At 43.7% G+C, this 144,179-nt stretch overlaps 3 protein-coding genes across 3 annotated transcripts; all 3 read left to right on the top strand.

Annotated features, from left to right (window-relative positions):
- The first annotated feature begins 68,809 nt into the window (after nucleotides 1-68,809).
- Nucleotides 68,810-98,616, top strand: gne (glucosamine (UDP-N-acetyl)-2-epimerase/N-acetylmannosamine kinase). The gene is made up of 14 exons (XM_056280134.1): nucleotides 68,810-68,947; nucleotides 76,346-76,411; nucleotides 77,778-77,935; nucleotides 82,549-82,795; nucleotides 83,349-83,556; nucleotides 84,533-84,685; nucleotides 85,535-85,747; nucleotides 86,497-86,584; nucleotides 88,195-88,405; nucleotides 89,205-89,334; nucleotides 92,598-92,819; nucleotides 94,059-94,241; nucleotides 95,011-95,127; nucleotides 98,319-98,616. The coding sequence occupies exons 1-14, from the start codon at nucleotides 68,909-68,911 to the stop codon at nucleotides 98,552-98,554; spliced, it is 2,271 nt and encodes a 756-aa protein (XP_056136109.1). The 5' UTR covers nucleotides 68,810-68,908; the 3' UTR covers nucleotides 98,555-98,616.
- Nucleotides 98,617-118,165: 19,549 nt separating this feature from the next.
- On the top strand, nucleotides 118,166-129,652 carry clta (clathrin, light chain A). Its single transcript, XM_056280110.1, has 5 exons — nucleotides 118,166-118,454; nucleotides 120,371-120,399; nucleotides 120,892-121,009; nucleotides 121,686-121,797; nucleotides 128,362-129,652. The coding sequence occupies exons 1-5, from the start codon at nucleotides 118,277-118,279 to the stop codon at nucleotides 128,531-128,533; spliced, it is 609 nt and encodes a 202-aa protein (XP_056136085.1). The 5' UTR covers nucleotides 118,166-118,276; the 3' UTR covers nucleotides 128,534-129,652.
- Nucleotides 129,653-134,397: 4,745 nt separating this feature from the next.
- Nucleotides 134,398-143,746, top strand: nansa (N-acetylneuraminic acid synthase a). The gene is made up of 6 exons (XM_056280036.1): nucleotides 134,398-134,665; nucleotides 136,998-137,213; nucleotides 137,307-137,406; nucleotides 140,411-140,565; nucleotides 140,950-141,216; nucleotides 142,081-143,746. The coding sequence occupies exons 1-6, from the start codon at nucleotides 134,534-134,536 to the stop codon at nucleotides 142,288-142,290; spliced, it is 1,080 nt and encodes a 359-aa protein (XP_056136011.1). The 5' UTR covers nucleotides 134,398-134,533; the 3' UTR covers nucleotides 142,291-143,746.
- Nucleotides 143,747-144,179: the final 433 nt, after the last annotated feature.

Genomic DNA, 144,179 nt, shown 5'->3' with positions numbered 1-144,179 from the left:
CACAGCAAGAAAGGTCCTGGGTTCGAGCCCCGGGGTAGTCCAACCTTGGTGGGTCATCCCGGGTCGTCCTCTGTGTGGAGTTTGCATGTTCTCCCCGTGTCTGCGTGGGTTTCCTCCGAGGGCTCCAGTTTCCTCCCACAGTCCAAAGACATGTAAGTCAGGTGAGTTGGCCGTACTAAATTGTCCGTGTGTGTGTGTGTGTGTGTGTGTGTGTGTGTGTGTGTGTGTGTGTGTGTGTGTGTGTGTGTGTGTGTGTGTGTGTGTGTGTGTGTGTGTGTGTGTCGGCCCTGTGATGGCCTGGCGGCCTGTCCAGGTTGTCTCCCCGCCTGCCGCCCAATGCCTGCTGGAATAGGCTCCAGCGACCCTGATAGCAGAATAAGCATTTAAGATGATGGATGGATGGATCTTGGTGAGACACTCAAACGTGAAGACACATATATGGACACAGCATTTTGAAGTAGAAAAACTGAAAGTGTCTAACAAAAGCTTTGGTTTGAGTGTCTACTGTACATGACAAAGATTTAATTCAGTAAGTGAGGAGGGAAATGGATCCAAATCAAACTTATGTTACAGACAATCGAGACAAAGTTGGAAAGACAGATATTTCACATCTGTTCAAACTGCCTTAAAGTCATCAGCCTGATATCACATTTTAAATCTATAGTGTATAAGAGTATGTTATGGATGGATATACTCTAGACTGAGGTAAGGAAAGAAAACAAGTCAATAAGAACAGCTGATGAGAAGAGTGACAGTTTGACATTTGACTTGACTTCATCAAATTTTTAAGAGGGGTAGAGTATGTATGTGTTTGTATATGTGTATATATGCATGTCCACCTGCACACAAAAATTGCCATTTACAAAGACGTCTGCATCACAATATACAGCTGTGAAGCCTGGGTCACATACAGCCGCCACCTAAGTTGCCGGAGCGGTTCCACATAAGGTGTCTGCAGTGAATCATGGGGATCACGGAGCATGACTGTGTTCCCCATGCTGAGATTCTTGCTAGGACAAACTGCAAGAGCATGGAAGCCACATTAGTCTATCACCAGCTAGTCTGACTGGCTGGTGATGAAACTCAATAAATATCTTTGAGTTTCATCACCAGCCAGTCAGATTAGCTTGGTCTAGTCAGAAAGGCATGAACTGATGAAGCCTCATGGATGAGAGGCGAAACATCTTCACGGATATATACCAAGTCCAGTTGCACTTGATTCAATTCCTTTGGATAGCTACAAGAAAAGTGCTGCGAACAACATCAAGACCTTTTCATGGCTTTTTTTTTTACCTCTCCAAAGCTTTTGACACTGTGAATCGAGAGCTACTTTGGAAAATCCTGAGACCGTTTGGCTGTCCAAGCAAATTTGTGAACATTCTGTCACAGTTCTATGATGGGATGATAGCAGTGGTGGCCACAGGAGGACAGGAATCAGCATCCTATATTGTATGCACTTGAGTGAGGAAGGGTTGTATGCTGGCACTGGTACTCTTCAACATTTTCCTCCTATGTGTCACAAAGCATTTTCATAAAGATCTGGAGGGCAGTAGTGGGATTACAATAGACTTTAGGCTAGATGGAAACCTCTTCAGCATTCAAAGGTTCCAGGCAACCACCAAGTTGTCAGCAGTGCAGGTCCTTAATTGTGCTGTAGTACACTGATAACTGCGCTCTTGTAGCTCACACACCAGAAGACCTGCGAACCATCCTTGCTGCAGTTGTGAATGCCTACAGCAGGCTGGGTCTATCAATCAAAACCACTAAGACTGAGGTGTTATGCCAATGGAGGTCGAGCCCCCACCCACTATGCCTGTCTTCACTATAGAGCACCAACCACTCTCAGTTGTTCCATCTTTCAAATACCTGGGCAACATCCTTTCTGAGGACTGCAACACTGATCATGAAATTCACTATAGAATCAAACAAGCCTCTGTAGCCTTCAGCAAACTCGGACATAAGGGCTTCCAAAACAAACACCTCCACCTGCACACCAAAATTGCCATTTACAAAGCTGTCGCCATCATAACTTTCCTTTACAACTGTGAAACCTGGGTCACATGCAGCCGCCACCTAAAGTTGCTGGAGCAGTTCTACATAAGGTGTCTGCAGCGAATCATGGGGATCACGTGGCATGACTGTGTTGCCCATGCTGAGATTCTTGCTAGGACAAACTGCAAGAGCATAGAAGCCACAGTCACTGATCACCAACTGCGCTGTCTTGGGCATGTCACCAGGATGCTTCAAGCACACCTGCCACGTCAAATCCTGTATGGACAGCTTCATCTGGGCCGCCAGTCTGCAGGTGGTCAGAAGAAGCGATACAAAGACCAGCTAAAAACGTCGCTGAAGAAGAGTTGTATCGACCCATTGAGAATGGAGCAAGCTGCCATCAACCGTTCCAACTGGTGGGAGATCTGCCACAGAGGTATAGAACAGCTGGAAATGGAGAGGAATGAGAAAACAACAACAACAGAAAAGACTAAGGAGACACACAACCATACCTGCCCGCATGAACTCAGACTTCATATGCCTAACGAACACACCGTTAACGAGCAGGGATGTCATCATTGGACTCGATGGACTACCAGCAAGCAAGTATGTGTGTGTGTGTGTGTGTGTGTGTGTGTGTGTGTGTGTGTGTGTGTGTGTGTGTGTGTGTGTGTGTGTGTGTGTTTTTGCCTGTGCGCACACCAAAAGTAGAGTGCATGAGTATGCGAAGAGGACCGATTGAAGCGCGTGTATTTGTTGGCTGTTCTTTGCATTCATTCTAATTAGGTTTGGCTAAAAGTGGCTTTTCCTAAATTAGAAATTCCTCTGTTCTTGAACTTGGAAGGATAAACCAGGCAGATTAGTGCTGAATCGCTGTGAGTCACGAGGATGATATTTGCACTCTCTTTGCGTCGTGCTTTCCAAAACAAAATGCTGCAAAATTCTTCAAACAGAAAGGAAAAAGGCGTGATGGCAGTTATTTGCAAAACGAAGCCGAGTTGTAAATGGCAGTATAAAGAATAAAGGAGAAGGTTACATGTGAAATAAACCATCAGAAACCACATTAGTCTGCACTGTGAAAGAACTACGGGCATAAATGAGCCACGATAGAATGTTGTATCTAAACAAGTTATAATGAAAAAGTACATTGCTATGTTAAACTGTTTGTTTTTCTACATTTGGCCCTAATCAAGACAGATCTCATTATTCTTTGCAGTATTCGTGTAATGTTCTTCATACTGAGCCATTTAATGGTTGTAAATCCTGACGACCCTGACCATCTCAGTGTTCCCAGCACAGAAACAGATTCAGTCAGTTTCGTCAGTGAACCCTCCTGGGGTGTAGAAAACGTCAAAAGTGACAGACCTTACGAGTCCACGAATCATTAACCCTCATACAAAGCCTGACCCCATCCTAATAAGGATGGCGGCACAGTGGTTTAGTGCTATCGCCTCACAGCAAGGAGGTCCTGGATTCAAACCCCGGGGTTGTCCAACCTTGTGGTCATCCCAGGTCATCCTCTGTGTGGAGTTTGCATGATCTCCCCGTGTCTGCGGTGGGTTTTCTCTGGGTGCTCTGGTTCCCCCCACCATCAAAAAGACATGCATGTTAGGGTTAGTACTGCTGTCTGTGCCCCTGACCGAGGCAATGGCAAGACGAACTGGCGTTGGTCCCCGGGCGCTGCACGACTGCTGCCCACTGTTCCTAGCTACACAGCTAGGATGGGTTAAATGCAGAGCGTAATCTCCCTATGGGGATCATTAAAGTATATCATATATCAGGTGAAATGAGACAACGAACATCTGCCTGTACAGATGTTGTAGAAGACATAACAAACTCATGGACGTCTCACAACACTGAATGATACAAACGTCAGCGATCTCTTTTCTCTATTCAAAATGTATAATTTCTCAAGCGACGGCCGTCCAAAGCATGGAATCACCAAGCAAAATTAGCAGGTATGTGTTGCACGCTGTCTGTATTCAGCGATACACAACCGCTGTGAAACGCAGTGAAATTTAATCTATGAAATTGTGCTGGGGGACACAACGTCACTGAAATTTTCTTGTCTGGCACCATGCAGTTGTATCCAACGCATTCCTATGGCAGTTTCATCTATGTTTGAAGGAAAGGAAGGGAAACTGAATTTGGCTCTTGATAATGCTGGTATTTATTTAATTTATTAACCATACACATTTGGGGAATTGACCAAGTTTTTCTTGCGCGAGTCACGTTATCAAGATGCTGGCTATGGCTGGTCTGGCCTCCTGGGAGAATGCCGGTCACTTACATATATTTGAAAACACAAAAACTATGGCAGGTAGGGTTAGGGTAAGGGTAGTTTTTGTGTTTTCAAATATATGTAAGTGACCGGCATTCTCCCGGGAGGCCAGACCAGCCAGAGCCAGGGTCTTGATAACGTGACTTGTGCAAGACAAACATGGCCCATAGGAATGCATTGGATACAACTTGGTGGTGCCGGACAAGGAAATTTCAGTGACATCGTGTCCCCCAGCACGATTTCATAGATTACATTTCTTGACTATGACACAAAATCTCGTGATGCCGGGCTGACTGAATAGACCCTGGACTCAGGCATCTGTTTTACTATTAAACTTTTCCCTCGCTCTCTCTCACTCTCTCTCTCTCTTGCCTCTGATTTAGCTATCGCTCCACAAGTCCTTTTTCTCCATGTCTTATCGATGTGTCTGTCCTTCTATCTATCTGTCGCTTCAGTCGGCCAACAAGCTGCCGAATCTTTCAGTAGAGTACATAGACTACACTGACAGAGACCCTGAGCCAGCAAAACTGGAATGGGTGCAGGATGTTGTTGTTGTGTGTGTGTGTGTGTGTGTGTGTGTGTGTGTGTGTGTGTGTGTGTGTGTGTGTGTGTGTGTGTGTGTGTGTGTGTGTGTGTGTGCGTGCCTTGAGAACCACAAGGAGAGACTGAGGGTAAGAAGGAGGAATGCTGCCTCTGTGTGCATTAATGCAAGCGCAATCTTGTAAGTGTGCACTCATGAGCAATCTGTTATGCAACAGAGTTTTCACGAATGCATTTTCATATTCTGCGTGCATGTGTATTATGTGTGAGAGGATATACGCGTGTCCGTCTGTCTGGTACACCGTCGACATTTATTCAGGGAGGCCCCGGTGATCAATATTCCATATAGGTCATGGTTAGTAGTTTTACGAGCTGCAGTCATCCCAATAGTCATCCTATTTTGTTTTATGTGTTATTCACCCGAGTCTCCCCCCACCCCTCCCACCTCCACACCCCCCCCACACGCACACACATCTACCACCCCACCCCTTTATGGTTTGCTGACATTGCACCATCTAACATCCCTGGCTCCTGTCCAAAGAAACGTATTTGTGTGTGTGTGTGTGTGTGTGTGTGTGTGTGTGTGTGTGTGTGTGTGTGTGTGTGTGTGTGTGTGTGTGTGTGTTGTGTATGCATGCATGAGTGCACAACACAAGTATAGGGAGGGAGGGACAGGTAGAACGGTTGATTTCCCTTATGAATCTCTGTAATATCCAGAGCAAAACTGCTGGGAATAATAAAACCCGTCTTCCTTAATGCCCGTCTTCCATTATCTTTCCTGTTTCACTCGTATGTCAAAGACCAGGCTTTCAGATGGGCGTCTCTAAGAGGTCAGTTAGAATATTCTCACAACACGCACTTCTGTTTTTCAGTTCAGCGCTGACATTTGAAATGCTACAATTAGTCCTCAAACCGTAATTCCTGAAAAAAAATCAATATACCAAATGGATAAATCTCATCCAGAGTGCCCCCTCTGTCTGTCTTTCTGTCTCTCTCCCTCTGTCTGTCTGTCTGCCTGTCTGTCTCTCCCTCCCTCTCTGTCTGTCTGTCTGTCTCTCTCTGTAAGAGACTTTACCATCCTATGTGAAATGACTCTGCTGCTCTGAAAGGACATGATTCCGTGTTTTTCTCTCTTCTCCAGCACATGGCCACATTAACACACACTCTCACACACACACACACACACACACACACACACACACACACACACACACACACACACACACACACACACACACACACACACATCCAAACTGCTGATGGTGAGATTTCTTCTCTAGCAGTGGTCTGTGAATACATTCGACGTTCACTCGCCGGGTCATACATATTTGATGGCTATAAAAAAGGTAAGGCGGGGGGCGGGGGGGGGAATTATGACCACGCTCCAGCTTGTGCTGAGAATTCAACCTACATGCTCCCCTAGAAAACTGAAAATCATTATTCAGAATAGAAACCCTCCATTTCATGATGGCTGTTAATACGAAATAATTCAAATTCTTTTCAGAAATTCATCTTCAGAATAAGGGCAGAAAAAAAATAATTTTACCTTTATCGTTACTTGGCTCGCTCTTGTTAAGAATAAAAATGTATAAAAAATCTAATTCAGCATGCAGTATTGTATAATGTGTTTTACTCTTCTATTTTTCTTGTATTTTTTATATATTCTTACATTTTTCCCCTCCTGTCAGTTACTCTGGTTCCTCTGAACAAAAACATCTCTCCATTTTCTATATGTGTGACTTTGCAGATATTATGCGCGCCCTTGAAGGAGACCTTGGCTTGCATTGCATTGCAGTGATGTTGATGGGACTGAAAACAGCACTCCGGTCACACTACTGCCCCCTCAAGGACAAAATGCGGAACTGCATCTTCCTGCAGCACTGCTCTGCACGGTATGATGTGGTAGGTTTGCAGTCGTAGAAGGAAATCCCTCATGCGCTATTTAGGATGGGTGCTATATGGGATATCTAGAACTCTAGATAACTGATTAACAATTCCAGGTATACCTGTATAGAAGTATGGAGGATTTTTTTTTGCTTTTGTGAAATTCTGTTTCTTTGCAATTTCATCTTTCTTATCTCCAACCATCCATGAGGATCTTTGTTCCCCAGAGCTAGAATGCCACACGTTAATTGATTAAAAGAATGTATTTTTTAAGAAACTTAGAGCAATTTATCAGTTCAGGAGTATTCATTTACATTGTTGTCCACCTTTCATACTTCACACTCCATATTTCACTTTAGCCCTTTACAGTGTAGATAAATGTAATGGTGTGATGTTTAATAATGATGATTACAACGTGTTAATTGGAATAAGGGATATAAGGATATATTAATCATTGGGAAAACATATGCATGAGGAGCAGGGCTTGTTACAAGGACATGAGGGTCTATAGTGGCAGTGGAAAAGTACTGAGTATGTTAGCAGACAGAGGAATGCAGAGTAAATTAGGTGTGAGGGTCACTGACCTTAGATAAGGTTAGCGACTCTGAATAACAAAGGGAGCAATAAGGGTGTTGTGGTCAAGGGGGAGTAGAGACAAGATGTCTATCTCCATGGAAGGTGTGAGGGTCGCTGACCTTGGATAGGGTTGGCGACTCTGAATGGGAAGGGGAACACTGGAAGTGTTGTGGTCAGGGGGGAGTGGAGACGAAATGTGCTGTGATTTGTGGTTTCAGAGATAGGAACAGGATTTTACGACGGCAGCTGCAACACAGATGGAGAAGAAGATTACCTGGAGTCCGGATATCAGTGAGGCGGAAACGGAGTCAGATGAACGGACCAATCAGAAAGAAGATCACACACATCCATATTCAGTCAACACTTTGTATAGTATAAAGACTGGGTCAGGGAAAGGAGAGGGGGTCAGACTTCGTGAACTGACACAATCTGTTGTTTGTCAGGGATAGGAAGCTCTAGACCCAGAGCTCTGTATGCTTTATCCATTTACGGCTAAATAAAACGGATGGTTTTGAGACCGAACATCTTCTCCTATTGCTTTATCAACGAACACGCAGGACTACGCTCTCACATAGATGAAGATGAGTTGGTAGAGTGAGCTGAAGTCCAACAACAGACACAGCGTTAGATCTTTAAAATTCGGGGGAAGACTTTTGCGTCGAGTCAGTCTGTGTCTGTTTCTGTGTGTGTGTGTCCATTATGTAATATTTCCAGCCATTCAGGGCTTAGCAGGCACCAAATAACAAAGTGGAGGGACAAAATATGACCTCAGCTGTTTCAACTCTGACTCATAAAGGATTTGGCACCGGCAGGCTTGTGGCATGCTGCCCATGAATTTCTTCATTTGACTCCCCATTATGACAGGTAAAGTTAGCCTAATGTGCCAACTTGGGTTTCGAGGGTTTGGTGTCAAAACAGTGGAAGTCACGCCCGAGTCTCCTTGAGGTGTCACAGGCCTAATCCAAATAAACGTCAGTGAAGGAAAGGTGCCAACTTGATAACCCTCATAACATGCTTGCATTCACACACTCACCCTTGTTATAGCTGGTTTTAGTAGTAAAGTAAATGATGCTGCCTGTGAGATAGATACCCAATAGAGTCATGACAGCAGAGCCTTAGTGTCCTTTAGTGTGTTGATAGGTTTGTATGTCGGTCTCATGACAGGGGTTACTACAGCCGCTTTTTGTCTAAATGGGCCCTCTGTGTGAAATCTCACTCAGAAGTGTAATGACTGTTACACATTATTCTGTTTTAAGTAGTTGAGCACACAGGGCAGGATGCTATCGGGAATAACACTACAGCTGTGATGATCTACACCCCTCACCAACACAGTCGCTCTCATGCTAAATTGGTTTTATGCAACAGTTTAACATAGATCAGAATCAGAATCATGTTTATTGGCCGTGTAGGTTTGCACAAACATGGACTCTGACTCCGGTTTCATGGCTCTCTCCGTTTACTTAACAGAATAGCAACACTACAACACAACGATCTTCAGATATATACACAAGGACTGACTATATACAGGCAAAATAAGAGGCGATAAAGTACAGTGGTGCAGGGAACATATCAGAGATGCTGAAAGATGATAGCAGGGCAAAAGAGCAAATAAGTAAAGAAAAGAAAATGTTGTTTAAAAGAAAAGAAAATATTGTTTAAAATGTGTTTTTGATATTTGCAATTTCTTCCACCAGAAAATATAGCTCCACCTCAAGTGGCTTGTCACTGTGCAAGTAAATAATGAATTTGCATTCTAAGCAATATGGAGAATTGAAAACCTACACCTTCTGTTAGGTTGGCTTGTAACAAAGAAGACATAGCTCCATTCAATTCTCCATTGACCAGTGTTCAGAAGATGCTTACAAATCCATACCACCAGGGTTACTGGATAGGCTTTTAGGGATGTATATAGCAAAGAAGTATGACAGGTAGATAGACAGACAGATAGACGGACGGACGGACGGACAGACAGACAGACAGACGGACGGACGGACGGACGGACGGACAGACAGACAGACAGACAGATAGACAGATAGATAGATAGATAGATAGATAGCAAACACCGCAATTTTGTCTGTAACTAATCAAAATCAACAAAGGCTGAGTCAAATCATATCTAAGTTGCCTTAATATTGCAATGTAGTCAAAGATATAATTTTTTTTCTGAGACTTCCTATGGAAAACCTAACCTATTTCAGACTGGGGTGGGAGCGCTATCACTAGAGGGAGACTCTATTAGCGTCCCTGTCTAAAGCGATAACAAATGCTGCAAGTGTGGAAATTGCAGGAAAGAAGAGACGGACAAACGCGTGTGTCTTTTATTTCTCTATCCAAAACCAACAGCCCCAGCAACATGGCGCTGCCCCAACCAGTCATAGTCGTAGCTCACCCTGTTAACCCGGAAACACTTTACACTTTATTAAAGCAACCAGAACCGATTATGGGGAATTAGTCCATAGAGTCCGCTACATTCCCAGAATTCACCATGAATCAACGTGGAGGGGGGCGGATGGCCCGGCCGCAACGGCCTCGCCGAACAGGTACGAAGGCCGGGGTGCCCACAGGAGGGGCCCGAGGAACCCTGCGACGGCGTGGGGGTCCGGGCGGAGGAACCTTAGGAGCCTTATTGGGGGGTGGGGGCGCCCCCGCCGTGGGGGCTGGGCAAGACCAAAAGGTCGGCCCAAGTCCAGGTGAGCTGGTTTGAGGCGATCCAATGAAATGCGCTCAGGCTTGTTGTTGAACTGCCGAGAGCCGACACCACATAATAGTATTTTGTGGCGTCCATGGTGATTTCCCGCAATACGAACTGCGCTTCTGTCTGGGCGAACCAAGTCGAGGCGGAGGACTCCCAGAACTCCGGCATCTTGAGGGAAACCGCATTAGTCGTCATATTCATAAAGAGTTGCCTTTAGAAACGCCCAGCAGACAAACGTCGGGGTCACCAATGTGGAAATTGTAGGAAAGAGACGGACAATTTCTCTCATCGACTACACGAACGCGTGTGTTTTTATTTCTCTAGCCAAAACCAACAGCCCCAGCAACATGGCGCTCCAACCAATCATCGTCGTAGCTCACCCTGTTAACCCGGAAACACTTCCTTAAAGCGACCAGAACCGATTATGGGGAATTAGGTCCATAGAGTCCGTTATGCTAGCATGTACTGCTAAACTAGCTAAGCAAGTTACACTTGTCAAGTAGCAATCTGTAACACTACAGTTAGAATTAATTAAATGATCCATCCAGCGGCTGGGATAATGGACGGAATAACAACATAGTAAACTGTACTGTTCTTTGTGCAGTTACAGAAGATGGCGTGTACTGTAGGATGTGCATTAGCGTTAGCATCAGCTACACAGGTGGAGTCTCCCTGTGTGAGTTGTCGAAGTCAGGCTGTCTGGCTATTTAATGGACATTTTGAAACATGTCCATTGCTGACATGGACACTTGATGACAACTGTTGAAATCAGCTGTTGATAAAATCGTCTTTTAGAAGCAGATTAATACAAGTGAAGTGATGCGGCTCCCATGACGTTATGGTAATCAACACATGGCTCTCAGCCAACCAGATCTCTTGATCACAAACTGCTGTATTAATATTGTTAAATTTTGAAAAGGAAAACGCAAAGTCAAAGCCCAGAATTCCAAGTCGACTCTTGCATCCTTGTTAAGAACATGTTTTTCAAGTTTACGGGAAAACAGCTTTATAAAAACACGAAGATGTGCGACACAATTTTACACATTTCAGATGCACAGCCGGTTGTTCATTTTCAGCCATAGTGTTGTCAGAGTTGAATTGTTCAGCGATTCTGGCGTACATACCCAGATAGCAAAATGCCATTGAATCAACATTGAGATGTTGCCAGGCAGAGGCATTGAATCTACATTGATTTACGACGTGGATTCACTGTTGAAAGCGCGCTCGATATGTTCAATGTTGAAATGGCATCGAATGTTCATTGATTTCCGACATCCATTACTGCTCGTTATGTTCACTGTTGAAATAACGTTGAATTTTCAATTATGGCTGATATTGAATCAATATTGATTCAGCTATTATCTAAAAGGTTAAATTTAGTTTATTTGACATTGAAACAATGTTACAATAATCATTCATATGCTTTACAGCATGCTCTTCGTCTGGCCTAGGCTATACTAAACGAAACAGAATCATAAATTTTTTCTTTATTGTACAATTTTAAGTTGAAATCACTTTGAACCTGCGGCAAACACCTTGCGATTCCACACTATCAAAGCAACAAATTCCAAATATTTTCTGTTATCGTATACACTTCTTCAGTCACTATTACACCACTGGGTTTAACTTGGGCTGTAAGATAATGCGCGTAAATTATTAGTGCAAAGTGAATTTTAATCAGAAACTCCAGAACCACCCAGGCCGTCAAATTATCCACCCACGAGCCAAGAGCACACGAAACAATGCTAAATGATAGACCGATGATAAAATCTAAAGTCTATTTTAACTGTTTTAGATCGCCCAAGAGCTTTCCAAAACATTTGCTCATTGATCCGTAAGCTATCTCCGCGCCAATTTGAAACGGAACAATCAAGAATCGTCACGTTGAGACAACAACAATCAAAGCAGGACATGTCATATAAACAGTCTAACTTCCTTTTCTTCAGTCAGTCCTCTTTATCCCGCCCCTCTCTCTCTGGTGCATAACGCAGCCACTTGACAACGTCGCTGAAGTTCAGCTCCGACATCTTTCGGTCATGTTGACGAGCACGATCTTAATGATCTTGCAAGCTCACGTTCTGCTGCATGACGTGCGTCAATCAACTGACAAAAACAATTCAAATCAATTGAGCGCCAACAGAGAAAGCAGTATAGCCAATCACAGCCAGGCGGGCATTGTGCACATTGAAACAACATTGATTCAATGTTGCCATTTCAATCCTGAAAACCTAACCCTTATTGCAGTGTTGATTCAACGTTGTTTCTTTGAACGTTTAAACCGTGCCTGTTATTAAATGTTGAATCAATATTGATTTCTCAACCTCAACCAAAAACGTCAATTTTGGCCATAATTCAATGTTGAATCAACAACTTTTGCTATCTGGGTACCCAGTGCTAGTCCGAAATAAATGCTAATTTTACGGAGGGGCGTCAGTTCTGCTCTTACCGGAATCTACGTAGAAAGAGAAACTTTATTGACAGATGCACACTCTTATATACGCATAGACCACGTGTCAATCTCAGCGCATTTCATTGGCTGGTATCATTGTCCATCATACAGTACCCGCATGTACTCATTAAGTTTGCCTATGTGTTAATACAAAAATATAGCTTTACTTCTACAATTGAGAGCACACTTATATGTCAGCACATAGTCACCCCAATACATCTTTCCATTAGCCAAGTCAACATGTGATAGAGTTTATCCGATATATTGTACTTTTGGTTTAGAAGATAATTCCTGGGCTCCTCGTCTGCTCTTCTTTAATATTGTAACGTGCATGGATAAGTAGACACATTGGTCCTTGATTAACGGGTCGGACCCTTTAGTCGACTGGTTAACGTTGTCACTTGCCGAGTGGGAGCCACGGGTTCGCGTCTTGGCTGTGGCGGTACCCGGGCTGCCCCCCTTAATTCGCTACATTGGTGTCAGAAGTGGGATGGTGGGACCGTGAGGTCATCGGAAGTGCGTGCGCCCAGAAGCGTGACGGAGCTGATATGCTGAAGCGCGTTCCCGAAGGAGGGGGGTAGTGTGACTTGCATGGATAAGTAGACGGGGTAGTGTAACGTGCATGGATAAGTAGACCCGTTGGTCTTTGATTAACGGGTCGGACCCTTTAGTCGACTGGTTAACGTTGTCGCTTGGCGAGTGGGAGCCACGGCTTCGCGTCTTGGCTGTGGCGGTACCCGGGCTGCCCCCCTTAATTCGCTACAATATCATCAATTTTTGGAGGTGTCTCCCCGCCTGCCGCCCAATGACTGCTGGGATAGGCTCCAGCATCCCCGCGACCCTGAGAGCAGGATAATCGGTTTGGATAATGGACGGATGAAATGGATAGTTCCCACGTTATGTTAAAGGTATCATAATAGGACGCAAAAACGGAAACAAGAACAGATGAATTAAGCGCGTCACAATCTGCGACAATTGTCAGTCATTATCATAAAAGCGACATGAAGCTTATTCTGAGTTTACTGCCCAGTGGAAAAATATTTGGCTCCGATATGACTCTATAATAAAAAGGGCTTACCTGCAGTGCTGAAAACGTTGTTTACCTTTACAAGTGACATTTCTCTTCAGGATTTCTCCAAATAGTTGTTTTATCCACCTGTATATGGATCCAAGTTACGTAATACTAACTTGCATCTTCACCACGGTTGGGGATACTCTCCATTTGTGACCAGGTGGAACAAACACTGGTTTAGCGGCAACGTGATGATAATGTGGGGATGCTTCTGTTGGACGGATAATAAAACATTTCTTGTAAAAAAGGCTCTGACATTTATAGGTGCTTGCCCCTTTAAGACTCTGGCCAGATTCTCCGGTTGTGAGTGACGCAGCCTATGTTCAGTTGTAGTTTAAAGCTAGATGCCTTGGCTAGCGCACGTTGAGACTGTGTTCGTGTTATAAGTGCACACTACATGTAGCTTTCCCCTGCAATACTCGTGTCCAGGAGTATAGTGAAGTTATCCTCATTTGTCCTTTGTTGCGATCCAGTTTGTTCTTTGGGTCACTGACGAAAAGTAAGTGTTTCAGTCTGAGTTGCCTCGTTATGTTTAGCTAGTCTATGTAGTAGTTGCTAGTCCTAAAATGTGAGAAGATATATTCCATGTTAGAATGTCTGTCATAATTCATTGATTTAAGTGCTAAACTAGCAAAGGTGATGCCTTATAAGCAGTTCTAGACTAACGTGCATCTTATGCCGTCGTGTGTTAGTTTGGTCGTTTGTGTTGATCGTCCAACGTGGACTCCATTTTGTTATTCTTCATCTCTCCGGCAGATGTCGCCATTGTATCGTATATGATAGTAATAGGCCTACTCTAAATGTATGTAGCTTGAGGCCACCGTTTCTGATATTGTAAAGCGATTGTTATGTTGAGTAACTCAGAACCACTGAATGTATGGACATACCTTTATTATGTTTATTGGTAGCCTAACTCATATCCTGTAATGTTGCAATGCTAGTGCCTAATGGCAATTCCCTTTTTGTTGTTGCAGAACTCGCTATAATTTATGCTGGATTTCAATACAGTTCAGACAAACGAAGTTCATGTCTCCTCTTCATTCCTGTGTTCTGATCGACACACCATCCTGTTTACTCTCTACCTAAGACAAACTAGCCCTTCCAAATTATCACACTAACATTTCTTTTTTCTCCTACCCCCCCCCCCCCCGCCTTTGTCTCCCAGCCAATACTCTTCCGAGCCGTCCCGGTTGCTGCTCCACCCCCTCTGCCGATCTCTGGAGGGCTGCAGACTACAATGTGTCTCCTGCGACACACGTGGAGTCGCCGGCCACTTCTTTTCACCTGACAGTGAGAAATTTCGCCAGGGGGACGTAGTGCGTGGGAGGATCACGCCATTCCTCCCAGTTCCCCCTAAACTCCTTAACAGGTGTCCCGACCGACCAGAGGAGGCGTTAGTGCAGCGACCAGGACACATACCTACATCCGGCTTCACACCCAGTCAGTTGTGTCTGTAGGGAAGCCGAAGGTAACACGGGGATTCAATCCGGCGATCCCCGTGTTGATCCGGCGATCCCTGCGTTGGTAGGGTACGGATTAGATGGCTATGCTAGCCAGACTCCCAACATATTCTACCATTTCTACAATCAATATATATGACTGTACAACAGTGTTGCCATGTAGTTTGATGTAGTTTGTAATACATTAGTCTATGTTAGCTTTTGGTCCGAGAATGCCATTTTTACAAGGCCGGGAACTGTTTACTGCTGAGCTGACTGCTGATGAGCCACAATGGCTTCTACATCTTGTTTGAAGTTTGTAGGGACAGATCTCAGAAATCTCAGATTTCAGTTTCAAGAGATAGTCCAACAAAGGTAAATAATCCCCTCTTGGTTTAAGAAAGCAAAAGATGATAATTTAAAAGCCCCTCTCAAGTGAGTCTCTCGTGGTGTAAATTGATGCATTACCGAGCCTTGTCTCTTCCAGCTCAAAGTGAGACAGACATAGATATAGACAGAGGTTAATTAGACGCAGGTTCACCTTAATGCCCGGATGAAGCTCTACTTCCCCTCTCCTTCTCCAGAATAGCCCTCAGCCCTCGCTCTGCCTGCTAAACTACCATCCCCCTGGTCAAGCGCTTGTCCTGCATTGTTCAAGCACGAGACACCGTGTCTGCGGGTGGGAAGCCGGATGTAGGTATGTGTCCTGGTCGCTGCACTAGCGCCTCCTCTGGTTGGTCGGGGCGCCTGTTGGGAGGGGGGGTAACTGGGGAGAATAGCGTGATCCTCCCACGCGCTACGTCCCATGGCGAAACTCCTCACTGTCAGGTGAAAAGATGCGGCTGGTGACTCCCCATGTATCGGAGGAAGCATGTGGTGGTCTGCAGCCCTCCCCAGATCAGCAGACGGGGTGGAGCAACAACCGGGACTGCTCGGAAGAGTGGGGTAATTGGCTAAGTACAATTGGGGAGAAAAAGGGAGAAAATTCCCCCCCCCCCCAGGAAAAAAAACAATTTTTATACCATCTAAGATAACACCATGCAAGTCCATATTGTGCAAGAATACTTTTAAATGCTTTAGTTTTAACAGTGGCTGTTTTGCTCTCCAGCTAAATCATGGCTAAAGATTTAGACACACACAAGAGTTTCACTTTTCAATCCATTTCAGTCCGGGTTTAGTCTTGATGGTGCACACCATTTCGACAAAGTAAAAGTACTCAGTGGGGTTCCCAATGTGACCCCCTTGCAAAATTAAAAAGGAGCACTCAGCAATTATTCTGCGAATATGGCAATTATCCAGACTTCAGTAATCAACCCAGACAAGAACTGGAATGGAGCCTAATGGTAAAGTGTAAAATAGATTCACAGTGTAAATTTGGGTGGATAACTCATTGTTATACATCACCAACTGGCTTGCGTGCTGTCCAGTCTCTGTAAATGGCTGACGGGATCACGTTATCAGTTCTTACCTATTTACAGTTCACTGAGAAGGACGACAGGACAATATGTTCCATAAAATCATCTTGACGTGCCACAAAAGCAGGATATCTGATTATTTTCAAGACAGGTTTGTCTCAGACATTATTGGCAGGGCAAAACAAGGTACAGCAATCAGGTTGGCATTATCTGTTAAATGCTACTGTTGCATAATAAAGTATATCTTAATCTTAATTATATCCCCACGTTGTTACTTTAATGAAAATAGTTGGTCATGAATTTCACCGCATGCATTTAATCTGCACCCAGTCTATGGCTATCTTCTTTGTACTTTGAGTCAATGGATTATGATATGGAAAGAGCATGAGCTGCCAAATGTGTATTAATAATGAGTATTGGTAATATATTGAGTTTAAATCCACCTTTGCTGCATGTCATCCATGTCATCCATCTCACCTTTTTTTCCGTTCTCCCAATTTATCACTGCTGATAACATAAATGGTGGAGAAAAAAAAAGTTATAAATGGAATGGATATTCTTTGACAGTATCAAACTGAGCACAGATAAACCGAAAAGTTGATATGTCTGCTTGAAATGTATTTGGTATATTAAATACTGTGTTTATCTGCTGCCATAGCCTTCTTTGTATTCAGCAAGGGTAACCCTGGTCTCCCAGCTGTTATCATACACCACTGATGTGATGAGCAGTTCCCTGCACCCAAACCTGGGTGGTAAGGGTAAGAAAACCACTCTCTGCTCCTCTGCCTCTTGCTGTGAAATTGAGTGTGTGTGTGTGTGTGTTTGTATGTGTTTGTGTGTGTGTGGATGTTTTTTTTTGTTGCAATATTTTTCTCATTTTTGGTTAAGAAGACTGGAAAAAACGGGATGCTGCAATGAGGCCTGAGCCTACATATAATAGTGCACACCCAACTGGCTGAGCCACCAGGGCGCCTGGGTGTGAACTCTTAAGGAGAGAGAGAATTTTTTTGAATTTTAAAACAAGTCTTTATTTGACAGAAAAACAGACTTGAAATCTTTCAAAACCTATAAGCAATATTGGTCAAATTACAAACACTCAAAACGCATCTTTTAACAATCCCAAAAACAATCATTTAACAACAACTCAAAACATAAAAAACAGGTAAGGCCCCTTTTATCCGAGCTCGGCGGCAAAAACCAGCTCATCCTGTATGGTTGAACAGAGAGAATTTTGAATTTTAAACCAAGTCTTTATTTAACAAAAAAAATTAAACAAAAAGCAGACTTGAATTCCCTCCAAACATAAACAATACTTGTCAAAGTACAAACAATCAATAAGCATTTTTTAACAAGCCCAAAAAACAATCATTCACCAACAACTCAAAAAATAAAAAACAGGCAAGACCCCTTTTATCGAAGCTCTTCAGAAAAAACCAGCTCATCCTTTATGGTGGAACACAGCGCCCCTTTATAACACCACAAAGTTGTGAATGTGTCCAGGCCTTTCATTGCCTTGTAATAATTAAAGTCTACTCTTATCCTGGCCTTGACCATCCTGCAAACCCAACAGTTCAACATGACATTCTATACATTCTTTAATTCTCTTTTTCCGGCTCACATAGATAGCCATCTTTGCCTGCCCTGCAATAAAGTTTAAGAGTTGACATTTATATTTTACACGTTGGCTATATTTGGAACCAAAAATAAAATTCTGTTTGCAGAAACTTTCCCCAGATGATCTGAATAAGCGTTCTAGTAGCAGAAACAGGGGTGTAAGCCTCACACATTCTGAAAAGCAATGAAAAACTGTTTCTCTCTGGGCACAATAGGGACAGTTATCATTCATATTAGGGTCTAGCACAGAAACAAAAGCGTTGACCGCCACTATGCCATGTAAGACCCTCCACTGCAGATCACCAGCTTTTTTAATTAACGGTGGTTTGTATAAGCCCCTCCAGACTGGCTTCACATTCTCCCCCAAGCCCAGCTGGGCTCTCCAGAGTGTATCAGTCCGACCACTCAGTTTATCTTTATTCAAGATTTTTACCAGCATATTATACATGGTCTTACCTTTAAGTACATTCAGCCTTTCATTAAGAACATTTCCCAAATCCAAAAGTGGCCCCATACAATTTTCAGATCAGGAACAACTTTTAAAACAGGAAATGGATCCTCACAATTGGGATGAGTAGAACCACTGCAGTATGATGTCAAAAGCCCCCGTTCTATTGCTGTGAGCTGACCATTCCACTTAAGTAGTACCCGACTAAGGAGGCGCGTAAATTTCACTCCCAGGTGAGATGCTTGAGCAGCAGCATTGTCAAGATTGGGTCCAGCCAGCTCCACCACCTGACCCAACGTGACGACCTTTGCCTGGCAGAACAGCTTTGATACAGTGGGTCCAATGTCGCAGAACGTGTCCATACGCCCACCATACACCACCGGCTCTTTTAGAAGCCAGCTCAGAGAGTCAGAGCAGCGCATCCTCTCCTTCTTGAACATATTCCACACTCTTATGAGCCCACGATAAAAACCAGGCTGAGTTCTTAATAGCCATTAGAAACAAAGGCAAGTCTATTCCGAGTCCACAACACTGTTGAAGTATTGCACAAGCTGCTGGTCGCCACACTAAGTCTCTAGGCCCAGTGAGCAATCTTTGAATGAACTGGAGGCGGAAGGCTGCACCCCTGCTGGCCAGATGGATCAGCCCTTGACCCCCTTCATCTTTAGGAAGGTACAGCACACTCTGAGGAATCCAGTGCAAGTTGTCCCAGAAAAAGTTCACCAGCACAGCCTGAATCTTTGCCAGGAGGTTGGTTGGAGGATCAACGCATGTTAATCGATGCCATAGCGTTGATGACACCAGGTTGTTGATTACTAACATACGACCCCTATATGACAGTTTTGGTAGAATCCATTTCCACTTCCTAAGATGCCCTTCTACTTTTTCCAAAACATTCTCCCAATTCTTATTTGAAAAGGTGTCATTCCCCACAAACACTCCCAGATATTTCATCCCTCCCCTTTTCCATGTCAATCCCCCAGGTAACATGAGCTTACCGTTCAGTCCCTCTCCTACCATCAGTGCCTCACTTTTTCCCCAGTTTACCCTAGCCGATGATATCTGACCAAACTTGATGATAACATTTTTTACTAAGACATCAACATCTCTTTGGCCCTTTACAAACACAGCTACATCATCGGCATAGGCAGAGAGCTTAAAAGTCACGCCGCAACCAGCAAAAGCAACTCCAGACAACTCACACCTCAATTTATGCAACAGGGGCTCAATGGCCAGGGAGTACAACATTCCAGACAAAGAACATCCCTGCCTGATTCCCCTTTGAACCTTAAAAGGAGCACTCAAACCACCATTAATTTTAAGTACACTCTCAATGTCACTGTACAACACCTTGATCGTAGCTATAAAACCTGGGCTGAGACCGAAAGCTTTCATGGTTTGCCACAAGTGCTGGTGTTCAACCCGGTCAAAAGCCTTTTCCTGATCTATGGAAATAAGACCAGTTTCAACTCCCAATGAACTAGAGATGTCCAAAACGTACCTAATTAATGTAATGTTGTCAGTGATCAGCCTACCGGGCACACAGTAAGTCTGGTCAACATGGATGACCTCCTTCATCACCTTTCTCAGTCTGTTTGCTAACACCTTAGAAAAGATCTTGTAATCAGTGCAGAGCAGGGACACTGGCCGCCAGTTCTTAATGTCCTGCAAATCCCCTTTCTTCGGCAAGAGAGTAATGACGGCCCTTCTGCAACTCTGAGGCAACTGCCCCTCAGTTGCACTGTTCCTCAGGACAGTCAACAAATCCCCTCCGAGCACCGGCCAAAAAGACTTATAGAAGTCAACAGGTAAACCATCTATGCCAGGTGCCTTGCCACTTTTCAGACTTTGCAGGGCGTCATGAAGTTCTTCAGGAGACAGTTGTGCCTCGAGGTCTGTATTGAGTGCTTCCTCGACCTTTTTTAGCCCATGAGAATGATTCAGCCCCCAGCACATCCTGTCTGAATTCGCTCTTATAGAGGTCACTGTAAAACCCTGCTGTGTATTTCAGAATTCCAGAAACATTTGACAGCTGCACACCAGTGTTAGTACGCAGAGAGTGAAGGGTTTTTCTCTGCCCATTCTTGCACTAAGAAAAAGTGAGAAGGGGCATCCATATGTGTGGCATTCAGAAAGCGTGAGCGGACCAGTGCCCCCTGTGCTGTAATACCCAGCAGGCTAGCCAAAGCAGACTTTCTGGATTTGAGAGCCTCTACATGGCCTCTGTCTCCTGTGGAATCTGCCAAATTCTGTAGTTCCACCATTTCATCCTCTAGATCTCTCATAGATCTGGCTATGTCTCTGGTGACATTGCGAGTGTACTGCTGGCAAAACTGCTTTATCTGACACTTGCCAATGTCCCACCATTGCTGTAGAGAACTAAATTCAGACCTTCGGCTTTTATATTGGCCCCAGAAAAACTTAAAAGCATCTCTTAAGTTGTTATCATTTAGGAGGCCTGTGTTAAAATGCCAGAAAGCACTATTTGTTTTAACACTTCGTATGAAAACCGAGCAGTGTACAAGAGAGTGGTCAGAGAAACAAACTGGAAGTATGTTACATTGTTTAAACACATTAAAATAATGTTTAAAACAATAAAACCGATCAAGCCGTGCCATGGATAGCGCGTTATCTTTTAAATGTGTCCATGTATACTGCCTTTGGGTCCCATAAGAAGCGCTCCAAACATCTTTCAGTTCACACGAATTAACCAAGCGTGTGAGCCGACTAAGAGATGCAGGATGTGGTTCCTGATGGTTCCTGTCCAGCTTGCAATTCTCTGTACAGCTAAAGTCCCCTCCCAGAAATAAAGACTCCTCACTGTCACATTTACTAATAACATCAGATAACACATCCAAAAAAACTAATCTTTCAGGGCCAAGGGTTGGACCATAAACATTTATAAAAACTAGTGTTATGTTTTCATAATGCGCTCCTACTTTCAGTAGCCGGCCTTCGACTACTTCCTCTACCTCAAGGCAGCATGGCAAAAAATCTCTTGAGAAAAGAATCCCTACCCCACCACTAATATTTGATTTATGACTGAGAATCAATTTTCCAGTCCAATCCCTCTTCCATTCAATTTAATTATCTGCTGCGCTATGTGTTTCTTGCAACCCAGCCACTGAGGATGCACAAGCCAGTGCATCCTTAGTGCCGGTCCCAAGCCCGGACAAATGGGGAGGGTTGCGTCAGGAAGGGCATCCGGCGTAAAATCTTTGCCAAATCAAATATGCGGATCATAAATAAGACTTACATACCGGATCGGTCGAGGCCCGGGTTACCAACGACCGCCACCGGTACTGTTAACCAGCAGGGTGTCGGTGGAAACTATGCTACTGTTGGGCGAAGGAGAAGGAGAGGGGGAAAGCATGTCCAGAGGCAGCTAGAGAGGAGGAAGGGTAGGCATGTGGAGGTGAGGGTTGGAACTTTGAATGTTGGCACTATGACTGGTAAAGGGAGAGAGCTGGCTGACATGATGGAAAGAAGAAAGGTAGGCATACTGTGTGTGCAAGAGACCAGGTGGAAGGGGAGTAAGGCCAGGAGTATCGGAGGTGGGTTCAAACTCTTAAACCATGGTGTGAATGGGAGGAGTAATGGGGTAGGGGTAATTCTGAAGGAAGAGTATGTCAAGAGCGTGCTGGAGGTGAAGAGAGTGTCAGACAGAGTGATGAGTATGAAGCTGGAAATTGAAGGTTTATTGCTGAATGTTATCAGCGCATATGCCCCGCAAGTTGGGTGTGAGATGGATGAAAAAGAAGAATTCTGGAGTGAGTTGGATGACATGGTGGAGAGGGTACCCAAGGAGGAGAGAGTGGTGATTGGAGCCGACTTCAATGGACATGTTGGTGAAGGGAACAGAGGTGATGAGGAGGTGATGGGAAGGTATGGAGTCAAGAAGAGAAATGTGGAAGGACAGATGGTGGTCGATTTTGCGAAAAGGATGGAAATGGCTGTGGTGAATACATATTTCAAGAAGAGGGAGGAACACAGGGTGATGTACAAGAGTGGAGGAAAGTGCACACAGGTGGACTATATCTTATGTAGAAGGCGCCATCTAAAAGGGATTGGAGACTGCAAGGTGGTGACAGGGGAGAACGTAGCTAGGCAGCATCGGATGGTGGTCTGTAGGATGACTTTGGAGACCAAGAAGAGGAAGCGAGTGAAGACACAGCCGAAGATCAAATGGTGGAAGTTGAAGAAGGAAGACTGTTGTGTGGAGTTCAGGCAGGAGTTAAGACAGGCACTGGGTGGTAGTGAAGAGTTGCCAGATGGCTGGAAAACCACTGCAGAAATAGTGAGGGAGACAGCTAGGAAGGTACTTGGTGTGTCATCAGGACAGAGGAAGGAAGACAAGGAGACTTGGTGGTGGAATGAGGAAGTACAGCAAATTATACAGAGGAAAAGGTTGGCAAAGAAGAAGTGGGATAGTAAGAGAGATGAAGAAAGTAGACAGGAGTACAAGGAGATGCAGTGTAAAGCAAAGAGAGAGGTGGCAAAGGCAAAGGAAAAGGCGTATGGTGAGTTGTATGACAGATTAGACACTAAGGAAGGAGAAAAGGACTTGTACCGATTGGCTAGACAGAGGGACCAAGCTGCAAAGGATGTGCAGCAAGTTAGGGCGATCAAGGATAGAGATGGAAATGTGCTGACAAGCGAGGAGAGTGTGCTAAGAAGGTTGAAGGAATACTTTGAGGGGCTGATGAATGAAGAAAATGAGAGAGAGAGAAGGTTGGATGATGTAGGGATAGTGAATCAGGAAGTTCAGCGGATTAGCAAGGAGGAAGTGAGGGCAGCTATGAAGAGGATGAAGAATGGAAAGGCAGTTGGTCCTGATGACATACCTGTGGAGGCATGGAGATGTTTAGGAGAGATGGCAGTGGAGTTTTTAACTAGATTGTTTAACACAATCCTGGAAAGTGAGAGGATGCCTGAGGAGTGGAGAAGAAGCATACTGGTACCGATTTTCAAGAACAAGGGTGATGTGCAGAACTGTAACAACTACAGAGGTATAAAGTTGATCAGCCACAGCATGAAGATTTGGGAAAGAGTAATAGAAGCTAGGTTAAGAGGAGAGGTGACGATCAGCGAGCAGCAGTATGGTTTCATGCCACGAAAGAGCACCACAGATGCGATGTTTGCTTTGAGAATGTTGATTGAGAAGTATAGAGAAGGCCAGAAAGAGTTGCATTGTGTCTTTGTAGATTTAGAGAGAGCTTATGACAGAGTGCCGAGAGAGGAGGTGTGGTATTGTATGAGGAAGTCAGGAGTTGCAGAGAAGTATGTAGGAGTGGTACAGGATACGTATGAGGGAAGTGTGACAATGGTGAGGTGTGCGGTTGGAATGACAGATGGGTTCAAGGTGGAGGTGGGATTACATCAAGGATCGGCTCTTAGCCCTTTCTTGTTTGCAATGGTGATGGACAGGTTGACGGACAAGATCAGGCAGGAGTCTCCATGGACGATGATGTTCGCAGATGACATTGTAATCTGTAGCGAGAGTAGGGTGCAGGTTGAGGAGAGCCTGGAGAGGTGGAGGTATGCACTGGAGAGAAGAGGAATGAAAGTCAGTAGGAGCAAGACGGAATACCTATGCGTGAATGAGAGAGAGGACAGTGGAATGGTGAAGATGCAAGGAGTGGAGGTGACAAAGGCATTTGAGTTTAAATACTTGGGGTCAACTGTCCAAAGTAACGGGGAGTGCAGTAGAGAGGTGAAAAAGAGAGTGCAGGCAGGTTGGAGTGGGTGGAGAAGTGTGTCAGGAGTGATTGGCGACAGAAGGGTATCAGCAAGAGTTAAAGGGAAAGTTTACAAGATGGTTGTGAGACCAGCTATGTTATATGGTTTGGAGACAGTGGCACTGACGAAAAGACAGGAGGCGGAGCTGGAGGTGGCAGAGTTGAAGATGCTAAGATTTTCACTGGGAGTAACGAAGAAGGACAGGATTAGGAACGATTATATTAGAGGGACCGCTCAGGTTGGACGGTTTGGAGACAAAGCAAGAGAGGCAAGATTGAGATGGCTTGGACATGTGTGGAGGAGAGATGCTGAGTATATTGGGAGAAGGATGCTGAATATGGAGCTGCCAGGGAAGAGGAGAAGAGGAAGGCCAAAGAGGAGGTTTATGGATGTGGTGAGGGAAGACTGCAGGTGGCTGGTGTGACAGAGGAAGACGCAGAAGACAGGAAGAAACGGAAACGGATGATCCGCTGTGGCGACCCCTAACGGGAGCAGCCGAAAGTAGTAGTAGTAGTAGTAGTAGTAGCTATGTGTTTCTTGCACAAGCAAAACATCTATTTTTTCAGCTCAGCCAGTTTAAACACAGCAGCTCTTTTCATGTCATCTCTTGCTCCATTCAGATTTAAAGTGCCTAATTTTATATTACACATGAGGAGAGTGGGGCTGAACTGTGCCAGAAACAAGCTTACACTGACCAAAAAGATAAAAATACCCAAACTTGTCTTAAACATCATCATGAAGTTGCAATTTTACTTTCTGAACAAGGTTTTTCAGTCTGAAGACTTCCTGCTCAGTAAATGTGTTCACCTCCAAGTCCCCTGTGTTTTTCATAAAGCATTTAACTGAGTCAATAAAAAGCTGCAAGTCTGGAAAGTAGTTTTCCACCTTGACTGCCCTCAAACCCTTGGTAACCTGCAAAAACTTCCTGATTTTCAGAAAGGCATAGCTCCCTTCCGCATCCACCTGTGTATGAGGAGAGGAACCTAACTCACACTCACTTTCGTCTGTGTTCTCATCAGACAAAGAGGAGGATGGCTTTTTATCTTTTGAAGCCCTCTTCGCTTTTAAATTTTCCTGTCTACCTTCAGTCGGCTTCCTTTTAATTGACTTTTTTGATTTTATTTCATCGTCCAACATAATATCTGCCTCTTCTTCGAGTACAGACTCTGCCACTCTAACAGCAGTCTGCTGTATTTGCGTCCTCCGACCACCACTCCTATCTCGCCCAGCCAATTTGCTATGATCCCTGGTCTCGCTGTTTTCATCTTCCGTTTCATTCTGTTCAACGTCCGCTACCTGCTCATCCTGACCATCAGCTGTGACCTGCCCAAGTTCTGTTACCTTCTCAGTGTGCTCAACGTTTTTAAAATGCTCAGCCTGCACACCTCCTTCTCCTGCCTGCTCAGTCCGTTCATTTTCCTTATGTTCCTCAGCCTCGGTCTTTTTCTGTGTCACCACCTGGTCTGTTTCTCCCGCCCGTCGCTTCCTAGCCTCCTGTCTGCCCTGTGCCGACTCGGCAGCGCCGCCTCCAACCGGAGATTCGCCGCTCGCGGCTGCATCGGGGGACGATGGCGGCCCTTGAGGCTCAGACCTACCCTCACTCCTTTCGGGACAAGACCTTACTAAATGCCCCTCTGACCCACAGACAAAACATTTCATCATACCGGATGTAACAAATACAATATAGTCAAAGTCATCAATCCTGAATTTCAGCTTCAGATCCAAATCCTCTGCATTATTTTTCAAAATCATGAAACCTTGCCTCCTATGGGACACAACGTGTTTCAAGTGAGGAGACTGGCAACCAGAAGAGACCATTTTTATCGGGGACACTAGCTGTCCGTATCTTGCAAGCTCCTTCTCAAACGCTGCATTTCTCATGAAGCGGGGAGCGTTGGAAATGGTGATTCTCTTGGCTGGGTTAACCAGCGGCAGAACGGGAGTAAACATGTCCCTAATCACCACGCCACTTTCCACCACCTGGTTGACCTTATCAATGCTGTCAAGAAACATAACTACTGCACCGTTCATTCTGGACGCCGACTTGATGCTTCCATACCCCACATGCTCACCCACCGCGAGGCAGCTATCCTCCACCGAGCATTTTACACCGGAGCCACTTTAATCGCGTGCCGGCGTGTCAACGTCTCAAACGCCGTTCCTCCACCTCCCACAGCGGCCATATTGGCCCGCCGGGCCGGTAGCACCGCTACCGAAAATAAAACTCCGCTTAAACCTACCACCGATAAAAACTAACTAAAAAATAAACAACAACAAGCCCACAGAAAGCACGTGAAAAGGACCAGACAAAAAAAGTCCCAAGTTTTAGAAACCCACTCACACCGAAGCAACACGCTGCTACTCCGTCCACTCACTCGCACTTCCGCTGAGAGAGAGAGAGAGAGAGAGAGAGAGAGAGAGAGAGAGAGAGAGAGAGAGAGAGAGAGAGAGAGAGACCTTTGACCTTTAACCAAGCCTTTAATGTTCCAATTCTTCAGTCACATCAAGATAACATCAACACAAAAACTCATATACATAGTGGAAAAACACAACAATCGCCATACACAGTAAAAACAAAGGATACACCTTCCCCCTATTTCCCCTTTTTTCAAAGATTAAGAATAAGCACTTGGTCTTCCACTGTCCACAGCACATCCCCATGTCCCCACATAGAAATAAATCCTTCTAGGTTTGAACTAAGGTTGAAGAACATGAACTCTATTTTCAGCCGAGCAGCCACTAGACCCCTGAACATGAGCATGGCGTCTGTGGACCCTGTGCCTTTCATCTTGTTCCTTCTGCTAAGCCAAATGCTCATTTTCGCCTGTCCTATCAAAAAATTAACCAAGGTGATACGTCTGCACTGTGCTGCCATGTACCTCGGTCCAAAGACAAACAGGCTGTCCGCAAGAACCTCTCCTAAACCTCTGAGCCACCGCTGCAGTACAGAGAAAAGAGGGCCCAACCTGGGACATCTAAGCCATAAGTGCTGTAAGGTTTCCTCATCATTGCAGAAAGAGCATTGACTCCCTACCCTAGGATCAAAGTGTGCCACATGTCTGTTCGTAGCCACAGCCCCGTGTACCACCCTCCACTGTAGATCCGCAGTGCGTTTCTCAATGGGGGGTTTGTACAAGGACCTCCAGCTGCCCCTGGGGGATGAGCCTGGTGCCAACAAACTCAACCACCTCGACTCCTGCACGCCGGCTAGTGATGTTCTGTTGAGAACCTTTACAGTGACTGCGTACAAGGCCTTCTGTGACGTGCTTGAGAGGTCATGTAGTTCCGGCGTTTTAAAGGACAGAATGGCCCCCTTCACTTCTTCCTGCTCTTCCACTGCCGCACGGACTGACAAAGATGGAAAGACAGGCAGCATAGCTGGCTGATCCTCTCCACACTCTGCTCCTAGTACCTCCCTGAAGAAGCCAGGAAGTGCACTGATCACTTCTCCCAACAATCTCTCCATCAAACGAAGAGATTTAAAGCCAGTCTCTTGGCTCAAAATGCCCGCCGTCTTCCACTGTCCTCCTGATCTGAGACACGCTAATTTCGTAAGTCCAGCTCTTATGGGGGATCTCTGTACACTTGCCGAGCTGAGCATCCTGCAGTGTATCAGTGGGTTATGGAACAGTGGCTCCTCCCCGACACTGCCATAGAGCTGGGAGTAGTCCCTGTTGGTGCGCAAGACCGTTCTCCAAGCGCGGAGAACAGATTGATAGAAGGGTGTTGTCGTGAAATCCATGCCAGCCAGGTCCAGAAAGAACAGGTGTTTGTCATAGTTCAGGTTCATGACCCTCCGAAGCAACACAGACGCCGTTTCACTCCAAAGTCGCTGGTCATGGTATAAAAGGCGCTGCACAGTTTGCAGGCGAAAGGCCATGATGCAACTGCGGAGGTCAATCAGGCCCTGGCCTCCTTCCAGCATTGGTAGGAACAGCACAGCAGACTTGGTCCAGTGAAAGCCTCCCCAGAAGAAGTCCACTAGCGTCTTCTGTACTTCCCGTATGAGCGTGTCCAGAGGTTCTAAAACTGTAAACCGGTGCCAGAACATCGAGGCAATCAAGTTGTTAACAATCAAGACCCTCCCCCTATAGGACAACTGAGGCTGGATCCAAGTCCACCTAGACAATCGGGCACTGACCTTCTCGGTTAAACCCTCCCAGTTTTTGCTCAGGAAGCGGTCACTGCCTAGAAAGACACCTAGGCATTTTATCCCGTCTGTATTCCACTGCAGCCCCGCTGGTAATGTCGGCTTTTCTCTATTGTTCCACTCCCCCAGCAAGAGGCCCTCGGATTTTGACCAATTAACCTTTGCAGAGGAAGCTTGTTCGTATAAGGCCAATTTCTGTTTGAGAAAATGTACATCGTTTTGGGTTGTTATGAAAACCGTGACATCATCAGCGTATGCTGATAAGCTAACTGCAGTGGTGATCTTCCCTGAAAAGGTTAGCCCTGGGAGCCCCTGCCTGAGCTGAAATAAAAGTGGTTCAATGGCCAGGGAGTACAGCATCCCAGATAAGGGACAACCCTGTCTGATACCCCTCCTAACAGAGACAGGTCGGCTGAGTCCACCTCCTACCTTCAACAGAACACTGGCGCCGGAATACAACAACTTGATCCAGTTAACAAATTTATCCCCAAAACCAAAACCTTTAAGTGTTTGGAACAGATAGCAATGATCTATCCTGTCAAAAGCCTTCTCTTGATCTAAGGAAAGCAGGCCAACATCCAGCTCATGGAGCTTAGATATGGCAATAATGTCACGTATCAAAAAAAGATTATCCTTAATTGTACGGTCAGGAACACAGTACGTCTGGCTGTAATGTACAACCGTGTCCATACACTGTTTGAGTCTATTCGAAAAGCATTTTGCAATGATCTTATAGTCAGTACACAACAATGAAACTGGCCTCCAGTTTTTTAGTAGGCCAAGATCTCCCTTTTTTGGTAGCAGTGTCAGGACAGCCCGTCTACAACTCAAAGGTAGAGTTCCAGAGTTCAAACATTCTCTAAAAACATCGTGTAAGTCTCGTCCAATTTGGGTCCAAAACGTCTTGTAGAACTCTGAAGGAAGTCCATCAACTCCAGAGGCTTTGCCACAGCTGAGCTGCTGAACCGCCGCAGACATCTCATCAAAGGAGACGGGGGACTCCAGCGAAGTCACCTGTGTTTCACCCAGCTGAGGCAGTCCCTCCAGTATCTCCCCCACACAGCCAGAGTCACAGGTCTCCGCACTGAACAGGCTGCTGTAGAAGTCTATGGCCAACTTCCTCATCTCTGATGGATCAGTTGTTGTTGCCCCACTGGGAAGTTTGAGGTGCATCATCACATTATTCTTTCTAATTTTCTTCTCGAGTTTAAAGAAAAAAGAAGTTGGAGCATCTATGTCTTTGATGGTGGCAAGTCGGGTCCTGATTAAAGCGCCCTTTGCCCTCTCATGTAGGAACCTACCTAAAGCCTTCCTCCTACTTTCCAAAGTGCTGCTGTCACCATCATGTCCAATAATTACTTCGCCTTCTAATATCCTAATTTCTCTCTCTAATTCATCAAGACAAAGTTTCTCCACACCGAGAGTGTGTTGTTTGTATTGCTGACAGAAAATCCTAATTTGTGTTTTTCCTACCTCCCACCATCGAGCTAAGCTCTCAAAATCCTTCTACCTCAGCCCCCAATGACTCCAGAAGTCAGAGAAGAACTGACAGAAGGCTTTATCCTGCGTTAGCCGCACATCGAAGTGCCAGTGGGAACAGTGTCGAAATTGAACTTGTAAAGAAAAATCTGCCACTACTAAATGGTGATCTGAAAATCCCACAGGTGATATCGTGGACTTAATCAACCTGTTGTTGTATGTCTGATTGAGGTAAATCCTGTCCAACCTGGCTGCCCTCACACTACCCTCCGCAGCTTTTACCCATGTGTACTGCCTAACTGTTGGATTAAGTGTCCTCCAAACATCCGTAAGGTCGTTTTCTGCAACCACAGTGGACAGAAAAGAAGCTGACGGTGGATGGGGCTCTTCTGAGTTTCTGTCAACTGTAGGGTGTGTAGTGCAATTCCAGTCTCCTCCCACCACTATGATTGAGCCACTATTAAATTGTTTGAGTTTATCCCTCAGTTTGCTAAACAATCTCAAGCGACCAGTGCCTGTATTATAAGCATATACATTTATAAACACAAAGGGTATTTCTTGGATTGTTGCCTGAACTACCTGGATCCTGCCCTGCTCCACTTCACATGTCAAAACATTTGTCAAAAGGAGGCGCTGCGAAAAGAGAACAGCTACACCTGCACTAAAGTTGGTACCATGGCTCAAAAAAGCCTGGCCTGCCCAACTCATTCCCCACTCTATCTCGTTGTCTGCGGAGCTGTGTGTTTCCTGTAGGAAGAGCACATCTATGTTCTTAGCTCTAATCAGCTCAGCTACCACACCTCGCTTAACTCTATCCCGACCTCCGTTAATATTTAGACTCCCTACTCGCAAACCGTCCATTAAAAGAAGAGAGAAAAGGAAGGATAAGACAGTGAAACCTTTCCAAGAGAGAAAAAACACCTTTTGTGTGTCACATATATTTCAGTTTTGTACATGTAAAGAAACCTTCCCTCGCTTTTCTTTCCTGAGTTTCGTCAGAATCTTCTTCAGACGAAACCTCTTCTGCTTACTGAGCTCTTCATATCCAGCTGTTTTTCTAATTTTCATAACAGAACTAACAAACCTGTCCACATCCGAGAAGAAATCTGTTACATCCACAGACTGTCTGCCATAGGTTTCGTCAAGGAAATCATTAATCTCTTTCAATGAGTATGACTGCTGATCATCTTGCGACACAATATCAGCAAACTGAGATAGGCTATCATCCTCTAACATGTCCTCATCTTCATTTCCAGCGTTTTCACAGTGTGACTCACCTGCAGGAACCTGACTCTCAGCCTCGGCTGGGTGACTGTCTCCCGCTGGTTCTGTCTGTCCTTCGTCTGCTTACATCCGCATCCTGTGCTTCAGTACCACTCAAATTACCATCATTTACAGTATTGCTGTCCTTTTCAGTTGTTACATTTCCTTCCGTACCAGGTTGCGGATCACCGGTTACGGTATCTCCTGCCGCCTGCTGCGCAGTTTGCGGGCTACCGCCCTCAGCGGCGCCGTCAGGCTGTGGCTCGCCTGTACTGCTGCCCGCTGTGGGCTCCCTGTGCGGGCAGGATGAGCGTTTGTGGCCGACATCGCCGCGCTCAAAACACTTCATGCTGCCAGAACTCGCGTACAAAGTGTAGAAGCCGTGTTCGTATTTGACCTTAAATGACACTTGTAGATGTTCTGAGGGATCATTCAAATACATGAAGGCCTGTCTCCGCAGGGAGTTAACATGCTGCAGTCTGGCGTCGCCACAACCCAGACGGACTGTTCTGAACCCGCCAGCAAACTTCCCGAAACGACCCAGTTCTTTCTCAATGAGCTCGTTCGGGATAAACGGAGGTACGCTTGACACGGTAACACGTGTCGACGGCACAAACAATGGCGAGACAGCTACAAACAAATCGTCTAGCACCAGGCCCCTCTCGACCAACAGGTGGACTAAACGCTCCTCTCGGAGAAAAGCCACCACGGCTTTGTTCATCCGAGAGCCGTAGGTGATGTTCTCATAACCGACCTGTTCTCCTGCAGCCAGGAGAACCTGTTCCACAGTGTACCGCGGGTCGACCACGACTCTAACCCCGTGTCTGATAGACAGGGGAGGCGAGCCCTCACCGGGGAGGGACGCCATATTGCACACCACCAACCTCCCACCAGCCACTCCAGTCACTTTCCAACAACCAACGACGAAGTAAAATTAAACTTCCCTCACATTACCATGTAGAGAAGAAAAGAAAAGTGAAAGCAGTAGAGAACAAGTGAATTAATCCAAAAAACACGCTCAAGCTCATTCAACGCCCTCACTCACGCTGACGTACCCAACCTTCCCGCATGCAGTGCAGAGAGAGAGAGAGAGAGAGAGAGAGAGAGAGAGAGAGAGAGAGAGAGAGAGAGAGAGAGAGAGAGAGAGAGAGAGAGAGAGAGAGAGAGAGAGAGAGAGAGAGAGAGAGAGAGAGAGAGAGAGGCGGTGAGATAAAGATAGATACAGAACGAAAGAAAGAAAAAGACAAGGGGAGAAAGAGACAGAAAGAGAGATAGGCAGATGCAGGCAGAGACAGTGTTAATTTTGTCAACGAAAATTTTGACAAAAATATTTCGTTGACGACCTTTTGTTTCATGACTTAATTGTAACGACAACGTAAATGAAAAAATATTTTACAATACTGTAACGTGCATGGATAAGAAGACATGCTGGCCCCTGGCTCGCGGGTCTGACCCTTTAGTCGAGCGGTTAGCGATGTCTCCTGCGGTGCGGGCGATACGGGTTCGCTTCCCGGCCGCGTCAGTTCCGCCGAATTCGCTACAATACAAATTACGACGAAATCTTAAGTCATTATGCACTGACAAGAAAAAACCAGGCGACAAGAGAGAACCCAGAACCTACGCTGTACAGTTCAAAACGTTGGTGGGTTTTCTTGTTAACCAATCACTTGCATGCATGAATCTGCAAGTCCAAGTGCAAATTCTCATTGCCTTCATGCGTCTTTCTCATTGGATGATTTGTCCCTGCTCAGTTGCTGTGAAATTGTGTGCGTGCGTGTGTGTGTTTGTGTGTGTGTGGGGGGGTGCTCTTAGAGATATTTTTCGCATTTTTATTTGACAGGACAGTAGAGATAGAATAATAATAATAAGACGGAGAAGAGGACACTTTAATGGTCATTGTATACATACAACAAAATTCATCCTCTGCATTTAACCCATCCTACTGTATAGGAGCTGAGGGCAGCTGCGGCACCCGGGGACCAACTCCAGTTCTTCATCCCATTGCCTTGCTCTGGGGCACAGACAGGAGTATTAACCCTAACATGCATGTCTTTTTGATGGTGGGAGGAAACAGGAGCACCCGGAGGAAACCCACGCAGACACGGGGAGAACATGCAAACTCCACACAGAAAGGACCTGGGACGGCCTGGGTTTGAATCCAGGACCTTCTTACCATGAGGCAACAGCGCTAACCACTGGGCTATCGTGCCCCCCGCTTTTTGTTTTAAGAAGACCGGAAAAAACAAGGTCAGATTCAAACCTGGGATGCTGCAATGAGGCCTGAGCCTATATATAATAGTGCACACCCAACTGGCTGAGCCACCAGGGCGCCCGGGTGTGAACTCTCAAGGAGAGAGAGAGAGAATTTTTTTGAATTTTAAAACAAGTCTTTATTTGACAGAAAAAAATTATCAAAAAACAGACTTGAAATCTTTCTAAACATATGAACAATATTTGTCAAATTACAAACACTCGACATGCATCTTTTAACAATCCCAAAACCAATCATTCAACAACTCAAAACATAAAAAAACAGGTAAGGCCCCTTTTATCCGAGCTCTGCGGCAAAAACCAGCTCATCCTTTATGGTCGAACAGAGAGAGAGAATGAGAATGAGGCGGTGAGATGAAGACAGATCAGAAAGAAGAAAAAGACAAGTGGAGAAAGAGAGATAGGCACGTTGGTGGGTTTTCTTTTTAACCAATCACTTGCGTGCATGAATCTGCAAGTCCCAAGCGCAAATCATTGCGTCCTTCTCATTGGATGGTTTGTCCCCACTCAGTTCTTGCCCGCGCCAACGCTAGGTTGGAAGAGGATCTGGAGGATCAGAATCTGAGCGTAAACTGTCACACGGTTGTGGTATTGTCTTAGATGCCTTATCATTCCAGTAGGTGGCAGTAGCGCCTAGCACTACAGACTTTACGTGTTGATATGTGCATGTCCCTGAAGAAGAGTTCCGAGTAAAGGAAGCTGAAACTACACCTTGCGTTGTCCGTCTGCTCTTTTCATGCTAACGGTACTACTCAACATATTGGCGACGATGGGATAATTATGGCCCTACTAGGTATTTCGCCACCTCCGGCATTTTAACACTGTCCACTGTCCACTTTGATACGTGGATTCGTATGTTTGATAACTACGTGATGGCTCTTGCTGACAAGATGGAAGACAAGAGGAAGCGCGCCCTGCTAATTCATACAATCGGTGCGGAGGCACAACGCATTTTTTATACACTGCCAGTCGATGTGACTTATGCAGATGCTTTGAAAGCATTGAAAACTTATTTTGTCCCGAAGTTGAATGTCGTGGCAGAGAGAAATAAGTTTCGACAGAGATCTCAGAGGACTGGTGAGTCTACTGCAGAGTTTGCTGCTGCCCTGCGTGAACTCGTTGCTACATGTGAGTTTGGCGGGCTTGCTGACGAAATGATGAGAGATCAGATTGTTGAAAAGACGAACAATGCTAGGATTAGAGAACGTCTGCTGCTTGAAGGAAATCTGACTCTGGAGAAAGCCATTACAATTTCATGCCAGATAGAACATGCAGTAGCTGGGGCTAAAGCGATGACCACTACACACCATGGAGCGTCAGCAGAAGTCGGCATGGTGCGTCTACGTTCCGAGGCGGGAAACACAGACGTCCACAGAAGCCTTCACCCTCCGCTTCCCGCCCTCCTTCCAACGCGGCTGCTGCTGGTAAGAGTTGCTACCGGTGTGGCTCCACAAACCACCTAGCAAATGACCCCAAGTGCCCAGCTAAATCAGCCATTTGTAGACAATGTAACAAGAATGGACATTATGCCAAAGTCTGTAAAAGCAAGTCTGCATCACAAAATGTGGAGGAAGTGTCCACTGCTTCCACTGAGAGTGTTGACACTGTGACAGTGCTACACATTGATGAGAATGACGTGACACGGTGCAATAAGCTGATGTGCTGTGTCTCCCTGGAGGCTTCCAGCGGCCCCACAATTACTACTGATTTGATAGTAGATACTGGGTCTGGCGTTTCCATCCTTCCTGAGCACATATACAGAAATCACTTCAGTCATGTGACCCTCTCAAAAGCCGGAAAAAGACTTACCACTTACACACAGAAACCCATACAGGTGCTTGGTTGCATGGAGCTGAAAGTGACTTACGAGACAAGCAGTGTGTCTACACACATTCATGTGGTGCCAGCGGGAACGCCCATATTGGGCATGGACCTTTTCAATGCGCTACGGCTACAAATTTCAGATGGTAAACTGACTTGTTAGTAAAACCCTACCTGTTACAAACCCTACTGTTCCCGTACACTACACTACTGTCAACATGGAGCCAACTGTCAATGCAGAGAGTACTGGGACAGTTAGAGGCTTCGTCCACAAAGTCAAGGTGAGATCTGACGTGCAGCCTGTGCAGATGAAGCTACGCCATCTGCCCTTCGCCGTGCGTGACCAAGTTTCAGAAGAGCTGCAGAGATTGGAGAAGGATGGAGTGATTGAGCGCATCGACTCCTCACCGTGGGTTTCACCCAGTGTGGTGGTGAAACGGAAGTCAGGCCGGCTCAGGATATATGCAGATCTCCGTGAGCCCAACAAGGCGGTGGTCATCGATAGCCACCCCTTACCACACATTGAGGAGGTGTTCCATGAGCTGCGAGGAGCACACGTTTTCATCCATCGACCTACAAAATGCGTATTATCGGGTTCCACTCCACCCTGAGAGCAGAGACCTTACCAGCTTTATTACACATGAAGGACTTTTCCGCTTCACAAAGGTTCCATTCGGTCTCGCCTCAGCTCCAAGTGCGTTTCAGCGCATGATGTCACAGACCTGTCAGGCCTGGATGGCGTACAGTGTTACTTAGATGACATTGTGGTGTATGCCGACACCCCAGAGCTACACGAGAGAAGGCTAAAGGCCGTGCTGCACCGCCTGAACAGCAGTGACCTGAAGCTAAATATGGAGAAGTGCCTTTTCAGACAAACCGAACTGTTCTACTTGGGGCACGTCGTTTCTGCATCAGGTATCTGCCCCAACCCAGAGCACGTTGTTGCTATCAAGAAGGCCCCTGCTCCTGAGGATGCTGCTGCTCTCCAATCCTTCCTGGGCCTCACAGGTTGGTATTCTAAGTTCATCCCCGGTTATGCTTCTGTGGTGGAGCCCCTCCGTGCTCTCCTGAGAGGGGACGCACAGTTTCAGTGGACTGATGCTGCACAACGAGCTTTCACCCGACTCAAGGAACTGATTGCTACAAGCCCAGCACTCACGTTATTCGACCCCACCCTCCCAACAATAGTCACTACAGATGCCTGTGACTACATGCGCTGTGCTCACCTAAATGCACGGGGACACTGAATTGACTGTTGCCTTTGCGTCCAGAGCTTTTTCTTCCAGTGAACGAAACTACTCCATCATCGAAAAAGAGGCTCTCGCCTGTGTGTGGGCGGCTGAGCGGTGGCGCACGTACCTGTGGGGGAGACACTTTACCCTGCGCACGGATCACAGCCCGCTTACAACTCTCCTATCTACAAAAGGTTTTGGGAGAGCAGGGATGAGGATAGCGAGGTGGTCTGCCCGCCTCATGTGGTTCAACTACAGTGTGGAATACAAACCTGGCCGTGACAATGTTGTAGCGGACTGCCTGTCGCGCCTGCCCCTGCCTGTCCTTGACCAACTGGAGTTGGAGGAGGACACTATAGCGCTGTGACTGTTGATCTTACCTCTCTTACAGCTGACCAGTTACGCACTGTCTACACAGACTGCCCTGTTTTGCAGCAGGTCACCAAGCACGTTCGCCAGCGGTGGCCACGCACTTCTAAGGGCCTGGACCCGGCCCTGTTGCCCTATTATCGTGTACGCACTGAGTTGGCTGAGCTGGATGGCTACCTGATACGTGGCACTCACCATGTGGTGATTCCCCCGGCCCTTCAGTCACAACTCATACAGCTGGCTCACAATACTCACCAAGGCATCGTCAGGACCAAACAGAGGCTGAGAGAACTCTACTGGTGGCCTGGAATGGACTCTGATGTTGAAACTGCCATCAAGTCGTATGCTACCTGCTCCCAGCATGACAAAACAGCCAAAACACGAGCTGCTCCCCTGCAACCTGTTGCCTTTCCCAATGCTGCCTGGGAAAAGCTCACTATGGATATAGTGGGTCCGTTTCACTCTGCTTCCCCTGACTGCCAGTTTGCTATCACATTAGTGGACTATTACAGCAAATGGCCAGAAGTGGCCTTCACATCAGATGTGACGTCTGCCACTGTCATAACCTTCCTGTCCACCGTCTTCAGCCGTGAGGGCAACCCCCTCAAACTAGTCACTGACAACGGCTCCTCCTTTGTGTCTGCTGAGTTTGAGGCTTACTTGGCAGCCCAAGGAATTACACACTGCCGCAGCTCCATCTACTACCCTCAGAATAATGGAGAGGTTGAGAGGTGGAACAGAGTATTCAAAGACTGTCTCCAGACGGCTGACATCGAGGGCAAGCCCTGGAAGCCCTTTGTCACTGATTTTCTTCTGACGTACCGTGCCACTCCCCATGCAGTGACTCAAATCTCTCCTGCCGAGCTGCTGCGCGGTCGTCCTTTCCGCACCATCCTGAACATCAAAGGTCTCCCACCCCCTCCTGTCTCTACTCGGCATGACACCTTGAGACACACCGTGGCGCTGAAGCAAGCCAAAGTGAAGAAATACACCGATGAGCGTCGGGGTGCACGGTCTCCTACATTCCAGTGTGGATCGTATGTGCGGGTTAGGAAGCCTGGGATCACAAAGAAAGGACACTTCATGTTCACACAGCACTTCCAGGTGGTGGCTCAGAGAGGCCCTGCAACCTATGAATTGTCTGACGGTAGGGTGTGGAATGCCATGCACCTGTCACCTGCCTCTGTCCCAGCCTCTGCTGCACACTCACAGCCCACTGTCCAGCCAGAGGATGTTTACATGCCCCCTCCTGCTGACCCGCCTCCTCGAGCATCTCCTATTCCCCAGCGAGGCCGCAGGCAAGTTCACCCTCCTGCTTGGTTGGAGGACTGTACCCTAAGCTTTTCAGAGGGGCAGGTTGGGTGTGTAATGGACTGTGTTATGGACTGTTACACTTAATATGTTTTCACCTTAAAAAGGACTGTTGCACTTTCATATGTTTGTAATATCAGCAACAAAAGAAGAAAAAGTAATTGGTATTGAAAAGGGAAAGTAAGCAAATATATTGTTTTGTATAAGGTGAATTTGAAAAAAAAAGAAAGGACACCTGTCTTGTCTGTTTGTTGGTTGGTAAATACACTGTTCATGTGTTATCACGAAGTAATCTATGGCAAATGCACTGACGTTCTGATAAGATGTTTTAGTTACAGTGATGACTGCACTTTCAGTTTAAAATTGATATTGTAACGTGCATGGATAACAAGACACGCTGGCCGCTGACTGGCGGGTCTGACCCTTTAGTCTAGCGGTTAGCGATGTCTCCTGCGGTGCGGGCGATATAGGTTCGCTTCCCGGCCGCGGCAGTTCCTGTGGTTGCGTTGTCCCCCGAATTCGCTACATTGGTGTCAGAAGTGGGATGGAGCGACCGTAAGGCCATCGGAAGCGTATGCGCCCTGAGGCGTGAAGGAGCTGATATGCTTAAGCGCGGGGACGCGCTTCCCGAAGGAGGGGGGTAGTGTAACGTGCATGGATAACCAGACCCGCTGACTGGCAGGTCTGACCCTTTAATCTAGCAGTTAGCGATGTCTCCTGCGGTGCGGGCGATACAGGTTCGCTTCCCGGCCGCGGCAGTTCCTGTGGTTGCGTTGTCCCCCGAATTCGCTACATTGGTGTCAGAAGTGGGATGGAGCGACCGTAAGGCCATCGGAAGCGTATGCGCCCTGAGGCGTGAAGGAGCTGATATGCTTAAGCGCGGGGACGCGCTTCCCGAAGGAGGGGGGTAGTGTAACGTGCATGGGTAACAAGACCCGCCGACTGGCAGGTCTGACCCTTTAGTCTAGCGGTTAGCGATGTGTCCTGCGGTGCGGGCGATACAGGTTCGCTTCCCGGCCGCGGCAGTTTCTGTGGTTTCGTTGTTCCCCCGAACTCGCATCAATATGCAATATATTTGATATGCTATATAAGCTACTTTCAGTTACAAATGGTTGACAAGTCAGAGTCGTTTACTTAAAGTGTTAATTCGAAACATGGTTTATTGCAGGAATGTTATTCTTAAAAGAGAGGGATATGTGGTATTGTCTTACATGCCTTATAATTCCAGTAGGTGGCAGTAGCGCCTAGCACTACAGACTACGTGTTGATATGTGCATGTCCCTGAAGAAGAGTTCCGAGTAAAGGAAGCTGAAACTACACCTTGCGTTGTCCGTCTGCTCTTTTCATGCTAACGGTACTACTCAACAACGGTCTATGGTGTAAACGGCATGGTCAACTGACTCTGGCTGCGTTATGAGTTGCTCAGCACAAGCGAGTGGGACCACCAGCCAGGTCAGAAGAAAGGAAGCGACCGATATACTGACTAATCATACTTACAAGATGGCGTCTTGGTGGGGAGTGGGCGAGGAAATTTTGACTGCTTACTATATGGATTTTTTTCGTCACAGATACACCAGACGAGGTAATTAACAACTTCTATAAGATATTGGCTAATGTGGTATTGAGCTGTTATTTGTTTCGACTTGTGTTTTTAAACGACACAGGCCGTAGAGTTTGTGTATGTGAGCAAGCTGCCCGGCCACTACGCAAACCTGATTTTTCAAGCAGGCAGGTAAAAGCAGTTGAAAGCTCTCCCCGTGGCGCACATCATTTACCGCCTGGTACAGTAAGCCGTCTCATTCCTTCACGTGGTTCCAATGCTTTAGCATGGACTTAACAGCTATACTGAGACTCTTCCTTTCCTGACTATTTGGCTTACGCTTTTGATCCCAAAAAGACTGTAGCACACTAAGCACAGGATCCTGACTCTGAAATGTACACAACTCATCGTTGGAATACCCAGGCAGGGTAGGTGTAGCCTCCCAAGTGCCTACTGGGCACATACTGGCTCCCAGAGCCCGGATGTGGTTTACTCTACAGCATTAAAGCCCTGCTGTGACTAGTTCAGGCTCTAGTGCAGTTCCTCTGCATGTCACCGTACAAACGGTAACACAGTCATCAAACTCCGCATCTTCCCCATTAGTGTCAGGCTCCCCCTCTAACGACTGCCGTGACAGGACTAAATGATCTTTATCTGGTTTAGGAATTAGGGTTATCAGACCTTGTTTCATGGTTGTTGTCATCTCCTTTCTAGCTGTGCATTCTTTGAACACGAGTAATATATTGTCCTTAATTAAATCCCAAAAACAAAGCTATAATTCTACTGAGAGACCATCATTTCCGGGTGATTTCGTTAATGTCATTGAGTGTACAGCTTCAGTGATTTCTGAACTTAAAAGCTCACCTTCACAGCTCTCTTTGAAATTTTTCAGAAATCAGGGGGGTAAATTCTTTAACATGTTCCATAAATGTGTCACATTTTGATTGTGTAGCGAATTTGGGGGGCAGCTTGGGAACCGCCGCAGCCGGGACGCGAACCTGGGTCTCCCGCACCACGGGCAACTACGTTAACCAGTCGACTAAAGGGTCCGACTAATTTGTCCTCTTAACCTCCGATAGGTGACACGCGTATGAATGATGCTCGATACCAGTCCCTTTCCTCCCAGGAGCCATAGCCCAGCAGACCTGGCAGCCCCTTCCATGATGTGCCTACCCTGGTGTGAAATTTGGATGTATATATGTCTGTGAATGTTCTCATTCATCCAGGTCACGGTTATCCAAAGAGTTGAATCAAGTGCAACTGGACTTGGTATATATCCGTGAAGACGTTTCGCCTCTCATCCAAGAGGCTTCCTCAGGTCCTTTCTGACTAGACCAAGCTAGTCTGACTAGCTGGTGATGAGACTCAGCATTTATCCTCTAGGAGTCGTTGTCAGAGCTATTGATATGCGTGGCTCTTTGTGATCCGATGTTTACCAACGCCCGTCGCTAACAGAGCCATAGATATGAGTGGCTCTTTTGTGTACCGTCGTTATCGGAGCTATTGATATGCGTGGCTCTCCTGTGCTCCGATGTCCAGCCGCGCCTGTCGCCATCGGAGCTATTAATTTGCATTTGTTTAGCAGCGACGGTCGGTGGGGGTGTTAGTGTCGACTTCATTATTCAGTGGTCATGAGAGTCGTTGGAGCCGTTAGTGACCGACTGTTGTTCTTGGAGGCTAGGCTTCTTGAGTCTCCTGGGTAGAGATGAAAGGACGGCATTTTAAGTGGGAGATAGGTGGTGTCGCAGACCTCTTCCTCTGTTGAGGGTTGGTTTTTCCAGTTTCGCATAGATGGCTTCCTTCACCCCTCTTTCAAACCATCTATCTTCTCTGTCCAAAATGTGTACGTTGCTGTCCTCGAAGGAGTGTGTCTTCTCCTTTAGGTGTAGATAGACTGCTGAGTCTTGTCCTGAGGAGTTTGGCCTTCTGTGTTGGGCCATCCGTTTGTGTAGTGGTTGTTTTGTTTCTCCTATGTATAGGTCAGTGCAATCCTCATTGCATTGTACGGCATACACCAGATTGCTTTTCCGAGTGTGTGGTACACGGTCTTTGGGATGAACCAGCCTTTGTCGGAGTGTGTTGCTGGGTTTGAAGTATACCGGGATGCGGTGTTTGTTGAAAATTCTCCTGAGTTTCTCAGAGACCCCAGAAACATACGGGATGACTATGTTATTCCTTCTGTTCCTCTTATCCTCATTGCTCACCTGGTTGGTCTTTTTGGAACGTGTTGCAGTTTTCACAAAGGTCCAACTGGGGTAGCCGCAGGTTTGTAAAGCTCCCCTCAGGTGTTTGTGTTCTTTTTGTTGGGCCTGAGTGCTGCTGGGCACATTGTCAGCTCCGTGTTGCAAAGTTCTGATGACGTTCAGTTTGTGTTCCAGCGGGTGGTGTGAGTCGAAAAGTAGATATTGGTCTGTGTGTAGGTTTCCTGTAAACCCCAATGTGGAGGCGCCTGTCTTACCCAATGTGGACGTCACATTGGGTAAGAAGGGCAAACTGTTGTTCTTTACGTCTTCCCTTGTGAACTTAATGTTCTTGTCCACTGAGTTGATGTGTTTGGTAAATGCTTGCGCCTCTTGTGTTTGGATTTCGACCCATGTGTCGTCCACATATCTGAACCAGTGGCTCGGAGGTGTTCCTCTGAAGGCGTTCAGGGCCCTGTGTTCTACCTCTTCCATATATAAGTTGGCCACAATGGGCGATACTGGTGAGCCCATTGCACAGCCGTGTTTCTGTCTGTAAAACTGGCCCCTGAATTGGAAATATGTAGTGTTCAGGCAAAGGTCCAGTAGTTGGCAAATCTGGTCTGGGCTGAGGTTGGTCCTATTGTGGAGAGTGTCGTCCCTTAGCAAATGTTGCCTCACAGTTTCCAAAGCCTCCATGGTTGGGATGCAGGTGAATAATGAGGTCACGTCGTAGGATACCATGGTTTCATCCGGTTCCAGTTTTATCCGGTGGCGACGGGCGCGGCTGGACATCGGAGCACAGGAGAGCCACACATATCAATAGCTCCAATAACGATGATGCACCAAAGAGCCACTCGTATCTATGGCTCTGTTAGCGGCGGGCGTTGGTAAACATTGGATCACAAAGAGCCACGCATATCAATAGCTCTGACAACGACTCCTAGAAGATAAATGCTGAGTCTCATCACCAGCCAGTCAGACTAGCTTGGTCTAGTCAGAAAGGCACGAGCACGCCCAGCCCGACCCAGGCAATGGACCCTGGAATCGGCTATTTGTGCCTCCCTCTGTCCGGCCCCAGGTGCTGGAGTTGGGCCACTGCAGCCATTTTGCCTGCCACCCCGGTGTCCACCGAACGGTGGCCTTCATCTGCAGGGTTTTCTGGTGGCCCACCATGGAGGCAGACACCAGGGAGTTCGTGGCTGCCTGCACCACCTGCACCCGCAGCAAGGCTCTCCATCGCCCTCCAGCAGGTCTCCTGCGCACCCTTCCTGTCCCCGGCCAACCTTGGTCCGACATTGCCTTGGACTTTGTAACTGGCCTCCCTGTGTCCCAAGGCAATGACACCATTCTGACCATTGTCAACCGGTTTTCCAAGGCCGTCCACTTTGTCACCCTCACCAAACTCCCCTCTGCAGCCGAGACGCCGGACCTTCTTGTCTCCCATGTTGTCTGCCTCCATGGGATCCCCCTGGACATCGTCTCTGACCGTGGTCCCCAGTTCACTTCTAAGGTGTGGCAGGCCTTCTGTAAGGGGATTGGGGCCACGGTCAGCCTCTCCTCCGGGTATCACCCCCAGACCAATGGTCAGGCAGAGCGGGCCAATCAAGCCCTGGAGGCGGCTTTGCGTTGCGTTACCACCAGCAACCCCGCCTCCTGGAGCAAGTACCTGCCCTGGGTGGAGTACTCGCTCAACTCCATGGAGAGTTCGGCTACCGGTTTGTCCCCCTTCAAGTGTTCTCTTGGTTATCAACCCCCTCTGTTCTCCCATCAGGAGTTGGAGGTGGTGGTCCCGTCCACGAGGGCCCGTCTCTGCTGATGTCGGCGCGTTTGGAAGACCGCCCAGGCCGCTATGTTGTGAGCTACAGAGCGGGCCCGGCGCAGCACCAACCGGCAGAGAGTGCCGGCCCCAGCCTATCGACCTGGCCAGAGGGTATGGCTCCTGGCCTGGGACCTGCCCCTCCCTACCCTCAACCGGAAGCTAGCTCCCCGCTAAGTCGGCCCCTACACTATCGAACGTATCGTCAACCCTTCGGCGGTGCGTCTCCATCACCCTACCTCACTCAAAATCCATCCCGTTTTCCATGTCTTTCACCTCAAACCGGTAGCCTCCAGCCCCCTGTCTCCCCCTGTCCAAGCTCCTCCGGCCCCCAGGGTCCTCAACGGTGGTGATATGGTCTGGGATGTCGAACGGCTGCTCGCCGTATGCCGCCGGGGACGTGGGTACCAATACCTGGTGGACTGGGTTGGCTATGGGCCCGAGGACCGCAGCTGGGTTCCCCAGTCCTACCTGGCCGACCCCGCACTCCTGGAGGAGTTCTATCGGGCCCACCCCAACGCCATCGGACGGTCGCCCGGTGTCTCCCGTAGGAGGAGGGGTCCTGTTGTGGTTACACCGCCCCGAGCTGCCTCCCCGGTACGTTCAAGCCACTCCCCCAGCTCGGACGTGCCGGAAACATCCGAGCGCTCAGCTCGCGCTCTGAGGAGATGGGCACTGCGCTGCACCAGGTGTTTGCCATCATCTATCAGGCACACCTGCGGCAATCAGGCAGCCCTCTACAAGAAGCCTCACAGAACGTCTCTCCGTGCGTCGACGTACTGAACCCTGTGGTAAAGCTCTGACAAGCCCTCCAGCGTTCCTTGCCCTCTTGCTATTCCATTTATTCCCAGTGTCTGTATTCGTGTCTCTCTTTTTTCCTCCCAGGACTCTCCCTCCGCGACTTCCACGGCTCCCCGTATCTCCCTCGCTCCTCACCCCCAGCGACCTTCACGTTTTCCCCCCGGACCTCTCCAGCGATCTCCCTCCGTGTCTCTCTACCTGGACCCCTCCTATTCGGACTTGACTTCCTGGATCTTGGACCCGGACTTCCTCGGACAACCCCTTGCTCTACGGATTCGGACTTTGGTAGCCAGGCGCACATCGTCTCAACAACGCCCACCTGAGACTCACCTGTCATAATCATTTACATTAAGAGATGCAATATTATTGCTTTTCCTATTTCTTTTTTCTAAACCAAAAAAGTAACTGGAATCCCCCCCCCCTCTTCTCACCACTTAGCCCTTGACCGGATGAAGGCACCCTTGGTGAGTCTCATATACACTCACTGGCCACTTTATTAGGTACACCTTGCTAGTACCGGGTTGGACCCCCTTTTGCCTTCAGAACTGCCTTAATCCTTCGTGGCATAGATTCAACAAGGTACTGGAAACATTCCTCAGAGAGTTTGGTCCATATTGACATGATAGCATCACGCAGTTGCTGCAGATTTGTCAGCTGCACATCCATGATGCGAATCTCCCGGTCCACCACATCCCAAAGGTGCTCTATTGGATTGAGATCTGGTGACTGTGGAGGCCATTTGAGTACAGTGAACTCATTGTCATGTTCAAGAAACCAGACTGAGATGATTCGAGCTTTATGACATGGCGCGTTATCCTGCTGGAAGTAGCCATCAGAAGATGGGAACACTGTGGTCATAAAGGGATGGACATGGTCAGCAACAATACTCAGGTAGGCTGTGGCGTTGACACGATGCTCAATTGGTACTAAGGGGCCCAAAGTGTGCCAAGAAAATATCCCCCACACCATTACACCACCACCACCAGCCTGAACCGTTGATACAAGGCAGGATGGATCCATGCTTTCATGTTGTTGACGCCAAATTCTGACCCTACCATCCGAATGTCGCAGCAGAAATCGAGACTCATCAGACCAGGCAACGTTTTTCCAATCTTCTATTGTCCAATTTTGGTGAGCCTGTGCGAATTGTAGCCTCAGTTTCCTGTTCTTAGCTGACAGGAGTGGCACCCGGTGTGGTCTTCTGCTGCTGTAGCCCATCTGCCTCAAGGTTCGACGTGTTGTGCGTTCGGAGATGCTCTTCTGCATACCTCGGTTGTAATGAGGGGTTATTTGAGTTACTGTTGCCTTTCTATCAGCTTGAACCAGTCCGGCCATTCTCCTCTGACCTCTGGCATAAACAAGGCATTTTCGCCCACAGAACTGCCGCTCACTGGATATTTTCTCTTTTTCGGACCATTCTCTGTAAACCCTAGAGATGGTTGTGCGTGAAAATCCCAGTAGATCAGCAGTTTCTGAAATACTCAGACCAGCCCGTCTGGCACCAACAACCATGCCACGTTCAAAGTCACTTAAATCACCTTTCTTCCCCATTCTGATGCTCGGTTTGAACTGCAGCAGATCGTCTTGACCATGTCTACATGCCTAAATGCATTGAGTTGCTGCCCTGTGATTGGCTGATTAGAAATTTGCGTTAACGAGCAGTTGGACAGGTGTGCCTAATAAAGTGGCCGGTGAGTGTACATTCTATCAAGTTCTTCACTGAGACTTTTAAGTGTTTTTAATTCTTCTTAAGATAAATTGTGCCTAGAAGTTAACAACTGTAGCTAGTTCATTAAGAGATCTTCTTTGCTAGATTTTAGTTTTTTTTTAATTTCTTTGCTACGTTTTATTGCAACTTCTCTAACTTTAAATTTAAAGAATTCCCATGTTTGAATTGGACCTATTTCTTTTTCATTAAAAATATCTTTTGCAAGTAGTTTCACACTTTCCTTAAAATTTTTTATCATCCAACAAGCTGTTATTTAACTTCCAATATCCTCTGATGTTTGAGTTGTCTTTAGAGCCCTTTAATCTAAGTCTTACTATTTTATGATCAGACAGCAGAGCATGAGAACGAGAAACCTCTGGAATGAACTGTAATCCTTGTGATGATAATAACCATAAGTCAGTTCTTGACTGAGAGAATCTGCTAGAGTTGGTCCATGTATAATCTTTGACACTGGGGTTCATAAACCTCCAAGCATCTGAAAGCAAGAGGTGATCACTTATAAATTACGTAGGCTTAAAACCCAATGACAACGAAGATCTGGGAGGCCATCGATTCATTTCATCATCTGGAGCGTCATTGAAGTCCCCTCCAATGATAAAAAAAGGATCTTTGTACTTTCCCTTAAGGTCTGTCAGTTTTAAAGAGAGCTTAGAGAACACACCCTTTGCTTGAACTGTCCTATTTGGTCCATAAACATTGCAAGTAATAAACAAAAGATTGTCCACTTTTAAGACCAAAATAATCCACCGTCCTTTCTCTGAAATAACAGACTCCAGTACATCACCATTAAATCTATTTAGTAGCACTGTGACTCCAGTGGAACGATTTGAGCCATGAGAAAAATACACTGTATCCTCCCCACTTGGTTTTCCAATAATGTTCATCATCACTACATGAATGAGTTTCTTGTAAGAAAACTATATCTGCATTATAATGCCTACTAAAGAGAAAAATTGCCTTAATTTTTGTGCTATGATGTAATCCCCTTACATTGATAGAACATAAATTTAATGCACCAAACTTAAAATTCGTCATACTTTAAGAAAATAAACTAACAAAAGATTAGCTGATGTCTGAAAAAACAAAACAAAACTTCTTACTATGGTAGAGAGATAATGAAATAGGTACTTACCAACAGTAAACCTCAACTTATAACTTTAAGTAACACCCCACTCAATTGTGCATTTTAAACCATTTAGTATTATTAAAAGTCAATCCAACTGTGGCTTATTTGCTGGAACACTGTGAGTGTTAAACTCCATGTTAACTTAACGGGTCACCATTTTTCCTTGAATATAAGCTTGTGCACCACGAAAACCGGCACGTTTTCATTGCTTTCTGGCTGCTTCCACAAGTGGCCAGAGTTTGTTTCTTTCCATTTTGCCAAATGAAATATGCAAATCATGAATTAGATTACCATTCCGGATTGGTCGACGCCCGAGTTACCAATGACCGCCACCAGTACTATTGGCCAGCAGGGAGCCGGTGGAAACTATGCTACTGTTGGACGAAGGAGAAGGAGAGGGGGAAGGCATGTCCAGAGGCAGCAGGAGAAGAGGAAGGATAAGAGTGTGGAGGTGAGAGTCGGAACAGTGAATGTTGGCACTATGGGAGAGAGCTGGCTGATATAATGGAGAGTAGAAAGGTAGGTATACTGTGTGTGCAAGAGACCAGGTAGAAGGGGAGCAAGACCAGGAGCATTGGAAGTGGGTACAAACTCTTCTATCATGGTGCGGATAGGAGGAGAAATGGGGTAGGGGAAATTCTGAAGGAAGAGTATGTGAAGAGTGTTCTGGAGGTTAAGAGAGTGTCGGACAGAGTGATGAGTATGAAGCTGGAAATCGAAGGTGTGTTGATGAATGTGATCAGCGCATATGCCCTGCATGTTGGGTGTGAGATGGAAGATAAAGAAGAATTCTGGAGTGAGTTGGATTAAGTGGTGGAGAGTGTACCCAAGGAGAAGGGAGTGGTGATTGGAGCAGACTTCAGTGGGCATGTTGGTGAAGGGAACAGAGGTGATGAGGAGGTGATGGGTAGGTATGGTGTCACGGAGTAGAATGTGGAAGGATGGAAGGTGGTGGAGTTTGAGAAAAGGGTGGAAATGACTGTGGTGAATACATATTTCAAGAAGTGAGAGGAACACAGGGTGACGTACAAGAGTGGAGGAAAGTGCACACAGGTGGACTATATCTTATGTAGTAGGCGCGATCTCAAAGGGATTGGAGACTCCAAGGTGGTGATAGGGGAGAACATAGCTAGGCAGCATCGGATGGTTGTCTGTAGGATGACTTTGGAGACCAAGAAGAGAAAGAGAGTGAAGGCAGAGCCAAGGATGAAATGGTGGAAGTTGAAGAAGGAAGACTATTGTGTGGAATTCAGGGAGGAGTTAAGACAGGCACTGGGTGGTAGTGAAGAGTTGCCAGATGGCTGGGCAACCACTGCAGAAATGGTGAGAGAGACAGCTAGGAAGGTACTTGGTGTGTCATCAGGACAGAGGAAGAAAGACAAGGAGACTTGGTCATGGAATGAGGAAGTACAGCAAAGTATACAGAGGAAGAGGTTGGCAAAGAAGAAGTGGGATAGTCAGAGAGATGAAGAAAGTAGACAGGAATACAAGGAGATGCAGCATAAAGCGAAGAGAGAGGTGGCAAAGGAAAAGGCGTATGGTGAGTTGTACGAGAGGTTGGACACTAAGGAAGGAGAAAAGGACTTGTACCGATTGGCTAGACAGAGGGACCGAGCTAGAAAGGATGTGCAGCAGGTTAGGGCGATCAAGGATAGAGATGGAAATGTGCTGACAAGTGAGGAGAGTGTGTTAAGAAGGTGGAAGGATTAGGTCTGAAATGAAGGATTAGGGCTGAAATCGAATATTTCAATTACAAAAATTCGTCGAGGCAGCTTCGTTTAGTGAAACTACTGTTCACTGGTCACCATGTTCAGAATGGACAAGTATTACTGTTGCACAACGTGCTCGCGCTATGTCTACGTGACATCTAGCTGTTTTGTTAGTTGGCGCAATGGGGAGTAGGGGATGAGATGCTCAAGAGACGGGCCCAAAGAAGAGACCAAAACTCTCCAAAGTGTGGGATCATTTCAACTTAAACAAAGCCGAAAACACTGCACAATGTGTACATTGCAAAACCGAACGAGCATACCATAAGAGCACATCGTCAATGCTGCAGCACCTTAACTGAAAGAACTCCATTTATGCATCCAGTTCTCAGGGCGGAACCGACACAAGGTAATGTTTAACTTTATCCTTTTAGCGCAAATTAACATGATTGCTAGTTGAGATGAACGCTAGTGAAGAACATAGTTGTGGCTGTATGTATCGGCTAGTTATGAACATAAATCAATATGGTAGCTAGTTATGTTGTGTTCTGTACTTTATTTAGCTTAGTTTACCTCAGGAAAAACTTGTTTTGAAAGCCATTCATGTAGCCCATAGCTGCCAACTTTCAAGGCTGACTTGGGGTGAGATTTACGAAAATTGACAAAAATTCATCTAAACGGTAGCATTTGTTGGGCATGAGATGGAGTTTTTTTTATATACTAGCATGTCTCACACTGAATGCACAAGAGTTGGCAGCTATAAACTAGAACATGCACCTCTCTCTCTCTCTCTCTCTCTCTCTCACACACACACACACCCACCTCACACACCATATCTACCTCATTCAGGAGATAAGATCCTGTCAGAACTTTGTTGCCAATTACAAATGCAACAAAGCCTTCCAAGAAGTTTTATTTTATATGTATACCTCTTGTTTACATTTGCCTATACTGTTTTTTTAATGTGTTTTTACATTTAAAAAATGTTTACAAAACCAGATGGCACTTAAATGCATCAGTTGCACTAAAGAAAATTAAGTTTCTCATCCAGGAGAAAAGATCCTGACAAAGCTTTTTATTTGCTGCCTACAAATGCAACATTGCCTTCCAAGAAGATAGACAGTAAAGGCTATTTTGACTTATGCCTTAGTTACATGTATATCTTTTGTTTACGTTTGGCATTACTGTTATTTCCTATAAAATGTTGGCTATAAAATGTAATAAAATGTTGTATGTTTTTACAAAGGAAACCAAGTAGTTGTTCATTTTAAGAGACCTAGCTTCTTCCCTTTTTTATATTTACTATTGCTCTTTAGTAAGTCAAAAGTGTTTTTTATCTGATTACTCGATTAATCGATGGAATAATCGATAGAATACTCTACTACTAAAATAATCGATAGCTGCAGCCCTACTTTGAATAGCTGATGAATTAATAAAATGAGAAAGAGAGAAGGTTGGATGATGTGGGGTAGTGAATCAGGAAGTGCGGTGGATTAGCAAGGAGGAAGTGAGGGCAGCTATGAAGGGATGAAGAGTGGAAAGGCAGTTGGTCCTGATGGAGGTGATGAGGAGAGGTGTCAATGGAGTTTTTTACTAGATTGTTTAACACAATCTTGGAAAGTGAGAGGATGCCTGAGGAGTGGAGAAGAAGCATACTGGTACCGATTTTTAAGAATAAGGGCGATGTGCAGAACTGTAGCAACTACAAAGGTATCAAGTTGATCAGCCACAGCATGAAGATATGGGAAAGAGTAATCAAAGCTAGATTAAGAGGAGAGGTGACCATTAGGGAAGTGCAGTACTGTTTCATGCCACGAAAGAGCACCACAGATGTGATGTTTGCTTTGAGAATGTTGATTGAGAAGTATAGAGAAGGCCAAAAGGAGTTACATTGTGTCTTTGTGGATTTAGAGAAATCATATGACAGGGTGCCGAGAGAGGAGGTGTGGTATTGTATGAGGAAGTCGGGAGTTGCAGAGAAGTATGTAGGAGTGGTGCAGGATATGTATGAGGGAAGTGTGACAGTGGTGAGGTGTGCGGCTGGAATGACAGATAGGTTCAAGGTGGAGGTGGGATTACATCAACGATCGGCTCTGAGCCCTTTCTTGTTTGCAATGGTCATGGACAGGTTGACAGACGAGATCAAGCAGGAGTCTCCGTGGTCTATGATGTTTGCGGATAACATTGTGTTCTGTAGTGAGAGTAGGGTGCAGGTTGAGGAGAGCCTGGAGAGGTGGAGGTATGCACTGGAGAGAAGAGGAATGAAAGTCACTAGAGCAAGACGGAATACATATACATGAACGAGAGGGAGGACAGTGACTGGTGAGGATGCAAGGAGTAGAGGTGACGAAGGTGTATGAGTTTAAATACTTAGGGTCAACTATTGAAAGTAACGGGGATTGCGGAAGAGAGGTGAAGAAGAGGGTGCAGGCAGGGTGGCGTGGGTGGAGAAGAGTATCAGGAGTGATTTGCGACAGAAGGGTACCAGCAAGAGTTAAAGGAAATGTTTACAAGACGGAAGTGAGACCAGCTATGTTGTATGGTTTGGAGACAGTGGCACCGACAAAAAGAGAGGAGGCGGAGCTGGAGGTGGCAGAGTTGAAGATGCTAAGATTTTCATTGGGCGTGACGAAGAAGGATAGGATTAGGAACGAGTATATTAGAGGGACAACTCAGTTTGGACGGTTTGGAGACAAAGCAAGAGAGGCAAGATTGAGATGGCTTGGACATGTGCAGAAGAGAGATGCTGGGTATATTGGGAGAAGGATGCTGAATTTGGAGCTGCCAGGGAAGAGGAAAAGAGGAAGGCCAAAGAGGAGGTTTATGGATGTGGTGAGGGAGGACATGCAGGTGGCTGGCATGACAGAGGAAGATGCAGAGGACAGGAAGAGATGGGAACGGATGATCTGCCGTGGCGACCCCTAACTGGAACAGCCAAAAGTAGTAGTAGTAGTAGATATATAATGTAAGGATTATCAAGTTTATGTAGCACATCTACTGTTTATTGTACTTTTTCGGTTTTCTAATTCTGGTTTGAATTTAACTAAAACATCTGTTGTCAAATGGGAATGCAAGAAGAGTCTATGAGCTCAGCCCATTCAGTACTGGCTGGCCCCCTGAGTGCATTTCTAACTTCATTTGATCAAATTGGCTCCATTTTGCTCCATAACCTATCTCGACAATTGTGAAATCAATTTCCGGGAGGTAAGGGGAGTTAGGAAAATAACTGATAATAACTCACCACGGCTGCAACTGACAGCTCCCCTGAGAACCTATTAAAAAGTCTGGTAAGTTAACTATGCAAGCTGCAATTTGTAAATGTAAATACTTTTTCATATCCACTGACTGTGGAATTACCTCTAAATCTTTGAGGGAATGTAGCCTAGCGACAATCATACACCTCGTATTAGACAGACTTGGGAAAGTAAACCCTGGTTAAACAGGACATTGTAATCCACGTGTCTGTTTTTGTATGCGTGGTTGACAACAGGCTTACCAAGCTATCTCAAAAAGCCTCCAGCAAATAACAAATATGGAAGTTCTTGTGCATCAAATTACAAGTTTCAAAGTACAAATGAAAATAGCATAGAATACTCTGACATCAGGTACATCATTTTGATCAAAGAACAAAAGCCGTGGTCCTGAACATTTCTGAGGAGGACAACAGCCAGTCCTGCAGTGCAGCCTCACTATTAAATCATTGTGACAGAGCTCCATTCATCCAAGACCTCTTTGCACTGTTGTAGCCAATAGTATTCTCCCTGGGTTACACACACACACACACACACACACACACACACACACACACACACACACACACACACACACACACACACACACACACACACACACACACACACACACACACACACACACACACACAATACTGAGATCAAAATACAGTCACAAAACACGCAAATTCACATCGCCTCCGCCACACAGCAGTCACAAATGGTCGCACACACAACCTCACATAAATGCTAACGTATACACGTGTACATGTGCAAGCACACATACTACCCAGTGAATATTATAGCAACATTTTGTGTAAGGTCATGGGGGTTGAGTTGAAGAGAGGGGAAGAGAGCCGAAGGGGGTGAGAAAGTGTAAGTGCATTCTGAATTTCCTGTCTCTGTGCACGTCCTACTGCGTCTTTCCCCCCCCCCCCTCTCTCTCTCTCTCTCTCTCCCTTGTTCAGTGACGTTTGTCTTTATCACCTGCATCTCAACCTCCCCCCACTCTCCCGACCATGTGCCTGCCCCCTCTTTGTTTTTTCTCCCTCTGTCCAAGCCATTCTCTACTCATATCTTTTAGTTTTGCCTCCCTTTTTCCTCTCCCCATCTGCATACTTTTTTCTTTAGTAATTATCCACGTTATCCACCTCGACAAGGAGCCACTCTTTCTACAAGTCACCCTACTCTCCCATCTCCCGTTCTTCAAATCGCTCCCATCCCCCCGCCCCCCCCATCAACTATCCTTTCTGTTGCTTCTTTCTTTTCTCTCCCCCCTTTCTCCCCCTTTCCCTTCATTATAAACATTATCACTCCTCCCTGCCGCACTCCCACCCACCCACATACCACACCCACGTCCCTGACCTCCCTCTCAGGGCTCCCCCTAACTGTCATGCAGTCAGGCTCTTATGCAACTCCCTTCAGAGAAAGCAGTCCTGGCTGCAATGCAGCAGTTTGTAAAAAACCAATGGCAATACAGCAAAGCGTAGCGCTGCAGACGTGAAGCCTGCTAATGGAACCAGTTTTGCTGCTATCTGTGTATGTGCGTGTGTGCGCACGCGTGTGGAGAGAGTTAAGCTTTAAGAGAAAGGGGTGCCCTTGGTCAAACAGCTGTCTGTGAACAGGGGATTTTCTTTTAAAAAGTCCTCTCTAACATTGTGGTTTACTGACTAAACCTACATGAATATCGTATCATGATACACAAATGCACAGAATAAAGCCATCTGTCCAACGCTGCTGCCGACTATTGACTACACTACCCAGAGGCACTTGCGTTGTTTGCAACGGTAACGCAGAGCCCACTGACTTAATGTAGCTAACTGAGCCACAGGTAAACGCCTAGAAGGACGTATCTTATCCAGGTAGATTCAAGACAGCTCACGTAAGTTTCGTTACTGTTATTGGTTGCTAAATTTACAAACGTGGTTAGCGAGGTTTGATTCCGTAACGTTAGTCGGTCAGCGTTAGACGGCTGTGGTGTTCTTATCCTGTCATGTTTGACAATGCTAATGTTTGTTTGATAAAATGACTGTTTTGCCTGGATCGAAGGCATTCTGTCCAGTCCCAGCGCTGTATCATTTAACTATCGGATGGCGATTACCTTTTATCTCTCAAGTAAATCATCACAGTTTACCCTCATCCAGAAGAGATAGCCAGCGTGCTAAATACAAGTGCAACTTTTAAATGGTGTTCCCAACTTCAGCTAACATTAGCTAGTCATCAGTGTTAGCCCCTTCACTGCATCACAGCACTAAGAACTGTGCCCTCCGAAATTTGAGTTTATGCTCACGTCCTAGCTAGATAGCTAGATAGCTAGATAGATAGGGACTTTATTGATCCCTAGGGAAAATTGTTTTGCACTTCAGCAGGACTACAAATGCATGGAGCAACAGTGAAAAAACATGTCCAGTAACAGCGGATTAAGTATAGCAAATAAATCCTAACATTATAAACAGTGGTGGGATCTGGTCCAGCTGATTAATTTAAATGTCAGAGGTTCGCTAAGACCTCAAAAACATACACAACATACCTTGCTAGTTGTAAATACTGATAATACTAATATTGATGTTGGCTACTGTTGTTTGCCGATTAGGTGTTGGGTAGTTGTGCCCTTCCTCTGCCTGCACTTGACATTTTATGTACTTATGGCGATAATATCCCTGTTTTACCGATATCTGGAAATGTAAATGTACCGATTCTCGTATTCTCCGCCACTTGACACAGAGGTGAAGATGGAAAGATGTTGGATAATCGACAGACATTCACTTAGCCAGCAGGAGAAGCTGTCTTGTTGTCTTGTGTTCAGGGTGATGCCCCACAAATTGCACAGCTTTTAGAATTCCTAATTATCCTTTTATTGAATTTATATTAATTTGGATTTGTGAATTTTTAAAAAACTTTAATGATAGTTTTACACCTTAATTTTTCTTGCGGTAGCATGGAAAGCGCCTCTTCCAGTGTTCAAATGAGGTAGATACATCTGACTTCCATTTGAGAAGAATTTGCCACCAGGCCAAAAGTGAGGCAAGGCCATAGCATCGCCTGGAGAGCATTGACTCTGTCCTCTGGAGGGCACACCCCAGAAATGACAATAGTTGGATTGCATTCTATTTGTTCCTACACTACTACTACTAACTACTACTAGTACTACTACTACTACTACTACTACTACTACTACTATATCACTGCTCTACACATGTGATAAAGCCCAAAAAATTTGGGCCATGAACCTATTCGGAGATTGGCACTACCAGAACATGTGACCTACAGTAGCTGGGCTACAGTGACATCTTAAGCACTCAGGGACAACATTTGGGTATATCTTAGCAAGTCTTTCAATCGAATAATGTAAATGGTGTAATGCCTTAAATTGAATGAGACCATGCCATTATGCAAAAGGTGGAGGTATACATGCATTCCAGGCTGCACTGCCAGATTTCCTCTGAGAGCTCAATATCCAAGTTCCACACCCAAGTTGATTTTGTGTTGGCCCATGGGAATTGATTGATACCCTGTGTCATATTCTTCTCCTGGATCGCCACCTTGCCGTGGTGGAGAAGCTTGCGTGTACCAATGATCCCAAGCGCTATGCCATCTGGAAGTTGGCTCCTGGTAGGGTCACCCAAGGCGGATGGGTCAAGGGGGATGTTCCAGATTAAGCGTGATCCAACAAAGACCTCAACGGCGGAACTGGCGGAAGATGTCTCCAGGTCTCAACGGCAGTGAAGGTGGATGAAGGCTGCAAGAGAGGGTGGTCCCCAATCATCTTGGTTCTCCATGCCATTGGACTCTGGCCACCCCCCTGCCAAGTACTGTGTGGTGTCTGCAGGTGCATCATCCTCTCCACGTAAAAAGCTGTCACATGCAGGCGTCTTCCCATTATATGGCTGCAGGATCAGAGGACCCAGAGGGACCCAGAGAAAGGACAGTCATACTCGGCCCTGAGTGACTGTCGTATCATATTGTAAACCAGGGGCCGGCAACCTTTTGGATGTCCTGTGCCGCTTTGCAAAGTTGAGAAAAAGAAAAAAAAACAGAGTTGGGGGATGTAATGTAGGCCTTATCCCATGTCTTACTGATCATGTTGGGCGGAAGTGTGATATTGGGCTTTCCTAAAATCCTTGAGAGGAGTAGAAATGGCTTTTCCCCCTTTTCTTCTTTTTCACTTTTAACATCAAAATAATTTATGTATTTTTAAGTTATAGGGCTACATCCATTTTAGATAGTTGGGTTCCACTTAAATCTTGGTGCTTGAAAAACACAAACCCTATTAATATATCTCTGTGGATGAGTTAAATAGCGGAGTAGGATCAATGTATCTTTCTAGCCCTATTATTTTATGGATGGGACGGCTGCATGCCTCTCCTCGCATTCCAATTTTGAGCTATATTGATACAACATTGAGGTATTTTGAGGTATGTTTGTCAAATAACCCTTTCTTAGCTTCCCATCCTTCCAGTCTACCCCCTCCCAAACCAATATTTCAATGACAACAAATGCCATTGAACATTAAACCTTATATCAAAGTGGTATTTTAGAGTAAGCTATACCAAAACACAGTAGATAAACATCACTCACTCTGGTATCAATGTTTGTCAAGGTCTTTCTGTGAACATTGTAGTTTCTTCTTAGAACACACTCTTCTTAAATGAGTAACAGTCACTTACCAGTTGCAGCACCACTTGCTTTAATCTTCTGTGTGATGTAGGTTTGGGCCTCGTCTGGGGTTGAGAAGATGTTCTCCACCTAGTGAATTAAGTGGCATCCTCCACCTAGCCTGCTTTCACGCTCAGTGGAGGATGCCAAACTGGACCCCTTCTATCCCTCAGAGCTGTTGTCTGACACCATTGAAAGCTGCCCTGGCTCTGGCTACTCAGGCAGCGTAGTCAGGGTAAACAGAGACAGTCATATCGTTTACCTTGGTCCGTTGTTTTTCTCTGGCAAGACACTGCATGTGTGCACAATTATGGTAGTAATGCAGGCGGACCACAATGGCGTGAAGTGGATCCCCCTACCTGGGCACTGGCTTCAGCGTTCTGTGGGATCTGTTCATTAGCAGAGCTTTTTCCTGGTTGAATGTTTTTTGCAGCAGGTTGGAAGCAGAAGCAGTAGAACAGCTCTCTGGGCCGTCTGGTACCCCAATAATCCTGATATTATTTCTTCTCGATCTTGGTTCTTGGTCCTCACATTTATTCTGAAGCGAGTCAGTCTTGGCCGCAAGTTGTTTCACCTCGCGCTGCAAAGTTGCAATGTCATCTGTGCAGGACAGGCTCTGTCCCATTCCTTTAACAGTGCCATTCAGAGAGGCCACCTCAGAAGTGATTGTGTTCTTGTAATCCTTCAACTCAGCCCTGGCAGCACTAATGTCAGTTCTAATAATTGCCATTTCGCTCTCCAAGCCCAGCCTGACCTCGGTTTTCAGCCTGTGTGTTCAGGATGACCTCCAACTCCCAGATTGCACAGCATTTGAATTTTGCAATTTCCCTTTTATTGATTCTTTGTATTAATTTCAAATCATATGATTATGACTATTGTTTTTAATAACTTCTAAGTCGTACCACCTACGTGTTACCAACTGGCATTATAGGACACTAAATACTAACTAATTATACCACGGTAGTAGTCTATGAAGTAGTAAATGTACTACATAGAAATAATATCATAATTGCACTATATGAAGTAGTTGCAGTATATGTGCATTTGCTACAGGTGAAGATAGAAAGATATTGGCTATTTGACAAATATTCACTTAGCTGGCAAGAGAAGCTGTCTAGCGGGGTGGCCAGTGTTGCGGAGTCGGTGTCAATGTCAATAAAAAGGGGCATCAAAAATTTCAAAAGCTGTACAATTCACAGGGAGTCACCCCAAACACAGTGGTGTTAGGTTCATCTTTGTAGGTGGTACAGTTCAGACATTAATGAAAATAATATTCATAATTATGCAATTAAAATTGATATAAAATATATAAAAGGGACATTGAAACTTCCAAAGTCTGTACAATTTGTGGGGAGTCATCCTGAACACATTGGCTAGTTAGTTTCATCTTCCTGGGTGGTGTGGTTCAGAATGTGTAGGTTGTTGATGGTCCCCTAACTTGCAAGAAGCCTTGTCTGTCTGCTAATTGCCTGTAACAACCCAAGATTTGTCTGACCTCTGCACCAACTCGGCAACACCGGCCGCCCAAAAGACAGCTCCCCCTGCCGGTGGATATCTGTTGAATAGCCGACCAATATCTATGTCTTCACCTCAGTCCACTAGATGGCGTAACACACTCGACAGGGCATGCACTCTTGGCTATGATATAGTTACTATGTAGCAAATGCGTTACTATGCTATATAGTACTATTGGGATTGTTTACTGCATAACACTTGTACTACTATGACTACTTTATATAGTACTATTAGAATAGTATTACAGTATATCACGTACTACTACAACTACTTTATATAGTGCTATTATGGTATTACAGTGTAGCTAGCACATTTGCTACTGCTGGTACACTGGTACTTCACATAGTATCATAATGATATGATTACTGATTTGCTCATGTACTACTACTACTACTTCATATAGTACAGCTCTGATATAATTATTTGGTATTTAGTACTCTATGATGCCAGTCGTTTACGCTCGAATTTATTTGCTAGCTTAATTGCTGACTCTTGTAAACTGCTTTGGATAAAAGTCTTTGCTAATTGAGTAGCCCAAATGTAAATGTTTGTTTTAGTAACACTTGCTTACTGTTGAGCGGCAATGATCATAGATCTGTTAGGCAAGCGAGAAAGTTTTTTTTAATTGCTAATTGGCTATTTGTAATTGGAGTAAATGGCCTCTTATTGTCATAGAGCTGCAAACGATGGTAGTGAAAGGCGACATAATAGTGCAGTTCACTCAGTGATGAGTTTGCATCTGATAGTTTGCATTACAGTGCTTAATTTCTTACATAAATTATAAACAGTAAAAATTAAACGTTTAACAGTCAAAGAAACAACAGAGGAATCCATAGCCGACTATCATCAGAGACTTTTGGTTTTATGGGACAGTAGATGGCGCCATTTTACTGGCCGTTACCTAACACTACAGAGACTTATGTGGAATATACTTAAAATATTGGGAGAATAAATCTGTTTATACTGCTGATTTGCTGTTGGAGACGTGTTGATGATGTTAGGTTAATATTGTGGTTCCTTTGTGAGGAAAGTTGCTATGTGATGGTATTTGGACTTTACAGATCCAGCAGGGGGATGGTAAAGTTTCGAGCACCATAATATAATAACTTATCTCAGTTAGGTAATCGCAAGGTTTATAGGTTGTGTTTTACAATAAAAGGCTATGGAAGGTTATCAAATGTTTCATAAACATTTAATAAATCAACGAGTGCAGAGCACTTGGTCCACTTTATGTTTTCGCTCACATTGTTGAATGTAAACAGACCAGTAACATTATATAAGGGGGGGAAAATAGTTTTTTGATTTTTCCATTTAGATGTATGTGTAGTAAGCTGTTCGCAGCACATTTCTGCCTTTGTTTGCTCTCTGCTTTTGTTAAGTGAAGGCTACATTTATTAACCAACTCTGTGACATCAGTGTTGGCTCTTACATTTGTTTGTATAAGGGTGATGTGGCAGTATGAGGATGTCACATGTTTTTTAACATGGAGAAACTGAAACCTTCTTGAGCCAGTCAATATCCGCTTAAAAAGCAAATATAGGCTTGCACCTGTCAATATTTAAAATGGTCCATGGCATTTGAATTAAGGCCCGCCCTGAAGTTAAATAGACTCTGCCTGCCTTGTCACTTTTTGTTGGGCATGGCCGTCCCTCATTTCATTAATTTGGATTTTTAAACATCGAAATCCTTCCAGTAACAATTCCAGGTTAAATAAATCAGAAAGGGCATCACTCTTTAGAAAAGACCATATGCAATGCAACTACATAGTCATGACTGTAGCTTTAGCCAAGGGTCTGCATTTCCCAAATGGGAAATGGGGGGGTGCATGTCAAGGCAGCACTCTTGACGAAGTCCTGTCAAGTTTTATTGCTTAACAAATGAGTTGGGATATTTAAAACATTTGACTAGGTCTGATAATTATATAAAAAGCGCAAAAGACATAACATGGCATTCTGAAGAAGAAAAAGTAGGGGTATCTAACCATATCAACAAAGAATATAAGAGATTTAACAATCCAAGTGTCCATATCTGAGAATATCTAAGCATGCAAGGTAGCAAATTTGGGCAATAACCAAAATCGTATGTATGGAGTGGCTATAGCAAAAGTAACTCTCACAAATAGAAGAAACCTGTGGGATGTTGTTCTCTGTTGGACAGTATTCACACATCGATTATCGCACAGTTAAGAAATATTGTAATGGCAAATAAACATCCATCCATCCGTCCATTATCCAAACCGCTTATCCTACAGGATCGCGGTAATGCTGGAGCCTATCCCAGCAGTCATTGGGCGGCAGGTGGGGAGACACCCTGGACAGGCCGCCAGGCCATCACAGGGCCCACACACACACACACACACACACACACACACACACACACACACACACACACACACACACACACACACACACACACACATTCACACCTAGGGATAATTTAGTACGGCCAATTCACCTGACCTACATGTCTTTGGACTGTGGGAGGAAACCCATGCAGGCATGGGGAGAACATGCAAACTCCACACAGAAGACGATCCGGGATGACCTCCAAGGTTGTACTTGAACCAGGACCTTCTTGCTGTGAGGCAACCATGCTAACCACTGCGCCACCGTGCTGCCCGGAGGAAACAATACATATACGGATGATATTCTAGACCATTGTTTCACTGGGAGACATTAGCGGAGAGTAATCCTAATATTTAGTTTCCCAACATGGATAGGCAGTCTGAATTCTTCCAAGGTTTTATTATCATCAAGGGAAATTTTCTATCACAGTTCCACAAAACTCTCAGACGTACACAAGTTAAGAAAGAAAAAAAAAATCAGATGACCAAGGGAGCAAAAATAAGATGTAAAAACAGTAAGTCAGAGCACAAAAGAACAAGGTTCATAGCTATAAAAGCTGTTAACATAGAACAAAATGAAAGTGTAAAATTCAAGTGAACGGTGCTGCGTGGTGAGACAAGCAGCAAAACTGTGATATAGCTTTTGCACATTGAAATATTGCACTCCTGATATAAATAGTAAAATAGTATTGAAATAAAATGCAAAAATGGAAATTGTAAATATACAAAAACACAGTCTGTATGGTAGAAGAGTATTAATGAAACTGTCCAGGGAAGAAAGTTATTTAAAAAAAAAAAAGAAAAAAAGATAAAAGATCAGGTGTCCAAAATCACCACCAAGGTCGTTCCCTCGACTGGAAGGAGAGGAGTGGTAGAGTTTAAACCTCACCACGTGGGTGTGTATTTATATCAGCTAAAACGAGTTTGTTTTGGCTCAACCTCATCGGTATCGTCTGGGGCCTGTCTCACAATGAAAGTACAATGTAGTCAGGCAATCTTTGTCACCTGGAGAAACAAAGGCTGGCATTTATGTTCAGGAAGAATCCGTCTCACAAAGGAATTATCAGCTAGCTTTGTCACGCTAGCTTCTTGAAGGCCGTTGGCTCAGGGTGTTGGCGCTATTAGATGATTGAGAACGAGATCAGGGGAAAAAGAAAAAAGACTTAACACACTAAACATACGTATTCATATGGTGCAAAATTAAGATTACAATTTATATCTTTTATAGACGTTCAACAGTTTTAAAGGGCAATTCCTATTTTTACAATGACAGTGTTTTAAAAGCAGTTGTAATTACTGGATATTTGCATTGTGTCAGATTCAGGATTATGTTTTTTTATCAGCCATGTAAATTTGCTCCATAGGTTACAAAAAAACGTGATTTGGTTGCATCTTCACCTGAAACTCATAGGACAAAGCATGTCAACCAAAAGCAGATTATTTAAGATTAGCTGTCAAGGGAGTAAAGGTAAAACATTGTGTTCTGTGCAGAATTTGAAAATGTCATCCATCTTTATTCACATCTTTGGCACCCAAGTGCACAGGGTCCTTTTAGAATCCTTCCAAAGATTTATTATTTTGTATTGATTTGATAACCTAAGTATCACCTGTTCCACAGCAAATCAGATGTGTCTTATGACTTAATGTGTTATAACCCCACTTAAAAGTGACCCTGAATTTTGAGATGGAAAATTCAGGATTGAACTCCAACTTTTTAATTCACTACTTGAGCTTTGTTGGACAGGTACCTGGTTTATTGGTTAATTATGGCCAATAATTGGTTAATCATCAACAACTAAACAACATAGACCACTTCTTGTCCGGGAAGGTGTCATGTCTGTCTATATTGTGTAATGGCAGTTAAGGTGTTAAAGCCTTTGACCACTGCTCTTGGTCTGTCATAATTTCTGACAAAAGAGCAGGGTATTTCCCACTGCAGTAATGATTTAAAGGCGAATTTCTGGTCAAGGAAATCACCTAGCAAATGGGGAGGAAAAATGAAGCATCATGGAAACCATTTCTCAGTGGAAATTTCCCGCTAAAAAAAAAAAAAGTTAATGATGGTCCAGTCAGCTTCAGACATGGCACACTGCTGGAGGCAGTATCACTTTTAACGACCCTGTTTTATTTGACCTCTGACTCCAGCGGCATCCAGTCTGCCTCAGCTATTAGGGCCCTGAGGTCCTTTTGTCCCATAAGATGTGGGACAGACTTTGTTAGACTTCCTCAGCAGCATGGTGGCCAAGTGGTTAGCACTGTTGCCTCGCAGTGATAAGGTCCTGGGTTCGAACCCCAGGCCATCCCAGGTCCTTTCTGTGTGGAGTTTGCATCGTCTCTCCATGTCTGCATTGGTTTCCTCCGGGTGCTCCAGTTTCCTCCCACCATCAAAAAGACATGCATGTTAGGGTTAATAATACTCCTGTCTGTGCCCCTGACCAAGTCAATGGAAAGAAGAACTGGAGTTGGTCCTCAGGCGCTGCAGCTGCCCAGTGCTGCTATACAATAAGATGGGTTTAATGCAGAGAACATATTTCGTTGTAACCATACAATGACAAAACAAAGTGGCTTTCATTTCATTCATAACTGTGGTGATCAGGAAATGTCCATCCATCCATCCATTATCTTAACCACTTATCCTGCTCTCAGGGTCGCGGGGATGCTGGAGCTTATTCCCGCAGTCATTGGGCGGCAGGTGGGGAGACACCCTGGACAGGCCGCCAGGCCATTGAAATCACCAATGTAAATCACACATATGCAGTAGGAAGTGTGCAGTAGCTCAGAGAAAACAAGTGCAATGGTTAAGGGGGGAATGAAATAACTACCATTTATGTTGAAGGCCATTCATAATATTTCGTAAATGAATTGCAAAAAATGGTGACCCAACATACAGGACTAGACTTACTGTTTTGGGTCAAACACATTTTTGCGTAGGTACACATAAGTCACACACACACACACACACACACACACACACACACACACACACACACACACACACACACAAAATTATCAAAATTATTAGCCCCCTTTTTGAAATCAAACAAAACCCTTAACTTTTCCATGGAAATGACCATAACCAAAAGTATTTATAGTTGAATTGCTTCCAAAAGAAGAAAGACAAAAATCTCCACTAAGCTTGATAAAAATATTTTACTGATGTGCTAAATTAAAACAAGAAAAAACAAAAAGGACAAGGCCAAAATTATTAGCCCTCTGACAATTAATAGTCAATAGTGTAACCTTTCTGACTCACAACTGACAACAATCTCTTATGGTAGTTCATAACTATGTTGGCACATGTCTCTTGAGGGGTCTTAGCCCATCCTTCCATGGCAAATTGTTCCAGCTCACGCAAATTGTGTGGTTTTCGAGCATGGACATTAACCTTGAGCTCCCGCCACAGATTCTCAATAGGATTGAGATGTGGGCTCTGAGAGGGCCACTCCAAGACCTTGATTTTGGTGTCCTTCAAAAAGTTTTGGACCAACTTGGATGTATGCTTCGGGTCATTGTCTTGCTGGAAGACCCAACAGTGACCTAAAGCTAGACTGGCAGCAGATTTCTTTACATTATCCTTCAAAATGTCAACATATTCTTCTTTCTTCATGATCTCATGCACCCGAACAAGGTTCCCTGTGCCTGAAGCAACAAAACAGCCCCACACCATTATGATCCCACCACCACGTTTAACTCTGGCAACTGTGTTTTTAGGGTTGAAGGCCTCTCCCTTCCTTCGCCAAACAAAAGCACATGTGCCCAAACAACTCAAGTTTAGTCTCATCAGACCAAAGGACAGCCTTCCAAAACTCATGCCCATGTTTCAGATGTTCACGGGCAAACTTCAGTCTGGCTTTGATGTGCCACTGTGTGAGCGATGGAGTTCTTCTTGGACAATGACCTCGAAGCCCACCATGATGAAGAGCCCTCACAACAGTCTTCCTTGAAACATCAAGTCCAGAAGAGACCAGTTCAGCAACAGTCATCTTGGCAGAGATCCGGGGACTGTTGTTGACATCTCTTGACTATTTTCCTCTCCAAAGTTTTTGAAATCTTACACTTTCGACCAGGTTTGTTTCAAACAGAATTTGTCTCCTTGTTCAAGACACTGTGAAACGCTTGGTTTGTTTCTAACAGAGGTTGATGCAACGTGCAGCTGTTCTAGACACTGTGAAACACTTGGTTTGTTTCTAACAGAATTTGTCTCCTTGTGCTTTGCAATGATGCAACGTGCAGCTGTTCTAGACACTGTGAAACGCTTGGAAATGGCAGTATAGCCTTCCCTCATAAGATGAGCATCCACTATCTTCTTTCTGAGTTCCAGACTGATTTCTTTACTTTTTGGCATGATGAAATTACTTCTTACCAAGAATTTAAGAGTAGTCCCTCTCAATCAAGTGTTCAAGTGCCACTAGCCCTGTTCATTGGAGTCCCTTAAGTGAAGTTCAATGCTGATTGATTGCTCAGGTGTGGTTTGAAAGCAAAAAAAACACATGGGGGCTAACAATTTTGACCACCTCAATTTTCACTACATTTGATATAAAGCAAACCTGAAGATTTTTACATTTTACATTTCAAAATGTACCAAATAGGGTCCTTAACATTGATGAATGTTTTACTATGTAAAGTTTTATGATTGATGCAACCATTGGGCAGAATTTTTGGGAAATGTTCCATAGTTCCTTGGGGGCTAATAATTTTGACCTTAACTGTATGTGCCCATGTCTCTGCATTTTCCATGACTCACAAGGGCTGGCTGGGGTGCTGATGTGCGCACTTCCAATTCCCCAACAGTGAATTGATGGGTGTCTTCTGGCCGAGGTGTCACTCCAACACTGATTGCTTTAGCAGGGAAGGATATCTTGTAAGTGTGACATTAACACAAAACCAGTACAGTAGTGGAAACAAAGGGAGCCGATGTAATATACAGACAGGTGCAACACAGCCATGAAGGCCGGAAAAACAGAAAAGAAAAACCAAAAAGAGTATTTAGGGTTTTGATGCATTTCCATTTCTTTGGCTTTGGACACATTGGTATCAACCATCATCATCATCATCAACGGTCACTCAGGGTCGAGTATGACTGTCCTCCTTCTTGGTCCTTGTGGGTCTTCAGGTGAGCGAAAAGGCCGATCCTGGAGCTGCATATTTTGGTGCAGTGTGGGCAGGGGTGGGTGCTGGTAGTCGTGGGATTGGTTTGGGCCTTTTTGGTGGAAACTCCCTCCTTTCTGAGTCTGTGCTTGTCTTCTGCAACATGGCGGAGATCATTATTATATAGTGCAGCTCCTTCTCGGACAAGTTTTCTCCAGGTCACCCTGTAGGTGACCTGAGCTGGTGTTGGGCGATGGTAGCAGTGATAGCCTCCTCCAGGACGCTGGTGTTTGTGCGTCTATCTTCCCAGGTGATCTTGAAGATTTTTCAGTGGCACTTCTGATTGTGTGCCTCTAGTGCCTTCAGGTGCCTGCTGTATGTGGTCCAGGATTCTGATCTATACAGTAAGGTGGTCAACACTACTGGTCTATAGACCAGAATTTTCATCCTGGCCTGGAGGTCGCAGTTTTCAAAGACCCTTTTTCTCAGTCTTGAGAAAACCCCACTGGCACAACTGAGGCAGTGGTGTATTTCCTCATCAGTGTTAGCTTTGGAGGATAGGAGGCTTCCGAGATACGTAAAGTTGTAACGCCGTGCATTTGGACCCAATCCCAGAGACGAGGCAGAGGCAATTGTCAAGTATTAAGTCACTTTACTGGACTCCGGAAAACATATAATAACCAAAAACCACTGCCAAACAGGGCAGGCAAAAATGCGAACACGAATTAACACAAAATACCAAACACGGGAAACACTCTCACACAGAGGAGGCGGGCAAGGGTTCAGGAGACACGGGCATCCGCAGACCGACGCTAAGCTTTTCCAAGACTGGACGAGGAATGTCTGCAAAGCACCCAGTCAAATAGTCCCCAGCACAGGTGCACCTAACCACAGGCCAATCAAGGGCAGGTGCCACTCATACTTGCCGACAGGGAGATGTCACACCTGTTGGCTGCTGACCCTCTGGCCAGTGATCGTGTCAGTACCCCCTTCCCAGGGACGGATTCCAGACGTCCCAAAACCAAAAGGACCAAGGAGGACGGACAGAGGGGCCCAGGGGGAGGACGAATGGGGCCAGGGATCTCAGGCGGGCGGCCCGAGGGCTGGGACTGATCGGGCGGGCAACCAGGACATAGGAGGTAGAGCTTCTCTGGCGGGCGACCCGAGGGTTGGGGCCGATCAGAAGGGCGACCAGGACACAGGAAGCAGAGCATCTCCAGCGGGCGGCCTGTGGGCTGGAGCCAATCGGGAGAGCGACCAGGCTTCGGAGGCAGCGGGACGGCCGCGGGGCAAACTGAAGAACTCGCAGGCAGCGGGACGGCCACGGGACAAACTGAAGAGCTCGCAGGTGGCGGAACGGCCGCGGGACAAACTGAAGAGCTCGCAGGCGGCGGGATGGCCGCGGGGCAAACTGAAGAGCTCGCAGGCGGCGGGGCGGCAGCCGCGGGGCCAGCTGGACTCTGAGGCGGCGTGGCAGCTGCGGGGCCAGCTGGACTCGGAGGCGGCGTGGCAGCCGCGGGGCAAGCTGGACTCAGAGACGGCGTGGCAGCCGCGGGGCAGACGGAACTTGGAGGCGGTATGGCAGCCGCAGGGCAGACGTAACTCCTGGAGGTGGCGTGGCAGCCGCGGGGCAGACTGAACTCGAAGGCGGCGGGGCAGCCGCTGGGCTAGTTGAATTTGGAGGCGGCGTGGCAGCTGCGGGACTAACGGACCTCGGAGGCGCCTCGGGGACGCTGGGCAGCCGAGGCTCTGGGACGCTGGGCAGCCAAGCCCAGCTGGTCGGGGTGGGTGGTGCTGTCTGGGTAGGCAGCGGCTGATGAGGCTGTTCGTAATAGCAAAACCCACGCCATGGAGCCTTGGCTCATCAGCAGGTTTTCCTTTCCAGAAGAAAGTGTATCCCCCTTTTTCCTCCTTCAGCTTTTTCCTCCTTCATGTGGTATCAACACACAGACACACACATGCCTTGCAATCGTGCAGACTTTTAAGCATAAAACAGGCTTCATGCATTGAACTGGTCACAGTGGTGGTTTAAGTGCTTCAATACAATGCAAAAGGGTGTGATAATAAGAGGCATCACACCCCAACCTGCTCAAAAATGACTTGGAAGTAGTTTCACTATAATTACATTAATCCACCTAAATGTCTATAATGTCCGTTTTAGTCCATCAAAGCATGGGGTAAGCTTAACAACAGTGCCTGTAGGACTGAAATGGAGGCAGTGTTTTTTACTGGGGCTCACTATAACAGGATGGATTGCTTAACACACACACACACACACACACACACACACACACACACACACACACACACACACACACACACACACACACACACACACACACACACACACACACACACACACACACACACACACACAGGGATTAAACCCGGGACCTTTTTAATTCAGGGATATTGTCCAAATATACTGTGCCACCCCTCTGCCACTCTTGGTAAATGGCTCCAACACATTCTCAGTCAGTTAGACTGGATCCCCATTGAAATCCCAGTCACACAAAACAGTCCGCAGCATTTTGTTTCTAATGATTGGCTGTTTATATCTTCTACTACACATTCCCAGCATCTTTTAAGAGTTGCCTATAGAAAAAGAAAAACCCATTCTTTTTTTTTAATAAACTTTGAGACAGGGTTACTAAGCCAATTTCAGACACAGAGAACAGGGAACAAAAATATGTTCAATTCTTTATTGTTTGCTATATAATATTAAGGAACACAGTCACGGTGTTTCCATTCAGTTTCAGTAACCTTGTATCTAATGTTTGTTTTTAGATTTGGTTGGTTGCACTGGTGTACGTTGGCAGACTACTTCCTTGCTGCAGTGTGCTCTGCACCTATATGAGCCCCAGACGTGTACTGGGCAGCATTTAGCCCGTTCCTGCTTTTCAGCCAATCAGGAGCTTTGAAACGCATGATCTGCCTCCACAAAGCCCCTCCCCCGGTTTTATGTCAATGTGGCCCTATCTGCTCCTTTCCCGTTTCCTTTTGCCGGCTCAGACTAGGCCTTTGTAATTCAGAGTATCTGTTGCCCTAATGCGACTCGGCTAGGAAGAAGCGTAAAGGCTTGCGAGGCTGAAATAAGGAGAAGACGGGTAGATACAGCCAAGAATTAAAAGAGGATGGAAAGGCGTCAGGAGTCTATGTGCAGAAACCCTCATGTGAGTCAGATGGCTTGTTTCTCATCCATGGTTTTCTTTTTCATCTCCCCACCCTTTCCCAGACTCGTGTCAGCTTGTACCTCAGTGTGTCTCTCTTTCCTTCTGCATCTGGCTGTCTCTGTTTTCCAAGCTTTGTATTTGCCCGTCTCTGGGCTCTGCGTGCATCCCTGCCCCCATAGCGTTCCCGGCTCCCCCGGCTGCTGATGCTGTCTTGTGATGCCTATGAGTGAATTCCTAGTGTATGTGTGTATATGTGTGGGGGTGGTAGTGTCAAATGAGGGTGAGGCTAAACCACAGGATTTGGCTAAAGTATTTCTGGAATTATGAATTGTATTTGTGGCCTGAGTGTGGGATATGATAACTGGAGAAAGGCTTGGCTACAAGGCATTACCCCTATTTATCGCATTGTTTATATGATGCATGGCAGTGCCTCCTATACATTAGATGCCCAAAAAAATTGCCTCCATCTGAAAAGGTTTTTTTCTGTTCATCAATTAACTATTCACTTTTTAAGATTTGTTAAAGTGACATGCCCTTCAGTGTGACGCTGTCGTCTCCCCGTGAGTATCGGCCTTCCCGAAAGAGTATGTCTTTCCCATTTCTCACCTGTCCATACTGATCTGCGCCAAGTAACGTGAAATGATAAGTTTTTCTTTTTCTTTTCAGTTATTCAAACCTGCAAATTTAGTTGCTGCATGTGTGTGGTGTCCTCAAAAGAAAGCAAGCTCTTTTCGAACTTAGATTTCAAAAGTGTTAACATTATTTAAGCCAACGTGAGCTAGCACTGGCAAGCATGTTATTTATCATAGCTAACCTGAATGCTAACTTTTCCTAATAATTTAGTGAGAGATGAGTATTGATTTTTTTTTTCCTTTAAAGGACGAGAGGGCATAAAAACAAAGAAGAGAGAGAGAAACTCAGTAGGTAACATGACTGTCACTAGCTTAATGTATACAACAAAAATATGAATGCAACATGCAACAATTTCAAAGATTTTACTGTGTTGCTGTTCACATAAGGAACTCAGTCATTTGAGTGAAATTAACTTAATAATAATAATAATAATAATAATAATAATAAATCAATCTTATATAGCGCTTTTCTAACACTCAAAGTCGCTTTACAATAAACGGGGTGAAACAAGACAACAGATAAACATAACGCAACCATACAGGGGTGGATGGGAAGGGGGGGGCTACAAACATATAGGGGTGGATGGGAAGGGGAGGCTACGAGAGGGAGAAGCGGCAGCCACACACGACGCCAACAGTACTCTCCCACTTAAACAAATACAAAAGGGCAAGACTAATGCATGGATCTCACATGACTGGGGATACAGATATGCATCACTTGGTCACAGATGCTATAAAAACAGTTATGGTCATGGCTCATAAAGTGAATCATTATCAAGTGGGAAGGTGCTCAATCGGTGACATGTCTTGCATGTCTGCAGGCCAAGGAGGAACTGGATTGTTTTCATCCTCCAGGGATCCTGGGAGATCCTTTGGAGAGAGATCCCTCCTCGGTTGATATACCTGAGGTTTCTTCCTATTTTTTCTCCCTGTTAAAGGTTTTTTTTAAAGGAGTTTTTCCTTATCCGATGCGAGGCTCTAAGGCAGTGTTACTCTTTACGCGGCTCGTGAGATTTTGTTTTGCGCCTCATATAGATCCACTGATAACAATAAGAACATAGCTATAACTTACTTCTATAGGTTCCGTTTGTGTCCCGTTTTAGCACATTGAAATGAATTATCCAGCAGATGGCAGCATACTGAAGCTACGTCAAAGAACGTAGGCTACGTAACAGCGTGGGATCATGGGTAGACATAGTATAGCCTATGTGTGTAGCTTTGTATTTGTGAAATGTTTTGCAAGCTCTGTGGCTCTTTGAGGAATGGTCTTACTCATAAGTGGCTCTCTTAAGAAAATTAGTGAGTACCACTGGTCTAAGGACAGGATGTTGTGTTGCTGTAAATCCCCTTGAGGCAAATTTGTAATTTGTGATATTGGGCTATACAAATAAAATTGACTTGACTTGACTGTGTCCATATCCTTGCGACATTTGACGGTCATCATTCAGTTATCTGGCGACAGAATTCGAGGACTCTTTTTGAATTTTGCAAGTTTTAGCCGACGTGTGTGTGCACAAAAGTACTTGTACATGTGGTGTTCAGGACTGCTCATGGCAGAGGTCAAACAGCAGGGACGCAATGTTGGCACATTTACCACAGGAAATGCGGATATTATCACATTTGTGCTGAAATTCAGAGATTTCATCCAAGACATTTCTTTCACTGAAAAGAAGCCATGTTTTCCATTTGTCACACAGAAAACTTAATTAAGTTTGCAATTACTGTTTGACCACGAGCAGATTTTCAGCCATACAGTGAGTCCAGTACAGTTTTCCCATTTTCTTTTATTTTCTTGCGCTCTACCAATACATGATTCAAGCAAGTGTTTTTCCATTTCAGATGAAATGAACATTAAAATAAGTGAAAAAGAGAGCAACTTTCTGCTTGTTTTCAGCTCTCCATAAATGGATCTGCATGAGAATCACAAGGGGCACATTTTATCCCCCCCCTTTTTTTCTCCCCAGTTTTACCCATCCAATTACCCCACCCTTCCGAGCCATCCCGGTCATTGCGCCACCCCCTCTGCTGATCCGGGGAGGGCTGCAGACTACCACATGCCTCCTCCGATACATGTGGAGTCGCCAGCCACTTCTTTTCACCTGACAGTGAGGAGTTTCGCCGGGGAAACGTAGCGCATGGGAGGATCACGCTATTCCCCCCAGCCCCCCCCCCCCCCGAACAGGCACCCTGACCGACCAGAGGAGGCACTAGTGCAGCGACCGGGACATATACCCACATCCGGCTTCCCACCCGCAGACACAGCCAATTGTGTCTGTAGGGACGCCTGACCAAGCCAGAGGCAACACAGGGATTCGAACCAGGATCCCGTGTTGATAGGCAACGGAATAGACAGCTACGCTACCCAGATGCCCCTCACATGTTATTGTCTTAAAATAAAATCATTCTGTTTTTCTTTTTTTCCCCCCATCATTTTGAAAGCCCTCGGAATGAATTTTGAACACGGCCTCCTTAACAACCATTTGGTGTGCCTAGGATGTGGGCTTTTCTCACTAAAAGCAGCAGTTGCCACTTTTGCCTCACTTATTGCCCACAGCCATAGCTTTCATTGGTGAAACCTTTGAAAACATCCTCTGCCCCCTCCTGGTTAACCACATTGATACCTTTTTCCCCCATGCAGAAAATGTAAAATCTAGTTCGAACTTCTAAAATGATAACTTTCAAAATGGATAGAGCCGCAGATGATTACTGGCATGATTTAGGATTTACTATTTCCTGATGTCAGGGCAAAACGAAAAAGCCCTGTCAGTTGATCAACAGTTGGCATGAGCCAATGTGAACAACTCGGCACTCCTTTTTCCTTGTGTCAAGTGAAACTGGTTCATACAGCATGCCACAAAACTGGTAGGGTGTCACAGACCACACCATCCCTCTTTCTACCTGTGGTGCTTGGCTACACCCAGTTTTTCTTTATTATTAGATTACAGGAGTCATGCAAAGTGTACAAAAGCCATGTAATTTGAGCTGGTCTTTCCAACGCCTGAAACAGTCTTGGGGGAAAAAAACTCAATAACTTGATCAATTATGAAGCTGTTAGCACTTGCTTATTAGACTCTGTACAGAAAGCTAAATTACATCCCCTAAAGCATTTACTGATTTTCCTCCATTCTTAAGTATGCAGATACTGGCATGCAGACATTATCAGGCGCTTTCTCTGTGTGTTAAACTACTCTTGAACATGTTTGTCACGTTTTTTCGCTTGAGCATCTGGTCAAATGAGATTCCTTTATGGACACGTTAACAAAAAAGACCTTCGGTTGAACTTGAGAACAACTGGTTACATATCAGGAGCGTTATGAAACGCCAACCGCTCAAATGTTTTGTGTCAGTCATATTTGGATACCTTCCAAAGAAACATCGGGAAAAGTAAATGCCCCGGCATCTTAACTAGAAAACCATTGCTATTCATCCAGCATAGTAGGCTGTATCTCATAATCTGTATTAAGAGCTCCGATTTACTCACTCCTAAACCACAACTGTAGGGTCAATGTGCAATTTTTTATTGCGAGGCAGTGGGCCAGGATGGTTTTTTTTTTTTTTTTTGAAAGCTCATCCCAGTCATCAGGTACAGTCTGTTCTAGAATGGAAGAATAGCACATCTGTGTGGAGGACCTAGGTCACGCCAGACCAATATTGACTCTAGGCTTTGATCAACACAGCAGGATGAGACAACAAAAAGTAATAGCAAAGGCAGGTTAGTTTGATACTGGGCAGTGTCAGTGATACAGTGCAGCTGGACTGTGATGAATTCATCCATTGAAGTTAATGCAGAGCGATACAGAGGATAATAATAAAAGACAAGCAGCAAGAATTAAATTCCCTCTCAGCCATTTCTTTCAACATAACTGACTTTCTCTACAATTGACAAGATTAAGACAATTTGATGTTTAAACTAAACATAAATGTAGCAACATTTTTTTAGGTAAACATGACACCTGCAACCAAACAGCTCACAGAAGCAGTAGCGGAAATAACATTAATGAATATATCAACAGATGTTAAGTCATTTTTCACTCCTCTTTTAGCCCTCTTTGTGTAATGGAAAATGCAGTTGGATAGTTGGAAATGTAGTGCTGCTGTGATTTAGAAAATAAATATGTGTAATAGCTTGGACTGTAAAGACAATACAAGTCAAAAAGGACTCCGCAAACAATAACTGTACAAGTAAACAGATGAGTGGGAACAGCCAATAGAGATATTATCTAGGAATTTTCTGTAGCTGTGTTTCCATCAGGCCATTTACATGAGAATTTTCAATTCCCTCACTCTCCTAAGGTCTTGCAAAATGATACAATCCTTTATTGTGGTTGAGGAAAGCATATGGCGAATAGGGGAAGGTTATTTCACACTCCTCATGGGGGTTTGGGAAGGCATAGGCTGCCAGTAGCAAGTTTTTTGCAGGGGATGTAGCATGCAGAGACTCAGACTATCACCTTCAGGAGTCACTAATTGTGATGATGGGAAACATTACCTGGCGGAGCTGGAGGCAACACTGGAACCTGAACCTTTTACGTTCAGTGTTGGGGCTTTTGCATATTACTTTGCTGTACACCTGAGCAAACCCCCCTTTTCAAATTTTCTCTTCATAATTTTGACACCAGAGTCAGTTCTATATACAGGGGGAATGTTTGAAGCTAAGATTTTCTCCTCAGTTTAGTGTTTGGCCCTATGGGTAGTGATACGTTTGTGCAGTGAACCTTGGTCACATTTTCTCCCCATTTGGATTTTTCATCATCATCATCGGTGGTCACTTGGAGTTGAGTATGACTGTCCTTTAGGTCCTTGTGGGTATCCTTGCGGGAAGATGCCTGCGTGTGACAGCTTTTTACATGGGGGGGGGGGCTGACGCACCTGCAGTCACCACACGGTCCTTGGCAGGGGGTGGTCAGAGTCCAGTGGCATGGAGAACCAAGATGATTGGGGACCACCTTCTGTTGCAGTCTTCATCCACCTTCACCTGCATTGTCTTCTGCCAGTTTTGCCATTGAGGTCTTTGTTGATCGCGCTTCGTCTGGAACCTCCCCCTTGACGTTTCTGCCTTGGGTGACCCTACCAGGAGCCAAGCTCCGGACGGCATAGCTCTTAGAATCATTAGTACACGCAAGATTCTCCACCACAACAAGGTGGCGATCCAGGAGAAGATTTGGATTGTTACCGTTACTGTTATCTGCTGTCTGTTTTACAAGATAATACCATGTGTTAGTTTCTCTCCTGACGCTTTCCCTCATGGAGCCCCAACAACCCTTGATAAGTGTTCAAGTTCAACATATGAAAAGTGTGAATTGCAAGAATGGCTGAAGTGAAATTTGTTGCCAGACCTAAGAAGTCCACTATAGCTGTCAAATAGCCTCAAAGCAAGGGTCACAATGAAACCATTAGGAACAAGGGAATGTGAGTGTTAGCACTGCTGATGCCCTGTTTTCACTAGCCAACTGGCTGGCTAATTAGCACCCATTGCACTGCAAAAGTCTCAGTCTACATCTGGCTGGTATGGACATTAAGTCATCTAATTGTAAATACATCATCAACATAGGCAAGATCTACGTCCTCCACAGTTGGCATACTTCCAATTTTTACTTTCTAAATGACAGTGCATTTACTTTTTTTTTCAATTAATAATGTGAACACCAATGTTGTGTATTGGGGGAACTTTGCAAACAAATCATGTTTGAGAGACTCATTTTCATTTTCGATGCAAATCAAGTCTGTAGTACTACATACTGAGTGATACATGTGGAGTCGCATGTATTGAATGGATTGACTTGACTCGTACTGGTCCATACAGCAGTAGTTCAAAGCTCAAATGAATTGTATGGTATGCACTGAATAATTTGTATGGAATTGTACATAATGAAACGGCCTTGTTGTCTGGCGCTACTGCAAAGCTCGAAAGTTCAAATGAATAAAATATCAGTGAATAGGCCATGGCTTAACATGACATTAGATTGTCTACATGTGCAATAGGATGACTAAACTCTCATTGAACAGTACTTCAAGCAGCCAAATCAGGAATCTACATTTTTAGCAAATGATGAATATGCCTTTCTGCCATTCTGTATCAGACTTTAAACTGTCACATTCAATAGCCAAACCAGCCTAATAATTTGTTTGCAAATGCATATTTTAATTGCTTATTTCCAAATGACACAGTAAAAAAAAAATGAACAAAAATCAATGACCAAGTAATTTTGAGTGTTTTGTTTTTGTTGCTCGTTCAGTGCTTCCAACACTAGCTTAATTAGTTTACAAACTGGTCATCAAAGTGCAAAAAGTCTCTCATAATATTCTAAATCTCAAAAAATTTTGGTATAATAACTGCAATGCGGAGTCTTATTGCACAGTAAGATATATAAATGAATGTGCAGTCTGTCAATGTAACATAGCTGGAGCCCTCTGCTGGACTATTCAGTGAACCTGTGAACGCAATGCGTGAATCATCGGGATGGAGGACTCGTACAATGTCCGTCCTGGAAACTCAAAAGTACTTGAAAGGTTGAATGTCGGGTTCAGGTAGATGTTCTGACTCTTGACTCTAATCTGATTCAACAAAATTAGTTGAACCGCCCACCATAAATTAACCTCAGAGAAATATGTTGCGTGCTCTGCAGTCGCCCTGACTTTTTCAGCAGCTCCATCTACAATTTCATATTTTAAACGGAGTGTGTCAAGTGGAGTATGCTTTACTGTCTCAGTTTCCTGTTTCTCTTCCTCACTTTCTTTCTCTTTCTTTCTGTCTTTGTCTCTGAAGGAGCTCTATTGGAGAATGCAGAGGAGCAAAGAAAAGACAGTGAAAGAAATGTTAGAGGAGCAACAGGTATGCCTTTATGCTCATGTTCTGTTGTGTATGTGTGTGAGTATATGTGAAGTATTACATTCGCCGACACATAATGAAAATTATACTAACTAAAAGGCATTACATTCCTAATAATTAACTGTCTCTAAAAAAACCCAACTCCGACCTGTGTCTATGTACTCCTTCTTTCATGGACATCTCCGTACATGATTGAGGTCGGGCTGGGCAACAATTCAATGTTATTGTTTATTGCCTTTACGTGGTGTTGTATTGGAATACAATTCAGATATTGTCATAGTATGATGCACAATTTTGCCGTCTGTTACTTTAATTGGAATTTACTCAAAATTTCTCATAAAACAAGGTCTGAAATATCTGAGGGAGTATCATTTGAATCCTAGTTTGATATATACTTCACATTACCAGACAGCTCAATGTTATGAACCTCAGTCGGATTCTTTTTTTTTTTTTACCCCTTTTTTTCTCCCCAATTGTATTTGGCCAATTACCCCTCTCTTCCGAGCCGTCCCAGTCGCTGTTCCACCACCTCTGCTGATCCGGGGAGGGCTGCAGACTACCACATGTCTCCTCCGATACATGTGGAGTCACCAGCTGCTTCTTTTCACCTGACAGTAAGGATTTTCACCAGGGGGACGTAGCATGTGGAAGGATCACACTGTTCCCCCCAGTCCTCCTCCCCTTTCCCGAACAGGTGCCCCGACCAACCAGAGGAGGCACCAGTGCAGCGACCAGGACACATACCCACATCCAGCTTCCCACCCGCAGGCATGACCAATTGTGTCTGTAGGGACGCCTGACCAAACAGGGATTCGAACCGGTGATCCCTGTGTTGGTAGGCAACAGAATAGACCGCCACGCTACCCGGACGCCCCTAGCAGTCAGATTCTTAAACATGGTGCTTTTGCACATGTAAGCAGATATCATGATACATATCGATTTCCAGGAAAAGTCCTGATGGTTGTTATATTTTTTGCCATATCACTCAGCCCTGTATTGAAGAGAATTTAATCAGCTTGATCAATAACGTGCTATAGTTTTCACATGGATTCACAAATTCAGTTTATATCATGGAAAGAGCACGTGGCCCTAAGGTTTTGTATTGGCCTATTTCTATTTAGTCTAAATCATTAGCTGATGTTTTGCATGTATTTTTTTAGGTGTGTGTACAAGTGTGTGGAATGCGATTTTTACATTTTTGTTCCTAGCACAACAGTAATTCCAGAAAATGTCATTGGGGGTTTGATCTGATTCAGATTTAACTTAATTGGGAATGCTAGGCATCCAATGAAGAGTGAGCCATGTGTATGAATGAGCTTGTAAAATAGATTTCAATTAAACCTAGATGTGTTGTACTCATTTCCATCAGTTGGTGCACACTAAGAAGAAGCTGAAGGTGTGTGTGGCGACCTGTAACAGAGCTGACTACTCCAAACTCGCTCCCATAATGTTTGGGATCAAGTCCTACCCTGATGAGTTTGAACTGGAGGTGGTGGTATTAGGTTCGCATCTCATCGATGACTACGGGTAAGATCAGTCAGCATGCCTCTCAAAGGTGGACAATTCAGAATTTTCTTGCACAAACCCAAATTCTTTTGCTATGTCCAATAATGTGGGTAGGGAAATGAATGCAAAGAGAATGCACTGCCTTCCGCACTTTGAAAATTATTGTGAAAAAGTAAGTGTCATGACAATACCTATTTGTTTTTGTCTGTTATGGACCCTGAGTCTGCAATAAAGTTTTTGAATTGAATTGAATACATTGCGTCCTTGTACAGGCTGAAATACTCGGTGTTCCTGTTCATGAAAAACCAGGAGAAGTTATGGAATTCAAATATTTTGATTTTTCTGTCCTTTAAAAGTTGTAGAAAATAATTTTCTTAGGGTCCCGAAAATGTCAGTAATTTGTCTCATAGGTATCAATGAAGTTGTTCTTATCTTTTCATGTCTTTTTGCAGATAAATTGATATGCAAAAAGGAAAAAATATGCTCAGAAAATTGTCCTCGTTATTTATCATGAATTGGATCATGTGCTGAGCAGATGTAGGTTAGCTATTGAGCACCGGGAGCAGCCTGCTCACCTCAGCACATAAACTGTAGTTAGCTATTTTGTGAAATGACAGGAAAATGCAGCTTCAGCAATGAATGGCTACATATGGACAAATATCAGGTGTGGCTTGCAAAAGATGTAGTCTCAGGATTTGCAAAGGATAAAGTGTGCAGTAAATCGTTTAACATTTTGCATATAGTGGAGTCAAGTCAAGTCAATTTTATTTTTGTATAGCCCATAATCACAAATTTACTTCAGTGGGCTTTACAGCAATACAACATCCTGTTCTTAGACCCTTGCATCGGATAAGGAACAATTCCCTAAAAAAAAAACCTTTAACAGAGAGAAAAATAGGAAGAAACCTCTGGGAGAGCAACAGAGGCGGGATCTTTCTCCCAAGACGGACAGAGGTGCAATGGATGTTGTGTTTACACAATTGACAGATTACAACACTGAAAGAGGATAACAGAATTATAATGGAATCATAAATTATATGAGTAATATGATGAGGAGGATGCTAAGCAGTGTCCAGATGCCACCAGAACAGCCTAGGACCTGAGCCATGTGACCGCCATGTAGACCTGACAGGAGAACAGACTACACATGCACACAGGGGAGACTCATGTCACACCACTCACATACATGGGAGAAGAGACAAGAAAAATAACATTAGTCACATCGGTGTGAGAGAAGGATATAACATTGAAACAGGATAACAAAAGCGTATTAATTTATAAGATATATAAAGAATGTGTTGAGGATGTCAAGCAGTGTCCAGGTGGTGACCACCATCACCATAGAGACCTCGGAGGAGGACAGACTGCAATTTCACACAGGGGAGACTCACATCAACATTCAGAGAGAGAGAAAAGACACGCGAGAGAAGAGAACAGTCGCAACAGTCAATCTATACTCTATAATCTCGTCGGCAGAACAATGCTTGGTAAATTAATTGAGACAGAAACCGACCCGCCATGAGTACAGGTTGTGAAGCAAGTCAAGTCAATTTTATTTGTATAGCCCAATATCACAAATTACAAATTTGCCTCAGGGAGCTGTACTACAATACAACATCCTGTCATTAGACCCTCGCATCATATAAGGAACAACTCCCTAAAAATCCCTCCCTAAAGCTCCCTAAAAGGAAACTAAAACTAAAAGCACTCAATTTTAAGGCAACTAATTGTAGGTTAAGGCAAAAAGATGAGTTTTAAGTTTGGATTTAAAGGACTCAACAGACTCTGATTGTCTGATGGTGGGAGGCAGGTTATTCCACAAGAACGGGGCCCGATAGGAAAAGGCCCTGCCACCAGCTTACTTCTTTTTAACTTTGGGTGCACACAGGAGCCCTGTATTTTGAGAGTGAAGAGCTCGAGATGTAATTTATGGCTTAATGAGATCAGACTACTCAAACTCGCTCCCACAATGACAGCATTAACTATTCAAATGAATGGGGAGGGGGGACACCAAGATGAAATGGTGCATGTGGCTGGTTACATCTCCATCAGTTAGTAAGCTGGTAAATGACTGTTCATATAAGATTTACTGAGCTGTGAAATAAGTTTGTTTCTCCTCAAAACAAAAGCACAAATTACCATAGGGCGAATGGAGCTCTTTGCAACAAGAGGCGATGCTTATGCAAAATGAAGTTGGTCCTCTATGAAACACTACTGCCTTTGTCCACAGGGGTGTGCAAAGTCAACAAAAATCCATAACTATAGCAGCTTTAATTTCTTATGCCTAAACAGAAGCCAGTGCTACACAGCATCCATGTTTTTCCCCCCTCTATATTCAGTTATCAATCTATGAGAGGCAAGCTATAGAAAAGCAGGCCACAGAAACATATGTTAATAGCTCTTTGGACTGTTCTTTGATGGACAGCTGAGGGGTTTAAACTATACTTCCAGACAGCTATTGTTGTAATCTTATGCAGTTTCTACATTCCCTTTCATGCAGGTGTTCTCACAGCGTTCAGATGTGGCTGAAAACCTCAATCTATTCTTAACTCATGAGCCCTCTTTACCATGAAAGGAAGTAAGAATACTGAGAAAACCCTGGGTTTCACAGCGAGGGGTGGCAGAAAACTGTTATTCACCCCCCCCAAAAAAAGAAGAAAAAAAAACATGCTCCACATGACTAAACTGGATTTATTAGACATTGGTTCAATGTGAGTGAGGAGGAGGATGTTTTTTGTTTTGTTTTGTATTTTTTTCTTTGTTTGATGGATGATAGGTATGTGATTGTAGAAGAGACTTAATAATGATTGGTGCTCAATACAGGTGTCCACCTGGAACTGTCTCGACCTGCGTTCTCTTGCTTTCTGAAATTAAACGTGTCTTTTGTTAATGAGATAGCATCTGTCATGCCCTTAGTCTACACCCACCTCCTTTTAAAATACCCTATTGTTTGTAAGGCATGATGCTGAATACTTCGTCTGTCATCAAAATATAACCAGTCTATGCCAGTACAACCGGTCATACAGTGTTGAACTCCACGTAGCTCTGGCTCACTGTACAAAAGAAGCTTCTGCCCCTGCTCCTCTGAGCAATTAATACACATGTTAATGTAGAAGGCAACACCTCCAGCAACAGGCATGCAAGTCAGTGACCAGATCAAAACTATGTTAAAGGTAGACGGCGAAAGATTTTCTCCGAAGTCTCGCTCACAGTCACGGCCTACTTTTCCCAGACTATTGCAGTGTGATATGCTTGGTGTGATTCCATGATAGGCCATCAAGGACCCAAGAGTCTCCACTTTCCCTTTCCAACCTACATCGGGTGATTGGACTGATGGGCTCACCTTTATCTAGAAAAGGTGTTAAACTATTTGACAAAGAATTTGGTTGGAATGAAATAGCGTGTAAACTCATTTATACGCTCATGGACGGCATATAACATAGTCTGAGATGGCAGTTATAGGTCGGCCTAACCTCGCTATGGAATTTTATTTGGTGCAGTTCTTTAACTCACCTACAGAGGTCTAGGGGAGCTCACAGACAGATGACTGGTGACTAATGAGCTCCCTCAGCATTTTTGTTGTTTCCCAGCTACTCTATGCACCATGGTTGTACAGAAGAAGTGAAAGAAGAGAGAAATTTCCAAAAGCACCTGGAAATTTATAGACTAGTTTCCCAGTCATGGAAAACACCTGGGAAATAATTAAATGTCCTGGAAATATTGTTGAGGTCATTGAAATTTGTAAAGTTAATACAAGGTTGTGTTTTTACCCACTGAGATGGAATGTTTTTAGTGTAATATTTAGCAAAGATTGCATATTTGTAGCCACTGAAATTGCATATCCATGCTTGAAGTTTGTTGGTATGTTCAGTAACCAGGTCAAAGTTGCATAGTCAGAGGCTGTTGACACTTCCACTGATGGTTAATACCTTCTGTGAACAATTGCTGACACATATAGCCAAGCAAAAGTCCTGGAAAATGATTTCCCAAAGAGAGTAAGAACGCTGATTTGCAAGAATTACCTGTGCGACATGCACACTGATAGGTGATAAGCAGTATGGAATGAGACTGATAGGTGATAAGCTGTATGGAATCAGATTTGCCGCAGAAATAAATAAATCCAGAGAAACAGTAAATGCAGAGAACATGATTTACATGTCTGGAATGATTAATCATGAATTGGCTGCTTTTTTTTTTTAATCTACCTGAGAAAATGACACCAATCACGATTATCTAGAAGTCATCCTCCCCTCACTCCAGCCATAACCCTTGAATAACTGTTGTATGAATTGGTTTGGTGTATGTGTGGTCTTTTTACATTAAGCAAAATATCCCTCGGGTGTTCAATGGATTAAATGTGTATGCAGCATTTATTGAATTGAGTGGTGGTTTCGAGGTAGGGCACAATTAGATCTATTCTTTGTGCAACTCTTCTTTTGTTTGCTAGGGTTTTTATTCACCCCCCCCCCAAAAAAAAGAAAAAAAAAACGTGCTCCACATGACTAAACTGGATTTATTAGACATTGGTTCAATGTGAATGAGGAGGAGGATGTTTTTTTGTTTTGTTTTGTATTTTTTTCTTTTCATTTTGATAGAGTTTCTAATTTCCTTCCCATCCTGTGTCTCTTATGCAGGAACACCTTCCGTATGATTGAGCAGGATGACTTTGACATTGGCTGCAAGCTCCACACCATAGTGCGAGGAGAGGACGAGGCGGCCATGGTGGAGAGTGTTGGCCTGGCACTGGTCAAACTGCCAGACGTCCTACAGAGACTTAGTCCAGATGTACTGGTGGTCCACGGTGACCGCTTTGACGCGCTGGCCCTGGCGACCGCCGCCGCCCTAATGAACATCAGGATACTTCACCTGGAGGGAGGAGAGGTGAGAGTTGGAGAGAGAGCTTATGCATTTACTGTTACACAGGATGTGATGTAAAAGCCAGCAAAACCTGTCAGACAGAAAGAAGCCCTTTTCAAACAACAAGCTAATGTACTGAAGGCAAGTTTATAGTTTGGCGATTTATGATTGTTGCCATCGGTGATAATTACATCTGATTGTCAGTCGCAATAACTTTAGGTTTATATTTAGAGTGATGCGCGACCTGTCATCATTGTGATGATTGTTGCACTCATCGTCAAAGACAAAAATGTTATCAAATGATGGCATCACTGGCTCAGTTGTCATGACAACATAGAATGTTCTTATTGCTGTCATCACATCATCTGTTTATAATAGAGGATCAAACTTTTGTCAAAAATTCAAGAAACACCATTACAATGTTGGACACAAAAGATATTTTTCTCGTATTTCCCTCTGCCTTATTCTTTCTTTGTCATAAAGAGTTTTGGAAACACGGCGACATTTTAAAGACTTGCCGGTTCAGGAATGATGAAATAAAAAAACTTTTTTTTTTGGTCTCTTCTGCTCTCCCCAGGTAAGCGGTACCATTGACGACTCGATCCGTCATGCCATCAGCAAACTGGCCCACTACCATGCCTGCTGTACACGCAGTTCTGAGCAGCACCTTATCGCTATGTGTGAGGACCACTCTCGCATCCTGCTGACCGGTTGCCCTTCCTATGATAAACTGCTCTTAGCACATCACAAGAAGGACTACATGGACATTATCAAGTCCTGGCTGGGTAAGGACGAAAGAGAGTGTATGTAAAAAGAGAGGCTGTGTGTGTGTGTGTGTGTGTGTGTGTGTGTGTGTGTGTGTGTGTGTGTGTGTGTGTGTGTGTGTGTATGTATCGTGTAAATGGCATTAACTGTTCTTCCAGGACTGTAGAAAATAAGTGTGTGGAAACATTGTGCCAGCGTGTTTACAGGTTTGAAGATGAATTGTATAGCAGTGTAAAGACATCATATCCTGGTTGGGTATGATTTGATTTTTATTGAATCTGATTCAGCTTATTGAATTCAGTTGTTATCGAATGCCAATTCCTATTCTTAACATAATTTTTTTTGGAAGAAACCAAAATGTGTCCAAGGCAAAACACTGATCATTGGTCATCTTTTTAATGCTCAATGTGTTTCTCTTGTTTCACAAACATGTCTAAAACTACACTTTCAGAATTCCAAATGGGCTTCAAAACACAACCAGATGGGTTACACCTAACATACCCGGGGTGTCATTTATAACCGTTGCGTACGCACAAAACGGAGCCTGAGAGGTGTATGCCACTTCTCACGAAAAATTTGTGATCTATAAAAACAAACTTGACGGGAGAGTGTGCGCACTTGTATGTAAACGCAGATGGTGAGGTGGTGAATTGAAGCCAGATTGTATAATGATGCCTCTCACACATTGAAATCCGATTTTATTTATTTTATTTTTTTTGCCACACGCCATTTTTGGCTTTAGTGCACACATACACTTTTAGTAAGGATCCTACACACTGTTTTATAAATGAGACCCCTGGACTTTTCATAAACTGATTTTTTTTTTCAATTTGCTCAATCTTGTTATGTAACTTACAGTTATTTTAATGGGTGAATAAAATACCATCAATAAATGTGTTTTGACCCAATGTTACAAAATGTGTGTCCTACATAATACCTTTTCGTCATTTTAGCTAGTGTTAGGTAATACTCTGTGGTGCGTTTTGCATCCTGCAGGCGACAGAGTGAAGGAGCATGACTACATTGTGGCTTTGCAGCACCCTGTCACCACCGACATCAAGAACTCCATAAAGATATATGAGCTAATGCTGGATGCCCTGCTGTCCTTCAACAAGAGGACCCTCATCCTATTTCCTAACATAGATGCTGGTTAGTAACTGACTCCAGCCTGTTTTGTTTCTCCTCTTTCATTCTTTTCTTTTTTATTCCTCCCTGCCTCTGATGCTCTTTGCATCAAAGATTGCACCATGAGTAACGTTGCATGATTTTGCAAACTGATTAGTGGAGTCTTAAAGATTTTTTTTTTGTTTTTGTTTTGTTTGTTTTTTTTGGGGTTGGGGCATTTTCACCTTTATTACACAGTGGTAGTGAAAAGGGAAACAGGAAATGGGGAGAGAGAGGGGTAAGACATGCAACAAAGGTCGCTGGCAGGAATTGAACCGGCGATGGTTGTAGCCATGTGGCCATGTGGTATGCTCTATAATTCGGCTACAGGGGCCCCCCATTAGAGGAGTCTAATAGAACTGAACCTCCCAATCTCTTAAAAGGACTCTGAGACAAAAGTACCAAAGACACAAGGGGACCTTGTGCCAATTTGAAAACAGGACCCTAAATTCTTTGTCCCTGTGTGCCTACAGTTTTTATTGACTATGTAATATCCTAGATTTACTGTTAACTATATTATATTTCATACAAACAGTATTTTTGATAGGGTGGCAAGTTACCCAAACAAGTACTTATGCAATGCAACATCACAACTCCTTATTTGAATGAAAGCTAATGATTTTTTTTTCTTTGCGGGGGGGTAGGTCAGTTTGCCAGCTCTATTAATGGTCATCAATCCTGCTTCATGTAAAATATTTGTCTATACTGTGCAATGATAGTATGCAGAACAAAGGGTTAAGATTTTTTTTAACCCCATGCTCTCTGTTCAGGACAAAAGGGATGCACATTTTGTACATATTTTTCTTGCTTTTTTTTGCCTCACCATGTGAACAGGAAGTAAGGAGATGGTACGAGTGATGCGGAAAAAGGGAATAGAGCAGCACCCCAACTTCCGGGCAGTGAAGCACGTTCCCTTTGACCAGTTCATCCAGTTAGTATGTCATGCTGGCTGCATGATCGGCAACAGCAGCTGCGGCGTACGGGAGGCTGGAGCCTTCGGCACACCAGTGATCAACCTAGGAACCAGACAGACGGGCAGAGAGACTGGTAGGTGGATGGACAGATAGACAAATCGTTGACTAGACAGGCAGGCAGGTTGACAAGCTGTGTGGTGTGTTTGTCACCAGTGGAGTACAGTGAGGGCCTTCATCACTCCTTTTAATCCATCAGGGTGTCGCACAGCATACAGAGAGACAGGTAGACCAACAAACGGAGACAGATATGGAGATCGACAAGCTTAGACATACAGTTTGTGTCATCAGCAAAAGCTGAAAATTAGCACCTGTCAGCTTAACAAAATAACATTAGTATTTATTAGAATTAATGGGTCTAAATTAAATGATGATTTCAAGTTTCTTTTTTACACTTAATCAACAATAAACACTCTTGGCCATTCCCATCACAAACTAGCCGCAAAGCAACCAGAAACAGTCATTTTGAACACTTGGAAAGGCAGCGAATGTTGCCAGTCTTTTTTAACATCTGTTTAACTGAAATTTGTATTTCATCACTTTAACAGGTTGGTATTCATTGATGACACCCATAGCTCTCTCGGGGTATTAGAAAGACAATCTATGTTTTGCTTGGATGTGACAACAGTCTACATTCTCACTCGTTCACTTTGTCCAGCCATCCATCCATGGGTAGAAATTCTAAAATTCTCCAACAGCACAGCAAAGATACAGAAAGCAAAGACAATTCAAAATGATTAATTCATCTTTCAATCTGCTCTGAATGAGCTGAGTTGTCTGATGTATCCTTACACCTTATTAATGTATTCCCTCTCTCTCTGCTAGGTGAGAATGTTCTCCATGTTAGAGACGCCGACACTCACAATAAGATCTATCATGCCCTGGAGCTGCAGTTTGGAAAGAGATACCCCTGGTAAGACCATGCTGCACCTGCCTCAGCCTGTCAGTCTCTTTCTTCCTCACCCTTTATGTTCCTAATGTGGGGTTGAGTCTGTCTCAGCTGGCATTGGACAGCAATCAAGGAGACGCTATGGACAGGTCACCAGTCTATCTGAGAGCATACACATATAAATTAGTTATACTTCATTCATACCTATGGGCACTTCAGATTCTTGACTTTACCTAAAATGCATGGCTTTGGGCCATGGGGAGAAACAAGAATACCTAGAAGAAACCCAGGAGTGCTGGGAGATCAACTTCACACAGAAAGGCTGTGATCGAACACAGGCACACACTTGCTGTGAGGCAACAGTTTTTACTGCCAAACCCCACTTCACGATCAGTCATTATTGACATACGATCATTTAAACTACTTCTTTATATAAGGGCTGTATGATGTCCCATTGCTACCAAGTTTTGCAGTGCCAAACTACATTCATTATAATTGTAATGGTTGTGAAGTGTTAAAGTGTAGATCGAATTACATAGATCATCACTCAGTGTCCATACCGGAGACCACTTTTTGTTGGTAGCCTTGGAAAAAAATAAAAGATTGCAGTCCATTATCCAAACAGCATTGTAAGATGAAACTTGAGTGTGTATATAGTTGGTCAGCTTGCTAATTTGTGCCATTGATCTGCTTTGTACCCAGGCGTCCAGACAAATATTTGTGTGTATTTTTGGTGAGTAATCATGATAGTGTATCTGCGTTTACTCCAGTTTGGTATTATGTGGTAAAGTCCTAGAACGGGATGACTTGTAATTCCAGCTGTCTCTTGTTATATATTGTGTCCATGTTGGAGAAGCACATGGACTGTTGACAGAACGCTCCTACTGCTATAACTTAAGCCCACGCCACACCCCAACCTCTGAAAAATAGTTATTCAAATCCATTCTAAAATGAAGTTACTGTTAAAAATTTGAGGAGTGCCAGATCCTGAATTCTTTTTTTTTTAATTTCCCCCCCTTTTTCTCCCCAATTGTACTTGGCCAATTACCCAACTCTTCCGAGCCGTCCCGGTCACTGCTCCATCCCCCTCTCCCGATCTGGGGGGGCTGCAGACTACCACATGCCTCCTCTGATACATGTGGAGTCGCCAGCCTCTTCTTTTCACCTGACAGTGAGGAGTTTCGCCAGGGGAACGTAGCACGTGGGAGGATCACACTATTCTCCCCAGTTCTCCCTCCCCTCCGAACAGGCGCCCTGACCGACCAGAAGAGGCGCTAATGCAGCGACCAGGACACATACCCACATGCGGCTTCTCACCCGCAGACACGTCCAATTGTGTCTGTAGGGACGCCCAACCAAGCCGAAGGTAACACGAGGATTCGAACGCACGATCCCTGTGTTGGTAGGCAACGGAATAGACCGCTACGCTACCCAGACACACCAGATTCTGAATTCTTAAAGTGAAAGTACAAACACATAAATATGAACAGGATTTCTGTTCCTTACAAAGGATATTGTCCATATATTTTTGGGTGGGCATTTAGAAGTTACTATCCTCGTAAAGGTTTAGGAAATAAATTGCAAGTTACATTGAGAGTGCTCAACATTTCAGTTTTTTGTTTGTCTCCCACCAGCTCGAAGATCTATGGTGATGGCAACGCGGTTCCTCGCATTCTCAAGTTACTGCAGGCCATTGACCTGGATGAGCCTGTCCAGAAGAATTTCTGTTTCCCCCCGGTCAAAGACTCCTACTCCCAGGACATCGACCACATCTTGGAGAAGCAGAGCGCTCTGGCCGTGGACTTGGGCGGAACCAACCTCAGAGTGGCTATCATCTGCATGGGGGTAGGCCCGATCGACACAAACATGGACGGACAGACAGACAGAGACCTATACAGACACATCAAATTGATAACCTATACAGACCCGTCAAATTGATATATTTGAACATCTGTTTGATCATCAGTCATGTAACTCACGTCTCACTTGACACACATTTCCATCAAGCTATTTTTGAGAAATTTCAAGTTGCGAGTTCAAAAAGCTGAATGACAGAGCCAAAATATATTCAAAAATAAGATTCTTTAACAGTGCAAAAAACATTTTCAGGCTCCTGAGGAAGAGTTAACAATACGTAGGTCCAAATATAATGCAATAAAGCGTGATGGAAATTGATTTTTTTAAAATTTCTTTAATGCCAAGTAATTCATGTCAATCCATCTTCATTTTTTCTTAGAATGTTTTTGATGACATAAATTTGCGCTCACGTACACTGTTAAATCACTTAAAACCTGCAAAGGGAAATGGAAGAGATTCACATTTAGATTTTTCTGTCTTGAAAAGTTCAAGTTTGCTTTGCATCCTGATGGAAATGTGGCTCTTGGCAAGCCACTTGACATGACTCTTGGCAACTAGCAAGGTATAAACCTTCCGCCTGGTTCATAATTACAATTTTATTGAACTTTGTGGACTCTCTGCCATCTACAAATATTAAAGGATGAAAAACCTAACTTATAAAGATTGTTGATAATTGGTTTCCTTGTGTTGATCTATACTGCATTAGCTGACTTGCTCCATGATTCTTCTTCCTCTCTCTCCCCTCAATCCTCACAATCTCTCTCTCTTCTTCTTTCCCATCATCCAGGGTAAACTGCTAAAAAAGTATGTTAAGCCCAATCCAAATACCTATGAATCCAGGATCAAGTGCATACTAGAAATGTGTAACATTGCCCAAAAGGACGCTGTACCCCTCAACTGCAGGATACTGGGAGTTGGTACGTTAGCTACATTCACACCCGCACAGACCCAGATTATCTCTCTGGCTCTTTATCTCTGTTTGTTATCTATATTTCTGTCTTTTCTTTCCCTGCTTTCTCTCTTTTTTCTCACTAACACTGCTTTCTGCCTTGTTCTTCTCTGCCGACGTCACACTCCTCATAGCGCTGATGGAGTGGAGAGGTGGGTGGAGTTATATGGTTCCCAGAAGAAAAACATCCCATTCATTCTCCCATAGACAATGTCAAGTAACTGGCCGTTGCAGCATTTCTAACATTGGATGACCGCGAAACTCTCCCGGTTGAATTCATCAGTGTAAACAATTAGCAACTGTGTTGAAAAATTATTGTTCTTTGAAAACAAGCCAAAGGTACAAGACTGTGTACACAACAGACAAGTCAAATACATGTCCCAACGCAAATTGCATTTAAGAAACATCCAATCACGAAGCTTAGAATTATGTTGCCTGCACTGCTGAGGCTTTGTAGCTCCGTAAATTCATTGGATAGAATAATTCAGCAATAATATTAATCAATTCAGTTTCAAAAACTGTAATGTATTATGTTCCTGACCGCCACCACCCGTCTGAAATACAACGATGTGCATTCTACCGCTTTCCTTTGATGATCCTCCAAAGTAATGGCCTTGGAGGCTCATGGGTACTGTAGTTTTTGTCATACCGAACAGGATTTTTAAAAAAAAGTGATTTCTGAAACGAAGTCAAAACCTTTGAACTGATGGCCATGCAATAACTGCATAGCATCACTTCATCATCCAGAGACTCCTGGGTTTCTGTGTTAGGTATTATTACGGTAATCGTTAAAAGAACGACTTCCAGCTGGTGAAACGAGTAGGAAAAAGTCTTCCAGGAATGAGTGGCTCTGCCCACATCTCTACTCCATACCGCTGTTGTGTAGGACCTGTTCTATAACTTATTCAAATACTAGCACTGGCATAGAGTTCAAGACAAATGCATGAAAACTGTCTAAGGAAGGAAGGTTCATAATGACCACCAGCATCTTGAAATGATATGCTGTTCATTGAGTGGAGAAATGTTATAATAAGTCCATGCAAATAATCGCATATTGTTTGATATGGCTTGTGATGATGCATGTTTGCCAAGCTGCTAAGAGTTTGAGGGAAGGGCGTCCGGGTAGTGTGGTGGTCTATTCTGTTGCCTACCAACACGGGGATCCCGGTTCAAATCCCCGTGTTACCTCCGGCTTGGTCGGGTGTCCCTACAGACACAATTGGCCGTGTCTGCGGCGGGTGGGAAGCCGGATGCATGTATGTGTCCTGGTCACTGCACTAGCGTGGTCAGTCGGGACACCTGTCCGGGGGAAATAGCTTGATCCTCCCACGTGCTGCGTCCCCCTGGCAAAAATCCTTACTGTCAGGTGAAAAGAAGCGGCTGGTGACTCCACATGTATCGGCGGAGACGTGGTAGTCTGCAGACCTCCCCGGATCGCCAGAGGGGGTGGAACAATGACCGAGAAGGCTTGGAAGAGTGGGTTAAATGGCCAAATACATCCATCCACCCACCCATTATCTGAACCGCTTATCCTGCTCTCAGGGTTGTGGGGATGCTGGAGCCTATTCCAGCAGTCATTGGGCGGCAGGTGGGGAGACACCCTGGACAGGCCGCCGGGCCATCACAGGGCTGACACATACACACACACACACACACACACACACACACACACACACACACACATTCATACCTAGGGACAATTTAGTATGGCCGATTCACCTGACTTACATGTCTTTGGACTGTGAGAGAAAACCGGAGCCCCCGGAGGAAACCCACACAGACACGGGGAGAACATGCAAACTCCACACAGAGGACGACCCACCAAGGTTGGACTACCCCGGGGCTCGAACCCAGGACCTTCTTGCTGTGAGGCAATCGCGCTAACCACTGCGCCACCATGCCGCCCCAGGCCAAATACAATTGAGGAGAAAGGTGGGGGGGGGGGGTCTGAGGGAAGTCAACATTCAGCATAAACGCATGTTGCCAAACTCCGACTTCAAGAGTGACCAAAGTATACACTCATAATTCTTCATTAACTCCCTAAGAATTGAATGAAATATTCAAGGCATAATCTTCCTGAAAATGTCACCTTAGAGACCACAGGTACAAAACGCAGGTAAAGCAATTTAAGGGAAAGTCCACAAATGAGAGAGAGAGCAAGACAGAGACAGACAGCCACATACATACATATTATACACATACATATTATACACATACATACATATACATACATGCTAAAGGCAAGAAAATGCCAGAAAACTTTTTGTGCCCTCCAATGTCATTTTCACAATACGTTCAAGTGATTCTTGAAATTGTCAAAGGGAAATTATAAAGGGTTGCTTGTAAAAAGTCTGAGGCCACGGTTCTCTAACAGAAAATGGGGGATTGCTCCCTCCGGGTTGGGGATGAGTTGTTGCGTCCAAGTATCTCAGGGTCTTGTTCACGAGCGAGGGTAGGATGGAACGGGAGCTTGACAGGCAGATTGTTGCAGCATTAGCAGTAATGTGGATGTTGTACCGGACTGTTGTGGTGAAGAGGGAGCTGAGCCGGAAGGCAAAGCTCTCAATTTACCAGTCAATCTTCGTTCCAACCCTCACCTATGGTCATGAGCTTTGGGTAGTGACCGAAAGGGTGAGATTGCAGATACAAGAGGCTGAAATGAATTCCCTCCATGGGGTGTCTGGGCTCCTCACCCTTAGAGATAGGGTGAGGAGCTCAGAGTAGAGCCGCTGCTCCGTCGCGTCGAAAGGAGCCAGTTGAGGTGGTTCGGGCATCTGATTAGGATACCTCCTGGGCGCCTTCCTTTAGAGGTTTTCTGGGCGCCTTCCTTTGGAGGTTTTCCGGGCACATCCAACTGGGAGATCTCAGGGTAGACCCAGAACTCGCTGGAGGGACTACATGTCTAATTTGGCCTGGGAACGCCTTGGGATCCCCCAGGAGGCGCTGGAGGGCGTTGCTGGGGAGAGGGACATCTAGAGTGCCCTACTCAGCTTGCTGCCACTGCGACCTGACCTCAGAGAAGTGGCTGATGATGAGATGAGATGAGATGAGATGAGATGAGATGAGATGAGATGAGATGCTTGTAAAAAACGGCAAATAGCCTTAGTCAGCAGTTGACAGTTGGAGTGGTTTATGACCTAAATGTGTCTTTTATTCATCTTTGGTACCTGAAACCATTCTCTTCTTGCTACCATTAAACAATCCGTCCCTCATCCCACATCCCCACCTCAGGAGTGTCTACAGGTGGACGTGTCAACCCACAGGACGGCATTGTCCTCCACTCCACTAAGCTAATTCAGGAGTGGTCGTCGGTTGACCTGCGGACGCCCATCTCCGATGCTCTGCACCTCCCTGTCTGGGTGGACAATGACGGCAACTGTGCGGCTCTAGCTGAGAGGAAGTTTGGGCATGGCAAGGGAGTGGAGAATTTTGTGACCATCATCACCGGGACAGGTGAGGAGAATGTGTGTTACTATTACACCACAAGAGTTTGTGGTTTTTGTTATTTTTGTTGTTGTTGCTGTTGTTGCTATTTTAAGAACACAAACAGCAAACACAGCAATTAAAAACTTAATTATATACAAAAACTATATGAAAACTTAACTATATACATAACTATGTACACATGATGTTAATAAGGCTCCATGTAACAGGGTGTCTACAGGTAGCAGAAAGTTAAATTTAAGACATTTTAATGCCACAGTATAATGAAATTTAAGGCCAACTTTGCAACAAAAAGCACCAAATTTAAAAATATAGGCATAGGGTTTTATAATGACAAAATGTGCATGTTATCAGTTCAAAATGACCAGTAAGGCAAAATTTTCTCAAGAAAATTAAAGGACAGACATATAGAGATTCCTACTATTAGGCCACCTTGGCCTGTTGAATATCACAAAGTCTGCCACATATGGCCTGCTGTACCAAAGTGTCCCCATATCTCTATTTCGTCAGCGCCTCTTCATAAACAACATTGCTGAGAAAGTACCGCTTCTTCTTTGTCTCTTCATCTTGAGCAATAATGCGAAGCCTGCTTAATCTACCAACCCTGCTGGCCAGCATGTAGAACTGAGCATGGCTGAAGACCCCAACATGGTGTAGTGACTGCCCATGAGACTTAATTACAGTCATGGCATAGCAGAAACTGCTGACGCCGCAGAGTGTATGGGAAGATGTTGTCAGACGGGCACAGGGTGATGCATGGAATGAGGATTGTGCGCCCAGCCTTTTTTGCAACCAAGAGATGGAGCAGGATCTGATCGATGAGATACCTTGACCCATTGCAGTGTCTGTTGCGCTGGTCGAACTTTCAAAGTACCATCATCACCATTCCCACCTTTAGAGTGATGCGATAGGGAGGCATACCAGATGGGCAGAAGGTATGTAGAAACTCAGCCAGGTACACAATGGTGACCCTCAGACTCCGCTGTGTCCACGCTGCTGCAAACATGCAGCAACTGACTTCAAAGACTAATTGATAACAACATCAAGTTACTAGACAGAGAAAATAACTGTTCTACATATTCTTTGACTGGAGTAACAAAGTGCACTTTACGATAATATAAACAATATTATGTGCTATGCACTACCAAGAATTACACACACTCTAGACAGTCCCAAAGGAGGTAGTCAGTATCTGGTCAGTATTAAGGTTGACTTCCTGATTGTTTGTGTATGTGTTTGTGTGCGTAGGTATCGGTGGAGGGATTGTCCAGCACAACGAGCTGGTCCATGGCAGTACCTTCTGTGCTGCAGAGCTGGGTCACATCATAGTGTCTTTGGACGGCCCTGAGTGCACGTGTGGCAGTCGCGGGTGTATAGAGGCCTATTCATCTGGCATGGCTCTGCAGAGAGAGGCCAAACGACTACATGACGGTGAGTTGGCTAGTGCAATTAAAGTTGATGTTTAAGATCCATATAGAGGCAGGAAAACTTTTTATTGTTTCTGCTAATCAAAGTGACATGTCTTTGATTAAGTCAAAACATATAAAATCAAGGCCTTAAAGTACGCACTCATTTTTAGTCTGTCTCTGCCTACTCACATCATGAAAAAGGCACAAAAAAAAGAGAGAGGGGTGTTGATAAATCAAATAGTGATGGTGATGTCTGTATATAAAAGGATAAAAAGGGGTGTAGATGTAGAGGACAGTGATGGTGGTCCCACGTATAAAGGATATAAAGGGTAGAATGACAGTGGTCTCCATGTATAAAAGTTATTATGATGGAAATCAGTTCTATCATCCTTCACCCATACCAATATGTTTACAGCTTAAATGTAAAATTAGATTTGCTATCCTTTTTAACGGTTTTAGTTTCCCCTCGGGAATGAATAAAGTATTCTGATTGATTGGTTAAAGCCAATTGTAGCCTCTTTTCTTTTTTCTTTTTTTTAGAAAATTCGTTTATATTTCTTTGTTGGGATTATAAAGGTCTTTAAATGCGGAAACATGGAGAAATTGTCAGATACCATGCTGATTGATATATGTACCTCACCATATCGCCACATACTTTGTTGCATTTATTCAAAGTGAAAGGAAAGTATATGAACCTGTGTTCAGTAAGCACATAGGAGAGATTAACTATAAATATATATGTACACTGTATATGTGATGCATAAACTGGATGATGGCATATCCTCTTCCAGAGGATCTTTTGAAGACAGAGGGGATTGACATGAAGTTGCAAGAGCCAGTCACTGCTATCCACCTCATCAACGCTGCCAAAGAAGGAAACTCCAAGGCCGAAGCTGTTCTTAAGACAGGTCAGAGCACACACACAACACACACAAATAAACAAGTGCACACCATCAACAACTCTGTGTTTGGTGTAATACCAATGATACATCTCATCAGCGCGCATGCACACACACACACACACACACACACACACACACACACACACACACACACACACACACACACATATATATATAGTATAAGCCTGACCGATAAATTGGGATGCCGATAAGAGCTAATTCCAGATAAATTGGTATCTGCGTTTATGACGACCGATAAATGACAATTAAAAAAGAAACGGAGAGATGGAAGATTGTTGTTATGTAGTTTGCAACTCCACTGTTGGCAACACACGTGTTTGGAATGCCACAAATCAGAACAATCAGCTGACCCAAGCAGAGTCGAGCAGAGTAGAACATAGTGAGGTTAGTTTTAAGTCAGATATTCGAACGACATTTATTCCACATCCAGTGACTTCATTTCCAGCGGTTAAGAGCGAGCACTCGGAGGTGAGCTAACCGTCCTCTCACTGCCCACACTGGGTGAAACTAAGTGAGGGGAAGCTGCTGGATCCGCAGTGAACATGTGTCAAATATCCAACTTAAAACTAACTTCGCCACGGTGCAGAGTAGCCCACGGCGGAGATCATCTGTGTTCATGGTAAATTGATAATCGTCACATGAAATGCATTAAGTAATAATAAATATCCCCCATCACTTCTCCTCTTAGCCTAAATAAGCCTGACAACATTCATGTGAGCCATGCCTGATTTTTCTGTGGTAACATGAAAGCCGGTACCATCAGTCAAACATCAAAATTATGTTTAATGTTGTGGTAGTTGAGTGGTGTAGGCTAAGCTGTTGACAAACTTGATTGCAGGTTTATTCATGAAACAGTGTGGTAGTTCTAGAAAGTAAACAAACAACGGTCCTATCATTCTCCCTCGTCACTTCTAAAAATTCTATGGCAACATCGCTTACAGCAGCTTATAACGCTGTCCAATGCCAGATTAGGTTACCCACAAAGTTAGCTAATACCATGTTTATCAGTGCAAGACCGCTAACATTAATGAGTGGTTAAAATATAGCATGTAACTTATTCTGCCTAAATGAAGCAATGGTAAATATATCTGCGACTTGCATGTCTGTAGTTACAGTCGATGCATTGGAAATTATTAAACCAGAGGGGACATACAAATAAACGTGAGCTGAACAAGTATATAACATGGCTTGGTAGCCAAACAAAGTTATCTAGCTTCTCTTTCAGATGTGTAAAATCCTGAAGTCACAAGTCCTCGTTGCAGACAGTCATGTAGTGTTAGATGCATTCAACAGCAGCGTTTACTCAAGGTCACTATCAGTTTAATGTAAAGTATGAGATGGGTTAGAGTTAGATGCTATTTATGACAATAGAACAAGTTTATTTTTAAACTGCATTATGTCATGTTATCTTGGTGGGGACTCTTAAATAACTATTAAATAACTACACATAACAAATGTTGAGGAAAGTGTTTATGTTATGTGTTTCTGGAAAAAAAGAAGAGAAGAATATTGGCTGATACATCAATGGATTTTTAAATCCTCAAGTGTCAAAATCGGTATCAGTCTTAAAAATCCCACATCGGTCAGGCTCTTATACACTACCGTTCAAAAGTTTGGGATCACCCAAACAATTTTGTGTTTTCCATGAAAAGTCACACTTATTCACCACCATATGTTGTGAAATGAATAGAAAATAGAGTCAAGACATTGACAAGGTTAGAAATAATGATTTGTATTTGAAATAAGATTTTTTTTACATCAAACTTTGCTTTCGTCAAAGAATCCTCCATTTGCAGCAATTACAGCATTGCAGACCTTTGGCATTCTAGCTGTTAATTTGTTGAGGTAATCTGGAGAAATTGCACCCCACGCTTCCAGAAGCAGCTCCCACAAGTTGGATTGGTTGGATGGGCACTTCTTTGAGCAGATTGAGTTTCTGGAGCATCACATTTGTGGGGTCAATTAAACGCTCAAAATGGCCAGAAAAAGAGAACTTTCATCTGAAACTCGACAGTCTATTCTTGTTCTTAGAAATGAAGGCTATTCCATGCGAGAAATTGCTAAGAAATTGAAGATTTCCTACACCGGTGTGTACTACTCCCTTCAGAGGACAGCACAAACAGGCTCTAACCAGAGTAGAAAAAGAAGTGGGAGGCCGCGTTGCACAACTGAGCAAGAAGATAAGTACATTAGAGTCTCTAGTTTGAGAAACAGACGCCTCACAGGTCCCCAACTGGCATCTTCATTAAATAGTACCTGTTAGAGCCTGTTTGTGCTGTCCTCTGAAGGGAGTAGTACACACCGGTGTAGGAAATCTTCAATTTCTTAGCAATTTCTCGCATGGAATAGCCTTCATTTCTAAGAACAAGAATAGACTGTCGAGTTTCAGATGAAAGTTCTCTTTTTCTGGCCATTTTGAGCGTTTAACTGACCCCACAAATGTGATGCTCCAGAAACTCAATCTGCTCAAAGAAGTGCCCATCCAACCAATCCAACTTGTGGGAGCTGCTTCTGGAAGCGTGGGGTGCAATTTCTCCAGATTACCTCAACAAATTAACAGCTAGAATGCCAAAGGTCTGCAATGCTGTAATTGCTGCAAATGGAGGATTCTTTGACGAAAGCAAAGTTTGATGTAAAAAAAATCTTATTTCAAATACAAATCATTATTTCTAACCTTGTCAATGTCTTGACTCTATTTTCTATTCATTTCACAACATATGGTGGTGAATAAGTGTGACTTTTCATGGAAAACACAAAATTGTTTGGGTGATCCCAAACTTTTGAACGGTAGTGTATATATTCTCAAAGCCCAAAATCCCCAACAGAAGCAGAGTAAGCTGAGTTGTAATGTAATGCTGTTGCATTAAGAATTAATCGTTACCCCTCAAAACACGGTTACCCCAGGAAGTATTCTGCATTAGCATCATCGTTACTGATACTAATGAACTACCTATCTGCTTGTGCATACTCAAAACTGCAGTTAAATTGTAGACTTAAAAAGTTTTATCCAGAAATGTTTTTTATTATTTTGATCCAAATGTGATTAATTTTCTCCCCCTTCTCCATCCACTATCTGCCTCGCTGGCTTCCTCCGCATAGTGAATATACCACTGGCCTTCACATTTGGACTCAAAACCACAGACAAGTCTAACTTCCTTGTTATTCTCTCTCTCCAGCCTCCACTGCACTTGGCATAGGCATTGTTAACATCCTCCACATGGTCAACCCATCGCTGGTGATTCTCTCTGGTGTGCTGGCCTCTTTCTACCTCGACCCAGTTAAACACATCATCTCCCAGCGAGCCCTTCCATCCACCCAGGCCATCGAGGTCATCACATCAGACCTAGAGGAACCAGCTTTACTTGGGGCCGCTAGCATGGTTTTAGATTATACTACTAGAAGGATATATTAGGGGCATACAAATACCAGCGACCACCCCCAAGAGGACAACAAATACCATGTGTCTGCGCATATGGCATCAAAACTCTCAACCTCCCACAGAAATCTGCTTTACTAAGGACCATCAACCAGAGGACTACAGACTAAAAATAGTAGATGTGTTTGTGTGACATGAATATGCATATGAAGGCCACAGGGGGAAAACGATCACAGTCACGGTTTTTGTTTTTTTGTTTTTTTTTGAGAAAATCAATTTTAACGATTCAAAATACTCTCACAGACTTTACATAAAAATTATGGTTTGATTTTATATCTTTTTTGTTTTGTTTTTGTTTTTCGATCTGGTCGTGATCTGACCAGGACCTTGCCAGCGACACTGTGATCATTTTTCCTTTGTACGCATTGGACATTGATCGTTCTTTCATTATACATGTTTTTAAAAGGTGTGTCTAACTCAGGACTTTGATTTTTTTAGGTGTCAATAATTTGTGGGGAGCAACTACAGCGCTTGGGGAGTAGGTTAAGGGCAACAACTCTTACAAGTCAAAATTGTGACTGATCGTTTTTCCCCTGTGGCCTTCATATGTGTGAGGGAACATGGAAACAACATGACAGCAAGACAACATGGAAACCCTCTTGGCGAATGGAACCTCAGAATTGATCAGTACTTTTATTAAGAAAAAAAGGATGAAGTCAGTTTTGCTGTTGTTGTCATGTTTTACAGAAATGGTTGAAATTCATTTGCATATCAGCTCCTGACCCCCAGGCTGGTTCCCAGATATATAGCCCATCTGGAGTGTATCATTGTAAGGCAAAAAAAAACAAAAAAAAAAACCCAACAATACTACCAATCCTTCTTAAGGATTGTGCTCACGCAAAGTAATTATTACTTTTGGCACCATGGGCAGTGTTGACTTTTAAACCTGTAAAAATCCTCATCAGTAAAGTCAGGATGTTGGGACACATCAGCAGATTAGGGAAATTTGGTTTGGGTGCTATGACAATCAAAATATACATAGTTTGGCTTTGTATCTTCTTGGTTAATTTATGTAAATCCTTTTGCATCATGGCCAAGTCCCATTCCGATATGCATTGCCAAGTTAGCACTACGAATATGCTCTTAAGTACAATGGTCAATAAAACCCAAGGCTCTTGGGTTTTTAATCTAGGGGGGCAAATTATTTCATTTATTTATTAATTATAGATTAATTATTAATATAATATAGTTAATTATAAATTAATTGCAGCAAATAACATCCAATCATTCCCTCCATTAGAATGACAAAGACGGCCTTTCAGATGAGACAATAGAGGACCAAAGTCTGGTTTCATTTTTGTATGGGCCCATAGCTTATCATCTACTGACATTGCCATCTTTGCACTGTGTATTAAGACTATATCCAACTATATTTGATGTTTTTTTAACAAGTTGCTGCTGCTACTACAGTAGATATTGCTGCGTGTACCTCTCTTGCTCTTCTGCAGAAAAGGCCATTCCTGATTCCTTCATAGGTGCGTTTGAGAGGAGGCTTACTGTTGGCGACAAAACTGCAGACTAATAACTAAAACCACTAAAAGGTGCCGGTTCCGCCACCGAGAGGATGACAGCCTAATTTTCGTGCTCCCGACGGTTTGGAGAAATAACCCCAAAAACTTTAGTTCTGTTTAGTTCTGAACGTGATGGAAAACGATCCCGAAGTGAGGCGAGGCAGCCAAAGTAGCTCCCCAAACTCATACCCACATGGCAAAGATGGCCCCGAAGTTAGCCTGCGATGTATTCTCAACAAACTCCAGGAGTTCAGAAGAGACAACAAGGTACAGCTCTGCAACATTAAACAAGAACTAAAGAGAACAAACGACAGACTGGACGAGGCAGAGGGGAGAATTAACGAAATGGAGTCTGTGCTTCAAGCCACATCAACGCTAATCAAGTGGCTAACGCAGCGCCAGGCTAACCTGGAAGCCAGGCTGAGAGACCAGGAGGGCCGAGCGTGGAGAGATAATTTAAGGGTTTACGGAATACTCGAAGATAAAGAGGGCACCGATATGGTTGGCTTTATGGATAACTTGTTTAAAAGCGCGCTGGACCTTCCCTGTGACAGAGACCTCGGAATTGAGCAGGCACACCAGGCATTAGCACCGAAGCCCAATGGCCCGCAGGCAAAGCCCCGATCTATAGTGGTCAAGTTCGGGAGTTATCGAATGAAAGAGGAGGTGCTCCGGAGAGCCTGGCAGAAAAAAGAAGTGTTCTGCAACAATGCCCGCTTTTACGTCGACAATGATTTCCCCCCTGAAGTGCTTAAGAAACACAGCGAATATGCTGAAGCCAAGAAAGTTTTGAAAGAAAAACAAATAAAGTTTCAGACACCGTACCCTGCAAAGATGCGGGTCTTCTATGACGACGGCACCCAGCTATACAAGGATGCTACAAAGTCAAAGAGGGATATGGCTTCACGAGGATTCCCAGTGACTGTGGTGAAGTCCTCCACCGCTCCGGATCAAGAAGGGATCGAGCTCCTGTCTACCTGGCAGGTGGTGGGGAGACGGCGTGACCGGAGTGGAGATCAGAAACTCGACTCAGCGGAAGGCGGCACACAACCTAAGAAAAACCTCCACTCTCAATACAAAGAAACACTCCAGAAATTCAGAAGGCGATCCCCGAAACAGGAGACTGATGGTCTACAGTTTTGGCCCAAATGCAGATAAGTTTGATCTGGTTTCTGAGTGCTATGCCTCACCTTGGTTATTTATATAGCTACATATAAATCCTACAATTCTATTTTCTAACTAATTAAAAGAGTTGGGACTTGTTAATTGGTGAACTGTTTTGTTTTGGTTTTGGTTTTGGTTCTCTATAATCTCTCTATTGTTTACAACTTTATTTGGACATTGGCTAGCATGCGGCCACACCTTAGGGCCCACCTCTGTTGCAATGTGGGACATTCCCTTATGGGGGCTTTGACTTTCACAAAGCCCCGTAAGGCTCTTTTGAAATGAGCCTCAACATTGGAAACAACTGTTCATAACGGTGGCTTTTTGTTAAAAATTGTTTTGACTTGGTTCTTGTTCTATGTTTGTTCCCTGGGAGAGATATTTTTGTTGTACAAATCTAATGCCAGTAGAGACATTGGGAGAGGTTTATTTGTGGTAATTAATGGAGGAGAGTATGAATAAGCAAGTCCTTAAAGTTATTTCATTTAACGTGAATGGGATTTTAAACCCAGCTAAGAGAAGTCAAATACTGTCAAAAATGGAAAGGGAACATGCACAGATAGTGCTCCTGCAAGAGACGCATCTCACTTCATCAGAACATGAAAAACTAAAAAGAATGGGGTTTTCGAGGGTGTATTATTCATCAGATCATAGAAGAGGCATAGCAATTTTAGTATCACAAAAAAATACCATTTGAGCAACTTTCAGAGGTCTCGGACAAGAAAGAGAGATATATATTAGTGTTACGGCCCTAGTGCTTTGTGTTGGGTGTCTGTGTAATTTTCCCTCTCCAGGTAATGTCCCGCCTCCTGTGGTGCTGCTGGTTGATCCCAGGTGATATCAAGTCTTCATCAGCTGGGTATATAGCCTTGGCGAGAGACGCCGAACAGTGCCAGTGGGCCAGCATTGTTGGTAGCCAGAGAGAGAGAGAGAGAAAGAGACACGGCCAGTGTTGGTGCCCGCCAGAATCGGCCATTGGGCCATTGTTGTCAACCAGAGAGCGAGCGCTTGTGTCAAGACTCAATACTCCTCGAGAAGGAGGGTGAAACCTGTTAGTGTTCTTGTTTCTTTCTTTTTGGTCTGATTTGAGTTTTTGTTATCCAAGCCTGGTTAGTTAAGAGCCAGCGTTTTTAGTTGCCTTTTTTGTGTATATATTGATTTAGGGTTAGTTTTTGTTAAGAAATCCGTTTGTTTTTACACCGGGTTTTACATCCCACCTTTCTTATTCACCCGCACACTTTATTTTCTTTGTTACTTCCCCTCATCCCCTGGACCTTTAACGGGGAACATAACAATTGGGGGCTCGTCCGGGATTTTTTATTTTTATTTTTTTGAATAAGAGTGTTCCACGGTGGATTCCTTGTGTGTGTAAGTTGTTGCTGTGTGGTGGGTGTGGTGAGTATTGTAATTCGTTTGGTGTTTCAGACAGCTTCCCTGGTTAGAATAGGGGAGTGTCCAGCTGGGCTTTGATCAGTCTTTCCATCGGACACTCTTTTGTTATTTTGCCTTTCTTGTTTTAGGAGTAATCCTGGGCAGGGACAATGTTCCCTGGCGGAGGTAGGCATTTCGGAGCTCAGGCCGCTGAAGTTCAGCCTTTAAAGCCGCCCCAAGCCCGGCACGCTCCGAGAAAACAGATAGGTGAAGTTCTAACCAGGCAGGAACCGGGGGAGTTGGTTTGTAAGGCTAACCATACGTTTATTTCCAGCTTGCCGTAATTTGCCACCGGTGGACATGACTTTAAAATTGTGAGGTCGAGTGGCTGTAGCGGAGGCTAATTAACATTCAGCCCATGTGTGGTGTTTGTTTGTTCTCTTAGCTATGGCTACTTTTGAGTCACATGTGTCTACTCCTGGTTCTAAACTGGGTGTGTGGTTAAAAGTCCATCTTGCTCGCCTCCAGTTGGAAAAGGAGGAAAGAGAAAGGGCGAGAGAATTCCAGCTTCGCAGGGAGTTGGAATTGAGGAGGTTGGAGGCAGAGACAGCCATCAAAATGCGACAGTTAGAGTTGCAGTCAGGTTCTGGTTCTAGTCGCTAGTGAGTTGCTGACACCAAGCTCTACCAGCACATTTATGAGACCAAAAACATCCCTTTGGTCCCTGTGTTCCATGAGGCTGAGGTTGAAACGTACTTCAATGCATTTGAGCGCATAGCTGCAGCATTGAGCTGGCCACAGGATGGTGGCTATATTGCTCCAGTGTAAATTAACGGGAAAAGCTCTGGAAGCTTGTGCCTCACTTTCTATCGCAGATAGCCTTGTGTATGAAAAACTCAAAAGTGCTATTCTGTGGGCATATGAGTTAGTTCCAGAGGCGTACCGACAGCATTTCAGAGGTCTCAGGAAAAGCCAAAATCAGACGTACACTGACTTTGCGTGGGGAAAATTCCTTCTCTTGGAGCGATGGTGTTCGGCTTGTAAGGCCCGCGATTTGGTGTCCTTAAAAGAGCTGGTATTGTTGGAGGAATTTAAGAACTGTGTGCCTGACCATATTGTCACTTACTTGAACGTACAAAAAGTGTCCACTCTGCATCGGGCTGTGGTGTTGGCAGACGAATTTGTGCTTACACACAAAAACGTCTTGGTGCAGCGTAATATTTCCTCCCGCCGTGATTCCTCCTCACGGAACGCTAACTGGCATGTCATCCAGGCTTCACGTCTCAGTACCCCTCCTCCAGATACTAATGTGGAGAAACAGTGTTTCTTTTGCCATAAGCCTGGACATTTAGTTGCCAACTGTAAGGCCTTAAAACACAAGCGGCAGAACAGCAGTCGGAAGGCGGTCATGTCTCAGACGAGAAAGAGAAGGGAGGACCTAAGCCAGCTCCAGAAGAGAGCCCAACCCCAGGTCTCTTCCACCCAGCTTCTTCAGCCTTCAGCAACCCCTGCCGTGCCAACCCCCCCCCCCCAGCCCGCTGTTTTCTCCAAAACCAGCCCTGCAGGTACTCCAGAATATACTCAGGCCCTGGAGCAGGAAGTCTCTGAGCTTAAGGCTCAGTGCAAGCACCTGAACGAGCAGCCAGAAGGAGCAAGATCCCTCAACACAGCCACTCTAAAGAAGCAGGGGGTGAAAGTTGCACACCTCAAGTCCGCTGTCGCTGACCTCACACAGCAGTGCCATGCAAAGCAGGTTAAGGCAGAGGAGCTATGTTTGGAGCTGGCGAATTTGAAGAGGATTACCCTCTTGAATACAAACCTAGGGTTTGTATTTAGTGCCGTGTGTTATGTGTATGTGCAATTACTCTCTCATATACAAACCTGGGGTTTGTTTTTATGGGAGGGGGTGTTATGGCCCTAGTGCTATGTGTTGGGTGTCTGTGTAATTTTCCCTCTCAAGGTAATGCCCCGCCTCCTGTGGAGCTGCTGGTTGAGCCCAGGTGATATCAATTCTTCATCAGCTGGGTATATAGCCTTGGAGAGAGACGCCGAACAGTGCCAGTGGGCCAGCATTGTTGTTAACCAGAGAGCGAGCGCTTGTGTCAAGACTCAATACTCGTTGAGAAGAAGGGTGAAACCTGTTAGTGTTCTTGTTTCTTTCATTTGGTCTGATCTGAGTTTGTTTTGTTATCCAAGCCTGGTTAGTTAAGAGTTAGTTGCCTTTTTTGTGTATATTTTGACTTAGGGTTTGTTTTTGTTAAGAAATCCGTTTTTTTCTACACCAGGTTCCGCCTCCCACCGTTCTTATTAGCATTTATGCCCCCCCCCCGGAAGTGATTTTGCTTTTTACAGAAAAGTATTTGATTTGATGATAGGGGCCACAGGAATTGTTATATGCAGTGGAGACTGGAACATACGTCTCAACCCAAAACTAGATTCATCAAAAAACTCGTCCGCTACATTATTACACAGGAAAATTAATGTTCTAATGGCAGAATTGTACGCTGATGATATTTTGATTCATTTAAGTAAAGCCCGGAACTCGTTTTCTGAATTAATGAAACTTCTGAAACATTTGGTAGATATGCAGGATATAAACTAAATGTAAATTCAGATTTGACCAGAAATGTAAAGCGCTTTGAGTGGCTGTTGCAGCTAGAAAAGTGCTATATAAAATGCAACTTGATTGATTGATTGATTGATTGATTAAACAAAACGCAGATTTTGGCTTTTAATTATATACCCTCAAAACACCTTGGAGAAAAATTCCACCTTAATTGGGATCAGAACTTATTGAAATATTTAGGAATATACTTACCGAAAAAAACCTCAACACCGGCAGAGATAGATTATGGTCCCCTCTTAACAAAAATTAAAGATGACATACACAGATGGAATGCTGTCTCTTTCCTTGGTCTCAGTAATCAAATTTATTCTGTAAAGATGAACATCCTTCCACAGTATCGCTATTTATTTCAAGCACTCCCTGTAGATATTTCTTCAAAACAATTCTCCGAATTGAATAACATCTTTTCCAGATTTATTTGGCAGGGGGGAAAAACCCCCAGGGTTAAACTCAAAACTCTACAACTACCAAGGAAGAAGGGAGGAATGTTATTACCATGTTTTAAGGATTATTTTTATGCAGCCCAGACTAAACCCTTAATCAACATATGTAACCCAATATTTCATGCCAGGTGGAAAGATATTGAATGGTCCTCCAATTCATGCAGTATTGGCTCACAAAAATTTAGGGAGGTTTATAGATAAGGTGCAAAATCCATGGATTAACGCCCAACTAAAAATCTGGAACATGATTAGAGAAGAATATAAACTGGGCCATACATTACAAATGATTCAATGGTGTACCCATGATCCTGAGTTAAAGCCTAATAAAATTGATTATAGATTTAAGTCCTGGATTTCAAAAGGAATAACAACATGCTATTCCCTAACAGAAGAGGGACACTTAAAAGACTTTGAAAACTTGAGGAAAGAATATGATCTTGAAAAATCTGATTTTTATAGATATCTCCAGATACGTATCATTTTGAACATAACATTAAAGATAAAACAGACTTTAATGATCCCATACTGAGGATATTTATTGTTGCCTATCAAAAAGACTCAAATAAGGGCGTTATCTCGAGATAAAGGCCTTATGATACAAAAAAATCCCACTCTACCGAGTACATTAAAGAAAAATGGGAAAAAGTAGGTAACTTTACAATATCAAATGAGGATTGCCTTGATGTATGTAAATTCCAGTGGAAATGCACCAACTCCCACATATGGCGGGAGTTTGGGTGGAAGTGTTTTATTCAATTTTTATTACACCAAAACAGAAAGCACATATTGATGGGGGGGGGGACACCAAATGTTGGAGACAGTGTGGACTTCAGGAAGCCAACCACTAGCACATATTCTGGGAGTGCCCAATGATAAGACCTTTCTGGGCAGAGCTTCACAAAGCATTGAAAAGCATACTTAACAATGATCTGCCCTTGCAATTTTCCACAATATTCTTAGGAAATGCTGATTTCCAGGCAGGACGGCTGGATGAATATTTAATTGGTATTTTGACCTGTGCTGGTAAAACAGCGCTCACAAGGCGTTGATTACGTCCTGAACCCCCCACAATACAGGAGTGGATAGATATCGTAAATTACATTTATGTTATGGAAAAGATTACTTTTTCCCTCTGTCTTCAGAAAAATAAGTTTGTTAAATTCTGGACCAAGTGGGTCAAATATGTGAGGCCCTTAAGGCCAGATTTTGTGGCAATATTTAATTAATTAGATTTTAATATATCCTCTCTCTGTACCCTCATACTCCCTTTCCCTACCACGCATTGGGAACCTTCACAGTCTCCCTACTGCAAACTGGGAATCCTCACATCACCTCTCTCCTGTATAGAGTCTTGTGTACAAACTTTACCTCTCCCAAATTGTATAAAGTTCTTAAAGTTTGCCTTTTTTTCTTGATATTTTGTTGTTGTTTTTTTTTTTTTACTTGTAAATTGGAAGAAGAAAAAAACTTGAACGGCAGGGGAAATTGTTCTGATATAAGTTTTGTAATATATACTGCTGTGAAGAATTTTTAAAAAATCACTAAAAGGTAAATATAGGTACTAGTCCTGCAATACAGATTTATCTTTATATTCAAAGCTGCAACACCTAAGTTATACTTGAAAGATATTTTTGTTAATCAAAGAGGTTTTGTTAAATATAAAAAATATTTCAGCAGTTGTTTTTCTACCCCAATAAGTATTTTTAGGGGTAATTTTTTTTTTGTTCCTTATAAACATTCCCATGTGACAAGTGCAGGGGAATGGCGCTGCTTAGAGTTTATGGGATTTTAGCCAGTTGATAAAAACCATGCGGTACATTCTCAAACTGCTGGGACTCTGGTGTAAAAATTTTTGGAGAAAAATAACTTCCTGCCATTCAGTTGAAAGTTGGTGCAGACTGAGTTCATGTGGGCCATAGACACAGACATCCAATGACACGTCAGGAGTTATGTGATTCAAGAATCAAAGGTTTATTCTTCACATACTGTACAAGTACCATAAGCAATGAAATTATTTAGTGCAAACTCCAATACTGTGCAACAAGAGAAATTGAATAACAATGATAATAACGTGATAGCAAAATAAAAATGCAAAAAAATGTAAAAAAAAAAAAAATCCGGGGAGGAAACAGAAGGTATATCTGATGGATTCATAAAGGGGGTGTGATACATGACATATATAGATACATGACAGTGGCCCATTTCTACTCCTGTAGTATGAAGTTTGATGTAAATTACATCATTGAAAGGAAGGCTCATTTTATATATGAAGTTCCTCTAAATCATGTGATGGATCATGTGATGGAGAGATCTCTCTCCATCCAAGATGCTCTCTATTTTCCCTTTATATGCTGGCTTTCTGCATAAAACATTCAGTAATGAAGTAAATCGTAATTCAGTTGAGCATGAACGACGAGCTACAATGGTTGAATGATCTGTTTTGCTGATAAGGGAGGCGGCTGATCGTGTCAAGTGTTTTGTTATGTGAAGATTGATCGTTTATCAAGAATGCATTGCTTTTAGTAGGTGGACAGGAGACGACATGGGACTAGTTGGCTTGGAAGAAGCATCATTGTATGTTCTTTTAAAATCAAAACTTACATGAAGCAATCCCTGTGTTTTAATTATATGGCTTCTCTGCTGGCAGATCAGAGCTGAATGTTGTAACATGGTGTTTTTTTAACTTAAGTACAGTGATATGTGCTTTTTAACTTTGGAGCATCTTTTCCCCCTGAATTCTAAGTACTTTTTTTTTTGTTTTTGTTTTTTTTTAATATACACTTTATTAATCCCCACGGGGAAATTATGCTCTGCATTCAACCCATCCTAGCTGTGTAGCTAGGAGCAGTGGGCAGCCACTGTCCAGCACCCGGGGACCAACGCCAGTTTGTCTTGCCATGCCTCAGTCAGGGGCACAGATGGGAGTATTAACCCTAACATGCATGTCTTTTTTGATGGTGGAGGAAACCGGAGCACCTGGAGAAAACCCACCGCAGACACAGGGAGAACATGCAAACTCCACACAGAGGACGACCTGGGATGACCCCCAAGGTTGGACAACCCTGGGGTTCGAACCCAGGACCTTCTTGCTGTGAGACGACAGCGCTAACCACTGCGCCACGGTGCCACCCAATATAGACCATAATGTTCATGTAATCTACTGACCAACAAAACATTAACAGTATTAGGGCCGATTTAGGGGGATTATATGTAAGGGATGATGTACAGCTGTTTGATCATTATTGTGAAATATGTCCTGACTTACACAAAATTTTGATGTAAAACTTAATTCTCTGCAAGCTTTAGTCAATAGCTAGTCCAGCAGAAAATAATCCAGCCCACAACAACACAGACACAGAAAGACTGCCTACACTTGTCTTTACTGTGTGTATTTTTTAATTTTTCTATCAAGTTTTGTGCCTCTAACCTTGCTTGCCTCCTCCACACCGCTTTCTGTTCAATATGATTTAAAATCAGTAAAATTTAACAGGAGTGCTCCACTGCACAGTCCCATGAGTACATATGGAACAGCTGTATTTTGCAGAAGGTAGATTCTCAAAATCTTAAAAAAAAAAAGAAAAGAAAAAAAGTGGGCTATTCTCATTACCAAGGAACATGGATGCAACCAACATTGAACTTTGTTGCTAAAACCCCAACTAACAACCTCAATGTAACTGGAAAGTTGTTTACATTATAGTTTTTTGAATAATATAATTTTTGCAATTTTTACATGTTTTTTTTTCCTAAACTTTCATTTTCAATTCCTTGCCACTTTCTGAAAATGCATGCCTCTTTAACTTCAATGTTCCCTGCCTTAAAATGTATGTGACGCTCATAAGACTCCAAATATCATTTTTAACTATTCAGGGGTCACACATGTCTTTAGTTGACAGGAAGTACCAAAGGCTCATATTTGGAAAAGTCATACAGCAGCCACGCATCCAGGCCTCAGCATACTGTGTGTAGTGCCTACCCCTCTTACATTATTTTATTATTTGGGTTGATTCACTGTAAATTAATTTTACACTCAGTTTTTGTTGAAAGGACTTTTAAAGCTATTTAGTTGTTGAAATGAGGACGTCTGTTTCCGTCAAAATGAGTTTACATCAACCCCCCGTCCCTGATATCTGCCGTGTATCATTGTCTTTTTTTTTTTATTTGATTTTGGTATACTTTATTAATCTCTGTTGGGAAATTCTGCTCTGCATTCAACCCATCCTAGCTGTGTTGCTAGGAGCAGTAGGCAGCTGCTGTGCAGCACCCGGGGACCAGCTCCGGTTCGTTTTGCCATGCCCCTGTCAGGGGCACAGACAGGAGTACTAGCCCTAACATGTCTTTGGACTGTGGGAGGAAACCGGAGCACCCGGAGAAAACCCACCGCAGACATGGGGAGAACATGCAAACTCCACACAGAGGACGACCTGGGATGACCCCCAAGGTTGGACAACCCCGGGGTTCAAACCCAGGACCTTCTTGCTGTGAGGTGACAACACACTGGGCCACCGTGCCACTTCTCTCTGTCTGCTGTCTGTTCAGCTCCAATGCCAAACTCATATTTATTTGTATGAGCCCTGCCTGTTTAATTATTTCTATGCTCTGTATTTTTATGACTTTATTCTTATAATCCTGAAAAATTGGAATGATTAAAAGACAAATTGCCTCTCTAACATGTTGCCCTCTTTGTCTCCCTCTCTCATTCCGTCTAAACCATGCTTCATGTAGATGGCACAGAGGTCAAGTGTCACAGCGGCCGGTTATTTTCAATTTAAGATACAAAGCAATTAACATGAGTTCTCAGTGTTACTATGGAAACTTGTTTTAAAAATGTCAATTTGCCACCTTTGTTGTTGCCATGCTATAAATTCCCCAGAGTCCTATTTGAGGACACTTCCAAAATGGTTTTACACTGATTATGTAAAACTATGAATTTGCTGCACTTTCTACTAATTAGACATTGTTTTTCTCCTCAAATGATAGTTGAGCCACCATAACAATCCTTTCAATGGACATGCCCTCAAAATTTACTTTCCAACTTACCTCAAAAATGAATTCTCTAAAGAGTGAGTCCAAAGATCACGCAAACTGCAGCCTTATGACATGTAATATATACATTTTCTATATTAGCCTCCCACAGACATTGTGCACCCATGGTTGGTTGCTTTACTTGTAAATTACCAGTGACTGATTGACCTCACTGCTCAGTTTTTATGACTCGTTAAAATTGTTGACGTCGATTTGCAAAATTAATTATACTAATGCCATCCCTATGGTGGCCCTGAAGTGCAAATCACAACAGCATTTCAGAAAACGGCCCTGAGGGGCAAAACACAACGACATCTTTGCCCCAGGGCTGTTTTCTGAATTGCTGTTGTGATTTGCACCTCAGGGCCACCGTACACGTTTCGAACCAGCTCTCAACATAATTTCACATTACCTCCACACACCCATTCTTGTACCCAGAATTTCCAAGGCAGTACCCCTCGGATTCCCTTCACTTCTTGTCATTGGCTGTCCATGCCTTCCTCATGGAATGTGATGTGGTAATATGTAATAGGCCTACGTGCAGGGATGTTTATACCAGTTCGATTGTAAAGAGGGCGCACTAATCTCACCATCCCTTTCAATGGTTGTTAGGCCTGCCGTTTTCTGATCTGGCTTTCAGAGCTTCCTTTCAGCCTGCAGTGCAGTACAGCCTAATGTGTTGTGGATTTTTGAAGTTATCGCTGTAGTATTTGCATTCAAACAATCTTTTTATCTGCTGTACTTTATTGCATTTTCAAATAACCTTGCTTTCGAATAAGATAGCATAAGTAAGCCCCCCCTCCATACACACACACACACACACACACACACACACACACACACAATTCATTGACACCCCCCTCCCCCCATTAGTGTGGTCGAGAACTGCACCTGACTGTCTACTACTACTAGTACTACTTTCGGCTGCTGCCGTTAGGGGTCGCCACAGCGGATCATCCGTTTCCATTTCTTCCTGTCCTCTGCATCTTCCTCTGTCACACCTGCATGTCCTCCCTCACCACATAAACCTCTTTGGCCTTCCTCTTTTCCTCTTTCCTGGCAGCTCCATATTCAACATCTTTCTCCCAATATACCCAGCATCTCTCCTCCACACATGAACAAGCCATCTCAATCTTGCCTCTCTTGCTTTGTCTCCAAACCGTCCAACTTGAGCTGTCCCTCTAATATAATCGTTCCCAATCCTGCCCTTCTTCATCACTCCCAGTGAAAATCTTAGCATCTTCAACTCGGCCACCTCCAGCTCCGCCTCCTGTCTTTTCGTCAGTGCCACTCTCCAAACCATATAACATAGCTGGTCTCACAACCATCTTGTAAACTTTCCCTTTAACTCTTGCTGGTACCCTTCTGTCACAAATCACTCCTGACACTCTTCTCAACCCACTCCACCCTGCCTGCACTCTCTTCTTCACCTCTCTTCTGCACTCCCCCCATTACTTTAGACAGTTGACCCCAAGTATTTAAACTCATACACCTTATTCGCCTCTAGTCCTTGCATCTTCACCATTCCACCGTCCTCCCTTTCATTCATGCATAGGTATTACATCTTGCTCCTACTGACTTTCATTCCTCTTCTCTCCAGTGCATACCTCCACCTCTCCAGGCTCTCCTCAACCTGCACCCTACTTTCACTACAGATCACAATGTCATCCGCAAACATCATAGTCCACGGAGACTCCTGCCTTATCTCATCCGTCAACCTGTCCATCACCATTACAAACAAGAAAGGGCTTAGAGCCAATCCTTGATGTAATCCCACCTCCACCTTGAACCCATCTGTCATTCCAACCGCACACCTCACCACTGTCACACTTCCCGTATACGTATCCTGCACCACTCCTACATACTTCTCTGCCACTCCCAACTTCCTCATACAATACCACACCTCTTCTCTTGGCACCATGTCATATGCTTTCTAAATCCACAAAGACAATGTAACTCCATCTGGTCTTCTCTATACTTCTCAGTCAACATTCTCAAAGCAAACATCGCATCTGTAGTTCTCTTTCATGGCATGAAACCATACTGCTACTCGCTAATCGTCACCTCTTCTCTTAACCTAGCTTCTATTACTCTTTCCCATATCTTCATGCTGTGGCTGATCAACTTTATACCTCTTTCGTTGCTGCAGTTCTGCACATCGCCCTTATTCTTGAAAATCAGTACCAGTATGCTTCTTCTCCACTGCTCACGCATCCTCTCACTTTCCAAGATTGTGTTAAACAATCTAGTTAAAAACTCCACTGACATCTCTCCTAAACACCTCCATGCCTCCACATGTATGTCATCAGGACCAACTGCCTTACCACTCTTCATCCTCTTCATAGCTGCCCTCACTTCCTCCTTGCTAATCCACCTCACTTCCTGATTCACTATCCCTACATCATCTAACCTTCTCTCTCTCTCATTTCATTCATTCATTCATTCAGAACCTCACCTGACTGTAACCAAGATAAATGCTTTGTACATTACAACTGTAAAAACAGGGGCATCCGGTAACGTAGCGGTCTATTCCGTTGCCTACCAACACGGGGATCTCCGGTTCGAATCCCTGTGCTATCAAATCCCTGTGTTACCTCCGGCTTGGTCGGGCGTACGCGTCCTGGTCGCTGCACTAGCGCCTCCTCTGGTCAGTCCGGGCGCCTGTTCAACTGGGGGGGAAAGCGTGATCCTCCCACACGTTACATTACGTTATGTTACATTACTACGTCACCCTGGCGAAACTCCTCACTGTCAGGTGAAAAGAAGCGGCTGGTGACCCCACATGTATTGGAGGACGCATGTGGTAGTCTGCAGCCCTCCCCGGATCGGCAGAGGTGTTGGAGCAGCGACCGGGACAGCTCGGAAGAGTGGGATAATTGGCCGGGTACAATTGGGGAGAAAAAAGGGGGGAATCCAAAACAAAAAATGTAAAAACAGCATTTTCGTCATCAAATTTATTGCATTTGCATACAAAATGTATCCATATACATGTATGCATACATTCGTGAGTACATTTGTATAAATGTGAGTATAAATGTGCCCTTTCAGTGGTTTAACTGTATATTTGTTTGTGTGCATTGACTCAGGTTAATGTTAGTCTGTTGTTCATTTGTTGTCGGAACATAAGTAACCTGAGCCCTTTGAGTCAGACCTGTCAATAATTAACTACCTAACTAGATCAACTCTCCTGCTGGTTGTGAATGTTTATGGCCTATTTAAGGTCACATACACTGATCCTAGTCATGTTACACAAACCAGAAAATAATTTCAGGGAGGCCACCTCAACAGAAATGATTGAAAACTAAAAGACAAGAAGCAAATGTGTTGTTGCATCTGAAGGCAAAGATGTTTTTGATGAATGAAGTACAGAAATACTTAGAGCAGTACTAGCAAATTTACAATTGGGAAATATTTGCAAATTGCGTGTCTTCAGATTAAAGTGTTCACGCTATAACATTTTGGTAAGAAACGCGAACGGAAATGTATGAATACAAACAGATCTGGAATGAATGATATGAATAAAATACAAGTTAGACTAATGAGTATCTCGTGGTTTACTTGTCACCATCGTGCATGAGGCCAGTCAGCTTTCTGACATCAGTAAACTTTAAGGAGGCTTGAGTCCTTGGAGGTGCAGTCATATAGGAGTAGAGGGAGCAGAACAGAGAAAGGAGCGCCATTCCTCATGGAGCACGCTGTGTCGAGGGCCGGTGTGTCTGATGTGTGCTTGTGCAGTCTACCATTTATTTGCTGTCTGTTGAGAATACAAAAGTCTGACACAATCAACTGGTAATGCTCAGCCTGCCGGAGTCTTGGTTCAACCATTCTAAATTTTCACAGTTCCCAACCAGGGTCTTCCAACCAGAGATGTAATAATATATTCAAGCATAAATTGCATAGTATGCAACTATTTAAAAATTTTTTGAAGAAATTTTTAGATTTTGAGCAGTCTACCATATCACTAGAGCCAGAACCACAAAGTAGACATAATGTCAGTAGTGAATGAAAGAAGTGAAAGCATGCAGCTTTAAAATGACCTGCAACAGTAAAATGCACTGCACAGTTGAAGCCTAAATGAAATGATTACTAGGAGAACAGGCCACCGTGCTATAGAAGAGGAGGCATAATAGCAAGGCCAAGACAGTGATAGACTAGCCTACTTAACAAAATCTGGTGTCGGAGCACCATAACAGATGAAAACATTATCAGTGATGGTGCACCCACACATTTTAACATTTTTCATGCTTGAGCATAACTAATAAATAAGTTCTACTTACATCATAGGTGCACTCTCCATGCTTTTTGCTGTGTTAAGTCTTGACACTTCGCTAGCTAACTTCTGTGTTGATTTTGCTGCCCTAATTACATGGGGGACAACTTGCACATTTTTTAACATTCCGTATTGCGTAGACTCAGTGCTCGAGTTGAGATCTTTGATATGATAGTGGCAAGATAAAGAGGGGTCCATGAGTGCGGGCCCTAAACTGTTGCGAGCCCCAATGCAGAGGAGTTTCACCTCTGAGTAGGACCCAAAGAAACTCACGATGCCCTGAATGCCCCCGATGACATCAATTGCAAAGCATTGATACTTTAAAAGATTGTATGATCATATTCACATATTCATATTCATATTCTTCATTAGGGGCCGGTGGGCCTTGCCCCACTAGATGTCACATGGAGTAGTGCACAACATGATTAATAATTCAGTGTAACAAGTAATATGTATATATTTCCTTCATAAGTAACATTGTTGCGCATTTATTGCATATGACAATGTAATAAATGTCCAATATATTCCAAATATCTTCCAATATATTCCACTGTCCAATATATTCCAAATATCTTCCTGTACCTGTTACATAAAGGTCAGTACTTCTAGCAGTCTTCGTTTGGTGAGCATGGGGCCCGTCAGTGTTCGAAGTGAGCAGTTGAAAACACTGCTGAAAACATCATGTTCAACTCGCTTTAAATAATGAGTTGTGGGGCACGATCATGGTGACCCCATGCTGAGAGCACCCTATAAAACATTGTAGCGAATTCGGGGGGCAGCCCGGGAACCGCCACAGCCGGTGTGAGTACTTGATCTACTCGCCCTACCGGATGTGCTCGGGGTCTTGCGACTACAGATGACATCACTACTTCACGCATTATGATTGTGTAGGGGCTTGGGTAGGGGCTAGTTCAGTTTAGGAACAGCGGGAAACAGTAAGATTGAGTTTGGACGCAGCTCGCGCCTTCGGCCCTCGCGCGCTTTCAAAGCGGGGGGGGGGGGGGGTCCTGAGCCTGCGGCTTCGCTCCTTAGACGCAGCTCGGGCCTTCTGCCCTCGCACCTTTACTAACCAACTCTATGTCAACGTGGATTGTAAAAAACACATCGAATGTGCCCGATCATAATCCGTGACGTCATATGTTGTTGAAGGACTCCAGAGTCGATACTGTAACGAATTCGGGGGGCAGCCCGGCCGGACCGTCACAGCCGGGACGCGAACTTATGTATTCCGCACCGCGGGCGACTACGTTAACCAGTCGACTAAAGGGTCCGACCCGTTAGCCAAGGGCTACCGAGCCTATTCATCCGTGATCGTTACATTGCCCCCTTCCTTCGGGAAAGGCGTCCCCGGCCGGACCGTCACAGCCGCGGTGCGAACCCGGAGGCACGGATGAATAGGCTCGGTAGCCCTTGACTAACGGGTCGGACCCTTTAGTCGACTGGTTAACGTTGTCGTCCGCGGTGTGGAATACACGAGTTCGCGCCCCGGCTGTGGCGTTCCGGCCGGGCTGCCCCCCGAATTCGCTACAATATTGTACCCGAGCAGAAATGGAACCCACACCGGGACGCAAACCCGTGCCTTCTGCACCACGGGCGACTACGTAAACCAGTCGACGAGCGTCCGGCCCGTTAGCCAAGGGCTAATGAGTCCGTGCACGTTCCAATATAATAGAATGACATGCGTCAAGACGATTAGTAACCATCGTTTACGGTATCGCATTGCAGGGGAACTTTTCAACGTTGAAAAAGATTAAGACATGTACACACAAAACCATGGGGCAACAGAGGTTAAGTGCACTCGCTATGCTATTGTAAACTACTAATAAGACACGTTAGTCTCTATCTAACGGGTCTGACCCTTCAGCCGAGCGGTTAGTGATGTCACCTTGAGGTGCAGTACACCCCATATCGAATCCCGCACCGGGCAAGAAAATAACCGGTTACAGTCGTTTGCATATAACGTCACGAACCACAGATGGAGGGCAGAAAGTGATTTTCTCCACAGGAAGCACTATCACAAACTTTCGAAATGCCTATGTTTGCCGTCATTAACTGAGAAACAAGTTTTATTGAGTACCAAAAGTTGTTGTCCATGAGAGGGGAAAAAAATGCAAGAAACTGACCGAAAACGCCGGACAAAATGGCTTGCGAACCGTCGTCTGCGGTCGGGAGGAGCAGAGTCGGATAATTCGCGTGTGTGCAGTGACGACTTCGTCAAAAAAAAATCACTCTTCATACATAAAGATCATATCCAACATATCCTACTTTCTGTTTATACCTTTCTCTCATAATATCGTCTAAACTAGTACAGTTCGGGCTAAACTAGCTCGAGCTCATACATTTTCCTTTTCACTTCCTGCCCTCCATCTGAATCTCGAGCGTCATCAGAATCATGTGACTGCAAACAAGCTACTTCCGCTAACTCCGGCGCCGCGTTATGATAATGTGTGCATTTTTATTTTACGTCATTGATGAGGTGCGTTGGTTTGGGTTCATTGAGCGACTATGTTTGTGTGTAGTTTCATTGACGAGTCTGATGCTGCCCATACAGTTTATTGTGCCCCACCAGGCTTTCCGCGCCAGAGAGGCCACTGTTCGTGGGTCCAGATGCCAATGATACCAATATGACCTTATGGCATCCTGTCGGACGAATTGCTCCTCTCATTTCGTCTCATTTACCGCTGTGACAACATACAGCAGATTATGGGATCTGACCTAAAGTGTTCGTGCTGATGTGCAAAATCAAATTACCGACCTATCTTGGTGACATTTATGTCATCCGGATATGGCAGTCATTTTCTGGGAAATTTCACTTTTATATTGGTAAAAGTAACGCATCACCTAATCACTCGCAGTGCATACAGCATGAGCTCAAATAAAGCTTTGATTCTTACGCTGTGTGAATGAATTTCATTCATGCATGCCTGTGGAAGCTTAACATACACATGAATATGGGTAAGACATGTTTTGGAGCAACGATACTATCACGTTATGTGCTGATTTACCGTTGTGACAACATGCAGGAGATCATGGGACCTGCGCGTATTAACTTGCACAGATATCATTGGTCAAATGTCAAGGCAGTCCTTTTGCGATTGGTGGACTAATTGATCAATCACTCTCCCTGGCTTCTCTCTGGCGCTTTCGGTCCGTTTCCGCACCTCTCTTGTCCCGCCTCCCCCCGTCGATCGGTTGAGCTCGTCTGATCCGAGACACCTGCTTGACTACCGTCTTCTGGATCGCGGTGAACGATTCCCTCCGTTTATTTATTATTTCCTTCAGTAGATAGAAATGGACGATTTCGACATGCTCAGTGCACCTGCTGCCGGTAACGGCGTTGGTTCGGAGGAAGACCCCGCAGCCGCTTTCCTGGCCCAGCAAGAGAGCGAGATCGCGGGGATAGAGAACGACGAAGGGTTCAGCATCCTGGACAGCGGAGAGGTCCCCACGTCGCTAGGCGACTCAAACGGTTGGTAGCTAAATTAGCGACCGTACAACAGCCTAGCCTAGTCTAGCTGACTGTGGTTTTGGCTTAGCTTGTGTTAACGGTATCCTTTTTTGTTTCCGTCTTGAATTTGTAATGGAGTTGATGTAATGCTGTCTCTGCAATCCTTCCGCTAACTGTTAGCTATGTTAGTCAACCAGGATTTACTAACGCTAACGTTAGCCTTGGTGGAGTTAGCTTGGTCAGTCGGGCGAGCGGGTTCCACTAAGGCCAACGTAAAGCCTTAGCGGAGTTAGCTCGACCAGTTAGCCTAGCGGGCTTTGACGGTGTGTACGTTGCTTGTGTAAAGTAGTTAGCTGACGGGGTTTTAATGAAACGTTAATTGAACGATCTAAGATTTGCGTCAGACCCGCAAACAGTTGAGAATTTAACGTTGACATCTCCGCGGTCCCGTCATTCAATTATTTTTAACTCAGCTTGACCACTTGCTAACCTAAGCATTTTGGACTGCACAAAATTGAATTTATCCATTTAGATGACGATATTACTCAAGGTTACTTTAAGGAGAGTCATCATTTAGTAGATGGATTTGAGTATTACCAACTGGCATCAGGGATATATAATTCAATGGCAACATAAAAAGATAAATGATAATCATATCTTAGTAGTATTTAATGAAGTAATGGTACTATTACATTTGCTACGTAGTAATCATATCATAGTAGTACTATATGAAGTAGGAGTACATTTGCTAAATAATAATATCCAAGTGGTACTACATTTAGTAGTAGTAGCAGCACATTTGCTGTATAGTGGATCATATAGCCGAATGCAGTTCATGTCAAGTGCATGTAGTGTAAATGTGCCTTAGACGATCGAGACGTAGAATAGGAGAATCAAGATACAAAGTGGATTTATATTGCCACATATCAGTAAGGCAAGTCTTCACTTTAACAGCATAAACTGATAGGTGCAGGTAGGAGTGTAAAATAGTTGCTATTAAGTGGCTTGTAGGTGAGGGCAGTATAGAAATAATCGCACCAATGGTATTGGATGATTGATTTTTTTTTTTTGTCCTGAAACGTTACTCTCGACAGTTACATACAACGTTTAGACACCATTTAAGGATTAAGGTAGCCATGGAAGAGGAACGTTTTCTTGGCCCTTCTTGAAGAGAGTAAGCGAGTCACTAATTCCATTGAAGATGTGGAGTTTGTTCTGGAGACTAGAGGAACTCAATAGCTCAGTGACCTTTGGTCATATAGTCAAGCCCTTAGCACTGCAGTTTCCAGTAGGCGAGGTTGTTAAGCAATTTTGCTAGTAAAAAATGCTGACATTTCCTATACTGGTATTTAAATTAGATCTAGTGTTGGCACACAAATGTATCACTCATGAACCTTAACTTTGCATTTTGGATCTGTTGGGTCAGTAAAAGTAAAGGTTTTTGGACTAATAACTAAACTCATAGTGTTGGCAACCTGAAGTTGCTTTGAACTGTGAGAAGATTGTGTTGCCGCATCCTGAAAGTGGGGCTGTAGTCTCCTGGTCGACTGGTCAATTGGTTGGTCAACATGCTCTCGTCTTGACCAAATTCTCATTGGTTGGACAATTGCCAGTGTTACTTTAATAAGGAGAAAAGCGCTACATCAGTAGCCTTCTAAGATTAATCCATTATTTTCTGTGATGGGAGGGACAGACTACCTGGGAACCTGGGGGGGGGGGTGAGGGTTCAAAACACGGGCAGATCCCTGTGCAGACCCCCGCGACCAGTCAATTGGTTGAAAAAGAGGTACGATTTCAGTCGACCAAGATTTTCTTTGGTTGACTACAGCCCTACCTTTTTGGATTTTATTAAATTTTCCAAACATTACTTTTGTAAAGTGTCCTTAAATGACCATGATTAATCTATAATTATTAAACAATGTTTCCTCTTATTTTAGATGGTGTTATCAATGGAGAGCTTCATGGGGTAATAAATGTTTTCCTTGTTAACAATTTTATTTCCTGATTAAAAAAATTTCCAAATCCTCATTTTTCAGGAGATTGACGGAGGGCATATGTAATCCGTTTTCTTCTGCCCTTTTGGCAGTGGAAGACCGTTGTAAATCTTTACTTTTTTCTTAAGGTTTGCAGCATTCTCAATGTAATTATTAAAGTGTTGCAGTGCAAAATGAATAGAAAATTATTTTGGGGGATTTACAGCGGAGTAGTAGCAAATCCCAAGTGAATTTTTAGCAATTACCTCAGCGGTTTGACTCTCTAGCCACAAGAATGGCTCATACTTCCTGCTTCCTGTGCTATCATTCCAGCCTTGCATGGTCAGTGTTTTTTTTTCTTCTTTCCTCACATCCCTAGCTGCCACTGATTTATACAAAATATGTTGTCGAGAGTTTTTGTAAGGTTGAATAGCACAATTTACTGAGTACTATTGTTGATTATCAACTCCTATGTTCTACATCAGGAGAGCAATGGTCCTTCAGATGCCTATGCTGCCATCTCCAATGCTGACCGGCTGCAGGCTGAACCAGAAAGCCTTCGCAAGTGGAGGGAGGAGCAGAGGGATCGACTGGAGGAACTAGGTACACTGGCTTGTAGAGTTTCATAAGAAAAATGGACTGCTTCAATTAATTCATAAAGCAAGAACCCCGAATTTGACTGAAAGACTTACTAAATAAAAAGGGGGAAAAACAAAATATGAAACAAGGGAATAAATCATAATGATCTATGTATACCAAGAGCTGGATGTGTGAAGTGAGCACATCTAAAACACAGAATCTGTCAGATGACGTTTGGGGCAGTCAGAAGTACATTCACAGTAAAAGCCAGTCTGCTATTCATGGATTTCCTCTTTCATCTCTTTCATCATATCGCCTCTCTGCCGCTTTGATCTATTTTCTTGTTGATTTTTTATCCCCTATTCCTCTCTATAATTATATCCCTCTATCTGCCTCTCCTCACATATCCCACAATGCTACCATCTTTGTCTGCCTATCTCCTCACAACCGTTACATTCCCGCTTCTTCGTTTTCCAAGTTCCCCCCCTCACCTACCGATTCTTGTCTCCTGTCAAACTTGGTTTACCAACAATTGTCTCCTTGCCTGTTTACTTCCACTATTCACTCTCCTCCTTCTCAACCATGCTCTCTTCCTTCTCTCACAAATGCCCCTACTTCTTATGTTCCAACCCACCCCCATCTCTCTGGGACCCATCTCCTTCCATACCATTCACACCATCACGCCTCTCTTGCCCTACAGATGCTAACTCCCGTCAGCAGGAGTCTGAGTGGAAGGAGAAGGCCAAAGTGGAGCTAGAGGAGTGGCACACTAGGCAGAACGAGCAGCTGGAGAAGACCAAAGTTAATAACAGGTACAAGCTTCAAACGAGGGATTGGTAATCCACACACATTCACTTAATTATGGATAGAAGTGGAGGGATGACTGCCAGGGGAGGGTGGATGTGACTTCAAATTGGAAATGGGTTGAGTTATTGAGAATGTATAAAGACAAATTGGTTGATTCTTTCTACAACATTCAACCAGACAAAACAAGTAGATTTATAGCAGTGTTTCAGAATCAGAATACTTTATTCATCCCCGAGGGGAAATTGGGTTCTATTACAGACACTCACGCGCTAATAACTAAAAGCTAACCAGATACAAGATAAGAAAATAGAATCAGAAACAAATAGAAATAAAAGGTAAATAAGAAAGAAATAAGAACAAAATATATCAACAAGCATGGTGCACATAACATCCTTATCTATACTGCATTACCGCAGCACACAACAAGCAGCACAAACAAAACTCGACAGGGCCAGTCCAATGACCATTAACTCAGAGTGTCTGACAGTCTGAGTCTGAGGGAGGAGTTGTAAAGTTTGATGGCCACAGGCAGGAATGACCTCCTGTGGCGCTCTGTGGTGCTTTTCGGCACAGGAGGTCATTCCTGCCTGTGGTCATCAAACTTTACAACTCCTCCCTCAGACTCAGACTGTCAGACATTCCTTCATTCATTTAACAGTATTTTGCTGTTGTAGCAAGACAGTTGTCACCTGTGCAACTGAAAAGATGAAGCTAATATGATACAACAACTTACTGGATTTCCAACAATACCTTTTGTTTTAGGGTTTGCAATAAATTTGTCAATTACATATAAGCAAGAAAAATGTTCTTCAAACTCTACCATCATTGAAACTGTATATGGAACTAAAACACAAGCACTTAAACTCCTTTGGTTCTTCCTTTGAAGAAATACAAACTAATTTTAAATGCGCTTATATAGTGCAGAAATGGGTGAGTTAGGTTGATAATGCCAGCTCTCAGTTATAGGCTTGTCACTGTAGAGTTGACATGGTGAAAAGAAATCCCTAAATTGGTGTTATGAGTAGGTAGACCATGGGATATCCCACCCTAGTTGATCTATGAAAACCTTCTGGTTTAGCTCACTAACTTTGTGCATTCCACAGGAAAACCAGTTAAGGAGTAATTTAGTTTAAAAGCAAACAAACCTAAATGTACAAATAGTCTTTTACGCTCAGATTGTTATTTTATTATTTCTTTTAATGGATAAAGCATAATTTTTTTACTAATTTAAGAATTATGCCAGATTTACTTGGCTTTTATATTTTTATGTGCAGGTGTGCAGAAAACGGTGTCAAAATGCTGTGATTTAAAGTATTTAATGCAAGACAGTCCAGTAATGAAGCGGAGTGTAAATCTTGCATTATGTTGTCATACCATATTTCAAGTTAAATGAGGGGTTATTCTTCCTGGCACCTTCAACTCAATATCTTTACAATATAGCTTTATGACATCAACTACAATCAGGAACCTACTAGCTGCATTTGAGAGGATTGCAAGGAATTACCTAAGAGTTGCAACGTAACTCCAAACATCTGAATAACATGATTATTAATATTTTTTATTTATTTATTGAAATATATGTAATGTATTTTTCTGTCTGAAGCTAATTGCTTACCTCATGTCCATTTGATAAGCCATTCCTATATAAATGCACTTGGTGTCGAGCAAATCTAAAAAACAGACCAAGTCATCTCTTAATTCACGTCACTATTGGAATATGGCGGGATTGAAAATGCTAATCTTAAAAAATGTTGGATGTGACAGACATGACCAGTGGAGTTTTGGTTTTCTTTTTGGCTCAGATCTCCCTTGTTGCTTTTCCACTGTACTAATAGTGACCTTTATGTTCATTAATAATCTACTACCAGCAAAGCAGGCTCACCGCTCATCTGGTTTACGTGTGCGTGTCTGTGTCTGATTGGAGAGGCGTATTGCTTTTTAATCTTGCGACCAGGAAGTTATTTGCCAAGTGAAAACAAAGATGGCTGACAACGACACTCGTTACAACAGCAATACAATTTGCAGAGATGGTGGCACCAAATTTGATATTGATAGATGAGCGGAAAGTTATTTCCTGTTTTGGGCAACTGTTTACATTGTCATGAAGTATTGAACCTTATGTTAAGAGTTTACTCTAATTTTCAATATGAGAGCTATTGGTGTGTTGGGGTATCACTGGGCTGTATAATGAAAGATTTTACAGAGTCAGGCTGACCTCTTCAGACAGTCAGCTGCTGACTGTTTATTGGCCTCTTTAGCATCCTTTTGTCAGTCGCTCCAAGAAATTAGCCTTTCATTACACAGCTCAGTGTGGATGCAGGGCTACTATCTGTATGGCGACCTGTTTTGCTTGTATTTTCATCCTCTCGTCCCTTTTATCACTGTCTCTCTTCTCTCCTGCCTTCTCACTGCTCTCTTATCGTTCCGGCGGATGTTTGTCCAGGGTGCTGGACGAAGATTTCTACAAGCAGCCCTTCTCTGAGCTCATTGGTTATGTGTATGTTGCTCCAACTAACATCCTCCTTTTCTTTTCACTTTGTCATCAGTACCCATCATCCAGTCATTGACACTCATCTTTTCATCAGTCGTCTCATTCTTCCATCTGTCCATATTGGCATACTTTGAGTCATATAAGTTTAGCTTAGTTTTAACCAATCAGATATCACTGACATCTTTGACACTCAGAATCTTTTTTATATCGGTGATTTTTTTTTTTAATTTATGTTTTTTTTAAAAAAAAATCTAGACCAGATTTCACTTCCAATGCATGTTTTCTCTTGCTATTGGTTAGCCAAGCCCTGTCGGCATGACTCTAAACTGAATTAATGCACGCCACTACATGGCCATCACTATGGTCCTCCATCACTCCATTATTTAGCTGATTTTCATTTTGTTGTAACTACACCTGCGTTGCTCCCATTTTAAACCTTGCAGTAAACTGTTTCTGTTGTTTCATCTCACCAAAGTATTTTTGCAAAGGTTTTTGTTTCACCTCTTAATGTTTTTGAGTGTCCAGCAATTAACACTTGCCTGATCATTTAAACTCTCACAGAGACAGTAGTTTATTTATACCGAAGTCTTTATAATTATGTGATTTCACCTAAATGACTTGGTCTTCATAGTGTTTAGTGATTGTAGTTCTTTAGTAGATTTGTTTGAAGCAATTGTGTATCCAACCAAACTTGATGTTTACACCTATGTTATGTAACTTATGATTTGTAGCATAACTGCGATGTTCCCACTTTGACCAGTGAACATTGTGCAGAGAGACCTGCTTCCTTCCTCTGAATTGCTGATTTTCACTACTGTCTATACAGACTTAACACACACACACATTAATTTCCTTTTTGCACCTGGCCCCAGTAGTTTCTCCCTTCAGCAGACGTGGAAGTGTTTGTTTTAAAAGGATTACGTAAGAGTGACTTTGCTGTCAGATAGCCTCCCACTCACTTAAATCTGTTTGGTTCCTGAACAGGCCAAAAGCCACCTCATCACCTTCCTGGTTGGTGTGGTGGTTTGTGGTCCACGAGTACCAAGGCACATACAACATTCTTTTGATGATGTCAGTTTGAGTCCTGCCTCTTGAGTATATCACATTAAAAAAAACAACCTTTCTCTTGGAACCCCTGTAGTTCTCCCTTTTAATATGGTACTGTGGGGGAGGGCAATACAAAGGAAAAAAAATACGAGGGTTTTATCTATGCTTCCACTGCCCACTTCATGGACTCACAAATGCTTCAAACTCCACTGTATTTGTGCTCTGAAGTAGAGTTTTAGCTGCTGTCTAGCTTATTGCCTTCCAACAGACTGCTATTATTGCCTAGTTAGCCACCCAGCTGCCTTGGCAGTGCAGCCTTAAAGGTTTTGCCATTGAATAAAGCAGGAATTTCCCTCAGCCTGCATTGGGGTGTCCAGATTATGTTTTTATTCCTTAGTTTAGATTATTGTACAGGAATGAAGACTTTATTCTTGACAAACTTTTCCATGCAAAGTAATTTAGAAACACTAAATTTTGGCCTTTGTAATCTGTCCTTATAAACTTGGGCTGCTTTTTATGTTTTCTGAAAACAAATTTTCCTGGCTGTACATTGTAATTTGGCAGCATTTTGTTTAAGTTGCTATCAGCCTGTCCTTTTTTGAGGTTTTGTCATTTCATAGTATTTGAAAATACAAGACAGCCATATGAATCAGAATATCCCCAGTGTGATCACAACTCCTACATGCATTTACTTTGGAATTTGCAAAGTACAGTTTTATAAATCTGCCAAGCAGTTATTATTTATTTACTAATTTAGATATGTGTTAGGGTACTGTTATTGAGATGAAGAGCCTTTTTATGTGGATACCCCAATGCAGCATTGCGATAGCTTTTAGATAGGAATGATCAACACTCAACATTTTCAGTGCAAAACTGTATTTTCAGATTTTTTTCTGTTAGTCTAGTTTTGTGTTCATGTCCCTGGGCTGTAATGTCCTTGTGTATAACCGACAGGACAATGACCCACAGTAGTTTTTGTGAGAGCTTGGTCTCAGCTCACCCAATCATTAGCAATACATAAAAAGGCTGCACGCTGAGGGCATCTTGGAACATATTCGGGAGGCAAAAAACAAATGTGAAATTATGTGGCTTTTGCATGCTGGCATTTGACATTTGCATTTGGCTCATTTTTTGTTATGTTTCATTCCCCCTTCTCTCTCTTCTATATTCTGACTTGTGAAACTGTTTCTCCCTGTTTTCTTTTCCTATGCACCTTTAAAGCACACACATTAACCATCCTTGCTACCGCCTAGACCAGTTAAGTAAAAATATAAAACCCTAGAACGTCCAAAGAGTATATATTTTGCCAGGGGATAGATTTCGTACTGTCTGTATTCGACAAGAATGTATTTCCTAGATACCCAGTTTACTAGCCTAGCTGTCATGGGTAGTGGATCCTATGCCTAAAAATAAGCTGGTTGTAATGTCCCTTGTGTGCTCTTGTGGTCTTTTTTTAATTTTTTTTTTTCATTTAGTTCTGTGTGTATGTTTAGTTCGTTGTGATAGTGAATGTACATTGGCTTCTCATCCCCATTTTTCCTGTGTATTGTGTACTAGTTAGTATTTTGATTGTGTCAGGTGAAGGGGGGGTTGTGGGGGGTGTTTTATTTTATTCAACACATGGCATCAGCAGAAAATGAACAGAATTGTGACTTTGTCAGGATATGCTTGTGTTTAAATTTGTTTATCCGTTATGTATTGATTGCATCTCAATATTCTCATCTTGTGATTTGTGGCATTGTTTTTTTTTAAAAATTATTTTAGTTTTTGTCTTTTTATTCAACTTTTATTTCTTTTTAGGTGTTTGTCTGGTAAGACCTAAAGTAAAAAAACAACAACAAAATAAAACTTTCAGTAGTATTGGAAGTTGGTTAAAAGCTCTTTACCCCTCACTATAAGCAGACAGTGTTTAGTCCCCAGATTGTGACAAAATCACGTGACCGGTTTAAAGGTTGTGTAGTCTTTGCCACACAGCCTGCTTTCCAGCTGCAGCAAAATGCATGGCAAAGCCATAGGCTTCCAGTACTTTAGGTTGGGTTAAAAAAACTAAACTTGCCACTGTTGTTTTAAACAAGGACAAGTATACAGATGGGGCTGACATCACTATACTTGTATCTTGTAGCACAGCAAACAGAACCCCGTAGTTGTGGAACAAAAATGGCAAGTTGAAGGATGTGGGTAAACCCTTCCTCCCAAGTTCTGCACAGAACTGAATTTTTAACCAACCTTAACGCTTAGTAATTTTTTTTAATATGACTTTTCAGCTTGTGTTACTTTGTTTTGGATTTATAAATGTACCACTCTGGTTTGTGGAGATTTACAAAAAGTAGGTGACTGTGAATTATAATATCTAAGCAGGGTTTTGGGCATGCCACAGGTTATGAATCTGTTCTAGCTTATTTTTGTGCTTTCTGTTTGATGGTTGGCCCTTCCTGCCATGAGGAAGACCCTGCATAACCAACAACACTATTTCCATGTTGCTGAAAGCCCTTCTATCAAGCCTAATAAATGCTCAGATTTAGAGCTTTAATCATTACGGGGGAAGGCTGTTATTAAATTATGATACAACTTTATCGTCAGTTTACACTGAAATTCATGTTGCGTCCTTAGGCAGTTCCGCTCAAGATTCACACACAGATTAAACACGGTTATGCATGTAATAATTATCATAGATGTACAAAACACATCAGTGATGATAAACATATCGCATTATGTCCTCTGGATTCAACTGTCAGCAGCACACACTAGTTTTGATGATTAAATTTTCCATCAGTTTTTTCATATCGTGAAGTAATCTTCATGTTGCTCTGCAGTTTTAACCTCTGTTTGGACTTTACAATAGATCTCAAAGTGGCTCAAGACTGGAACAGATTTGTGTTGGTGAGGAGCAGGGGACTTTCTCAGGGCTCTGTGTGTACCTACATGTGGCTTACTGCTTTCCCTAGCTAACATTATTTCTCCTTAACCCCCCCCCCCCTTTTTTTTTTTATTCTTTCTTTCCTCTCTCTCCTCCCTCCCTCCTTTTCTTTAGGGCGGCTGAGGAGGCCATGATTTCAGATATGGATGAGAACAACCCAGGCACAGAATGGGAGCGCGTGGCACGTCTCTGCGACTTCAACCCCAAATCCAGCAAGCAGGCCAAAGACGTGTCACGCATGCGCTCTGTCCTCATCTCACTGAAGCAGTCCCCACTGGTCCGCTAAGGTCGGCCAGCGCCATCATTCCATATCTTCCATCTCCACACATGCCCATCAGCCCTGTCTACCTATGTACCATTGTCCATACTCTGAGGACAAGGGGATCGATGCCCCACCTGTTCATTTCCTAGTCACATACCGTCATTGTGTTTACTAGTGTAAGTATTTTCCCCATACCCTACCCCACCTTCCTCCTTTTCGCAGTGCTGTAGAGATTAACCTTAGAGTCCATACACTCCACATTTTGGTGCCCTGAAGGGTTTACACCTGTGCGCACTTTATCCACAGACCAATAAAGACCCTGCAGTTGACTATTCTCTGCATTTTATGCGATTTGGCCGATTGTCACCTCAAGCTCCATATCAGGTCTCGAGGTCTGGTGTTGTGTTACATACCTCCATGGGTGAAGCGGGAACACTAAAAGGGAAGGGCTGATGGTGGTTTGGTTATTGGGTGTTTCCTTACATCCTTGGGCCTAGAACTACACTACAGCCACCTTACAGGGCAGCCAAACAATATCATTCCCACAATGCCGTATTCAACCTCTTGTCAACCTTTGACCCAATCCTAGAATACTGACCTGAGTGTTGATCGATTTTTATCAGTGGTTTTACCTGTCCTCCAGTCCTACCATCATGTTGTACTTTTTGTCCTTTAAAAAAAAAAAAGAAAAAAAAAGAACATAGATTTATTTTGTTTGCATTGCTATTCTTTTTAAGGACCAAACTCTTGAGACAAGACATCCAGTTAAGTGTGTGTAAGGTGTGTGTGCGTGTGTAGAGCTGGCTTGTGGTATAGTGGGTTAAAATTTCAATCTATGCATTTCCTTTTGAAAAAGCCTCACCCTGCTCCAGTCAGGAACTGAACAAAGTCCTGTCATTACAATATGTGACCTGTTTATATGTGTGTTAAAACAAGAACGGTGTGAGTGTATGTACTCTATGCGTGTACCTATGTACATATACAGAGGCAATATATATATAAATACAGTATACAAACACATGTATGTCATTAAGAGCTAACAGTTGTGATTTAAAAGACTGCTAACTGTTGGCCAACAGTCGCTTGATCATATGTGTTCATTGTCCATTTGGTTTCAATATCAGTATAAAAAGTCAAAGATAATTGTTGTCTGTCATTATTTAAAAACATGTCCTCTTCTAGTGTTTACTACACAGCGCTATGTGAGATACTTTAACTGTGCAGCTCCGCAGAGGGCGTGTGTAGTGTCAGCATCCCGCGCAGGGTAACTTAAATGGTAGTTGTAGAGGCTCAGCATGAGCGAGCAAGGCTTGGGTTGTTGATCTGACCTGTCAAATCTACATCAACCAGTGCCAAAAAGGGTTGAAACTGACAGGGATTTCTTACATATATGTGAGGATGGGAAAGAAAAAAACGATTTAATGCGTTGGAACAGGGTATGATAGTTTGCAGGCACCCTGTCGTGAGTGTGTCAGGAACTGCAACGCTGCTAGAGTTTTTAACAGGACAGTGGTTGAAAAATTACTCTGGTTAAAGCAGCTAAAAGAGGCTGATACAAATTTAAATATGTAATTTAATTTTAAACGGGTGGTCTGCAGTCTGCGCCATCACGCTACATGTGAACACTGTGAGCTGCTAGTGGTGGTGTGACGCTGTAGAACTGACAACCAAACAACCAACACTACTGATTATGTTAAACTTACAACAAAAAAGTGTTTGGCTAGAAAGTCTGCAGCGACGAACTTATGAATATGGTAGCCTTTCCAACCTTAATGAGTTTTAATATCAAATGGATGAAACAGTCAGTAGAAAATCCAGCCAGTGTTTGTAACGTTATTTCAGAGTATCGAGAGGAAGAAAAATCTGTTTATTTGTAAACAAGTAATTGTAAATCGAGTAAAATTACCAGAATTGTTATTCTTTCGGCTTGTTCCCTGTTTCCCAGGGGGTCGCCAATGCGGATTTGGTAGTTTCCATCAGTACCCTGTGAGGGCACAGGGCACCGATGGCGGTCTTGTCAATCCGCATAAAATTACCAGAATTCCTGAGCATAAATGCAGTCTTGTTTTCAAGAATAATCAATAAAAGTGTTTTCCATAATGTGCACAGTTGTCAGAAAGTAGGGAATTTTCCATAAATAAAAATCAAGTTTTAGTAAACCAGTGAGACAAGGGGGAAAAAAACAACCTGAAATCTGACTCCCAAAGGTTTTGCAGCAACTCTTGGTTTTATTCTGAAAGGAATCACCAACAGCTTCCATTCCATTTATTCCATGTTCTTCTTACTTAGTCTTTCAGTGTTTATTGTATTGTGCAGCACAACTTGTATTGAATTTGCACTATAAAGTACAGTGGGAATTGAGTTTGAAATGTAACTGAATTAACTTAAGAGTAGGGGAGAAGGGAGGAAAAAATAAGTGTATAGGGGAGACCAGGGCATCTTGTCACACTTTTCACACTCTTGTATATATCTTGGGGATCAATACATCATATTGTTAAAAATTGCTCACCAAATCAAAGAACAAAGTCTCAGGCATAGATTTTGTATTCAATTCATTTTCACATCTTATTTCAGTACACATGTGCCTGCACATTGTTTTTAATTTAATTGAATTGAGGCCCGGTGGCGAAGTGGTTAGCGCGGTCGCCTCACAGCAAGAAGGTCCTGGGTTCGAGCCCCGGGGTAGTCCAACCTTGGGGGTCGTCCTCTGGAGTTTGCATGTTCTCTTCGTGTCTGCGTGGGTTTCCTCCCACAGTCCAAAGACATGTAGGTCATGTGAATCGGCCCTACTAAATTGTCCCTAGGTGTGAATGTGTGTGTTTGTGTGTGTCGGCCCTGTGATGAAGTGGCAGCCTGTCCTGGGTGTCTCCCTGCCTGTGGCCCAATGACTGCTGGGATAGGCTCCAGCATCCTCGCAACCCTGAGAGCAGGATAAGCGGTTTGGATAATGGATGGATGGAGTTCAGTAGAGTAATAGGCATTTAAATAGTGAGTGTGCACATGTGACACATTGCCCCATCAATGGGTAAGTTGTCACACTATGCGGGGTAAGATGTCACACTGGATTTTGCAACAAATAAAACAAGAACCAATTCATTGTTCGGTTAGGAACTTGTCATTGATTTTAGGAGAAACGGTTATAAACCCAAAGCTAGCACTATATATGGCGAGGATGTTCTAATTGTTGACACTTGTAAGTACTTGGGAACCATGTTCGACTCCCAACTCAAGTTCTATGTGAACACAGATTCGATTGTCAAGCGTGGACAACAAAGAATTCACTTAACTCCTTTAACGTCTGTAACGCCATCTTATGTATTTTCTACCAGTCTTTTATTGAAAGTCTTTTAACTTTTTCCTTTATTTGTTGGTTTAATGAGTTGTCTATGAAGGACAGGAATAGCCTAAACAGTATCGTTAAGTTCTGCTCCAAAGTAATTGGAGTCCAGCAGAGAGACTTGTGCTCCCTCTGGGGGAAACGTGTGGGCCAGAAAGGAAAAGGAATTATTAGCCAATCTGACCACGTCCTGTCCAGTGAATTCACTGTAATGGCCTCAGGCCGGCACTATAAAGCGCCCCCTAGGAACACAAATCGCTATTCTAAGTCCTTCATTCCTTCTGCTATCAGGCTGTTAAATGCCGAGAGTAGTCATTTTAAATGAATGCTTTATACTGTTTTAAACCACAATAGTTGGTTTATACCTTGTTTGTTTTTCACATGGCTTGTGGGACTGTACGTTCACTGACTGTTGTATTGGAATGTAATGTGCAATGCATCTTAGGATGCTTCATTCACTTATTTATTTATTCTGTTCTTTTAACTTGTGTGAATGTTTATCTCTCGCCTGGTCCTCGTGTGAGTCTACATGCAAGGTCACACGACGGTGACAGTGTGCATCTCTTGCCCATGTACTGATCTGTCTTGTCTCTGACATACTGATGATTGCCACCTGTCTGTGAGTTTGTGTATGGTCTGGGTAGATTGTGGAACTGAATTGCCCTTCTGGGATAAATAAAGTTGTCTGAATCTGAATTTACTTGAAATTTAAAATTAAATCAGCTGATGAAAAAAGACTGATTAATCAGCGAACTTGAATCATCCTGGAATGTGGCCGTTTAAATCAGTCCCAACTACTACAACTGGAAAATCATTTCAAGCAAACTTTCAAATAAAACATGTCAAGCATTCAAACAAATGTCATACCAGGTCTCAGACCTCACTAGTCAGACTCGTCGTCAGAATTGCAGTTCTGGCACACACAAATTGCCTTGCCAGGGGTGCACTCTCCACCCACTGTTTACATTTCATGCACTGGACCCAAGTCTCCCTTGGATGGCTGTTTGCAAATGGCTCCACACAAACAAGGCGCAGGCACTCATCTTCATCTGATGAAGAGACATCTGGAGTCTTTCTTTTTATAACTGCCCTCTTTTTCTTTTGTGTTTTAGATTTGGTTCCCCTGCATTTCTTTTGGAATATATTCTTTTTACCTTCTGCCTGCCTTTCAGCCGCAAGTGCCTCCTTCACCGGTGTGCCATTGAGAACAGCAGTTTTTCTGGTAGTCCAAACCATGTTTGCTGCTGGCCCCGGCTGCATTGATTTCCGATTGACTAAGGAGGGGGCGTGGCTAAATTCCCACCGCTTGGGGTTTTTTTTTAATCCAAGATGGCCGCGGCGTGAAATGGGCGTATGGCCATGGCTAGGTTAGCGCTGGTTGCCTGACAAAACTGGGTTAGTGCTGGGGTCTGGAAGGGCTGGGTCCTGTGTTGTGGGACTACTTGATACTGCAACCTACTATGCAGGTCCTGAAAGGGGTGATCTGAGACATAGGATGGTGCAAATTCTGTCCCCAAGAACACATCCCTGTTGTAAGGTTGAATCCCTGTCACCCGAAAGCCGGCCTGAATATTCAGTGTTGTTGCAGCCAGAGGATATGCAACTGTCACAATCCCAGGGATGTCATCGATTGCGATTGTTTTCCCTTGGTTTCTTTCTTTAAAAACACGTTCACAAAATTCAAAATTACACATGACAACAGCTGACAAGCAGACTCCCTGTGTCTACGTATACTGGCAACTTGTCTGTGATTTTGCAGCAAGTTGTCACATGTGACAATTCATCCCAAAATTACTGAGACAAGTTGCCCCAAACTGCCATGTTTGCTAACAGCAGGGCATTAGCAAAAGTATAACATGACACTTTCTTCTCTGCTCTACCAAGTACAAATGTATAATTGTGAAGATTTTTAACTAGAAGATTATTACAAAAAAATGTCAAGTTCATTTATTTTAGAATGTGAAAAATTATATATCAGCCAGCGCTGACCTCAGTTAAGTGTGCGTTGTGTTTCCCAGACAGGATATGACATCAGACCAAGCGATGCACAAAACTAGTATTCGAGTTTTATGTAGCGTCCTCTGATGGTGAAAATATTAACGACGTGACAATTTACCCATGTGACACGAAGCCCTAGTCTCCCCTACTTCCTCATACTCCTGTTCGAACACGTCACAAATAATCTGATGCACACGGGACATTTGTTCGCTGAGTTTGATGTGTGGATTTGTTGATCACTTCAGATTATTGGCAATGTACGTTATATCCTGCTTATTTACATGTTCGAAATAAACCGTCATTCATTCAGTCAGTCATTCTTCTCCCGTCACCAAGGTTTACGCCCCCCTCCTACCAGTAAAAAGGCGCGGATCAGAATTAATGTTTATGTTAATTTTACTATATGAATGTGATAAAAGTTTAACCCACCCCTCCGCCAACATTGTGTACACCTTGCGACATAAAACATTTTAATTTTTTTTCGGCAAAAAAAAAAAAACAGGCGACGGACAGGAGCGCTATTGTGAAAAGGGGGCGAAGGAAGGACCTTACATCCGGCTGTATGCGGAACCTTGACACCGGTTCACAGGGTAGCGCTTTTAACGTCGGCTGCTCTCACTGTGTCCCAGTGTAATTCTCTTTCTGGTCGTTTCCTTTCCGAGCGTTTCATTCGCCTCGTCGTTGTCAAAATGCCTTTAAAGTTTGAACTCTGTCCCGGCAGAATGGTCGGAGGCTCCCACCCATGCTTCATCATCGCTGAAATTGGACAAAACCATCAGGGAGACATGGAGATTGCCAAGAAAATGATCAAGATGGCCAAGGTACATCATTATAACGTCAGAGTCACAGAGAAAAGTTAGTTGGGTTCATGACCTAACCACGTAGTTAAGATTTGCTGTCAGGAAAAACAAAAAACGGAATTTCGTTTTCTGAATGCAAAAACGACCATAGGTTATACAAATGATCTACTACTATTACTTCCGGCTGCTCCCACTAGGGATTGCCACAGCGGATCACCCGTTTCCATTTCATATTGGAATGGTTATACAAATTATGAACAGCAGCATATCCTTTTGATTACCAATCTGTATTGATAAAGGGAGTTCCCATGGTCGGGTTGGGCCTCTTCCTGGAATATTATACCAGAGATTTGAACACCGTAAACTTAAATTAATGTTAATATCAATAACTGATAATATCAAATTTAAAATCACTAAAAGACAGTTTATCTAAAAGTCGTGATCCAGATAGCCACGATTGTTTTTAATGTTCACCTAACTCGAGTCATCGTCCATGTGTCATAATGTTATGGCAGATGGCATTCCTCCCACCATACATCGTTGTTGAATATCACAGTAAGCACCATTGACGGATTTCGCGTCAGCCCAAAAATGTAGCCCTAGGATCCAAAATCAAGACATGGTTATTCCAGTTTCTCTCTTGGTATTGTGTTTGGACAGATTGACACGTATTATAGGGATGTTTTTATGTAGTATTATTATTATAAAGTTAATATGTTATATTATAAAAAGTTCATAATTACTTAGGTAATCAGATTGCTTGATAAGTCTGGTTTAGTACTATGCCTGTGCTTGAAGGGTCTTCCCTGGCATTAAAAAGGTGTCAAAGAGTGGACAAAATGAATAAATGGATCATATTTGAAAAAATCATATTCCAGTTCAGTATGTCTTGATGATACTTAATGGTACTGCTGAATGATGAGTGCATATTGACATTACTTGTCTTACACCTGCATTCAACAATGTAGTAATATCAGTTGTACATAACCCCATTGTATTGCTGCATCTGGCAGTACTGCAAAGCTCGAATGTTTAAAGTCCCAGTAAACATGTAATGTCACATTTAATTGTTCTCATTATCCATTCATCCATTATCCAAATCGCCTATCCTGCTCAGGGTCGCAGGAATGCTGGAGCCTATCCCAGCAGTCATTGGGCGGCAGGTGGGGAGACACCCTGGACAGGCCGCCAGTCCATCGCAGGGCTGACACACATGCATGCACGCGCGCGCGCGCGCACACACACACACACACACACACACCTAGGGACAGTTTAGTATGGCCGATTCACTTGTTTATACCTGTTTAAACATAATGATGAAAATAATTAATGTTAATAATGATAATTAATAATGAAAATAATGAATGAATAATAATGTTCTCATTGTTCACAGAAAAAAGTTTTGTCTTAAAAGATAAGTTTGGGTTGTTCCTGTTTCTGACACAGTATTGTGAAAAACAAATACCCACTGGTAGTCTGTATGGGACTCGGAGGAGGTTTGGCCCCTAGACGTGCGGTACACAGGCCCACTGGTGTGTGGATATTCCCTGATGCCCACGAACCAGCCCCCAGCTATGGGTTAAATAGTGCCCCTGCCCAGTGGCTACCTCGGGATAGGAATAGGCTACGGGAGTAAACCCCTACAGAAAATCAACGTCCACAGTGCTGTTGTTTTTTTGTTTTTCTTGCCCTTTTGTATCTGTTTAAGTGGGAGAGTACTGCTGGTGTCGTGTGTGTGGCTGCCGCTTCTCCCTCTCGTACCCCCCCCTTCCCATCCACCCCTGTATGTCTGTGTTATGTTGATCTGTTGTCGTTTCACCCCGTTTATTGTAAAGCGACATTGAGTGTTAGAAAAGCGCTATATAAGTTTGATTTATTATTATTATTATTATTATTATTATTAACTAATGCCAATGTAATTGACACACTCAATGAGTCTGATGGGTTCAGGACTCCTGTACCGGATACACGGGCAACTTGGAAAAACTCGAAATACACGAAAAGCTTGAAATTTCATTTCAATAACACATCCTGACTCTTATCTCCTGATTAGACAAAATGAACCGTACCACCCACCACTAAAGACGTGTGTGTGTGTGTGTGTGTGTGTGTGTGTGCGCGCGCGCGCGCGCTTAGGGTTGGTAGCTGGTTCTATAGCCTAAATGTATATAATTGGATCCCACTCTGAAGCTGTTACTGAACACAAAGCGTTACCACCCAACTGTAACATGCAGTGAAATACTTAGTTATGGCTGAAACGTATGACACGCCAACATCAGCACCTTCTACCTACATTCTTTAACTAAGTTTTGCAAATCTCTCACTCTCTCTATCTCATATTCACCTTGTATAGGAGTGTGGAGCTGACTGTGCCAAATTCCAGAAAAGTGAGTTAGACCACAAGTTTAACAAGAAAGCCTTGGAGCGTCCATACACGTCTAAGCACTCATGGGGGAAAACCTACGGAGAACACAAGCGCCATCTAGAGCTCAGCCACGAGCAGTACAGGGAGCTGCAAAAATATGCTAAAGAGGTTGGCATCTTCTTCACCGCCTCAGGAATGGATGAGGTACAGGAGGATGCTTTGTTTTTTATGAAGATTTCTTTAAAGCAGTTCATGTGACTACAGAGAATCTAATATTTAAATTCTGACCAACTTCAGATGGCGGTGGAGTTCCTCCATGAGCTCAACGTGCCTTTTTTCAAAGTTGGCTCCGGAGACACCAACAACTTCCCTTATCTGGAGAAGACAGCAAAGAAAGGTGAGAGAGAGGATGATCCGTTACAACTCTTAAAAATGCCTACTATTAGATCAGAAGTAAATGTGTGCAATTTTGAATAACGGTGTGGAGTATTTGAGTTGGTGTTTGGACTCTGCTGTTTCTATATTTTCTTTTTGTTATTCCTAAAACTGGTGTGAAAGAGATATCTTTGTTGTACAATCAGAATACTAAAAAAAAATTTTTTTTTCTTAAACCTGTGCTGTCGGCAGGCTTGGCATACAACACATCACATGGAATTTGTATGCCAATGTGTCGTAGACAGAGTTAATTTGAAAGTGGAGTTTAGATTCTGCACCTGGAAAGGCAATCTTTATTAATTATCTAGAACCGCTTATAATAACGCCATCCTTTGGATGATCTGTGGGATGACAAGTGCACAGGGTTTTTGTTATACATCTATAGCCCACCGGTCACCCTCCTCTGCAAACCTCCTCAGCTGAACAACCAATAAATGTAGTGAAACAAGGAAACTTAGAAATGAAAAATGACAACAAGTATCTGATAAGACATAGATTTAGAAACAGATGCTTACTTTTGTTCAACAAAACATAATTAAATCGATGTTATTGATATAAGTTCAGGACAGCAGTTATAGTGATAAAGGAGAAGGTAGGAAAAAAGGGGGAGAAAGGATGAAGAAGAATGGCGTGATCCAGAGAGTGTTCCAGGGACTGTGTGAGGCATATGCTAGCAGTGTGTCTATACATATGACGTGTCCACCTATGTGTATGTGACATGTCTGCACAGGATTAATCCCAATAAATTCTGGTGTCTGAGATCTTCGACCTAATGTAGTGCCTCCGAGCAGCAGACAGGCTCTGCAGCCACCCACGGGCCCTGCAGTTAAGCAGACACCCCACGACCAAGAGAACAGCTGGAGACCAAAGCATTACACTCTTAGAGGAACACCAAGTGCATAGGGTGGCCAGGAGCCCGCAGTGCAAGAGCCTCTCATGCCCCCGAGGAGCACAAACCAGTCTCCAAAAGCACAAGCTGGAGCCACACCCCCCAAGGCGCACCCCCACAACCAACCACCCCCAGATGGAGGCACAGGGCACACCCACAGGCATGGGACTCAAGCCATGGATGGTAAGCGCAGACTGCCAGCCAGGAGCCGGACCCCACGACCAACAGACTGACACATCGCCAGGGCTGCCCACCCAGCGGGCAGGCAAGGGGCAACTATGCCCACCCACATCCCAACGTAGGGGTGAGGCCCGCGACACCACTGCTGGGAAGACGCCACATCCACCCACGTAACTGAATACACCCGACCCAGGCCACCCGATGGCAACACCTCCCCCCACCCCTCGGACAGACAGGGCTCCGCCAGCACCTGTGGACAGTCAGACATGTGGTCCCTCCCACTGTCCCCCGCACCCGCGGCGCCCGTCACAGAAAAGCCATGCAGCAGGAGCAAGTCCGATAGCCGCCCCCCGCTCCGGCACCCACGACGAGTCGCCACCCAGGGGCCCTGGAAAGCACCTGGCAGCGCTCACCACAACCCTGATGGAATGCTGCAAGGACACCACCCAGTACCGAGGACAGAGCAATCCACCTGGGTAGAGGGCCCTCCTGACCGCCCTTCGGCCGACCACCCACCCGTGCCAACCCGCTAACGACCCATCTATCCTGTTAGTCCCAGTGCTTATTGTGCGCTTTTGTTGTCTATGGAGTTCCAATGGTGGAGTGTGGGGGTATGAGTCATCCAGGCTCAGCAGGCCCGAACCACTCACACTCCTGCCCAGCCGACCCTGACCTGGTAGTGGGTGTTTAGAGTATGGTATGTGTGTATGTGTGCACTAAACTGGTGTGATTGGGATTAAAATTTCAGGACATTGTCACGGTGCAAGCAGGGGTAGGTGCATCGCAGGCAAGATCTCAACCACCCGACTCGCCTGCACCCAATGGCTTGCACCACAACTGTCTCACAAACCCTAGTCCTATCCTTTGGTGTGTGTGCTGCATATGCGTTCCAGAGCTGGGAGGAGAAGGGTGAGGCAAGGCAAAACCAACACAGGAGTGCAGCCGGCTGGAGAGCGGCCAAGCAGACCCCCTGGGTCGGCCTGCAGCTCATCCCCAGTACTGGAGCAGATTTAATGAGATTTGAAACATGCAATGCCCATGCCTGGCAAACAAAAGAACAATTCTTGAAATATTTTGGAAATGTAATGAGAAAATCAGTCTATAATCAATTGTATGATTCCAACTTTCTGATTTTCTGTTTGTGCTACAACATCTGAGTTAGTTTTAATTTTAACTAACCAACTCAAAAACCGAGATGTTCAAATTATGAATTTAAAATTACCATAAAAAAAACCACAACCCTGCCCTTGTCATGTAAAAGTTTATTCTCACTATATTATTCATGGAAAATCCTGGGATGGTCACTGAAAAGTCAACATTTAGCAAAAAGTGTGTGTGACTACGATGAGTTGAAATAAGCAAAGATATGTGACAATTTTTTGAAAATATTTTGAAAGATTGGTGAAAAGATGAATAATTACAAAATTAATAATTGTGTGTGTGTGTGGGGGGGGTAATAAAAAGTGTGAAAATAAAGTCCTTACCTGATACATGCAATTACGGGCACTTGTTCAAAAATTCGAAGACCTGAAAGAGCAGTGAGCCTGGTGTATAACATAAAATGATTTTTAAAAAAAATCTAAATATCAGCTCAAAAGTTTAGATTTTGATCAGTATTGTAACATCTCAACAAGGACAGTGAATAGACACGTTAACGTAAAACAGGTTTTAATGTGTTGAAATTTGAGCTCCTGAACTCATGTTTCACATTTCAGTCTCACATTTCAGTCATTAAGTGCAAAATAAGCCACTTATCAACCAATCAAGCCAAAAGCCGCGAGTCAGTCTTTTCTGTTTTGTGGCATTAAAAGGAAAGACCAAACAGTTGTAGCATCTGGATTTCTGTCCATCTTGCCCATAGCCCTAATCAGACAAGTGTTTGGTCTCTCTCTGTCAGGTCGTCCCATGGTGGTGTCCAGCGGGATGCAGTCCATGGAGACAATGCGGCGGGTCTACCAGATGGTGAAGCAGCACAACCCAAACTTTGCCATCCTGCAGTGTACCAGTGCCTACCCTCTGGAAGCCGAGGATGTCAACCTCCGAGTTATCATGGTGAGACGAATAAACCAGAAAAACAAAAGAAGAAAAAAATACCGGGAAACCGGCAAAGGTCGGAATGACAGCGGAACACTTAAGCTTCACTGCCTGTTGATTTTAAAGGCCTGGATACCTGGGTAAGGTCTTAATGGCTTTCACACAGCTTGCACTCTGTATGTCTGCAGACTGAAAAGTTGGCCTAATACAGATGCAACCTATTTTTTTTTTGCCTCCTGACTTTATATTTGTCATAATGGTCAATCTCTGATAGGAGGAATAATCTTGTACATCACTACATATTTTTTTTTCCAATTTCCAAGCCTTACTTTCTTCATTTGAAGTTTTCATTGTTTGCATTGTTGTGCTTTGATATAACATTAGCCCACTCTTCAATTGTAGGAATACCAGAAGGAATTCCCTGACATTCCCATTGGCTATTCTGGCCATGAGTCTGGGATTTCCATCTCAGTGGCTGCCGTGGCTCTGGGAGCAAAGATTGTGGAGCGTCATGTGACCTTGGACAAGACGTGGAAAGGAACCGACCATGAAGCCTCCCTGGATCCCTCAGAGCTGGCAGAGCTGGTCAGGTCCATCAGACTGGTGGAGAGGGCTTTGGGTACTGGCCTCAAGCAGATGTTACCCTGCGAGAAGCCATGCCATGACAAGGTTAGGAACATACCCCAAAGCGTCACGTTTCCTTAGCACTGGTTTTAAGAATAAATATCAGCAGAGATTACTCAATGGGATTGAAACAAAAGTGACTCCGCCGCCCCACTCACCAGTTTTCCACGTTCTAATACACATGAGCTACGCTGGCTGAATTTTTATTATTGTTTGGTGCCGTGTCCCCCAAAACACTCAGCTCACATAAGTCCTCGGCAAACTATGGTGCAGTTGCAGTGAATGATGGCAGATGACTGCAGATATACTGTCTGTGTGTTACCTTTCTATTTGAAGTTTTTTGTCTTGCTTTTATATGTTGTTGTAATTCACATAGCTGAATAGTCATCAGAATTCAAGTAGAATTACAAATGGCATACATAAAGCATAAAACATGAGAAGTACAGATAATATGTTGAAAACTAACTTAAAATTCCGTTTTTTAAAAATGTTTTCAAGGCAGTATCCAAACATGAGACACTCTGGTCAAGAGACCATGTCATGAATACTCGTGGAGGTGGTACAGTCCTTTAAGGAAACATCACAACAGATAATATTGTGGTCAAAATACTTTAACTCATATATTTTTTGTCTTCTTTCTTTTTTTCATTTGAGCTTAACAAGCCCACTTTCATAAAGGTTCTTGCTTTTTAGCCTGTAAGATAAACCCCGACAAGTCGGACGCAGGGTCAGTGGACATGATGACCGATCTGACCCTCTCAGCTCCTACCATGTAGTTTGTGACAGAGCTGTCACTGAGAAGAAAACCTATCTGACAAGTCAATATCTAAACCCTTGTTTATTAATCCATCTCTCTACCATCATGGCTGCCCCCACCAAAACTCAAACCTCTTTTTTTTTTTTTTCCAGCTGGGTAAATCTGTGGTGGCCAAGGTGAAGATCGCCAAGGCCACAGCCCTGACTCTGGACATGTTGACGGTGAAAGTGGCCGAACCGAAGGGGGTTCCTCCAGAGGAGATCTTCCAGCTGGTCGGGAAGGTTGTGACTGAGGACATTGAGGAGGATGAGAGCATCGTCCCGGAGATCTTGGACAACTATGGGAAGAAGACTAAGTGCTGAGAAAATAATTGAACCTTAGAAAATTCAAATACTATGTAATACTACTCGGCCAAATGATGCCTTTACCTCATTGGTGCCCTGGGTTTAATCCTAAAAAACAATAAATTTTTCAATCTGCAAAACCCACGTATTTGGAATAAACAGGGTGGGTTTTGCAAATAAGCTCTCACCAAAATGGGATGAGAAACTTGGTTGTAAGTTTAACACTGTGGTCATTAAGTGTACAACAGTGCTCTTTAGGAAGACTCAAAGCTAGTGCAACCCGTCTGCTGAACACACATCATGCACTATAGTGTCTCCAGACACTGTACCACAATGAATGGAAATACACTGTGGGGAAACTACTACCATTCTCACCATCCAAAACTGATATTGAGCATCTTAGCCAAATATTAGGCATATTCTTCACAAAACACTCACTTAATTTGATCTTCCAGGCACACAAAAAAAAAAAACCACACTGAAAAGTTTAAATTCCTTTTCAACTGTAAAACCAACCAAACCAAGTCCCTCATTTTAAGCTATTGAAAATATGACATTAAAATATCAGAATCATGTTTATTTGACTCCAATTTCATGGCCCTCTGTGTATTTAACATAGAATAACAACACTACAACACAACAATCTTCAGATATATACACAAGGATTTACTTTTACAGAAAAAATAAGAGGTGATAAGGTGCAATGGTGCAAATATATCAGATACTGAAATAGATGTTTGCAGGTTACATACATACCTGAGGTAGATGGACAGGACAGAGCGTACCAGTATACCTACAATGTACAGTATAATATGGATAAGACCTTCCTGATGTGCCAACTCATCAAGTGAGTGGCAATACACCACCCTGCTCAGGATTCAACACAAAAGCTACATTACATCTGCAGCAGAGATAGAAATATTTACTATTCATCTATGGCTGTATTGGGGGTGTCTATTATTTACAATGTGTCAAAAGCCACAGTGTACAATTCCCAGAGTGACATCAGGGAATCGCACTACATACGTATTTTACTTACAGGTCAGCTTCTGTTGGAAGTGTCAGCCCCTCAAAGCCACAACCTCCCCGTTTCATGGCGGTTTCTCCATCAGCTCACTCAGTGCCTAGCAAAGTGGGAACAGGAGAGAAGTATCTTAACATTGTCCTGTTAACCCACTTTTGAGTAAAGGCCTGGACACCTGAGATGTGTACAGTTAAGGGTTAGGGATGCATATGTTTTTTTTTTCCTTTCTCATACTTTGGTGTAACGGTCTGGACATTTGAGATGTGTACAGTTAAGGGTTAGGTATGCATATGTTTTTTTTTCTTTCTCATAGTTTGAAGTTGATTACAAAATGCTGTGTGCTATTTAATCAGTGTCTCCCTGACAGTATGAAAGAAAAACGGTTAAGACTGAGGTGTATTGTTTACATGTTGGTGGATATTTGGACAAGGAATAAAAATAATGATGCAGATGAGCCACTATGTGGAGCAGTGGTTTCTTTGTCCCCAAAATTGGGTCTTCCTAAGCTGGAACCACACATGCAAAACATTACATTTTCAATTCTTGTTTATCCCACTTTAATCGTTTATGTATAGGCTCAAAACAGGGGGAAAAACGTCATTAAGTCCTAGGTTAAAATTGAAGCCCAGCATTGTGTCTTGCTAAGGTTAAGGCAAAAGGAAATGCATTTTATATTGCGATATATTGAATCGCTCTCTTCGTCATTGCAAACTGGTTTTCACATCATTACCAACAGTAATATTTGCAAAGACGGATGGTGCACACCCTATTTTCGGGAGGAGCTGGTTGACTGGGATCACATCATAAAAACTAGGTGTAGTTGAAAATTTCCTCCAAAAATGGTCCTGCTTCATCTCCATCCAACCAGTACATTGTGACATCA

Source organism: Lampris incognitus, chromosome 5, assembly GCF_029633865.1.
Source record: "Lampris incognitus isolate fLamInc1 chromosome 5, fLamInc1.hap2, whole genome shotgun sequence".
In the NCBI taxonomy this organism is placed as follows: domain Eukaryota; kingdom Metazoa; phylum Chordata; class Actinopteri; order Lampriformes; family Lampridae; genus Lampris; species Lampris incognitus.
Note: the sequence above shows the minus strand (reverse complement) of the source record. Positions and strands in the feature narration are given on the sequence as shown.

Excerpts from the sequence above, each read along its gene's own strand:
- clta (XM_056280110.1), top strand. The coding sequence starts at position 118,277 with ATGGACGATTTCGACATGCTCAGTGCACCTGCTGCCGGTAACGGCGTT. Across the intron at positions 120,400-120,891 it reads TCAATGGAGAGCTTCATGGG|GAGAGCAATGGTCCTTCAGA; the intron begins GTAATAAATGTT and ends GTTCTACATCAG. Across the intron at positions 121,798-128,361 it reads AAGACCAAAGTTAATAACAG|GGCGGCTGAGGAGGCCATGA; the intron begins GTACAAGCTTCA and ends CCTTTTCTTTAG.
- nansa (XM_056280036.1), top strand. The coding sequence starts at position 134,534 with ATGCCTTTAAAGTTTGAACTCTGTCCCGGCAGAATGGTCGGAGGCTCC. Across the intron at positions 134,666-136,997 it reads AAATGATCAAGATGGCCAAG|GAGTGTGGAGCTGACTGTGC; the intron begins GTACATCATTAT and ends CACCTTGTATAG. Across the intron at positions 140,566-140,949 it reads TCAACCTCCGAGTTATCATG|GAATACCAGAAGGAATTCCC; the intron begins GTGAGACGAATA and ends CTTCAATTGTAG.
- gne (XM_056280134.1), top strand. The coding sequence starts at position 68,909 with ATGGAAAGGCGTCAGGAGTCTATGTGCAGAAACCCTCAT. Across the intron at positions 88,406-89,204 it reads TGGCTATCATCTGCATGGGG|GGTAAACTGCTAAAAAAGTA; the intron begins GTAGGCCCGATC and ends CCCATCATCCAG. Across the intron at positions 94,242-95,010 it reads GGCCAAACGACTACATGACG|AGGATCTTTTGAAGACAGAG; the intron begins GTGAGTTGGCTA and ends ATCCTCTTCCAG.